We start from the raw sequence: 144,179 nt of genomic DNA, 5'->3' as shown, positions 1-144,179 counted from the left end.
AGCTTGGAAAATGAGAAAGCTAAAGAGATATTCTTTCTTAGATGTTGCCAGAAAATCTCTTTTTCAGTATCTTTGGTCCAAATCAGTCCATATTTTACCTCTGAACCAAAGTCTTGGCCAGTCCATGGGGTTGCAAAGAGTTGGACACTCTTGCCTAGAGACAAGAGTGAAGCCAAATTCTCAAAAACTCACGGGCTGAGTCAAAGGAGCAGATACTCAAATGAAAATCAGGTAACCAAGAGAAGGGGGAATGGATGTTAAGGAGGCAGGCTCAATATCTCCAGTACTTCCTGGACTTTGCTTTTCAGAGCTCCCTTGGTTCCATGCTCTGAAACTCATTGGCCGTGTTCAAGCCTCTCCAATATAACTTCAGAGTCTGACCCCAGACAAGAAGCAGGTTTTAGAATAAATAATATCTTGGAAATAAAGTTATTTCATGACCTATTTCTCTACAGGGAGCTACGTATATCTGTAATATACTATGTATCATCACTGAGCTGAAAACTTTCATAATATTTACATGAGTACTTAGTTAATTTATCCTCTCTGTGTCTCACTTTCCTTATTTGCAAAATGAGAGTAATAATTGTACTTATTTATGAAATTTAAGAATAAAATAAGCTTAAATGTATTAGTACACATAAAACATTGAAACATGCCTAAATGTAGGAAACATTCGATAAATGTTCATTACTTGTTATTTTCTATTATTATTTTTTCATCGCAGCTATACTATTAGTATGAATATTTGAATACGTGACAATATAAAGGTCCATCATGATGTGACTCAATTACAATTACTCTTCCTATATCTATCCCTTAGGCATATCATCCCTTTATCATTTCAAAGCATATACATAATACTGTTGCCAAAGAATGTATATCCATGTCAACTTTGTTTCCCTAGAAATTTATAAGCTAAAATAAATTATGTTGAGACAGGAGGTATATAAAAGGGCCTTTTTGGTTAGACAAAATTGTGAAAATATCTAGTTCAGTTCAGTTCAGTTCAGTCGCTCAGTCATGTCCGACTCTTTGCAACCCCATGAATCGCAGCACGCCAGGCCTCCCTGTCCATCACCAACTCCCGGAATTCACTTAGATTCACGTCCATCGAGTCAGTATCTAACAATTTCTTAATCATACAAATGGCCTATAATAGTTACTTAAAATTAATTTTCAGTCAGTCACTCAGTTCAGTCACTCAGTCATGTTGACTCTTTATGACCCCACAGACTTGCAGCATCCCAGGCTTCCCTGTCCATGACCAACTCTCAGAGCTTGCTCAAACTCATGTCCATCGAGTCGGTGATGCCATCCAACCATCTCTATCCTCTGTCGTCCCCTTCTCCTCCTGCTTTCAATCTTCCCCAGCATCAGGGTCTTTTCAAATGAGTCAGTTCTTCGCATCCGGTGGCCAAAGTATTGGATTAATTTTAGTGTTGTATAAAATAAATAATAAAGCACATAAGTGGCACATCCCAAACAGACCTTGATAATGGGAAATCCCCAATTCATTCCCAGTATTTGAGGCAAAGATTTCTGAGAAGGTGGGTTTCAAAAAACCTGAGATGATGGTAAGAAGGCAGCTTAATAAGTAGAGGAAATCAGATAAGCCAAATTTGGACAAGGTGGTAAGCCTAGGGAAAATTTTTTTTTTTTAATTTTTGAAAAGGAAGGGAAGTGTTCGCTTCGGCAGCACATATACTAAAATTGGAACAATACAGAGAAGACTAGCATGGCCCCTGTGCAAGGATGACACGCAGATTCGTGAAGCGTTCCATATTTTCATCAGTTCTAATGAGGTGGATGAAACGGGAGCCTATCATACTGAGTGAAGTAAGGCAGAAAGAAAAACACCAATACAGTATACTAATGCATATATATGGAATTTAGAAAGATGTTAACAATAACCCTGTATGCGAGACAGCAAAAGAGACACAGATGTATTAAACAGGCTTTTGGACTCTGTGGTAGAGGGAGAGGGTGGGATGATTTGGGAGAATGGCATTGAAACATGTATAATATCATATATGAAATGAATCGCCAGTCCAGGTTCGATACATGATACTGGATGCTTGGGGCTGGTGCACTGGTACGACTCAGAGTGATGGTATGGGGAGGGAGGAGGGAGGGGGGTTCAGAATGGGGAACACATGTATACCTGTGGCAGATTCATGTTGATGTATGGCAAAACAAATACAATACTGTAAAGTAATTAACCTCCAATTAAAATAAATAAATTTATATTTTAAAAAAAAAAGAAAAGTAAGGGAAAAGAAGAGAAGGGAAAAGGGAAGGGAAGAATACACAAAATCCAGGGGGAAAAGTTCTGGATGTGTTTCCTCAATCTGCCACCTACTAGCTATGTACTCTTGGGCAAATAACTTAACCCTTCTGATTCAATTTATGCACTCTTAAAATAATAAAAATAATAGTAGCTACATATTGTTGCATTTTATCAGTTCTAACATTTTAACATCTCCGAAATGAGAAAAAGTATGTCTTATAATCTATGGGATCCTAGACCCAATGAATGTGGTATGCTATGGTGAGCACTGACTAAGACACTGCATGTAAGGCACCTAGCACAGTATGAGGGCAACTTTCTTATTTAATTTCTTTGTCTACTCCTATAATTTTTTAAATTAGAAAATACAAAGTTATTCCTCATAAATTAAGCAACTTGTCCAGTGTAAAAACCAAATTCTGAAGAAAGAATATCAAAAAAGTCTACTAAACATTAATGAAATTAGATCAACAAGAATTAGGAAAATAAGCTCTAAAATTGACTGCAAAGAGAATTAAGAATATATCTCCATTGGAAATAAATAATATGACCCCCCCCCAAAAAAAAAAAGAATGCAGGAACTGGGACTATATGTCCTCAGTTTAAAGGGGAAAAAATGTATTTAAAAAAAATTCTAGGTAACTTTAGAATCCAAGTACCTATGCTCCCTGACCAAATCCAGATAACCACCTGCTTTTTACATGTAAAGTTTTATGGGAACCCCTCCAAGGATTTTGTTACATATTGTCTATGGCAGATTTCCTGCTACAATGGCAGAGTTGAGTAGGAGGGCAGAGACAATGGGGTCCACAATGCTTAAAATAATTATCTGGCCCTTCATAGAAAATGTTTCCTGACCTCTCCTTTAGAAAACAATCGTGATAGTAACTGCGATAATTTTTCAGGTCATCTTGACTGACCGTGACAGTGTCAACTTGACAGCTCTTACCTGTTTCTGAGTGTGTCTGTGAGTGTTTCTGAATGAGATTAGCACTTGTGTCAGTGGACCCAGTAATGCAGGTGCACATCATTCAATCCCTTGAGGGCCCTAAAAGAACAAAAGGTAGAGGAAGGAAGTATTAGTCCCTTTTTTCTTGTTAGTACATCTCATCGCATCTTCCTCAGTCCCTGGACTGGGATTTAAACCATTAGTTCCCTGGTTCTTAATCCCTCAGACTCAAGTGAATTACATCATTGGCTTTCCTGGGTCTCCAGTTTGCAGACAGCAATTAAGGTAGTGGAATTTCTTAACTTTCGTAACTGCATGAGCCATTTCCTCATTTTTTTGTGCACATATTAAATATCTCCTATTGGTTCCATTTTTCTAAAGAACCTGACTAATACAACAACATTTTGACTATACACCCTCAAGCTGAAGCTACAAAAGGAACTACAAACAAATCCTGAACTCTATGTACTTGAGGTTTTAAATTCTATTTGTTTATTTTTGGCTATGCTGGGACTTTGTTGCTGTGTGCAGGCTTCTTCTAGTCATAATGAGAGGGGGCTACTCTCTAGCATGTGGGCTTCTCACTGCAGTGGCTTCTATCACTGCAGAGCACAGGCTCCAGGATGTGTGGGCTTCAGGAGTTGTGCCACATGAACTCAGTAATTGCAGCTGAAGGGCTCTAGAGCATGGGCCCAGTAGTTGTGGTGCATGGGTTTAGTTGCCCTGTAGCATGTGGAATCTTCCTGGACCAGGAATTTAAGCTGTGTTCCCTGCATTAGCAGGTGGATTCTTAACCATGGGACCACCAGGGAAGTCCCTATTTAAATATTCCCCAATTAAATGAATTAAGACTCTGAAGAAATGGCAGATTCCACAGCAGGAGAAGAAAAATATAGTAAGATGAAACTGGAACACCTTATTGTGCAACAAAGTTTAAATTGCTCAAAAATTGATGAGATGTTAAAGTAACCAAGAAGCCAGGTCTAAAAGGTTCTCACTAGCGAAATCTTAGAAAAACTGAAAATTAAAAATAACATTTAGAGAAAGAACTGATTCGAGGCCTGGAGAAGGAAAATACAACATCAGCCTGGAACATTTTGTGATGCTAGGAAGTAGGAAATTCTGGGCTACGGAGGAACATATGAAAAAGACTCAGAAGCCAACCTGAGAGAACCATAAACGGCTAAGACTGGAACAATTTGAGCAAAACATAATAATAATATAGTACTGGATTATAACCCAAACGTTTAGACAATATAGTTCCTTTGCACAAACCCAAAGTATCAAATAAATATGAATGAGTCAATACCAACATAAACAAATGATTTAATAAATAAATGAATGAGAACAAGTTGAATGGGACAAATATTCCTTACATAAGAAATAATATCTCAACCGATATATGTGGATATTCCCTCCTTCAAGAAGTGGAGCTTAATTTAAATCCACTTGAGAGTAGTCTTCCTTCCAAAGGAGAGTGTTTAGCTTCCAAAGAATAGAGAAACGAAAGGGAAGAATAGAAATCTGACAAACACTACCTTAAGCAAGTGATCAAAGTTAATGTCATCAGTGATGAGTCAGGTTAATATCAAGTACTACCTAAATACAGTGCAATGAGAAAAGCATCTTACCTCTGTGGTATCCTTCCCCTAAACCCATAACTGCAGTCTAATAATGAGAAAATATAACACAAACCCAAAGTGAAGCACTATCCACAAAACACCTGACAAGTAATTTGTAAAATTATCAAGGTGATCAAAACAAGGAAAGACTGAGAATCCACTACATATCAGAAGAAGCAAAGGAACTATATTGTCTAAACGTGTGGCACCCTGGATTGGATTCTAGAAAAATTTGTCTCTAATTAATAGCAATATTTCAAAGTTAGTGCCTTATTAGTGTAAGATGCTAACATCAGGGGAAACTGAGTAAGAAGTATATAGGAACTCACTCTATACTATCTTCACAATTTTTCTATATACCTAAACTATTCTAAAATTAAAAGTTTATTTTAACAAAGACTGATAATAACAAAGATTTATAGTCCATTTAAGAAAACAAGAATGCAAGAATACATACTGTTAGTCACCATAAATGAACACATGAGTAAATGAATAAATAAGAAAGAAGGAAAAGCTCATTCTAACTGCAGAATTTCAACTGATAAATATAAAAAGAATGATAGCTAGAAAATTGCATTTTACAACCATCAAGGAGATAATTCAAGCAAAAATCAGAAAAACTGTTATAACTATTGGGTAATATTTCAAGAAGCAAAGGACACTCACACAGTGTCAAAATCTTCCCACATATTACTAATTTCCAAGGGAAAATGGTTTATATCACCAGTAATAGGACAACTGTCATCACCTAACCTCTAATATAATGCACTGAGAAGGACATAACATCACTTACATAATTTTCATATTAAAAATTTCCAGCCTGGACTTACTCATAAAGAAACAGGCAGACCCAACTGAGAGATATTCTGGAAAACAACTGGCAGATATTTTCCAAAAGCATCTATGGCATGAAAGAAAAAAAAAGATCAAAGAACTACCACAAGTTAAAGGAGAATACAGAAGCATAACAAAGGGCAATGCATAATCATAAATTGAATTTGGGTTGGAAAGGAAAAATATTGTATTACTAGTGTTAATAAACCATTCAGTCTACAACAATTTGTAACTTAATTAGTTATGCCATATATGATGTAGAAAACAGAAAATTATGCTCAAGAATTCTAGGAATTCTACCAAATTACCAATAGTATTTTCAGAGAACTAGAATGAAAAAACTCAACATTTTCATGGAGACACAAAAAACCCTGAATAGCTAATGCAATCTTGAGAAAGAAAAATAGAACAGGAGGACTCAAACTCCCTGACTTAAGATTATATTGCAAAGCTACAGTCATCAAAACAGTATGGTACTGGCACAAAAATAGAAATATGGACTAATGGAACAAGATAGAAATCCCAGAAATAAACCCATGCACCTATGGATACCTTATTTTTGACAAAGGAGGCAAGAATACACAATGGGGCAAGACAGCCTCTTCAATAAATGGTGCTGGGAAAACTGGACAGCTACATGTAAAAGAAGGAAATTAAAACACTTCCTAACACCATACACAAAGATAAACTCAAAATGTGTTAAAGACCTAAATGTAAGACCAGAAACTATAAAACTCTTAGAGGGAAACATAGGCAGAAAACTCAATGACATAAATCAAAGCAAGATCTTCTATGACCCATCTCCTAGAGTAACAGAAAAAAAAAAAAGTAAAAAGTAGAACCTGATACACTTAAAATATTTTGCACAGCAAAGGAAACTATAAGCAAGGTGAAAAGACAACCCTCAGAATGAGAGAAAATAATAGCAAATGAAACAACTGATAAAGGATTAATTTCTAAAATATTCAAGCAGCTCATACAACTCAATGCCAGAAAAACAAACAACCCAATCAAAAAGTGGGAAAAAGACCTAAACAGACATTTCTCCAAAGAAGACATATAGATAGCTAACAAACAATGAAAAGATGCTCAACATTGCTCATTCTTAGAGAAATGCAAATCAAAACCAGAATGAGATATCACCTCACACCAGTCAGAATGACCATCATCAAAAAAATCCACAAACAATAAATGCTGTAGAGGGTGTGGAGAAAAGGGAACACTCTTGCACTGTTGGTGGGAATGTAAATCAATATATTCACTATGGAAGACAATATGGCGATTCCTTAAAAAACTAGGAATAAAACCACCATATGACCCAGCAATCCCACTCTTAGGCATACACCCTGAGAAGACCAAAATTGAAAAAGACATATATATCCCATTGTTCATTACAGCACTATTTATAATAGCTAGAACATGGAAGCAACCTAGATGTCCATCGACAGATGAATGGATAAAGAAGTTGTGGTACATATATACAATGGAATATTACTCAGCCATAAAAAGGAATGTATTTGAGTCAGTTCTGATGAGGTGGATGAACATAGAGCCTATTGTACAGAGTGAAGTGGATTAGAAAGAGAAAGTTAAATATCGTATTCGGAACTGAACTGAACACACATATTCGTAATCTAGAAAAATCGTACTGAAGAATTTATTTACAGGGCAGCAATGGAGAAACAGACATAGAGAATAGATTTATGGACATGGGGAGAGGGGAGGAGAGGGTGAGATGTATGGAAAGAGTAACATGGAAACTTACAGTACCATATGTAAAATAGATAGCCAATAGGAATTTGTTGTATGGCTCAGGAAACTCAAAGAGGGGATCTGTATCAACCTAAAAGGGTGAGATGGGGAGGGAGATTGGAGGGAGGTTCAAAAGGGAGGGGATATATGTATACCTATGGCTGACTGGAGAAGGCAATGGCACCCCACTCCAGTACTCTTGCCTGGAAAATCCCATGGACAGAGGAGCCTAGTAGGCTGCAGTCCATGGGGTCGCTAACAGTTGGACATGACTGAGCGACTTCACTTTATGGCTGATTCATGTTGAGGTTTGACAGAAAATAAAATTCTGTAAAGCAATTATCCTTCAATAAAAAAATAAAAAGAAAAAAATAATGGCTAACTCATGATATAATTGGAATAATAGTGGCTTACTCATGATATAAATTTCTCCCTTCTTAACATTTTTCTCTATTTGCTACATGAATGAATATTATTTTTATAACAATAAAAGACATTATTATTTTAAAAAAAAACTAAAATGAGATATCACCTCACACCAGCCAGAATGACTATCATCAAAAAATCCACAAACAATAAATACTGGAAAGGATGTAGAGAGAAGCAAACCCTCCAGCACTGTTGGTGGGAATGTAGATTGCTATGGTCACTATGGACAACAGTATGGAGATTCCTTCAGTTCAGTTCAGTTCAGTCACTCAGTCGTGTCCGACTCTTAGCGACCCCATGAATCACAGCACGCCAGGCCTCCCTGTCCATCACCATCTCCCGGAGTTCACTCAGACTCATGTCCATCGAGTCCATGATGCCATCCAGCCATCTCATCCTCAGTCGTCCCCTTCTCCTCCTGCCCCCAATCCCTCCCAGCATCAGAGTCTTTTCCAATGAGTCAACACTTTGCATGAGGTGGCCAAAGTACTGGAGCTTCAGCTTCAGCATCATTCCCTCCAAAGAAATCCTAGGGCTGATCTCCTTCACAATGGACTGGTTGGATCTCCTTGCAGTCCAAGGGACTCTCAAGAGTCTTCTCCAACACCACAGTTCAAAAGTATCAATTCTTCGGCACTCAGCTTTCTTCACAGTCCAACTATCACATCCATACAGGACCACTGGAAAAACCATAGCCTTGACTAGACGGACCTTTGTTGGCAAAGTAATGTCTCTGCTTTTGAATATACTATCTAGGTTGGTCATAACTTTTCTTCGAAGGAGTAAGTGTCTTTTGATTTCATGGCTGTAGTCACCATCTGCAGTGATTTTGGAGCCCCCCAAAATAAAGTCTGACACTGTTTCTACTGTTTCCCCATCTATTTCCCATGCAGTGATGGGACTGGATGCCACGATCTTCGTTTTCTGAATGTTGAGCTTTAAGCCAACTTTTTCGCTCTCCTCTTTCACTTTCATCAAGAGGCTTTTTAGCTCCTCTTCACTTTCTGCCATAAGGGTGGTGTCATCTACGTATCTGAGGTGATTGATATTTCTCCCGGCAATCTTGATTCCAGCTTGTGTTTCTTCCAGTCCAGCATTTCTCATGATGTACTCTGCATATAAGTTAAATAAGCAAGGTGACAATATACAGCCTTGACTTACTCCTTTTCCTATTTGGAACCAGTCTGTTGTTCCATGTCCAGTTCTAACTGTTGCTTCCTGACCTGCATACAGATTTCTCAAGAGGCAGGTTAGGTGGTCTGGTATTCCCATCTCTTTCAGAATTTTCCTCAGTTTATTGTGATCCACACAGTCAAAGGCTTTGGCATAGTCAATAAAGCAGAAATAGATGTTTTTCTGGAACTCTCTTGCTTTTTCCATGATCCAGCGGATGTTGGCAATTTGATCTCTGGTTCCTCTGCCTTTTCTAAAGCCAGCTTGAACATCAGGGAGTTGACGGTTCACGTATTGCTGAAGCCTGGCTTGGAGAATTTTGAGCATTACTTTACTAGCACGTGAGATGAGTGCAATTGTGCAGTAGTTTGAGCATTGTTTGGCATTGCCTTTCTTTGGGACTGGAATGAAAACTGACCTTTTCCAGTCCTGTGGCCACTGCTGAGTTTTCCAAATTTGCTGGCATATTGAGTGCAGCACTTTGACAGCATCATCTTTCAGGATTTGAAACAGCTCAACTGGAATTCCATCACCTCCACTAGCTTTGTTCGTAGTGATACTTTTTAAGGCCCACTTGACTTCACTTTCCAAGATGTCTGGCTCTAGATTAGTGATCACATCATCATAATTATCTGGGTCATGAAGATCTTTTTTGTACAGTTCTTCCATGTATTCTTGCCACCTCTTCTTAATATCTTCTGCTTCTGTTAAGTCCATACCATTTCTGACAGAACGTGGTCCACTGGAGAAGGGAATGGCAAGCCACTTCAGTATTCTTGCCTTGAGAACCATGAACCATAAACAGTATGAAAAGGCAAAATGATAGGATACCAAAAGAGGAACTCCCCAGGTCATTAGGTGCCCAATATGCTACTGGAGATCAGTGGAGAAATAACTCCAGAAAGAATGAAGGGATGGAGCCAAAGCAAAACCAATACCCAGTTGTGGATGTGACTGGTGATAGAAGCAAGATCTGATGCTGTAAAGAGCAATATTGCATAGGAACCTGGAATGTCAGGTCCATGAATCAAGGCAAATTGGAAGTGGTCAAACAAGAGATGGCAAGGGTGAACGTCAACATTCTAGGAATCAGCGAACTAAAATGGACTGGAATGGGTGAATTTAACTCAGATGACCATTATATCTACTACTGCGGGCAGGAATCCCTCAGAAGAAATGGAGTAGCCATCATGGTCAACAAAAGAGTCCGAAATGCAGTACTTGGATGCAGTCTCAAAAATGACAGAATGATCTCTGTTCGTCTCCAAGGCAAACCATTCAATATCACAGTTATCCAAGTCTATGCCCCAACCAGTAACGCTGAAGAAACTGAAGTTGAACAGTTTTATGAAGACCTACAAGACCTTTTAGAACTAACACCCAAAAAAGATATCATTTTCATTATAGGGGACTGCAATGCAAAAGTAGGATGTCAAGAAACACCTGGAGTAACAGGCAAATTTTGCCTTGGAATGCGGAATGAAGCAGGGCAAAGACTCATAGAGTTTTGCCAAGAAAATGCACTGGTCATAGCAAACACCCTCTTCCAACAACACAAGAGAAGACTCTACACATGGACATCACCAGATGGTCAACACCGAAATCAGACTGATTATATTCTTTGCAGCCAAAGATGGAGAAGCTCTATACAGTCAACAAAAGCAAGACCAGGAGCTGACTGTGGCTCAGATCATGAACTCCTTATTACCAAATTCAGACTCAAATTGAAGAAAGTAGGGCAAACCGCTAGACCTTTCAGGTATGACCTAAATCAAATCCCTTATGATTATACAGTGGAAGTGAGAAATAGGTTTAAGGGCCTAGATCTGATAGATAGAGTGCCTGATGAACTATGGAATGAGGTTCATGACATTGTACAGGAGACAGCGATCAAGACCATCCCCATGGAAAAGAAATGGAGATTCCTTAAAAAACTAAAAATAGAGCTATCAAATCATATGACCCTGCAATTCCACTCCTGAGCATATATCCAGAAAAAAAAAAAAAAAGATCTAAAAGGCTACATGCACCCAATGCTCAGTGTAGCACTGTTTAGAATAGCCAAGACATGGAAGTAACCTAAATGTCCTTCAACAGAGAAATGAATAAAGAAGATGTGGTACACATAGACTATGGAATATTACTCAGTCATTAAAAAGAATGAAATGATGCCATTTACAGCAACATGGATGGACCTAGAGATTTTCATACTGAGTGAAGTAAGTCAGAGAAGGAGAAATATCATATGACATCCCTTATATGTGGAATCTGAAAAGAAATTATAAAAATCAACTTGCTTACAAAGCAGAAAGAGACTCACAGACTTAGAGAACGCACTTATGGTTGCCAGGGTAGGTAGGGGAGGGTAATGGGAAGGGACAGTTAAAGAGTTTGGGATGGACATGTACACATTGTTATATTTAAAATGGATAACCAACAAGGACCCACTATATAGCACATGGAACTCTGTTCCATGTTATGTGGCTGCCTGAATGGGAGGGGAGTTTGGGGGACAATGGACATATGTGTGTGTGTGTGTGTGTGTGTGTGTGTGGCTGACTCCCTTCACTGTTCACCTGAAACTATCGAACTATCGCAACACTGTTTGATAATTGGCTATATCTCAATACAAAATTTAAAGTTTCAAAAATAATTCTAGGAATTAATACTAAAGAATAGTCCAAAGAATTAACAATGTGAAGATACTCATTGTGACATCATTTATAACAGACAAAATTTTGAAAATAACTTAAATGCCTGTATTTAGAGTTCTTTAGGTTGCAACTGACCAAGAACTCAACTTATAAGGATTTAAACAAAAAGAAAATGCATTGGCTCTTGTAACTAAAACAGAGAGAGAGAGAAGCAGGCTTTAAGGCTGCCTTCAGGTTCCAACAATGTCACCAGAATGAATCTTTTGAGTCTGCTTATTCTGAGAGTCAGCTTCACCTTCTAACTGGTCCACTTAATGGTCATTTGAACACCACCAAATCCAGAGCATGAAAATCTGTTTTCCTAGAAGTCCTAACAAATGTATTCTTGCATTATGTTAGTTCTAACTTGGTTACATATCCACCCTGATCCTGATTATATGGCTTTGCTAGAGCAATCTCACGTAAGTCATATGGCTAACAATTGGGCAGTAGGAGTTTACAATAGAAATGTGGGGTACAACTGTCACTAACAGGGAGAATTGATACTATGCAATGGACTGGGATTTGCCATGACTTCTAGTGATAAGCCATTGCTTAAATATATTATGATACATACATTAAAACTATGTGGAAGAAGAATATTTTTACATGGAAAAAATGCCACAATATATTGTTAAGACAGAGAACAAGTACTAACTAAAAGAACGGAAAACAATTACAACAAAATAGTAATAGTGGTTATTTCTGAGTAGAGGGAGTTCATAAATCCTCTCAACTCATAAGCAAAATTTTGTGTGTAAAAGCCATTTAGTATAAATAGGTTTCATAGTATTCATCTAACTCTCAAAGAGTTATATAATTCACAGGAAAAGATAAGATTAAATGATTAGGGCATCCTCGCAGTTCTGAAGATGAGAAAACTGGGGTTCAGAGAGGCTAAATGCTCTCCTCTTGGTCACAACAGGAACAGGGTATAAGCTTCAGATCCCTGAACAGATGCTCTTCGCATTTTGCCATGATGGCTTAATTTAGCTGGTCAGGTGACATGGGCCAGGATGCAACTTCTTGCAAACTAAAATTCTACTAAAAGTTGTGAACTAGATAAGTTAAAGTGTTAGTCAATCAGTCATGTCCGACTCTTTGTGACCCCATGGACTATAGCCCGCCAGGCTCCTCTGTCCATGGGATTCTCCAGGAAAGAATACCGGAGTGGGCTGCCATTCTCTTCTCCAGGGGATCTTCCTCAACCAAGAATCAAACCTGGCAGATTGCAGGCAGATTCTTTGCCCTTTGAGCCACCAGGGAACTAGATAAACCATCCTATTTTTAAATGTATTGCAAAAGTTAGGAAGTTTATATGTAAAAGAAAGAAACTAAAGAGAGAAAGCTTTCTCAAATTTGGAACCAAAGATTTCAGAAATGTGCTATGGACTTCTTTATAAGGATCAACAAGTCCCTTATGGCAATATTTTTATTTTTGTTTTCATTTTATTATAGCATAAAAATAATATTCTAGTTCATCCTGATGATTCCTAGCAGGAAATGAGCTCTGCAAGGACAGAGCCTTTTTCATTTTTATTCATTATAGTATTCCCAGTGCACAGAACAGGGCCTGGCACATAAAAGTATCTGGTATATGAATTATTAATGAATAAATAAATAATTTCTGCCACATAACTTCTGTGCTGATGCTACATTTACACTGGCACTAAGTTGTACAGCTTTAATTATTAAAATCTAAAAAGAAATGGGAAAGGTAGGTTAAGTAAGTAAATGATATGTTTGCGCTTCAGTTGAGTTCAGTTCAGTCACTCGGTCGTGTCTGACCCCTTGTGACCCATGGACTACAGCATGCCAGGCTTCCCTGTCCATCACCAACTCCTGCAGCCTACTCAAACTCATGTCCATCGCGTCAGTGATGTCATCCAACTATCTTATCCTCTTGTCTCCTTCCCCTCCCGCCTTTAATCTTTTCCAGCATCCAGGTCTTTTCCAATGAGTCAGCTCTTTGCATCAAGTGACCAAAGTATTGGAGTTTCAGGTTCAGCATCAGTCCTGCCAATGAATATTCAAGACTGATTTCCTTTAGGATGGACTGGTTGGATCCTCACAGTCCAAGGGACTCTCAAGAGTCTTCTCCAACACCACAGTTCAAAAGCATCAGTTCTTCGGTGCTCAGCTTTCTTTATAGTCCAACTCTCACATCCGCACATGACTACTGGAAAAACCATAGCTTTGATTAGACGGACCTTCGTTGGTAAAGAAATGTCTCTGCTTTTTAAAATGCTCTCTAGGTTGGTCATAGCTTTTCTTCCAAGGAGCAAGTGTCTTTTAATTTCATGGCTGCAATCACTGCCTGCAGTGATTTTGGAGCCCAAAAAAATAAAATCTCTCACTGTTTCCATTGTTCCCCCATCTATTTACCATGAAATGATGGGACCAGATGCCATGATCTTCGTTTTCTGAATGTTGAGCTTTAAGCCAACTTTTTCACTCTCCTCCTTCACTTTTATCAAGAGGCTCTTTAGCTCTTCTTTGCTTTCTGCCATGAGGGTGGTGTCATCTGTGTATCTGAGGCTATATTTCTCCTGACAGTCTTGATTCCAGCTTGTGCTTCAACCAGCCCAGCGTTTCTCATGATGTACTCTGCATATAAGTTAAATAAGCAGGATGACAATATACAGCCTTGATGTACTCTGTTCCTGATTTGGAACCAGTCTGTTGTTCCATGTCCAGTTCTAACTGTTGCTTGCACTTAGTCAAGGCCAAATAATATCCCCATTTACTGTGAAAATAAATAAAGGAAACTGGCTAAACAGTTGAGTCATGACATGGAATTATTAATTAGGTGAGTTAAATTCAGAGAAACCCATTCCATAACAAACAAAATCAAATGTAACATTCAATAGATGATTTTGTTTCAGCAAAACAACATCTTCCAGCTTATTGAGTTCAATTTCTAGATTTTTTATGTTTATTGATTTCCTTCAATTTTGTAGAAACTTAAGCATGAGATATATGCTTGATTTCATATTCTTAAATATTCACATAATTCCCAATAAACAATTTGTTAATGTCAGGAGTCTAAAATATCTTTTCCTCTAAAAATTATATTTGTATTATTCAAGTTTTAAAGCCAATAAAATAGAACAAATCAAGAATTAGGAATTCAAATCAGTTTTGTAAGACCTACTGTATAACCCTGAGTTTCAATTACCACTGTGGTTCCTTTTTAATTCATGAAAGTGGGATTAACTTGAAAAGTATTCAGCAGAATAATTATATTAATCAAAAAGTTAAGAATCTGAAATAGCCTGGAAAAATATCGAATCCAACCCCTCCTGAGGCATTAGGATGACTTGCCCAAGGTCACATAATAAGCTGTGGTAAGAGTGGGCTGAGAACCTAGATCTAATCATTGCATCTACCGAAAAAATGCCAAGCATTGTAAAAATACCTCTTAATGATGATGATGCTTTAACTCAACAGCCTATTGTTCTTAAACTGATTCCTGGGCACTGTTCTCGTTACATTCTTTAAGTACAGTGAAAAGCAGCATACTGTTCTGGATTTATACAATCAGATTTGAGGGCTGACATTATTGTAATTACTTGGTCCTTGAGTCAACTGGCAGTGCATCAACCATTAAAATGAATAGCATGTAAGGAGGCAGGAAGATCTTGGCAGTGTATAAATGCACTTAGTAAGAAAAGTCAAATTGGAACCTATCAGCCTTGGCAGTTTTCCTTTAAGAGAACACAGAAAAGCCTCAGTGACCATGGAAATTAAAATCGTATTCTAAGTGAATGAGGGATGCTGCAAAAGTGAGGAGCTGAGAAGAATAAGCAGCTGAAGCCTCTATACACCAATCAGGGTGTTTAAGACACATTTGGGATTCCATATAATAGATGAAGTACTGGAGTGAATAATAAGACCAAACTATAAGAATAATTCTCTTTTCCTCATCTTAGACCAATCAATGTGATAGTGAACAATTTATATTTAAATGTAAATCTCAAAACTAATTATGATTTCCAAATAGCAGATGGTAATTCACTTAGAAATACAATTTAAAAAAAAAGATTCATTTAGCTTGCTTAAAATGTTTTAGCAAACAGGTTGAAAAAGAAAGTTCATACCAGTCATGGGATTCAAAGTACACTGGAATCTGTGGACTCCTCATGGATATTCTCATCAGTTAAATTTACTTAAGGTCCCAAATGAACCAGAATCTTCTGGTTTCTTGCTGAAGTTACTCTGAAGACTTACAGACTACCCATGTCAACCCATTCCCACAGTAGTTCCTCTCCAAGAATAGTTCAGCCAGTAAACAACCACCTGGATTCTTTTGCCAAGCATCTGAGGCCTGTCTTTACAGGCACCATATACTATATCATATATCCTAGATGTGCTCCTCTGTCCATGGGATTCTCCAGGTAAGAACACTGGAGTGGGCTGTCGTGCCTTCCTCCAGGAGATCTTCCTGACCCAAGGATCAAACCCATGTCTCTTACATCTCTTGCACTGGCACTAGGGCCACCTGGGACTGTGGCCTGCCAGGCTCCTCTGTCCATGAAATTCTCCAGGCAAGAACACTGGAGTGCGTTGCCATTCCCTTCTCCAGGAGAGTCTTCCCCACCCAGGGATCAAACCCAGGTCTCCAATAACACAGGTAGATTCTCTACTGTCCGAGCCACCAGGGAAGCCCCTAGGTAATATATATATATATATATCCCTAAAATTGAAAACAATTATTCAAACAAATACTTGTATATGAATGTCTCTAGCAGCTCTATTCATAGTATCTAAAAATAGAAACAACTCTAATAGCTACCAGCTGATGAAAGGACAAACAAAATATGGCTTATTGATATAGTCGAATATTATTCAGATGTAAAAACAGAATGAAATACTCATACATGCTCAACATGAATTAATTTTAAAAACATAATGTTAAGTGAAAGAAGCCAAACATAAAAGGCCACATGATTGTATTATTCATATATTTATATGAAATATCCATGGGGAAAGAATACAGATTAGTGATTTCCAGGGATGAGGGCAGGGAGGAATGGAAAGTAAGTGATCAACTAGTGCTGGTTTTCTTTGGGGATAATGAATATGTTCTGAACAAGATAGTGCCGATAGGGACTTTTCTGAGATAGGGACTTCCCTGAGATAGGGACTTCCCTGACAGTCCAGTGGTTGAGACTTCAGGCTTCCATTGCAGGGGGTGCAGGTTCTATCCCTGGTTGGGGAACTAAGATTGCACATGCCACAGAGCAACTAAGTCTGTACACTGCAACTACAGAGCCCACGTACCACAACTGAAGAGCCCGCACAATGCAACAACGATCCAATGCAGCCAAATAAAAAATAATAATAATAAATTAGTTAATTAAAAAAAAAAAAGACTTTGTGGAAGGCCCAAAGATAGGAAGTTCAACACAGAATGTGGCTTATTCTGAAATAGCTCTTAGAGGTCTTAAGGTACCATCTGACTTTGAATCAATGCCTGGCTCCTGCAAGAACCACTTGTGAAACAGAAACCATTCCACTCACATCAGTGAAATCGCCATGTAATCCTATACCTCTGACTCTGCTCAATACTCCTTTAGTCCTAATAAAAGGAGAAAAGGAAAATTAACAAAAATTGTCCTTTCTCCAGTTCAAGTGGAAAAAATCTATTTCCTTCATGAAAACCCCATCTTACTGCACTAGATCATTTCCATACATTGCAGGCAGATTCTTTACTGTCTGAGGCACCAGGAAGCCCATCATTTCCATAGGTTACCTACTTTTTAAACTAGAATCCATGTCTCCTAACTGCAATCCCAATATTCTTTCCACTGCTGTGTTGAGTGTGTATCATTCAAACACTAGCTCAGAGAACTGTGATTTTTTTTCAGTACACACACAGATTGGCCTTGGCAACTAATTAGGAAGCTACCGTGATAATCCAGCCAAATGTTGATGAGAGCCTAAACTAAGGCATTAATTCAAACCTATGGATAGCAAAATGTAATGATTAATTAAATGTGAAAACTGAGGGGAAAGATAACAAGACAGAGAAGACAAGGAGCTGATAGCTCTGAGGCTCTGTTTAGACCAGAGAGACTAGTTATCAAAAGATTATCACCATAAAGTCAAAATAAGGATGAGGTAAAATTACCGTGTGTTCAGACGAGAATGCAAAGTTCAGAATTCATGGTAGGTAGGCAGGTAGGCACAGTTCTTATTAAACCACCTAGTCATAGATGTGTCCTTCTGACAGAGTGGACAGTAGAAAATCTTAGGTAAAAGGAGACTAATCTAGGTAAACCAGGAGACTATGGAATTAAGCAGGGGAGGAAGCCAGAGTAGTGCCTAAAGAACAGTGTCTTCCAGTGACAGATATATGACTAAATGACATACTAAGGAAATGAACTCAACCTAAAGTAAGGGGTACATGAAACAAAGCCCAGTGCTAGACAATGGAGCCTATGGAAACTTAGCAAGGAAGTCAAAGTCCCAGGAGAGCTATCATCACCAAACACTGGCCAACGACCAGGTGATGTTTTAATTCTATGGGCCTGTAGCTAGTAGGGATGTTCTGAAGAGAGCAGACATGGGGGAAAGAAAGAAACAAAGAGATTTAAATTTCAGTGCCTCAGAAGTTCTTAACCCTGTTTGTACCATAGACTCTTTTGCCTGTCTATTGAATCATATGGACTCCTCAGAATAAAGTTTTTAAATATGTAAAATAAAATACATAGAATTACAAATGAAACAAATTACATTGAAATAAAGCCATTGGAAAAATTTTTAATTTTGTAGTATGTAATAATAAGTATGTTTTATTAACCCATTAAACAAGAAGAGTCATTTCAAAATATTCTACTTTTAAGTATGTGGTGGTGGTTTAGTCACTCTGTCGTGTCCAACTCTTGCAACCCCATGGACTGCAGCCTGCCAGGCTCCTCTGTCCATGGGATTTCCCAGGCAAGAGTACTGGAGTGGATTGCCATTTCCTTCTTCAAGGGATCTTCCCAACCCAGGAACTGAATCTGGGTCTCCTGCATTGCAGGTGGATTCTTTACTGACTGAGATATGAGGGAAGCCCCAACTTTAAGTATGGTAAGTGCAAATGATATTTTAAGATTTATTATAAATTGAGTGTGCTATAAAAAATATCTGATTTCTACTGATGACAAAGTTACAGGTACTACTAATATTATGATGTGGTGTTTCACTGCCTACATTCACAATTGAAGGAAATGATAAATATCAATAAGAAGTTAGTGAAGATTAAAATGTACGTTTTCTTCCATTCAAGTTCACAGGCCCTTTGCCTGCTGAGAACTCCTGATTAAGGATACTCGTATGGTTAAAAACAAATCACAGTCTGCTTGATGGAACATAGATCTGATGCAGGAGCCAGGGAATGCAGAAGGTAAGAAAAATGTTCTGGAACATCAGCAAAGTATAGGCCCAGCCCTACCTGTTGTGGGGCCTGGGGCAAAAGTGCAAATGGAGGCTCCCAGCTGTGCATGACGCACCCACCCACTTCCACCTTCTCTTCCACCATTGCCCATTTTTCTGCTTCTCTAGAGTCCTCAATTTGAGTGTTCCCAGCGTGTGATCTAGAAAGGGAAACACAATCTCCAAGCAAGCATATCTCCTGGGTCCCACAAACTCAGCACCAATCAGGAAAGGCACAGCCAGAGAAGGGCCAGATTAGAACACTCCGAAGCACTGGACTTAAGGCAGAATCCTGGATGCCAGAGTGGAAGGGCATTCCTGAACAGATGTGTCTTATCTTTAAAGAAAGCAGGTATGCAATGCATGGGTATCATTAAACACTTAAAGGGTCGAGGAGCTGCAAATTTCTGAAATTTTGTCTTTGCTCTTATTCTCATATTCTCCAGGAACCTAAATGGAATTGTTTTCCCATTTCCTCATTTTTCATTATATTCTTCACCTTTCACTGAAAATACTGACTTGCCACTTTTATTTGTGTCGAATTCTCTATTTCAACTCTGCATATCTCTATACCCTCCCCTTCAGGGACTACACCTAGCTCTGAAAATCTTAAAACAGCATTAGAAACATTTAAAAGTCTTATCTAATACATGGCCATTTCTTGACTACTTTTATCTCCACTTAGAGAGTATATATCGTATTTAGACAGGCCTGGATTCTCTGTCCCCTTCCTACCTTTGTCCCACCTCATCTTCACCAGGAGGGTGGAACAGGGTTCACTGCCCTTTCTCTCTTTCATCCTGCCCCATGCTCACACCAGGGGGAAAAGGAGATAATTCACCACAAAAATACATTAACTGTGCACCAGGAGAGGTTTGTGCATCTGATAGGTCTTCACTGTGGAGAGAGTGAAGATCTAGAGCAAGCTAGGAGCCTACTAGGAGGATTGTGTAGAATGACGGCGAACAGAAGGGAAGCAGAATTCCTGTTCTACAGGAAGTGAACTCCCACTTTCTGAAAGGGGACCTGAGGAGAGAAAGAAAATGAAGTCTACAGAAATCATTCAAGGCCAAGTTCATCCTGATTCATTTGGTGAATGCATTCTGGTATTGACACTAAGCCCATATCTAACTACTGCAATTACTTTACTGGAAACCACATTCCAGCATGCAAGGGGTAACTGAAAGAAAATTGGTATAGGTATACATACTAAGATTAGAAAATAAAACTTTCAAGCAAGAAATATTACTGGAAATAAAATATATTTTGTAAGTATAAAAGATCAATTCAACAGGAAGATATACTAATTCTGAATTTCTTTGCATACTAACATAGCCTCTAAACACATAAGGTAAAAATAAAAAATAAAAAATTAAAAGCTGAAATGGAGAAATCCACAGTTAACAGTAGAATATTTTTTCCACCTCTTTCAGAAAGTGATAGAACAGACAAATAATAAGATATATGATTTGAACATTAATCTTGTTCAAATTAATGATATATATTGAGCAATGGCAGAGTAGATATCTCTTTCAAATACACGTAAAATACTTATTAAAAGTGACCATATCCTGGGCCATAAAGCAAGTCTCATGAAAGTTCAAACAGATGAATAATATAGAATACTTTCTGACCCACTGCAATTAAACAAGAAGTCAATTTTTTAAAGTAACTTAAGACCCCATAAGTTTGAAAATGAATAAATTCACTTCTGTACAACCAATGGATCAAAGACAAAATCTCAATAGAAATTAGGAAAATTTGGAACTGAATGATAATAAAAATACTACATATCAAAATTTGTGGGATATAGCTAAAGCATTGCTTAGAGGGGAATTTATAGTCTTAAATGCATGCATTAAGAGGAAAAGATGCATGCATTACAAAAGAGGAAAGGCTGAAAACTAATAATTTAAGCAAACAAATTTAAATTGTTTTCTCTTCACAGAGAAAAATAAACTCAAATAAAAGAAAGGAAATAGCAAAAATATGAGCAGAAATTGGCAAAATCAAAACCAAAAATAAAATTCAGTTCAGTTCAGTCACTCAGTCATGTCCGACTCTTTGCGACCCCATGAATCGCAACATGCCAGGCCTCCCTGTCCATCACCAACTCCCAGAGTTCACTCAAACTCACATCCATCGAGTCAGTGATGCCATTGAGCCATCTCATCCTCTGTCATCCCCTTTTCCTCCTGCCCCCAATCCCTCCCAGCATCAGAGTCTTTTCCAATAAGTCAACTCTTCACATGAGGTGGCCAAAGTACTTGAGTTTCAGCTTTAGCATCAGTCCTTCCAAAGAACACCCAGGACTGATCTCCTTCAGAATGGACTAGTTGGATCTCCTTGCAGTCCAAGGGACTCTCAAGAGTCTTCTCCAACACCACAGTTCAAAAGCATCAATTCTTTGGCGCTCAGCTTTCTTCACAGTCCAACTCTCACATTCAGACATAGTTCACCTGAAATTCCATCACCTCCATTAGTTTTGTTCATAGTAATGCTTCCTAAGGCCCATTTGACTTCTCATTTCAGGATGTCTGGTTCTAGGTGACCGACATAGGATCAAACCATAGATAAAATATTAGCAAACCAAATCCAACAATACATAAAAAGCATAAATATACAGGACTTAGTTGAGGAATGCAAAGTATCTTAACATTAAGAAATCAGTGTAATTCTCCACATGAACACTGACAGAAAAGAAGCAGAAAAATAGGGAGAAACACACCCCTTTAATCTTTGATGAGAAAGAAGAGTTGTTAGATGTTGCCTTAATCTACAATGTTTTCCCTGAACAAACTGAATGAAAGGAGCCATAATGCCTTCACCACTTCTCCCGGCACCTCTGTTCAATAGGAGACCACTGTGTTTGTGGATGTTTGCAGGTATCCCCCCTACTGTCTACCTATAATTACCAAGAGAGCCAGAATAACTTTCTTGGGAGTTCAGAACTGATTTGATGGTTGAAGAATCTTTTCTTTAGGTAGGGGGCAGGAGAAAGACAGATAATATCTAGGTAACATCTAGTATTGAGTTTTATTACAAAGAGGGAGCATGTGAAAATTTTCACTGGCTTCTGACTTTTGATGATGTAAAATTTCCAGCTCATTGAAATCAAATAAAGTCAGTGTGTGATCTAGTCCAGATATGGGTAGCAGACAGAACCAGTTTTAGCAGTCCTTAAACTATTATATAGTGCAGGAGTTCTCAACCCAAAGCATTTTCTCTGCCACCAGGGGACTTTGACAAACTACACAAGCTTTAACCCCACCCTTGGAGTTTTATTGGTATAGGGAGCCACTATTCTGATGGAGAGACATCACATTCTTCAGGTGTATTGTTCATGGAGATATAGTGGGGGAAACAGGTTAGAATAATTGGAAGTATAATGTAACAAAGATAAAAATATAAATGCATGAAGCATAAATGTATAAATACACTAATTTCCCTTTCCCCTGATATTTTTAGACTTTATCACACAAATCAAAGTACATGTATTTGTTTTCTATTGTTGTATTAATATAAGTTACCACAAATGTATTGGATTATTACAACATGTATTATCTCACTAGGTCAGAAGTCTAGGTATATTGTATTTAAATTCTAGTCCCAGGGTCTTGCAAGACTGAAATCAAGGTGTCAGGCAGGGCTGCAATCTCATCTGAGGGTTCAGGGTCTCTTCCAATCTCACTGAAGTTGGGAGAATTCAGTTCTTGCAGTCATAGAACCAAAGCCATCAGCTCTCTGCTGTCAGCTCCTAGAGGCCGCCTTTAGGTCCTAGCCTTAAGGCCTTCTAAAATATGACAGCTTACTTCCTCAAAGCAAGCAGGAGACTCTCACTCCAGTCTGCTACGATGGCGTCTTACATAAAGTGTAACGACAGATGTGAACTATCACATCACCTTTGCCGCTTTGATGTAATCCACTGAGAGGGCCGTATTCCCACCATATTCACAGGTCCAGTCCATACTTGAGGGGACAAAATCATACAGGGGTTGCACACTAGTGATTGGGAATCTTGGCAGCTATCTAAGCATCTGACCTACCACAGTGTACACTGCAGAAAGGGAGAGACTATAAAAGAATGGGAAAACCTTGAATGGGCAGAGAGTAACTGGACAAGAGGATCGAACTAATTGAGGAGTGGTGGAAAGAGGAGAAAGAGCTGGGCAAACAGTACTGGGGGAGAACTGGAGAGTAAAGAGTTTTGTCTGGCAATGGACTTGATGTGAGACAGACAGAAAGATACAATAAAGAAAGAAGGCTTTAAGGAATTTCTTCTATTAAAAACTTACTCTGCTTGTTGATATTTTCTTTAGAGACTGCCACAAAATATCTTAATTTCTTTCAGTTAGTTGTATGTGTAAGTTGTTTTCCTTACTTATTTTTAATTTTTTGCTTTGCTGTCATTCAGTTCAAAGCAAATTCATGCTCAGAATGAAACTCAACATGATCCAACAATATGTTGATTATATTGTAAAGATGAGGCTTAAGATACAAACAAAACTTAAGTCAAATCTATACACCTTTATTTACTAAGTCAGTTATTTTTTTAAACCATGAGCAATTATTGGCAGCTTCCCTGGTGGCTCAGATGGTAAAGAATCTGCCTGCAATGCAGGAGACCCAGGTTTGATCCCTGGATCAGGAAGATCCCCTGGAGAAGGGCATGGCAACCCACTCCAGTATTCTTGCCTAGAGAATTCCACGGATAGAGGAATCTGGAGGGCTACAATCCATGGGGTCACAAAGAGTTGGACATGACTGACTCAGCACCTGTAAGAAAACAATTATTCAGCATTATATGCCTATTCTAAATGATATTGCTTACTTTAGCTTGTGATCAAGATATTGCCTCTAGTTGACTGACTTATGTCCTTTTATCTGGTTAAGTGACAGCTGTGATCACCAGTTTATCCAGATTAACAACAAAATAAATAACTGCAGTTAGTTGCTTTATTAATTTCCTTAAGTGGTTGTACATATTAAAATGGATACCTATAACTATCTAAGGTAAACAATCAATGTCGGCTTCTGCTATTATAATTTTATTGTTTCTTGCACCCTGACAAACCAAGTAGCAAAATAATATTATAATTAAGTAAATGATCCCCTGTTGCCTCCTTCTCCTCCCATCTTCAATCTTTCCCAGCATCAGGGTCTTTTCCAATGAGTCAGTTCTTTGCATCAGGTGGCCAAAGTATCGGAGTTTCAGCTTCAGCTTCAGTCCTTCCAATGAATATTCAGGACTGATTTCCTTTAGGATGGACTGGTTGGATCCTCGCAGTCCAAGGGATTCTCAAGAGTCTTCTCCAACATCATAGTTCAAAAGGATCAATTCTTCGGTGTTCAGCTTTCTTTATAGTCCAGCTCTCACATCCACACATGACTACTGGAAAAACCATGGCTTTGACTAGATGGACCTTTGTTAGTAAAGAAATGTCTCTGCTTTCTAATGTGCTGTCTAGGTTGGTCATAGCATTGCTTCCAAGGAGCAAGCATCTTTTAATTTCATGGCTGCAGAGACCATCTGCACTGATTTTGGAGCCCAAGAAAATAAAGTCTCTCATTGTTTCCATTGTTTCCCATCTATTTGCCATGAAGTGATGGGACTGGATGCCATGATCTTAGTTTTCTGAATGTTGAGTTTTAAGCCAACTTTTTCACTCTTCCTTTTCACTTTCATCAAGAGGCTCTTTAGTTTTTTTGCTTTCTGCCATAAGTGTGGTGTCATCTGTGTATCTGAGGTTATTGACATTTCTCCCAGCTACAATGTTTAATAAATTAAAACAATATTCTGCCTAATTACCAGTTCCTCTTATGGTGCTCATGGCCATATTAATGGTCCAGGATGTGAGTAGACGTAGAAGACCTACCTATCAGAAAATTAAGGGCTTGGAAGAGTTGTTGGGAAATAAATTATGTTCTTGCTGGGAGATAATTTAAATAATTTATGCATTCATTTAATAAATACCATTTGAGTACTTTCTGTATTCAGATACCATAATAGATGTTGAAGGGGATAAAGTACACAAGATATGATTTATACTCTCAAGAATCTTTAGTTCAATAGAGAAGATATTTGTATACCAACAATTTATATACAAGGCTAGGTATGGTAAGTGGTATATATAACACAAATGAAATTGTACAGAACTTTAGAAAGAGCAGAGACCACTCCAGACCATGGATTGGCTAACTATGGTCCATGAATCAAATTTACCCTGAGGCCTATTTTTAAATGAACAGTGAGCTAAGGATAGTTTTCACATTTCAATAAAACAGGAAAGAATACAGAGGCTGTCTGTGACAAAGCCTAGAATTCTACTGTTACTTTACATAAAAAGTTTGTGGATGCCTATTGCAGACAAATGAACAAAGACTTCACAAAAGGCACATTAGTCTGGGCTTTCAACTGACAGACAGAGCTGAGATGAGGGAAGGGCACTTGGAATAGAGGGAATTACTTTTACTCAAGGCCAGGGGCAGTGGACTATAGGACATATCTGGAGAATAATGGTGACAAGTCCATTTGGCAGGACTGTGAGTTTTATAAATGAAGAAGTGGAGGAGTCTGGAAGAGTTGTTTGTGATGAGTGGACCTTGGTACTTGAATATTCATTTACTGAGGACATCACAGCAGCCAGAAAGAATTTTATGCAGTTTTTGAAATGGCCTCTCTTCAATAATTTTAATGATGGAAATGAAGATTATTTTTCATAGTAGAGCACTACCATAATGTAACTTCTATGACAATTAACCAGAGAGGAATCCCATGTTTCACTCCAGCTACCAAAGAACTCATGACAGCAATGGATATTCTCTGAACTATAGCCAAGATCACACTGAAACTCCCAACCAGTTGCTTAAAGACACCTTGCTTTATTATTTCTCATCTTCTCCACCAGCTAGCTCCCTGAAAGTGTAATTTAAAATGGGATTTCAGAAAGACCTTCTAGTATAGCTTTGTTTCACATGACACTATGCTATTAATGCATGACACTATATTATTAATAATATTCACCAACAAGTCTCAGACCCACTATTTCACCCTCATTTAGTGGCAATCTCCAGCAATCAAATAATTGCACTTGTCTGTCTGGCCCAAGCACAAGACGCACTTACACAGACTGTTCTGTTGGTCAATTCCATTTGCTGACAGCTCAGCAGGAAGGGTTCGCTTTATTCAACACATAAAGTTGCTGCATACAAGTGGAACTCTGGATAGGGAAGGGAGTAAAGAACTGAGAAAGGCAATGGAAAAAGATGTGCAACAATGGAATGAAATAAAGGGTTGGCTGGGAAATCTCCATCGGGAAAAGACATCTAGTCTTTACCCCAATTTCCAACTTTCCCTTGAAATCCTAAGTGCCTCAATTTTCTTCCCTACAGCCTGAGAAGATAGCAGTCTTTATCCAGAAACACATGCCATTACTCCAGTCAAACACATGGCAATTCTTCGGTCCTCCCCTCCACTCACATGCTCTGGACTTTATTAATTAGGACAATGGTAATTAGAAAGGAAAGTAGGAAGTCAGACTAAAACAGAGGCAGTGAGGAAAAAATTAAATAAGATAAAGAAAAAGGAAAGAAAATCACAGGAGAGATAGTTATAAATTATTTTATAACAGGCACAAGGGAGGGTGGGATCACCTGACTTGGATGCAGATGAATCCAACAGGATGAAAGGGTGGCTGGACTTCAGCCTTCTGATTTTCCAGCCTCCCCTCCGCTTCCCACTGCCCTAGGCCCTCACATTCCTACTCAGACCTGTCCTCCATCTCACTTGCTCTAAATATCTCCTTTCTTCCATCCATTCTGTACCAGCATTAGAACATTCCTTTTACTACCTATAATAGCAAAAGAGACTCTTAAAACACTTCATGAAGGAGTCTGTTGATCACAGCTCAGTATGATAATTATACTAAGAATATTGACTTCCAAACAGGGGAAAACAGGATGAATTCCCAGTGGTAGATTGTCAGGTCATGGTAGGATCACTGGAGATAAACAGGAAGAGGATAAAAAGGGATGGAATGAAGGAGAAGGGAAAGGAACTAAATATTTACTGAGTGCTATTTAGTTTTACAGACAGCATTGTATAAGCAGCTCTCTACAAGAGAAAGTGAAAGTGAGTTGCTCAGTCGTATCCTACCCTTTGTGACCCGATGGACTATACCATCCATGGAATTCTCCAGGCCAGAATACTGGAGTGGGTAGCCTTTCCCTTCTCCAGGAGATCTTCCCAACCCAGGGATTGAAACCAGGTCTCCCACATTGCAGGCGGATTCTTTACCAGCTGGGCCACGAGGGAAGCCCATCCAGAAGAGAATCATGGGTTAAATGGCTGCTGGTCAGGAACCTGGACTCCACTGACCCAGATGTGAGTAAACTCCTAAAGAGTGGTAAGGAAATACAGGGAAAGGCAATTCTATGACCCTCTTATGACCCTAATATTATATACATCTGGAAAGTGGACAATAATAAGGGTATGCAATTACTGGACACTATCAGGGCTTTGGAAAAGTTAGTCTACCATTTTGAAGCTCAGTTTCTTCATTTATAAAACAAAGCTGTTGTGGAGAAAATGATCTCTATATTTTCTTCTCATTCTTAAATTAGATGATTCAATGAATTTGGTCCAATTTTTTCCCTCTGTAAGATCATTTCTATAGCAGGTAAACATGCTTTTATTTCTTCCATCTGAAAAAAAAAAGCAGAAAAACCATTCTTACACTGCTTCTTTCTCTGAATACTGTCATATTTCTCTAATTCCCTTTTCAGCAAAAATCCTTGAAAGAGATGTCTTATGATCCATATCTCCACTCTTTCTTTCCATTCTCTCTTGAATCCACTCGTCAGACTTGTGTCCCCATCGTGTTGCAGAAACTCTTCTCATAAGTATCACCAATGATGTCTAGTAGTCAATTCTCTGTTGCTTTTTATTGTGACTATTAGCAGCATTTTATACAGTTCCTCCACTGAATAATGTCTTCACTAGGCTTCCAGGACACCACACTCATCTGGTTTCTGGTTAACTGTTTTCAGTCGAATTTTCTGGCTTTTCCTCATCTCCCAACATTTCAAATACGAAAGATATCAAAACAGTGCTTATCCCTCTTCTCTTCTCTCCACTCATCCAATGGATGATTTCATCTGTTTCATGGTCTTGAAGATCATTTATGGACTGATGACTCTCAGATCTCTCTCCTGACACAGGACTTGCATATCCAAATGCCTACCTAAAACTTTTTGAATATCTAGTTGATATTCCAAATTTAACACAACAAAATCTCCCACCCCCTACTAGCTGTTCCTGAAGTGTCTCCAGTCCCATTAAGTGGCAACTTCAGCCTTCCAACAACCCAAGCCTACTGCTTGGGAATCACTCTTGAATCCTTTCTTTCTCTCACATACTACATCTCATTCATCAGAAAATCCTATCAATTCTTCCTTCAAAATATCGGCAGGAGTCCAGCCACCTCCTTCCACTTCCACTGCTACTATCATCTCCTGCTTGATTGTAGCAATCTCTTATAACAGTCAGCATTCATGCTGGAAAGAGATGGCATTCCCCCAATGGAGTAACTAAAGAAATTTTAATTAGGGACTGTTAACGAGGATACAGACAGGATGAAGGGAAATTAGCAAATAATGATCAAGTGCTTAGTGTCCAGCATGGCTCTGGGGGTCAATGGAATCATTATTACCCTTAGACATACCTGAAAGAACAAGGAGCGGGAGTAATTACCTGAAGACACATACAACAGGAACTGTAGTCTTCAGTGGACAAACTCAGCCAGCCTTTGGCAACCACCAGAAAGGACAATGGAGAAATGAAGACCATGAACTCACTCTCCTCCTGCTTTCTGATTTGCTGATCAGACATAACTAAACCCCAAGCTAGAAGACAAGGGAGCCCATTGATGTAGTCCATTAACTTCAGCCTCCTAGCCTCCTGTGCGCCTCTGGGAAACAGAGCAGAACGGAAAACAATAGAGGGATCTTGGGGGGCGAGGAACAAATGTATTTGGCAAAATATCCTTATCTGCAAAACAGAAATAAATATGACTGTTATGAAGTGAAATAATCAACATGAAACATTAAGCACAATGGCTGGCACATGGTTTGGGGGAAAGAACAAATTTTATATGCCTGGCATTAATCTCCAAAGGTGGATTTTCATGGAGTGATGTTTTCCAAACTTCAGATTATGACCAATTAGTGATTCAATCAGCTACCAAGAAAGTTGGAGGTAAATTTCTTCTCCCAGAATATGGAGGCACCAAAGTATTTCTAGTCGACAGAGACTGTTTTTCATCTAGAGGTGGTGACATTCTTTAAAAGTGTATGTTAAGTCACGTCTGACTCTCTGCGACCCTTTGGACCGCGGTCCACCAGGTTCCTCTGTCCATGGGATTCTCCAGGCAAGAATACTGGAGTGGGTTGCCATGTCCTCCTCCAGGGGATCTTCCCAACCCAGGGACTGAACCCGTGTCTCTTGTGCCTCCATCATTGGCAGACGGGTTCTTTATCGCTAGTGCCACCTGGGAAGCCTGTAGACTGAAATAAATCACTATTGAATTGGCATCTGCCTATTCCACTGAAATATTTCATCATGTAAATAATTTCCACATCTCTCCTTTATAATAAACTGATGATGGCACCCCGAGCATATGGAGAGCATCTCCAAGACCACCCCAGGTTCAGTGACATGTGGGGGCTCACAGGATTCAGCACATAGCTGTACTCATGGCTGTAACTTATTATAGCTGAAGGATACAAGCCAGACAGCAAAGGGGAAAGGCACGGGGTGATAGTTGGAGGAGACCAGGTCCTGGCTTCCAAGAATCATCTCCTAGTGGAGTCACATAGAATGCACTTGGTTTCTCCAATCACACATAGTGAGAGCACATGTGAAATGTTGTCCATCAGGGAAGCTCATTAGAGACGCGGTTTTTATTGAGGGCTGGTCAGCAGTGGCCACAGGACTGGAAAAGGTCAGTTTTCATCCCAATCCCAAAGAAAGGCAATGCCAAAGAATGCTCAAACTACTGCACAATTGCACTCATCTCACATGCTAGTAAAGTAATGCTCAAAATTCTCCAAGCCAGGCTTCAGCAATACGTGAACTGTGAACTTCCTGATGTTCAAGCTGGTTTTAGAAAAGGCAGAGGAACCAGAGATTGAATTGCCAACATCCGCTGGATCATGGTAAAAGCGAGAGAGTTCCAGAAAAACATCTATTTCTGCTTTATTGACTATACCAGAGCCTTTGACTGTGTGGATCACAATAAACTGTGGAAAATTCTGAAAGAGATGGGAATACCAGACCACCTGATCTGCCTCTTGAGAAATCTGTATGCAGGTCAGGAAGCAACAGTTAGAACTGGACATGGAACAACAGACTGGTTCCAAATAGGAAAAGGAGTAAGTCAAGGCTGTATATTGTCACCCTGCTTATTTAACTTATATGCAGAGTACATCATGAGAAACGCTGGACTGGAAGAAACCCAAGCTGGAATCAAGGTTGCCGGGAGAAATAACCTCAGATATGCAGAGGACACCACCCTTATGGCAGAAAGTGAAGAGGAGCTAAAAAGCCTCTTGATGAAAGTAAAAGAGGAGAGTAAAATGTTGGCTTAAAGCTCAACATTCAGAAAACGAAGATCATGGCATCTAGTCGCATCACTTCATGGCAAATAGATGGGGAAACAGTGGAAACAGTGTCAGACTTTATTTTGGGGGGCTCCAAAATCACCAGAGATGGTGACTGAAGCCATGAAATTAACAGACGCTTACTCCTTGGAAGAAAAGTTATAACCAACCTAGATAGTATATTCAAAAGCAGAGACATTACTTTGCCGACTGAGGTCCGTCTAGTCAAGGCTATGGTTTTCCCTGTGGTCATGTATGGATATAAGAGTTGGACTGTGAAGAAGGCTGAGTGCCAAAGAATTGATGCTTTTGAACTGTGGTGTTGGAGAAGACTCTTGAGAGTCCCTTGGACTGCAAGGAGATCCAACCAGTCCATTCTGAAGGAGATCAACCTTGGGATTTCTTTGGAAGGAATGATGCTAAAGCTGAAGCTCCATTACTTTGGCCACCTCATGCGAAGAGTTCACTCATTGGAAAAGACTCTGATGCTGGGAGGGATTGAGGGCAGGAAGAGAAGGGGATGACCGAGGATAAGATGGCTGGATGGCATCACGGACTTGATGAACGTGAGTCTGGGTGAACTCCGGGAGATGGTGATGGACAGGGAGGCCTGGCGTGCTGCAATTCATGGGGTTGCAAAGAGTCGGACACGACTGAGCGACTGAACTGAACTGAGTGGACTACAAACTTAATGGCTTTTCTGGATTTTTTTTTTTTTAATAGGAAAGATGAACATACATCTCAGGAAGCAAATGCAAGCACTATCTCAAAAACATCAATTTCCATTAAGTTCAATTTAAATTCACATTAAATTCAATGTGTGTGTGTACACATGCACATTCAAGTATGTATTTGTTTCCTAGAGTCACAAGCTAAAATGTATTTCTTACTATTAATAAGAGTCATGGTCAAAAAGTGTTTGAAAGTCACAATTCAGGACTACTTCTAGATACTCCCTCTAAACTCTCACTTATTCCTCCCCCAAAAGTGACTTACTTGGTTGACAAATTTGAGAGGAGAAATTGAGTAGATGTGCTTGAGACTTTTCTCATTATCTGGTCATTCCAAGTCCCCTCTACTGTCTTCTCTTATTCTCTATGGTAGCCTAACTAATAACCCCCAAAGATACCAAGTCCTAAAACCTGGAACCTGTGAATATTACCTTATATGACAAAATATTTGCAGCTATGATTGACTTAAGGATCTTAAAATGGGGATATTATCCTGGATTTATACAGGTGGGCCCTACATGCAACTATATGTACCCTTTAAAAGGGAGGCTGTGAAGATTCTACACACAGAGGAGAAAGGCAACATGAAGACAGAGTAGAAAGGGATTTCAAGATACAGACCTTTCTTGAAGATTGAAGTTATGCAGTCACAAGTCAAGGTATGCTAGCAGATACCGCAGGCTAGAAGAAAGAAACAGTGATTACCCATTTATTTATCAGTCAGTAGACTTTTTTAAAAATTGCTTTTAAGGGTTCTTCCCATGCCCTTAGTGTGCTTGCACTCATGAATGACGTGTCATGAGAATTGGGAAGAACTTTGCACTCTGACTTCCCTCTGATCTTCTTTAGTAATAATAATAGCAACACACTGAGTGATAAGTATGTATAGAATACACAATATACATCTCTATCCTTACAGAAATTTGGCAAGATAGCCATCATACTCTTGCTTTACAAATGAGAAAATGAAGAATTAGGAATAACTTGCCCAAATGCACATAAATAGTAAGTGACAAAGACAGATTGTGCATCTAGTTTTATTTGCATCCAAAAACAGCTATCTGCACTTCAAGTGTCTCCCTATGTTGTCCATCCCTGGTTTCCTAAGTCTAGGCTTGTGTTCCTCAAGCAAGCTACATATCATAGCTTGTATATACCAAAACCATATGCAACAGGAAGTTTTAAACATTGGCACTTTAAACTTTTTTCAGGCCAATTTGATCCCAAGGTCGTATGTCTTACTTATCTTTTGTAGTTATTGGGTTAAGAACTAGATTTTAAAAAGGCAAAAAAGGAAGATGTACACTTAACACTAGGATCTCAGTTTTGGATAGTTTGTTAACAATAAATTTCAAAAAAAAAAAAAAAAAAACAAAAAAAACAATAAATTTCATTACAGCTGGCAGGAGCAAAGAACAAAACGGGGCCAGACATGAAAGACAAAACGCCGAGAAGCCCTACCTTTGAACCCAATAAGGAGGTGACCCACCCACCAACCAATCCAAAGTCGCGTTCTCCACTGCCCACTGCATGAGCGACCTTTTCCTTCCCGAACGCTGGCCCACTTTTACGACAGTTTTCCGACCTAGTTTACGGCCGCCACTGCCGTATTTCCTGGGGCGCCCTTGCCTAGGTGGTTTGTAAGTGCTGGTGGTGGCCGAATCGCTTTGTGAGAGAGGCATAAGCTTGGTGGGCTGGAATGAACCACGCTCCTGGTGGAGGAACGGGAACCGAGCAGGTGCCATGGTGAGTTCGGCCTTCCGGCCTCTTGGGCGATCTCAGGCCCAGTTCTCAACCTCTGCTCAAGGCCTGGGAGGAGAGGAGCCGATGTCTCCCTAATGCGACTCTGAGCTGGGGGTGTAGCGCCTGGGGGAGTCGCCCTCTCTAGGACACAAAGCTGTTGGCTCACCGCTCTCGGGTCTTTGTGCCTGCAGTCCCTAGGGCTCGGAGATAAATGGGAACGCATTTGATTATACCTGCCGTTCCCCTCCATCTCCTCGCAGTCTTATCTACATTGCACTGTCTTCCCCCTTTTCTCTTGCTGACTGACACACTTCTCGATTCCTATACATATTTGGCCGAAGGCGCTATGAAAAGCTAATCTTTGTTAAGCTCACGTTTAACGTTGAATCAGAATTTACAGGAACACTCTGTAAAGTTCTTTCCCTGGCAGAAACTTTATTTCCATTCCTCTTGATTGAATTTAAATGTGACTTCACTTTCAAGGGGCAGGAAATCATCCATTGTTGTAAAAGTAAATAGTAAATAAGCAAATCGACTTGCTTTGTTTCCTCCCATAGTGAAAGCCCCATACCTTTACAATGCATTGGATGTAAAATTTGCAGGATCCTTGGGCAGAGGATTTTCATCCTCAAAGTTGTTTCTCCCGTTGAAATAAAACTTGTAGTGAGTTGAAATGGGAGAATGGGCATGATAAGGAAATGGTGAGAATGAGAGAAATACTTACTCTGCTTCCCTTTACCAGGCCAGTACAGTGGTAGCAGTTGGACTCACCATTGCTGCTGCAGGATTTGCAGGTTTGTTTGTGGTTTGGGGATAGAACTGAAGTAGGAGACGTTGAGGACTTTTTAATTATTTTAATTATTTTGTTGCTTTTGTGTTTAGGTCGTTATGCTTTGCAAGCCATGAAGCATATGGAGCCTCAAGTAAAACAAGTTTTTCAAAGTCTACCAAAATCTGTAAGACTTATTTAGCACTTTTGCTAATTCTTTGCTGTGTATGAAGCCTAGAGCCAGACATCCATGGCATTCTAAGTGATTGCTTTAGAACCCTTCTCTTGCTTCCTACAGGAAAGGTTTAGAAGTTCTGAGCTTTGTAATGGGGCTACTCTAAAGAATCAAATGTTACATATGATGAATTTGGGGAAGAGATGTTAACAGTTCTAGTATCATGAAAGGTAATGTCACTTTATTGTTCATATGTGATTACCTTCAGCATCATCTGCTCTGATCACAAACACAGAAGGATCTGAAGTGACCCATGGTTACTGTGTGGCCGTGGCACTCCATAACAGCTTACTTGGATAACACAGCAGTTAATTGGGCTCTGGGGTATGACTGAATGTGATAATACCCTCTGTGGTCAAAATTCAGAGTGAATATGATTTTGACAGTCTGTAGAGTTGCCTTTTATTTTGTGATTGAGTTACATAATGGGTAATGGTAGGCTTTACCAATAGGATTTCTGACACATGGAAGTCAATGGACCTAATAGCCTGATTTTCTTAGTACTATCTTAAAGTCTTGTTTTAGTAGCTGCCTTGAACCTCAAAATATCCTTGAACAACTTGCTCAAAAGATCTCCAGATCCTATAAAGCACTTGTTCTAAAACATTTAGTCATAGTCTAGATCAAGTTTTTATTTGAACATGGCTAGCTTGGAATACCTATATGCAGGTCAGGAAGCAACAGTTAGAACTGGACATGGAACAGACTGGTTCCAATAGGAAAAGGAGTACGTCAAGGCTGTATATTGTCACCCTGCTTATTTAACTTATATGCAGAGTACATCATGAGAAACGCTGGGCTGGAAGAAGCACAAGCTGGAATCAAGACTGCCGGGAGAAATATCAATCACCTCAGATATGCAGATGATACCACCCTTATGGCAGAAAGTGAAGAGGAACTAAAAAGCCTCTTGATGAAAGTGAGAGAAGTGAATAAGTTGGTTTAAAGCTCAACATTCACAAAACTAAGATCATGGCATCCAGTCCCATCACTTCATGGGAAATAGATGGGGAAACAGTGGAAACAGTGGCTAACTTTATTTTGGGGGGCTCCAAAATCACTGCAGATGGTGACTGCAGCCATGAAATTAAGACGCTTACTCCTTGGAAGAAAAGCATATTCAAAAGCAGAGATATTACTTTGCCAACAAAGGTCCATCTAGTCAAGGCTATGGTTTTTCCCGTCACGTATGGATGTGAGAGTTGGACTGTGAAGAAAGCTGAGCGCGAAGAATTGATGCTTTTGAACTGTGGTGTGAGAGTCCCTTGGACTGCAAGGAGATCAACCAGTCCATCCTAAAGATCAGTCCTGGGTGTTCACTGGAAGGACTGATGGTGAAGCTGAAACTCCAATACTTTAGCCACCTCATGCGAAGAGTTGACTCATTGGAAAAGACTGATGCTGGGAGGCATTAGGGGTAGGAGAAGGGGATGACAGGGGATGAGATGGCTGGATGGCATCACTGACTCTTATGGACACGAGTTCGGGTGAACTCCGGGAGTTGGTGATGGACAGGGAGGCCTGGCGTGCTGCGATTCATGGGGTCGCAGAGTCAGACATGACTGAGCAACTGAACTGAACTGAGCTTGGAATAATCTTCCTTCACTCCCAGTAGAACTGGCTTTGCGGCACTGTTATTTTGTCTTGTCTTTGACAGTTTAGGTTGTCTGGTGGGGTGGGAGGTTGGAAATGGATATTTAATGATCATTAAAATACCTGTTGCTACTTATAAGCTAAAATACCATAGGAATTACTCTTAAAAGTTTTCTGCTGGTTCTGTGAACATTTATAGACATTTTTTAGCAACTTTCAGTTTGATAATCTTCTCCTACAAATGCATTTCCTCTTTCAGGCCTTCAGTGGTGGCTATTACAGAGGTGGGTTTGAACCCAAAATGACAAAACGGGAAGCAGCATTAATACTAGGTGTAAGGTAAAATAATTTCTTACATTTTTAATATTTTTCTTTCAAATTTAGAGCTGTAAGCAAAGAGAGACCTTTTATTAGTAGTTGTTTTTTATTTTTGGCCACACTGTGTGGCACGTGGGACAAGTTTCCCAACTAGGGATCAAACCCATACCCCCTGCAGTGGAAGCAGGGAGTCTTAAACACTGGACTGCCAGGGACTTCCATCTACTATATACATTTTTTTAAACCTTCACATTCCCTACAAAAGTCCAAAGAGAAGGCCCACTGACACAGAACTACCTTTTAACTCACTGGAGGTAGGTTTTTCAACAGATCATCAGTACTCAATGTTGTTCTCTGTAACTGAGTGACAAATTTTGTGGTGAAAATTCATTTCCAGATACTTAAAGATGCTTTCCAATAACAGGATTGTTCTAATAAATAGTTTCAACTCAGTTTTTGAGAATACCTTATTTTTCTAAGCTCTGTTTAGTTCTGTGATTCAGAATAGTCATCTTCCTTGTGATAAAGAAGAGGCTCCTAAGTAGCTTTTCTTAGTTTTATTGACTTACTCCAGTTTCACAATTATCAACTTACCTTTATAGTTTTTTAATGTGATCCAGAACTAGTCTGAAATAAACCAATACCTTTTCCTTTTTAAAATTAGCCCTACTGCCAATAAAGCCAAAATAAGAGATGCTCATCGACGAATTATGCTTTTAAATCACCCAGACAAGGGTATGTATCATTAGAATTGTTAACACATTTTGTTGGGGTGACTAATTGTTATTAATGGGATAATTTTATAGCTAAATCTTGGTTGTTGTAAGGAAAATGCTTCGATTTGTTTGTGAGCATTGTCTCCCAAGCTGGGTCTATGCTGTTTTGGTATCTTAAAAGAATAAATACTGAGTGGAAAAATTTACTTATAGACTAATAAGCAGATTTAGTAACTACTGTCATTTGGAAGTAGTGATAAGCATTAACCATGTTTTCAGACCAGCAGTTGTGATTATCTTAAATACTGCTAATTACTTTTTGGGGTGGGGTGTGAAAGGTGTCTACATTCTTAAAGAAAATGTTGAATTTCAGTTAATGAAACTAACAAAAATTTCCCCCCGGAATCCATTTAGACTTTTTAAAGTAGTGGTTACCTAGTTAGAGAACTATAGGATATATTTATTAGTTTCTGATACACTTCTAAGCAGCCTAGGCTCTGTTAAAAGATCAAATGGACTACCAAAATATAGACCACAAAATCCATCAATCAGTGTTTAAGTCCTTTTACTTTCCTGTGAGAGGTCTCTCATTAAGAGTTTTGGCTTCAATGGCGTGGTAAATATTTGGTATTTGCGTAACATCTTTTACAAAACTTGGCTGGTATTAACTGTATTCTTGCCTGGAGAATCCCCATGGACAGAGGGCTACAGTCCATGGTATCAGAGAGTCAGACATGACTGAGTGACTAAGCACACACCAGAGAACTTCTGATTCCTTAGGTCTAGGATGGAACGCATATATTTGCATCTTAACTAAGCTTACTGACTGCTTGATAATTTGGGGCCACACTTTACTTTTTTAAGACTCACTCAAATCACAGCTCCAGTTTAGTAGGAAAGCAGCTGTAGGTGATACCATGAAGGGACTGTTGATATCTGGAAAAGGAACTAGAGTGAGGTCTTCCAACAAAGCTCAGAAGCCTCTGACAATTTCATGATTTTATAATTAAACGATACAATAAATAAGTGTTCATTTATGAAAAAGGTAACATACTATTTCAAAGTCACATGAGTATTTTTTAAAATCTCATTGCTATTTAAGCTTTTTCAAAAGGTGCCATTGTGTGTATAAATCTCCCTCATTTCCCACTGATCAAATATATTAACTGTGTTTTTAGTCATCCAGTTCCAGTGTCAGCTATTTTTTTAAAAAAATCAAAACTTCATTTCTGCTCATTTCATCTTAAACAGGAGTTCTTGAAACAAGGTAATAGCTTTTCACCAGGCAGAAATTGGAAAATCCATTATAACTATTCTTTTTCTTTCTTTCTGTAGGAGGATCTCCTTATATAGCAGCCAAAATCAATGAAGCTAAAGATTTACTAGAAGGTCAAGCTAAAAAATAAAGTAAATGTATGATGACTTCAAGTTCTTATTCTCTTTATGTGTACCAGCTTTTTATAATAAAATGCCTCAAACCTACAAATTTTAGAAGTTATTTAGCACAAGCTAAATCAAAGCCTTGGTATAAATGTTTAAATTTGAGGATTTTAAATCAGATCATAGATTAGTGTTGTTCACTACTCATTTGACAAATAATTTGGTACCTATTTCAAGACAAAGTGAACAGTCTCTGCCCTAAAGGAATCCCCGATCTAATGGAAGACTGATAATTAAAATATGATAAATACGATGATATTAGCACAGGTTTAGTAGGGACTCATCTCACTGGGAAGGAAGGCTCTTCAAGGTACGGAGGACTCCCTAGTCACTTAGAACCCTGAATATTAAAGTGTGTTTAGCCACAACTTTAACCCAAGAAATTGATATATGTATTTACCTCTTTGTCAGTGATAAATCTGAATTCAGATTTCATACATTAAAAACTGTAACAGCATGATAAAAGATTTGAGAGTATATGTTTTGTTTTTAATGAAGTATGTGCATTTTATTTAGGTAGCCCCTTAAAGAGACTATAAATTAATTGGTTATTTACATAATCGAGTTAAACATTTGTTAAAACACAGTAGGCAGAGCACTACTTTATAGATACCAGGTGACTCATTTTCACAGCCTACTGGGAAATCACAGGTGATTTTGGAGGTATAAACTTGAAAATAAGAAATCTGCTAATAATGAGATTACTAGCCTTTTATTTCAATCTTCGGGACTAATCAAAAATTGTTTATGAACAAGAGTTTAGTATCAACTAAAAAGCAAATTTTTCAGATACAGAAAATACGCCCAAGGGCAATCACGCATTAAGTTTAAAAAGGAAAAGTTCATATGGTAGGTATACTTGAGTGTTTAATGCAAAAATAGCATACCTGTTTTAAGAGAGGTTATTAAGACAATGGAATCCACTTTAAAATAATACTAAGGAGCACAACAGAGCACATTTTTCTTTCACAATGATCAGTTTTTGTTTTTCTCTAGGCTTAACTTTTAAGAATCTATTATTTCATTGAAAGCTATTAGACTTATCATTTTTCTTGGGTAAAAAAGTCATGATTTTCAGGGCTCTAGGTCATGATAATTTTTACAAAAAACTTGTGTATTGTTACCATTTATTGACTATGATGTGCTAGCACTGTGCTAAGCATTTCCCCTCTATCTCCACAGTAGTTACTATTAACGTACATTTTACAGGTTCAGCGAGGTTAAGAAACTTGCCCAAAGCAACATGCTGGGTCAAGAAAGCTTATCTTCTGCAAACCCAAAGATCTACGCTGTTAACCTCTACACTGTGGTACCTTTTACGAATACGATAACCCAGGGATGTTTTCCTTGGTGGTCTGGTACTTGTCATTACCCTTACACCTTGGGACCTTTTATAGGTTGCTCCTTTCAGATGTAGACACTTAAAAGGAAGATTATGGCTGAATATAGGACTAGGGAATAGGAAATACAGGTTTCAAGTAAAAACTTCTGCTATCAATAGCCAGGCAACTTTGATCAAGGAATCTATATGCTTAGAGCTTGCTTCCTTATCTGTTGGCAGCTGGGGGCGGGGCGGCGGGGATGACAAATTGTGATTTCTCCACATTTTGTGGAAGGGAAAATGAGGAACTATGCTCAGTTGCACAGCTACTGAAACTACAAGCCCAGAATATGTTCTCCAGTTTACTATGTTCACTTATAATTTGATTGTCTATGTATTAGTCCTTAAAAGATGCCTATTTACAGCCATAATATTTAGAACTAGCATACCAGAGATTCAGTTTTCCTACTGAGCCCCTTTCCTTTTGCCTTCACTGGGCCTCTAGGTTGTATTAAGATGAGTCCTAACTGCTTCATAAGCTTTATAAACCTGCTTTGCTGGTGATGAAAGTAGGCTATAACGGGTGGTCTTGAAGTTAAATCTATTCCAACCCATCAGTTTTGAACAAATTCTCTTGCTTTCAAGTATTTTACAAATGATGGGAATTCCTATGGAAGCATTTAATACAAGTCATGCAGACCAAAACCTTTCAAGAAATAATTGATAACCTGTGGGAAAATACATGGGAACACAAGTCTGTATCTATATATTGTGATGTTTGGTTTTATAGTTTTCTCTGCAGTTCTTCATTTCTTCTGCTCTAAATTACAAGAAGGGTAAAAGGCAACTAGATGTAAAATGAGAAGTGGAAGAAACTACCATCTTAACACAAGGGTAAAAACCTAAACATGTTGGACTATTACACATTATAAAATTTTATAACATTCAGCACACTAGAAATTTTATGTCCTAAAGACCTTGTATCAGAAGTCATTTAAATTAATCCAGACAGGATGCCTTCATTTAAGAGATAAGCAAGTTTAAACATTTCAGGCTAAAATACTGAGTTTAACTTTCAGTGAGAATTTATAAGGCATCTTTCTGTTGATAACGACCTGTTAACAGTTTTTTTGCACTTCAGAAGTGTGTCTTGCAGTCATATTTTACTCAGCATAAATGATTCCCCCCAAACATGTTAATTCCAAAGAAAATTAAGCAACTGGCTCCAAAACTTCAAAGGACAGAATATGATAGAAAAAAAAAAATCTATAAATCTGAGGTTAAAATTAAAACGTTAGAATGTTTTTAGTTAAAGAATCCTGGACTGAGAGAAACTTCAGTACCGGGAAACTTAAATAACCTTAAGCTCTGCTATTTGTTGTTGGCACTGTTCAGTGCTGTGTATCTGCTTAGTCAGCTGTTGCCATAGCAACAGGATATAGGAAGCACTTCTTTCCAATGTTAACCTATTATTCTCGACCCGATGACAAGGTCACATAGTCCAGTGTTAAGATATAATCTTGAAAAAGTTAACACTTGCTGTGGCCTTAGTGGTATTTTAGTTAATGGAATTTCAAGTGAAGTGTTTACGTGACTTTCTTTACAGCCTGAAAACAGCAAGGTGAAAAATGGAAGCTCAAAGAGGTTGCAGTACAAGCTCCAGGCAACAATGAAGCATAAATTAGTTCATCTAGAAAAACTATGGAATAATTTTTATAATGAAAATTGTCTCTAACCTAGAAAATGAGTAGCTACATTTGACAATCCAAGTAAAATAAGGTACAAAATACCAAAACATCCAGGAAATACCCCTGTAATTTCACTCTCCACCCCCAACAAAATACCACTCATTAAAACACAAACTTGAGAAACTGCTAACTAGTATACTTAATAGTGGAGCTTTGACATTAAGAATATTAGTAAAAATAATTTTGCCCTTTATTTTTAGATTGTATACAACATAGCTGGAAATGCCTGGGATAGATACATATATAAAAACAAACACATTTTAATTCAGCATACTCTTTTAGAGTACATAGGACTATAGTTAAGTGTCACACAGTATCTGACATACGACTAGAACCAAGTTATATTAGAAAGGCCCTTATAGGATCTAGTTGGATAAAACAGAATGTAGGAAAGGGTAGTACAACTAAGATAGTCACTCCCAATTCTGTACTTCAGTACCTGAAACAATATAGAAGATACAGATGAATCTCAATCTAAAGTGATCCACTGATAAACCATTTTTTACAAAATTGTATCTCCCTTATAGAGTATGCACCTCCCTCATCCAGTAATTAGGGGTTTTCTGGATGATTAGACTCAGAAAAGACTCACTGCTTGGATGTCCAGAGTAAATCATTATACCTTAAAATGTATTATTATTAGGCTGAACCATAAGAAACTGTCGCTTTTGTGGGTCAGAAGTGATCAGCTCTTGGCAATTTCCTATGTTTCAGCATAACCAAAATTTTCAACTAGCAGCTGAATACAGTTTCAAATTACCACCACTTGCAAAAAGTTTTACTATAGCAGACTGCAGTTATTGCTTTATTCCAACAGTCCTCTGAAATTAAACCTAAATGTTATCATAGGTTAATCATGGGTTATAATTACTATTACACATTCAAGCATCCTTAATAATAAACTAAAACTTAAAAATAAGGGGTCAGCAAATTCACTATATCAGATATCCTTATAAAGGGTACAAGCGATCCAAACTGTAAATAGCAAAGACAGGAAGACTGAATGAGACTTCACAATGAACACTCTACTTGCTACCTTCTGCAATATTGCTAAACCCATAGATCCAGTTCAAATCAAAGTTCCTGGAAACTTAGAAAACAAGGAATTTTCCTTTACTCGTTTCCAATAACAATCAATCATCTGATGTAGGATTTACTGCATTATATAACTAATTTTCCATCCACCTGTCTTTAACTAAGCTCACTGTAGGCACAGCCTATAAGAATACTGACTAGTCGGTTTCAATCTCAAATCAATCTGTTTACAGCAATATTAAATTAACATACCAACTTTGCAGAACATTCTCAGGTTAAACACCAAACTTATAGCAAACAGTAGCTACAAAAATACTTCCAAGGTGATGGATCCTAGCCACGAAAAAATGGCTGACCAGAAAAAAGAGAGTAAAACACCAGCTTAGTGTTTCCCTGTTTAATTTTTTTGCTTACCTGCATATATCTATACTTGCTTTTTAAAGAGTATTTACTTAAGCAATCTCCCTCAGCCTTATCCTAAGCAGTGTCTCAGTGGTTTGAACTCACTTTACTTTGATATTCTTTCTCTCACCTTCACATCAAAATATAGTAATTACTTATGTATCCCTACTATAATTTTACCAACGATGACTGACCTGTCAACAGATTCCAATACCATTTTGCAAAACAGTTTTAGGCCTAAGGCATCCTAAGTTTCAGGAAATGATCATTTTTACCCCTATGTAATCTCACCTCTTAATTTGAATTTTAGTTTAGATATCATATATAATTTTGTATATATATGCTAAAACAGTATTTAACCTGCAGAGAACCTTTAGAATTGGAGGGGGATGGTCATGGCAGCTGGCAAGTTCTCCCATAGCAACATTTTATGTAACTAACAGCCAAAAAAGATGCACCTCTCTCAAAGTTTGGAAGGCTACCTCTATAAAGAATAGTTACCTTTGGGGACTGGGCTTTTCACTTCTAAATCTGAGCATATGCTATTAAAAAAAAGCCTATCATGATGCTATAGTATGTATTCTTAAAGGATATTGGGATTAGTCATTTGTAAAAAATGAAATCTTAATATTTATATCCTAGAATATGGCTGTCAGTTCTAAAAACTCCTCAGGCTAATCCCACTTTTAAAATGATCTTGTGTTTTTTCCTTTCTCAGTGAACCAGTCTTTACAGAACAAAGAGGATTTTCATGAATATATTCTACTACCTGGAAGAAAATGAAAAATCATTTTCTTTTTGCCATATTTACCAATTTGGAGATTACTGAAAATTCCCATGCCTTATAGTTAATTTATAATTCTACTATTAAAGAGAATAATAATAAAGCCAAAAATGTTTTTTTTAAAGTCCAAAGACTGCACTGTTAACACTACACCTTACTTTAAAATTTTCCATTATTAGGGTTTTAGGAAAAAGCATTTGATATTATCACAGCTTAACCTCACCAGTAATAAATTTGAGGGCTAAGGTTTATATACACTGACCTAGCAAATATTTTTAGCTACACCCTGAATTATCCTTCAGTTGTAAAATCACTGAAGTTTTTTTTTATGCACATAAATTAACACAAGTTATGCACATAAAAATACTTCTCAGATCCCAAGTGGACAAAAGGGCTCCCTCTTCTTGCTCAGTAGTCTTTATATAATATTGTGGAGCAAAACCCTCCCACAAATCCACAATTATTATCAGCTTGCAAACTTTTACTTTGTGTAAAAGTTTGTATAGTCCTAACATTAAGCCATCTGGACAAAATATTTACAAAAAATCCAATCATTAATATGAGAACCTTTAAAATTATTACCTTGAAAACCAAAAATCAGTGACATTCCTTATTTAAAAACTGTTCATTATACTTTATAAAAATAACGAAGACTCAAAGGCAAAAGTAAAATTCTGGATTTTACCCCAATGCCTTCCAAAAGTTGCCTATGACTAGAATTTTGTTACAAAGACTTTCCTAGTATCAAATCTCTGAGACCAATTCCCTAAACCATTCTATTCTAACATACTAAATTTTTAAGTACTAAGACTTCAGAGGATTCATTACAAAATGAACAACTAATATTTTAATACTATTTATGAACAAGTATAAATGCATCTTAAAAAGCAATCAGAATACTACTCTAGGCCTTCAGGTAGGTCCAACTACTTTTCAACAGTTGGTTTAAAAAGTAGAAAGTTAAAAATCAGCAAATGGAAGATCAAAAGTTTATTTACTACCTGCATACAAAAACATATTGCACATCAAACAATCAAAACCAAAAAGAAAAAAAAAAAGAAAAAAAAAGGGAGAAAAAAGAAAAGATACTCTACTGAAGACTAACATGTAATTTATACAGAATAAACCTTCTGGAAATTGATCTTTTCAGTAGTTCAGGTTATGTCTGAATGGACATGACTAATTCAGCTTAGTGTTTTAACTAAAGCTATGTTTGATTTTTTAAATACTGTACACTTTAATAAATAAACCAAACAAAGCCTCAATGTAGAACAGTCACTGCCAATAACACCCAGTGTCCCTGCAGATGAGTGTTTAACAAATGTATTCCAGTGGTCTGCAGATTTTCCTCTACAATACAGCATTTTAAAAACACATTAAAACAGACCAGTTTCCAGACTAAAACTAATGAAGAAATTACAATTCAGTGCAAAATATCTTAGACTGCATTTCATTCTAGTTTTCCTCAGGTGAAGAAGTGGTTGCATATTATTAAAAATGTAACAAAAGCAGCTAATGCTTTCATAAAGAATATTAGGTTAGGGATCCCACCCCACCCACCTCCCCCCCATCTCTGCCATATTTTGAAAACAAAATAACATTTCCTATAGCCAGCAACTTTTTTTAATGTTACATATACTATTCTCAAGGCACATCTGATGATATATAACACAGTAGGTGTCAAAGTATGTTTAACATATGATTTCTTCAGGATCCCTCCCCTTTCTGAATTCCAAATGGAGGAACTGAAAGTGCGATGGAAAGACTGGCGATCCATATTCTATCTTTGGCAAGCTTGTACAAGCACTATTGTAAAATGTAATGTAAAGAACTGTAAACTAGGAACTTCTTCAGTTTATGAAACACCATTCAGGACTGCTGCGTCTTGAGTATTTTCTTCTTTTAAGGTATTAATCTTTTCTTCTCCTGGAGTACGCTGTAGCTTAGAAATGTCATCGCCAGAAGCACTAGTTGGGCCATTTATTGCCTTTTCTGAAGGACCATGCTCTTCAATCACATCTTTTGCCTGCCAAAGGGAGACAACTTTTTCAACTTCTTTATAAATAAAATCTATAACTGAGGAGGAAAATAACTACATAAACATCAATTAGCTAATAAATAATTTTAGTTTCACATACCACAATGATCTGAATTAAAACATTCTTAAAATTAAAAAAAAAAAAAAACCCAATGTATTCCACCTCTCTGGGTCTTTCAACTCTTTATCTCTAGTAGCTAGCAGTATATAAGCCACAGGAAGAATCTGTACCTGTTTATTGAAAACTTGCACCTAATTTCATTTTAACCACTGGAAAACTCACCATACAGAAAGACATAAACAGTTAATACCCTAAGTAAGGCAAACAACCACCTATTTACTCACCTTTTTTGGAAACTCAAATTTACATATCAAATCCCTTAAAATATTTCAAAGAATTCAAACAAAGGTCTTTATCCACCACTTGAAGAGGGTCTATTCAGCCTTTTGCTCCCCAAATTAAGGTTAACAGTCTCTATGCCCAATATCTTTTACAAATGCTATTTCTAGTTCTAACTGAAAAATATTTCAGGCTCAAGCATGCATATCTTCAGTTACCTGGGGCCAAAAACAAAATCAAGAGTAGTCTTTAACTAAAATATTTCTGGTCTAGTTGGGTAAACAAGTGATCATACAAGTTAAGAAGTAAAAAATAAAACTAAACCATAACAAAACAAAACCAAAAAAGCCAAAACCTACAGGTTAAATTCTCCTTACCATTTCTTTCTTGTTTTTAGCCAAAGTTTCCCTTGGGAGGTTTCTTTGTCTGCTCTGAGACTCAGCTCTAGAAATATAATCTGCAACTGTGACTGTTGAAGATGAGAAAAAAATTACAGGTGTTGAAAAAATATTTCTAAAGTTTATTTATGGATAAAGAGTAATTTTACTTTTAAAATAGACTAATGGGGGGTTACCCAATTTCAAAATTTTCTTAAGATGGGTACCACCTCCAACCAAAAATGAAGTTTGGAAAATAAGCCTGTGGTTTGGTGCTGACTATAGAATATTTCAAGCTGGATACAGAGGACGCCTAGATTAAAGTCCTCTTTCAACAAGAATCCAGCTATTTGCTTCTGGTTAGTCTATAGTTGTGGGATAAGTTTGATATAAAAATCCACAACTAAGAATAGGAAATGCCACATTCTAAGCCCAGATAGTGTTTGCACTTATCAGTGGGGGTGGGGGAGGGAAAGGGTAAACTGGGTGCAGATCATGGTGTAGCATGCGTCAATATGAAATTTTCATCAAACATGTAAAAACTTTATTACTCAAGTATTATTTAACAGTTCTGTTTTTTTTTTTTAAAGCACAGTAAGATTTCCAAGTGTGTTTTATGGTTCCTTTTTAATATTTCACACTAGAAACTGTTCTGAGTAATATAAAAAAATTCAAGCAAACTAAAGATTTGTCCACCATCTTAAAATGTGGACAATGATCATGGTGGAAAATGTCCACCACTAATTCAGTAACTATCCCCTTTTCACATTTTGCCAATCTTTCAAGGGACTGACCTATTTCCAATAGTGGTAGGGATTGGGGAAAAGAAGGGAAAAGACTAACCAAAACTAACACTCTACCAGCAATCCAATGGCAACAAACCACCAGTCTGCTGGGACTGGCCTCATTTTAAACCTCAGAACTTTCTCTTCAAGGATTTGCAACTCAGAATTCACTGATTTGAAGAAATAACAAAATAATCAGTCTCTTCCTTTCAAAGAATTTGTTTTCTCTCAGAAACTGATGAAGAAACATCCCTGATTATGTAAAATATGGTATAAATTATGGGAGCAAGTAAATTATGTAAGAATTAAAACTTTGATAAACTTAATATAAGTCACTACATACATGGGAGAACTAATCCATCAAGTTCAAATTACATAAATCATTTTAATATAAGACTGGACTATATTTACATTTCTCCTAGTTATGCATTAAAATGCTAACACCTTTGTAAGATTCATTATTATATGAATCTTTTTAAATCTCAAGAAAACAACTTAATTCAGAACTCATAAACATCTTTAGAAACACCACTAAAAGATGTTTCATGTCTTAGACTGTTTCCCTCTATAAGAAGCTCAATATGCTCACTTTGGAGCTTTATAAATAATCATTTAAATTCACTGTAAATGAATCTATGAATAAATTTAATAGTTTCCAAAACTGGGGAGAGGGATCAAACCCACTTCTTTATTATGTCTCCATATATGGAAGCACAAGCATCCTAGAAAGTATTGTAGTTTGGAGAGCACCATAATGAATTCATTCTGTTTCCATGGTTCAGCCTTCAGTGACACCAGCAAGAACTCTGCTACCTGGAAACCTTGATGCACAGGCGCACACACTGCTAAATCTGAACTTACGGTAATTCTTAGAACCTTCGCCCACTATGCAGACATAGAACTTTGATACAATTTATCAATTAATAGGCACTTAGCTGGAAAGGTAAAAACCAGTGCCCATCCTCCACCAAACAGAGGTAAAATTACAAAAAACCTCAGTTGATTCAGAGAAAAACCTGTTTATAGCCAGATAATAGTCGGTTTTTAGTCCTCATAATGCAAGCCACTTAAAAGTTCAAAACAGATTAAGCACTTATATAGGAAAAAAAGGTGAAGCAATTTGTGTGGTGTAATTTGGACTCCAGAATTTCCTCTAAGGGATCCAAAATTAATCAGTTGTACACCAGTACACTGTTGCACTTTGCTAAGTATAGTAAATACTCACTGCTTAATACTAAAGGCAACAAGAAATTTTAAGCAAATAAGAACAAATTAAATAACTATTTATTTCAGAGAATGCTGACATTAACTTTTAGATAGACACTTCCTTCCTAGAACTGCTTGCTGCCAGAGAGAGCCAAAGGAGAAAATGGATGTGTTTGTTCCACCTATCCTATCTTCTGGGTGTGTGGGTATGTGTGTGTGTTGAGGGCAGGCTGAGAAAGGCAATGAGTTCTAAAGAGGAAATCAGTACTTCCAAAGAACAGAGTAAAAACAGGAATAAATGCAGTAGAGAACACAAATCATTGTCAAATTATTTAAAACTCCAATTACTCAAGTTCTGATTAATACCATGCAGAAATCTCTTCCTCTTCTTTATCAAAGCCTTTTATGTTATTCCCTTTATGTCCTTTGACTTAGTAATGAACCACCATCCACCTAGTTACTAAATTATGTTTTAATTTACCCTATCTCAAGCCCATACTAGTAACTTAAATTTCCTTATTTATAAAGTATGGCCAGAAACTGGTATTCACTGCTATGCCAGCTTCAAAAACACAAACTAAATATAATCTCTTCATCCCAAAGATATTTCTAACACTAAAGAGAGAGAAAAGAAGATAAAAAAAATAAGAAACATTTCCTCAAAACCTATTATGACAGTATTTAATTTCTTTTAAATTTACAACTATCGCTAAAACATGAACTTTTTTTTCCCCTAAGAATGGGAACTAATCCCCTTAATCAGTTTTCTCACATGTCTCGACAACCACTAAATTTAGAATACTAAATAAAGATACTAGAATTTATATTCTTTATTTGGGGGAAAACACAAGAATTTGCTTTGGAAAGAATGCAAAATTGATTAGTTTAACAAAAGGGATTTATTTCTGGTGCACACAATTTCTCCACTGTGAATATACATGTGATTCTCTGTACACAAGAAATGGAATTATGTTCAAGATAGTATAGACACAGCAAACAAGTTTAAGTTACTAAAAACTGTATCTACTTAAATTAACATTCTAAAACTAAGTAAGTACTATTAATTTGAATAGTTAGTAGGTGTAAGGGAAAAGGCATCACACTACAATAAACAAAAACATAACATGCATTCCTCTTATTAGGAAAAAGACACTTTCAAGTATTTTTCTCATTTATACTTTTTAAACTGTGGGTACTAGAACCCCCACAAAAATGAGGTGCTGAATCCAGATACAGTAGCAGGCACCATGCAAAAGCTGTCCAGTTTTGCCAATCATCCAAAATCACAAGCTACAACATAGTCCCTGGGATGGCAGGTCCCAACTCAAATGTGCAGAATCTGCCAAGTGGACAAAATAATGGTCTTTTCAACAGTATTTTCATGTAAAAAAATTGAGACACAACATTAGTTTAATTAGACAGGTTACATTACGGTGTGAAGGAAGAATGCATTTTCTTAATAGTAGTCTTATTAGTTGAGAAAACAATTTATGCAATGCACATCTTGAATGTATATACACACATGTGTACATGTAAGTATAATATATTTAGAAAGCAGACACATGACATTTTTTTTTCATGCTTATGACCTGGTGTTGTCAACAGGTCCACTCAAGTTACCTGGCTGTCTATCTTCTGCCTGACCCCTGAAACGACGCCTGCGGCTACGATTGCGTCGCTGGGGTTTTTTTTCACTATCATCTGTAATTGCAAAGTTCACCATGAAACTATTCTGACAAAAACAATGCAAAAAACAAAGAAAAACAAAAAATTTCTTGCCTTCAAAGATTTAAGGGCAAAGAACCTTTTAATTAAACAGGAAAGATAAAACAATACATGCTATTCACAGGAAAAATATTTTTGCAGTTTTAAACATTCCTACTAGATTAACAGATGGAATTATCATCCAGAAATTAAGAGGGTTTTAAACTCTTGATTAAACAAACTCTAAGACTTAATTTATCATTCAGGAATAAAATTTTCCTCTCCAACAGAGTTTAGTTTTTACCAAAGTTAATGACATTTTAGTGCTTTGGAAATCAATGCCTACAAAGTATACACTTTCATCAGTGTCATTTATAATAATACATAAAGAGGCCAGATGAAAGCCCAATTTTGGCTTAGAAGATTGAGAGTATTAAGTGCCCTGCAGTTTGAATATCTGTATTGTTTTAATGGCATCAAAGGGCACTTTAATAAACCCTCCCAGTTTCAAACAGTTTGGCTATACAAATCTGAAAACTAGACATTTAAGACAGACACAAAGCCATCCACCTACTTGAACACTAGGAAAAATTCAATTTGTGAATTGCATATTTTTTTAAAGGCATCATATATTAACAACAGTATACAGTAATATAAATCTTTTCCCTAAATGCTTACATACCTAGCCCATTTTCATTAACTGAAGCTGTATCGGATTCAGTCATCCCATCCATCAGAACAGCATCTTCATCAGTCCTTCGTCTACGAGACCGCCTACGACGGTTAGTACTGTGATGAGATTCGCTGGCATCAGTGTCTGCAGTCTGATCTGATTCTGTATTATCAAGTAAGCTGTATGGATTGCTGTCTGGATCTTTGAGCACTAAATGCATGTCAGAGGCAAGAAATATTTGTTTAAGAGAGCTGCAGTTATTAGGAATGTTTTGACCTATATTGAACTATATCAATTAATAAACTTCAATTTCCCCCAATAAAAATACATCCTCTGTCTTCAGACAAAATGTTTTCTGTATCACTATTTTACCTGAAAAATAACAAATATGAAAAAACTTTAAATGGTGATGTAAAATTAAAACAGAAAATGAGTGAACACCTTGGCTTCCTACCATTTCTTTGACTTGTCTTAAAAACATACTAGGAACTAGTATACATGTTACTTTTTACATTCACATTCCTAGCTAATTCTGTACAGAGGCTAAAGAAATAAAAATGAAAACAAATATTCAGCTAATATATTTCCAAATAATACTCAACACTTGCACTCTATGACATAACAGAAATTTATTATTACAAACTGAAGCAAGCAAAAGTCTACACAAAAAAAGGCAAACTAAAAAGTTTGAAATTCTAATTGGTTGTAGGAAAATATGGGAATGAATGCTGACTAGTACTCCCATCTCCAGAAAGAAAGAGTATAGGTGGGATATGGTAGGGTAAGAGTGGGAAAGGAAAGATTTGTAAGACATAAATTATAGGGGAAAAAAAATACCCATCTTACCTATGTGCATTATTGCTTCCAGCAATCAAATTATAGAAGAAATTCACCTAATCACGATTTTTCCTAAGTTTCCTTTGGTAACAGCTAGCAAGCTAGCATCTTTGCAAAAGACACTAAGTTTATCCATTAATCATAAACACTAGGTAAAGTACATTTACTCTGAAATTCAGCAAACTGTAATGTTAAACCGTGGTAAAAGTGAGCAATGTTCTAAAATATAAAAACGATTTCCCTAAAAGTCTATAAAATGAACTTAGGACTTGAAGATTATCACTAGAACTAGAGAGTACTTTTTAAAAAGTTCTTTAAAAAATGTGATTTGATTCACTTTTTTAAAAAAAATTAAGAGTGGTTTTCCTACAAATGCCATACAATAACTGTTATGGTTATATCCCTGATATAATCTAATCCCTGACAATCTTTCCCCAACTCATTATGCTAAGCAAGAACATTCTGTTAACTCCTATACCACCACTTAAGTTATAGCATTTAAATTTTCAAAACAACAATGAGTAAAATGTTTCTTATAGTATCTCAAATCTCAGTCTTCTAGACACTCTTTACAGGTGAATTCCTCAAACAATAAAAGATTTTTTAAAAACGTGGTTTCACAGTTTTTCCCTGTTCCAAAGTGGTGGAGTAAGCAATAAATGCTTTTCAGTTGCATACAAAGGTATTTAGATCTCTCTATACATTAGAATTATCTGGGTCTCTCTGGGAAACAGAAATATATAACCCAAAAAATTCTAGAGGGGGGAAAAGTTCTAATTACCTAAGCGTCCAAAATCTGAACATCTGACCAATGAAGCAGAGAAATCAGCTCCAACTAAAATTACTGAGAGACACTCTATAGTACCTTTTCTTATGTTGTTGTTGCGTGTGTGTGTGTGTGCGTGCATATAAATATATTTTACGGTTTTCCTGAGACAGTTAAGCAAAAAGAAACTTCCAAAAACAGAGGGCGGGGGTCCTGGGAAATGAATTAACTTTTATGAAATTATACTGTTTACAAAGAAAAGATTCTGACAGAGTATATAAAAGACTACCAGAACTGATGGAAGATTTGCCACCACGTGGTCCACCACGACCTCGACCCCCTGAAACACTTCTGCCTCTTCCTCCTGGGCGTCTCCTGCTGTCACGTTGATGCCGACTCTCTCGGTCATCTTCTCCCGCCAGTGACCAATCACTCAGCTCATCTTTACGCTCAGATTCAGTTTCAGATGGGTTAGACAGCTCAGAGTTTGTACCTTGGGAAAGAAGAGAACATAAGCCTACTATATTTCTATTTTAAAAAAGGAGTGAAAGTTTTCAAACAATTTCTTGCAAATCATTGTTTAAATAACACTGATATATGAAAATGAATTTAATATAGAAAATATTTTTAAAAAATTTTTGCCCACTTTTAGGTCTTTAACAAATTGCTAGTATATTAAAAAAAAAAAATTATCCAAGTATTTAAAAGCCAATTTAATGATATTTAGAAAAATGAGTAACAATTGTATTGTGTATTCTATCACTTGATTCTAAGAAGCACTTTTTCCCCCACATTTAACAGCTCTGAAATCAGGATATTTCTTACGATTGATTGTCTCATAAACTGGGAGTGCATTTTTAGTGACTGTACATAAAATTTATCTCTTTTGCACAATAATGTCTTAAGTTAGAACAACACAATGTTTGAAATCACTGAACAAATGTTAGGTTGCTCTGGAAAAAGAAAACTTCAACATGACAATAAGAGATGAAGCCATTACCAGTGAGACAAAAATTCAGCATAACTTTGAAAGTTAACTACAGACTATTTCTAACATCCCAATGACTGAATTTAATACTTTTTAAAAATGTAGACACCACAAAGATTCTATAAAAGCCTACAATATCATATAATATCACAATTTCTGTGTCAGATTTATATGACCCAATCACTAACATACTCATTTCCACTTCTCTGTTAGCTCTGGGATGCCACTTTTTTATCCTTTCATCAGAGATAGCCTATGCTTTTCAGAAGTTCATTTTACACCACTTGGCTTTTACAAAAGACTTACACTAGTATTTGTTTTCACAAACCAAAAGCAATCCAAAGAGGATTTTTACTTTTAAGGGAAAAAAAAGGGCACGAAGAGAAAATAGCCTTCAGTATTCGCTTTGCAGCAAGCCACTGCAATTAAAAGAGGCAGCAAGCAGAGCAAGCAGTGAGAGCAGCATCCCCCAGCTCCTGCCTCAGGAACGAAACTCAGCATCTCAGCATCAAGCCAACATATCTTTGAACTGTACTGGTGAGCATCTGTGCTTTATTTCCTGCATCTATTAGCAAGATGTGTCCTAAAGTAATTGCTTCTTCACTTTATGCCATTTCACCTTACAAAAGGTCTCCCTGGAAAACTACTTCCTGATAATGTGGGAAACTATATGTGCAAATCTGTCTCCTTAAAATTAAAAGCCCAGTTCTATGTCTGTAGCTTCAGACCAATTTAACTGAAAACAGATATCTCCCCTCATTTCCTTAAAATTAATGTAAAATTAATAAAGTATTGCCATGTGTTGTTTTCTTTTTCCAATGTGGATTTACCTCCACATTGGTTTACAGTAAAGGGGGGCTCTCTTATACCTCTAAATGCCCACGGAAGCCTAGCAATTCACATATTAATTTTCTCTTGATAAATTAATTTACTGCATGTTTATGAAGTTCTTATGCTAAACTCTCAAATAAGAACGATTTCAAGATAAACTAAAAATACCCTATATTAACTCCATAGTCATTTAATGATAAAAGCAAAATACAAGAGCTCTTTAAGGACTATAACGTAAAGTTGAACAAAGCCTACCAACTTCCTTTCTCCTTTAAAGAGGACTCTTCTATCAGTCTTTTTTCTCCATATACTATATAGATGCAGCTAGTAATGAATGGATTAATTTAAGAAAAATGTAGCAAGTTTCTAGTACTGACATTTGCATCTTTGTTAAGATGAGTCTCACACTAGAAAATGAATCAAAACACTTATTTTTCCAAAGGATAAAAAGAATTTTGTTAACTGATGTCATGGTTTGGTGGAATAAGGGTAATGTATCATTTCATGAGTAGTTTAAAACAAAACAAAGCCTTGGGAATTATAAAAACTTCTGCTGGATTTATTTACAAACCTACATACCCTGACTGAAAACATTACCAAATTTTGAGGTTAGATGAGTATCTCATTTTAGAAGGTTTTAACAAAAGTTCCTATCAAATTATCTTTAAAAATACAGTGTAGTATTTAACTCAATATCATGAGCAAAAAAATTTTCATAGTTTTAATTTAAATCTAGCATTCAAGATACTTATAGAAGCTATCTAAAATCATAAATAGGTTTCAGGACATAAAGACAACTATTAATGTCAAAAACAACAAAAAAGTCTAATGAACTGGTAAGCTCTCCATTTTCTTCATATTAAACATTTCTGAGATGGCAAAAGTAACTTTGCAAATGCAATTAAGGTTAAGGAAACAGGTTTGGGGATTATTCTAGACTATTCAGGTAAGGCCAATTTAATCACATGAATAGAATATTTAAAAAAGTAGAGAACCATTCTCAACTATGGAAAACCAGAGAGGTGGCTGAATAAGGACTCTCTGTAATCTGTTGTTGTTTAGTTGTTAAGTCAAGTCCGGTTCCTTTGTGACCCCATGGACTGGGGCCCACCAGACTCCTCTGTCCATTTGATTTCCTAGGCAAGAACACTGGAGTGGGTTGCCACTTCCTTCTCCTGGGGATCTTCCTGACTGAGGGATTTGAACTCATGTTTCCTGCATTGGCAGGAGAATTCTTCACCACTGAGCAACCAGGAAAGCCCATCCACTTGTAATTACTGGCTTTTTAAGATGGAGGAAGGAGGACCTAGGCAGAGGAATAAAGGTTGTCTCTAGAAGCTGGAAGTATCAAGGGAACAGATTTTTTCCTAGAGCCTCCAAAAGGGAATACAGACATGCCAACATTTAAGATTTCAGCCCAGTGACATTCACGTCAGATTTCTGACCTACAGAACCATAAGACAGTAGTACTGTTAAATGCTTTTGAATTTTAATTTGCTGTATAATCAACAGAAAACTAATAAATCTATTGAAGTCATCACAATCATTCCAATCTCGATTTTGTAAAATATAAATTCATGAATCCAGAAATTAGGGAGGGGGCTACAAGAAATGATCCATAAAACCAATCCAATTTGTAATGGCTCCAACAAAATCAGATTTCCCTAAAACTTCTAAAATCACCTTATGAAGATGGTTCACATTCTTTTAAATGAACATGTATGCTGAACTTAACATTAACAGCTAAAGTACCACATTTTATCAAATCCACCATGCCATCCATTGTGAATCACAATATTTTTTTGTGCCACTTTAGAAAATCCTGCCAATTACAGTTCTAAGACAGCATCCAATGTAAAACACATTGTAAGTTCAGAGATGTTAAATTCAGAAAATGTTTCTTATATAGATTATATATATATTTATCACCTAAAAAATCTTCTGCCATTAAGCAGACAGGAACATCTATAACCAAATTCAAATAATTTTTATTTCTCTGGAGCCCATTTAAGTTCAACAGCTATTTCAGAAAATACAATGGTTCTAGTTCAAAAAGACTCAGAGGTAAGAGTGCCATCTACTGAACAATTTGCATAGTGTTCTTCAATCCAAATGTTATTCCTCTACCTTATTTAAATTTATTATCTACTATCAACAAAAGCATTTTGCCAAAGAGGGACCTCTCATCAATAAGCTGACTTCCCAGAGGCTTATAAAATTCTTGGATGAATTCATCAACCAAAAAGACAAATCTGATTATTTGCACTAGTAATTTGTACCTCTAAAATCATTCAGTATGTACTTAATCTCTATTTAATTACTGTCTTTTGTATTAAATGTTTTTAGGACCGCAATTCTCAATCCTTCACATACCAAACACATTAACTGGAATTTTTCTTTTCAGGTTTCAATATATGGTTAACTTTAAAATAATGAGAAAGCAGGAAGGGAAAATTACCATTCAACTCTATAACAAATGAAATATAGTACCAAACTGACTCTGATATCGTTAGATGATCCTTCAAATATGAAATATGGATGTGGAATCTGTACACTATAAGCATTCATGTATTCGGTTTTCCCTAAATGCCTTCTATTCTGGAAAAGGCTTATGAAATATTTTCCCAAAGCAGTTTGGATGAGCATAGAGGAGTAGAGAAGAGAGAAGAGAGAGAAGAGAACAGAAAAATCAGGTCACTGTTAAGATCCAAGTCCAAATGTAGAAAAATGGAACAACTCCAAAGCTGAAGAAGAAGTAAGAAATTTAGGATTAGAAAATTGTTGACCATCACCATCCACTGGCCCCTTCCTACATGGGTTAAGTCTGATCTTCAAAATGAAATGTATTTTAGAAAAACGTTCATTTATGTTAATTAAGTTCTAACTTTTAAAGCCCTCATAGTATTGAAATCCTGTATTTCACAAAATAATTGCAGATGTGAGATATTAATATTCAAAACTACCAAGTAAACCAATATAGTGTATTTTAAAAACTAGTACAGACTTGCTATATATAAACACAGCACAGTGACTAGCGTATTTTTTACTTTTACTTTTCCTAAAGGATAAGCAAAAGGTAAATCCTAGTAGTATCACGACCATCACTAGGTTTTTATTGGAAAATGTATACAATTGTATATATATTTAAATATTTAGAATAAACATGATAATGAGCTATAAATTTAACAAAAATATGTTTCATTACATAGCTACCTGAACACTACAGATCTTGTACAGTCATTAATATAAAATACAGTCACTACGAATAAAACGTGTACCTCAGAACTATCTCCTACCCTCAAAACCAAGATAAAGTGATGAACTGAACAATAATAACCAAAATGTACTGGAGCACCTAAACTACAACTACTACCAAAAAGAAAAATTCTTTTTACCATAACCGGAGGTGTAATTAGGGCCCCGACGACCTCTGCCTCTTCCACTATAAGACCTAGAACCTTGTACAGAAGAGACGGTACTTTCATCAGTGGCATATCCTTTCTCTTTTTCAGGCCCTCTGGTGGAAGAAGGTCTGAAACCCATACCAATCTGTCGAAGCTGTTCATCAATCTGTAGTCGTTCCATTCTTAGCTGTTCTACTTCCTATAATGAAAATGAAAAAGGATAAATCTTACATGGATTTTTTTTCCTTAAAGCCTAGAGTTGAGCTATAGTCTGGTCCTACCAGTGAAAGCAGCTGTGATCTTGGGCAGTTATTTGGCAATGTAGACTGTATTCCTAGTAAACATAATTTTCAAGGTCAATTCACCAAGTATTTACTAAATGCCTTAGCATCATGTGCCAACCATGCTAAGTACTACAGATATACAATACAAAAAAGACAAGGACCCTTCTCCTTCAGGGGAATGTTTACAGATGAGCATTAAAAAAACCTCGGGGATGGTTAACAGACAACTGCTGAAATAACCTACTTTAATAGCTAATTATCAGACCTAGTCTTTAAGGAGTACCCAACTCTGCTAAATGATTACTAATAAACTACTTTTCTATCAAAATAGTGACAACTGAGTTGTGGCCTAGCTGAACTGGTAGACTTGGTCTTTTAGAGATTGAGGTCATTACAGAATGTGAAAGTAAGGTGTCTATAGAGAAAGCTCTTGGCTAAAAAGCAGTAGAGTACTGGAAAGACAAGTTTTTCAAAGAAAGGACTTAATCAAGGGTGCTTTGAAAATATTAACATAACAATGATCTGAGTGACTAAAAGGAAAACATAACTAAAGACAGCAGTTCAAGTATTATAAACAAAAAAAAAAAACCAAAGCAGGAATAAGAAGAATAAAAAATTACAATTGCAACTTAATTTATAGGGCATTTCTTTTCCAAAACCTTTTCTCTTTATTAACCCAGACAGACTAAACAACAATGGTTGCTGCTGCTGCTGCTGCTGCTGCGTCCCTTCAGTCGTGTCCGACTCTGCGACCCCATAGATGGCAGCCCACCAGGCTCCCCCATCCCTGGGATTCTCCAAGCAAGAACACTGGAGTGGGTTGCCATTTCCTTCTCCAATGCATGAAAGTGAAGTCGCTCAGTCATGTATGACTCTTAGCGAGCCCATGGACCACAGCCTACCAGGCCCCTCTGTCCATGGGATTTTCCAGGCAAGAGTACTGGACAACAATGGTTAAGAGTTATCAAATGATATATATGGAGGTAGTTCATGTGATTCAGAGAGTACCAGTAACCATTAGGTGGCAATTCTGCTAAGTGCTACAGGTATACAATATAAAAAAGACATGGACTCATCTCCTTCAAGGGAACGTTTACAGATGAGCATTAGTAACCAATAAAGTCCACATCATTCCCGGTTCTATCTATTAGCAACAAATGTTAAGAGTGGGCATGTCTTAAACAGAAGGAAAGAAATATAAACGTTCAGAGGGAAAGAGAAAAATGTACATGAGGCCAATCATTTTACTATGGCAAAGGATCTTTTAATATTTTCACACAGAAAGGAAAAAAAGGAAATATGAAGCTGAATTAACAAAAATTAAGATTTAAAAATTTACTACAAATACTAATATTAAAGTTTAATGTGTGGAGGAACATGATATAAATATGAACACTATACAAACCTTTAGATAAGCAATATGATACTCTAAAAGCACTTGCACATTTCCAATGCTTTCTTTAGTGCCAACAAATACAAATGGAACCATTCCCTGTAAGAAAACACAACATCCTAGTATTTAGTATTTATGTCCTCTAATTCAAGCACAGCTTTTAAGTAAATAAACCAAAAAAATTTTCCATCAAACTGGAATGAATGTACAGATTTAGACGTATTTTTAGTAGTGCTTGCCTTAAAAACACAATAAAACACAATGGGCAGGTTACCCTTGTAATATAGCTCATATAGCAAAACCTTCAACATCTGTAGGTTGGAAGTACTTCGTGACCATTAACAGAAGTATCATGTACAAACTTTCAATATTTACACAGTGTAAAATAAAGAAATTACTGATATGGGCAAATAGTCACCTTAAGTTATTAAACCAAATGAAATAACCCTGACCTGTTTTACTTAGTTGAATTTCAAAAGATGGTTTTAAAAAGTGAGAAGGAAGGGAAGTAAGATACCTAAATGATATGTTTTTTTTCTTTAAAGAAATAAATTTTTAGCTTCCTATTGGCTAAAGAAAATGAACAGTCTAAGGAAACTCACCCAATCATTTTCAATGTCCTTCACTTTCTTGATTTTATAGAATCATTCCTAACAATTATTTAAATAACCTGGCTTAAGAATTTTGGGTTCTAAATACAGAATTAAGTGTGGCTTAACTTTTTATTCTATACCACTATGTGACTTATTTTCAAAATAATTTTTTAAAAATTTAATTAGTGAATTTTAGTATGGGAAATTAAAAAGAAGAAAGGCATGAGGGTAGGTGCTAAAGCTACAGTACAGAGTACAGCTATCATGGAGCTCAAAGTTGCAGTGACTCTAAAAGAAGTAATTCCAACCAGGAAGGTATGAACAAAGGACTCTAACTTAAGCTTAGGAAGTGAGAAAGCCTTGAGCTATCCTCAAGAATTCACATGCAGAAAACAGAGGATGCAAAGTGAACGAAAGATAGGAGGGGAAAAAAAGGAGCTAGAAAGTTTTAATCCATAATGTAACTCTGGGACTATATTATTTATGGTCGTTTTAAAGAAATATCCCAATTCTACTGATGGGAAAAAAATGTGCTCAAAGTCATAAAATCAGCAATTAACCCAACCAATTTCATATCCAGTTACCTAATTCCAAATAATATCCACTTGTTAACTGCCATAATCTATGTTAAGGAAAAAGGTAAAGAGAATCACAATCTCAAAAAAGGTACTAAACATTTCTGTAATAATCTCATTGTAAAGTATTTGTGGAGGTGATGGAATTCCAGCTGAGCTATTTCAAATCCTAAAAGATGATGCTGTTAAGTATGCCAGCAAAATCTGGAAAACTCAGCAGTGGCCACAGGACTGGCCAAATGTCAGTTCTCATTTCAATCCCAAAGAAAGGCAATGCCAAAGAATGTTCAAACTATCGCACAATTGCATTCATTTAACACATTAGCAAAGTAATGCTCGAAATCCTCCAAGCAAGGCTTAAACAGTATGTGAACCAAACAGATGTTCAAGCCGGATTTAGAAAAAGGCAGAAGAACCAGAGATCAAATTGCCAACATCCATTGGGTCACTGAAGAAGCAAGAGAATTCCAGAAAAACATCTACTTCTGCTTCCTTGACTACTCTAAAGCCTTTGACTGTGTGGATCACAATAAACCGTGGAAAATTCAAGATGGGAATACCAGGCCATCTGACCTGCCTCCTGAGAAATCTGTATGCAGGTCCAAAAGCACAGTTAGAACCAGACATGGAACAATGGACTGGTTCAAAATGGGTAAAGGAATACATCAAGGCTGTATACTGTCACTCTGCTTATTTAACTTATATGCAGAATACATCATGTGAAATGCCGGGTTGGATGAAGCACAAGCTGGAATCAAGATTGCCAGGAGAAATATCAATAACCTCATATATGCAGATAACACCACTCTTATGGCAGAGAGTAAAGAGGAACTTTCAGAAAAGTGAAGAGCCTCCTGATAAAAGTGAAAGAGGAGAGTGAAAAAGCTGGCTTAAAACTCAATATTAAAAAATCTAAGATCATGGCATCTAGTCCCATCACTTCATGGCAAATAGATGGAGAAACGATTTTAACAGCAAGAGACTTTATTTTCTTGGGCTCCAAAATCACTGCATATGGTGACTGCAGCCATGAAATGAAAAGATGCTTGCTCCTTGGAAGAAAAGCTATGACCAACCTAGACAGCACATTAAAAAGCAGAGACATTACTTTGTCAACAAAGGTCCGTCTAGTCAAAGCTATGGTTTTTCCAGTAGTCATGTATGGATGTGAGAGTTGGACTGTGAAGAAGGCTGAGCACCGAAGAATGGATGCTTTTGAACTGTGGTGTTGGAGAAGACTCTTGACAGTCCCTCAGACTGCAAGGAGATCCAATCAGTCCATCCTAAAGGAAATCAGCACTGAATATTCATTGAAAGGACTGATACTGAATCTGAAACTTCCAATATTTTGGCCACCTGATGTGAAGAACTGACTCCTCGGAAAAGATGCTGATGCTGGGAAAGACTGAAGGCAGGAGAAGTGGAGGAATAGAGGATGAGATGGTTGGATGGCATCACCAACTCAGTGGACATAAGTCTGAGCAAGCTCCAGGAGTTGGTGATGGACAGGGAAGCCTGGCATGCTGCAGTCCACGGGGTCGCAAAGAGTCGGACGTGACTAGTCGAACTGACCCCACATAAGCCAATATCAACTTTCAGATTTATTTTCACATTAAAAGATTTTGATTATTTAGGCTTTTGGCCTTTCTTTAAAATATTAAAAGATATAGCAAAACAAAATACATACATACATACACAGCAACCAGATTAAAACTAAACAGCATTGGTTTCTTTTATAGAAAGGCACAGTGTGCCCTCCCCTTCCTTTTTTATCCCAATCTGTTTGATAATTTACATAATCTACTTGTTATCTTTTAGCATTTACATTTTTTAATTCTGGCACAGAGATGGGAGGTAAAAATGACCAAAACTACAAAGTAAAGTGTACTAATTTATGAAGGACATCCTAAAAGAATCAACTTGCAACAAGGTGGTAAATACTGGAAAGCAGCTAGAATATGTCAAGCTAAGGGAAGACTAGATATTAGTATCAAGCTAAGATATTTATAATTGAGTCATTTAATGACCCTGCCCAGTAAACACCTTCATCTTCAGACCAATTTTAGCCGGCAGTTATAAGCCAAACTGTTATTGTTGTTAAGTCATGTCCAACTGTTCCGCAACTCCATGGGCTGTAGTCCACCAGGCTCCTCTGTCCATAGGATTTCCCAGGCAAAACTACTGGAGTTGGCAGCCACTTCCTCCTCTGGGGCTCTTCCCAACCCAGGAATCAACTTGGCAGGCAGGTTCTTTACGACTGAATCACCAGGGAAGCCTGGTATGCCAAATGGGTCACCATTATTTTACACATTAAATACATGTAAGTTTGACACCCTTGATTTTAATGGGGTCATCACCCACCCTCCAGGTGGGGTATAGTGTTTGCTTAATATGAAGTTAAAATTACTTAAGGTTTACATCAATTTTTAAAGCTGTGTAAGATGTAATCAATCTACAAGTACTCATTTGCATAACAGTCATTTGCTTTTCCTCATTCGTTTTTATCACCACATTCTAACTAATTAAAAGAATCAAGGAAATGATATCTTTCACTGGGATCTTTACAACATCCAATAATTGGATGTGGTATGAGGCTGTTTATCATAGCAAATATCTTCAGTTTCCTCCATGTGTCTCTTAAAAAAAAAAAAAAAAAAACTTACTTTGTCCAATAAGCAAATGAACTCCCCAGTTACCCACTGTGCAAAACTGAAAAAGTTGTGAATGTACTGCTTTCTGGGAGATAATTTTGGGGGTGGGGGAGGGGGAAGTCTTTGCCTTATATTCAGACATATAACTATATAGAGTTGACCACTAGAGCCACAAAGGTTAGTGATGCTTAAAGTGGTGGATAAGAAGTTTAAAAAAAAAAAAGCAAGGTGGACAAGACATTAACATGTAACAAAAAGACTGAAAAAAAATTTCAGAAAGTTGGCATCAGCTGCTGCTGCTGCTGCTAAGCCGCTTCAGTTGTGTCCAACTCTGTGTGACCCCATAGACAGCAGCCCACCAGGATCCTCTGTCCCTGGCATTCTCCAGGCAAGACTACTGGAGTAGGTTCCCATTTCCTTCTCCAATGCATGCATGCATGCTAAGTCACTTCAGTTGTGTCCAACTCTGTGCGACCCTATGGACAGCAGCCCACCAGGCTCCTCTGTCCAGGGGACTCTCTAGGCAAGAATACTGAAGGGGGTTGCCATTTCCTTCTCCAATGGCATCAGAATGACCAACAATGTTAGAGCTTAAAGATTTCATTTAAGAAATGGTCAGAGCTTACCAAAAAAAAAGTCATAGAACCGTTATTAAGAATTCCTTCACAGCCAACTGTTTTGTTTAGAGTACCAAAATCTTTATACTCTAAGTACAAAAAAAGAGAACTGATAAGATTATCAAACTAGAGTCTTTTTTGAATAAAAAATTGGCCTTTTTACTGAAGTACTGAGAAACTGAAAAAAAAAATTTCACTGCAGAGGGAGAGTAGTTCACTGGATATTACTTTCTTAAAACAATTTTCAAAATATAAAATGGGTGGGGGGGGGACACATGCAAATTATGTTTTAAATACTTACATCTTCTCTAGGTAGTTTATTTTCATTGTCTCCTTCAATTCTCACCCGAACCACACCAGATTTGTCTACTATTTCTTGAATAACTTTGCCATTTTTCCCAATTACTTTTCCTTTAATAAGAGAAAACATATAATAATAAAGTAAAAACCAACACTGCTATCATTTCAACATCAGCCCAAATAATTTATGACTTGCTATCAAACTATAAAAACCAAGCAAAACTGTATCTTTTTATTCTCAATTAACTCACCCTAACGACAACTGAGAAACATATCCTTGGTATGAAACCTCCTACTCTTCAGTATGGCTAAGGTTGCTACTGTTAACTGAGATTAATAACTCTACTCGTGTAAGGTATTTTCAAAGTCCAACTATTTTTTAATATGTTCTATACCATTTTTATATTTTTAAAATATCAAGTCCAACCCATTTATTCTAAAAGCTTGAATTATATAAATGAAGGCAAAAAGAAAACTTTTATTTTGGTATTAATTACATCAATTTGTTTACATTTATGACACATTACATATATTATTATTCAAACAACTAACAATGTCAACAACTTGGCTTTTATTTTCAAAGTCCTACTTAAAAGACAACTGTGACTTGAAGATTCTTTTAAAATGAATATTCTCTTCACTGAAATAAAATGTTTACATTTAACAAGTATTACATTTAACACCTATAAGTGTTTAAAGTACTTTAGAACTATACAACTACACACAAAATGTATATGGGTTGCATCTTCCTAGATATGAAATACTGTGAAATGACACAGCATTCAAATTATTTACCTTCTCCACACTTAACTTGTTAAGTCTGTCAAATAACAGAGTATTTGACAATTAGAGGAGAAACTAGAAGGAGGATATGAAGATGCTCTTCACTTAGGGAACTCACTTTTTATAAAGCTAATATACATCCATAAAATAACAAAGCAATACTGGGTAGTGTTACGTGGTAACATAAGTAAATATTCTAGTAACCATTACTATAAATAGATGTATATGAAGTTAACAGTAACATCTTGTTATTAAGTTCAAATCCTCAGTTAAAATGTTACACTATACCAGCAATCTATTTCCACAATAAATTAATTTTGGCTGAAACGGGCTATAATGTAAGTTTCTCCTACTGCATGTCTGACAGAACAGCTTCCAATAAAGAATAAATAAGGGGGCAGGGGGACAAACAAGGGAATAATGGCAACTGTAAGCCAGTCAATACAACAGACACTATTACAGGATTTTCAAACCTCCTTGCCCAATAACCCTAAATTTAAAAGCAGCAGCAACTGAACAAGAGAAAAAACAAAATAAGAGGACAGGGAATTCACATGATGCATGTCTTCTCAGAGCAGCCCTAGCAGCAGCATATAAAAGCAACCTTCATGTTAACACAGTGAAGCTCAAGCAGCAACTCCATCCTTGACCCTGCTAAAAATAAGCAAATATCTTTTCGAAAAAAACAAAAATCAGATTGTTACATCATACCCCCTTCCCCAAAATCTCTGCCCCTTACTTCTTGTGAACTATACCAGTGGTGAGTGAATATCCATCACCCTTCTGGGGTCTGTGGCAAGGACCTACCTGCAAGTTTTATTTAGTCCCACCAGAGACCGTCAATATTTTAACTGATCATTTCCACAGTTTAAATTCCAAAGCATATTGACAAACTGAAGCAGACCTGTGGTATAATTTGAGCACTGAGCATAAATGCTGAAGGGACAGAGTAGAGAAGTGATTAAGGAAGGCTTCCAGGAGCTGAAGTTTCAATTCATTTTCAAATCAATGTTCACATAATACTTTTGATTTGGGAGGGGTGGGAATGGTCAACAAGTCTAGAACTCTTGGAACCTGAATATATGTGAGAATTCTCTCTGAAACTTACCCACCAAGTAGTCCTCATTTCCTTTTACTTCTCAGTCCTCTTTTTCTCTTTCATTTTGACTAAGAATGTACTATTTTTCAAAAGACTGCTTCACCCAGAAAACATTTTAGAGAAAGATGTAGTACTACTATAAATAGACAGCACTCAACTCAGGTCTTAATATTACTTCTGAGTATTTAACCAATGTGTAACAGTTGCTGCTAATATTTATTTTCTAAATAATAAACAAATAACCCAAATAAACAAAGCCAAACAAGCCAGGGTAGAGGAAAACAAGAGACATGTTAGGTTCTCACATCACTGAACAGATAAACAAAGAGAAGAATCTGAGAACTATAAATATATCCAATTTCCTATTTCTCTAATATGAGAAATTTTTATTTAAGGTTAACACTACCACAAATTCTGTAAGACCAATGCTATCTTCTACAGAACTGTTGGATTGGAAAGAACCAGGACTCCCTTGGACACACTCACCTCCAAATCATTTTTACAAGTGAAGAAATCTAAGTTAAATTATGTTCTGTGAAAGCAGCAACCAAAATGTTAGTACTGATAGCTGTCAATAATGGGAATATTTATAAACAATCAAGGGGATCATTTTCAAAAACATCGTTCTTGTCAAAGGTGATTTCCCTTGACAGCAATGAATATTTGGTAACATTTTGTATCTTACCATTTATTTAAATTATATAAAATTCATAAGACTTATATTTAATTTTAACCTCTCAACTCATCATCTCCAGCCACTCAGTACACAGTGATTGCTAATAATAGATTAAGTGGAGCTAAATTAACTGGTAGTATGTCATAGACATCCAAATGTTTAGGCAGAAGTGAAAAGCTTTTTCTGTAGTTGAATACCAACACTGTCCAAATTCTTGTAGTGTATGCTATTATCCCAAATACACTACTTGTTACTGGCCAAAACAAACATTTTTAATAACACAAGTGTGCTGTTGTTTTTTAATTTTCACCTATTAATGTTTCAGACTCTGACAAGTAAAATGTGTACAGAATCTTTTCCTAAAGGTAGACAAGGTGTACTTATATATAAATGGAGCCCAAGGGCCTCAATTTCATTATAGTCAAAAAACTAAGGAGACTCAAAGATGACCAAAAAGTCATAAAAAAAAATCATTCCCCTAGAAAATGTCATTACTTTGTGTTGATGCTTATATTAAATATAGAATCACTAAGTATAATTTAACATGTGACCAAGATTTTTCTGTTTCAGACTGCATCTTAAAGGATAGATCACACAGATATAGAGAATATTATTAACAGCTATTAAACAATTGATCTCTCAAGTTATAATGCTCATTAACTGCAGCTTCAAAAGCAAAACCTGTTGTCACTTAACTTACAACCCACAGGCACAGCAGTTTTCATCAAAAGTGTCAAAAATTTGATAGTGAAACCTTCCCTAATATCATTACCATCTTTCTCTTCTTATGACTTCTTATCCTTATTTGAGGTTTCTGCAACAACTATCACTTTCTCAAACCCTACTCTGTAGAAGTTTATTACCCTATTGTTAGTCCACTCAAACTTTTTCTTCTGCATCAAACAAAAGAAAACAATTATCACAAATACCTTCTCAAAAAAGTACTACAATTTTGATGGATGTATGAAAGATAAAAAGACATCAAGCAAATGAAAATAAGGAAGAAGCTAAGGGGATGAAAAAGCTTAAGAAAAACTGTAATGCCAAACCATTATTAAAAAAAAATTCCACATAACTTAGAAGGTAAACGTTATCAGAAAAAGCTAATTTTTAATTAAATCATATGTAATTAAATAACATTTAACTTAACATTTAGTAGAAGTACTTACCAACAAGATTCCTAGGAACCTGAATAAAATCCTCCACAAATTCCAAGAAACCTCTAGCCTTTTTTACAGCATCAGCACTCTGCAGGGTAGGGTGGGGGAACAAACATGAAATTCAATCTTGAAGAAACCCACAATCCACAACAAAAACACAAGAAAGAAAAAAGAAACTGAACTGTCATGCTCCAGTACAAGATTCTGCTCAGACGACCAAAGTGCTATTTCAAGCCAAGTATTCATAAAGTACTTTTCCAAAAAAAAAGAGGAATCATTAAAGAGCTAGGGGAAAAAGGCTTTTACAATCAAAATGTTAGACATCTTTACAGTCCCTAAGACATCTAAAACTGTCTAAACAGACATCTTTAAGCTCCTGAGAATACTAAGAGAGTTTTACTTATGTTAGAGAAATTTTAACCCCATCCTAAATACATCTGGCCCACACTCATATGTTGGATTCTCCAGGTGAGTTAAAAAAAAAAACTGTTCATACTGTATGTGCTGTCTGCATTGTCTTCTCCTTCTCAACGTAAGAAATGATTTAAAAGGCTGTTTTTGTAGAGATGCATTTTTAAAATTACCTACTAATATGACCATTAAAATTCCTAAGCTCTAACAGTTAAAATTTAAAAAACTAGAAGATGGGGGGAGGGTCAGGTTGTGTTCTCTAAAAGGAATTTATAGTTCTCAGTAACAATTAACGTCCACTTTTAATGTTTGTCCTTTAATAACCATAAATCAAGTAGGTTGTGTGCTCACCATATCATACACAGCAAAAATTTAAAATCCATATTCAATCTTCATATTTTACAGTGTGGAAACTATGCAGGGGAACTGCCTAACTTTCTCCAAGTCCTCTCAAAGTGGTAGAGACAAAATTCCAATTCCGATAATATGGCTCTAAAGCCTTTCATCTTAATCACTTTGGTATATTGCCTACTTCTAAAGGTTTCAGAAATAAAAATCAGACCTCCAGTCAGATTCACTATATGACTTAAATGAAAAGTCAAGACTTAAATTATCACACCCCGAAACTCATCTATTTACTCTAATGTGAAGGATGGTCTTAATGAAGGAAAGCTTGTTTTATTTTTCAGATTATTTTCATGCCCAAACAGCTGTCACAGTTAACAAGTGACAAAATATTTAAAATTCAAGGTCTACAAAAGGTATTATATACTATTTACAGCTGCCAGTGCCTGACATAAGCACTCAAAAAATACTTGAATAAATTATTTGTAATGCACATAAAGCTGAGAAATTCAGAAGCAGTTGATTAAGGAACTTTGGAAAACAGTACACATTAAATATCCAGTAATCTTTCAAGGCCCCGTAATTATATATATTAGCATATTATAATACTATAATATATATACTAATATAGTATCTTCAATCAACTTACATGTAATGATACTAGACTTGCAATTTTAAACTATTCCACCCAGAAACTAAAATTCCAGACAACAGTTAATATGCTACAGTAAAATTACCCAAGGTGGGGGACAAGCAGCATACCTCTCCGTAGATTCTAAATGTTCCAGTATCTTCATCTAGCTCAATAGCTGTAACTCCAGGAACCTTTCTAGCTTGCTGTATATTACTACCATGTGTTCCTATCGCCAGGCCCATCAAATCTTCTCTCACAACAAATTCCTCATGAAAAGCTGCTGCAAGTTGCTTTGTGCACTAGTAAAAGAGGCAAATTAGTATTATAAAAGATAAAAAAAAAAAACTTTGTACACCCATGTTCATAGCATTATTTACAATAGTCAAGAGGAGGAAGTAACCCAAAGGTCCACTGAATGATGAATGGATAAACAAAATGTGATATATGCACACAATCAGAATTATTCAGCCCTAAAAAGGAAATTCTGATACATGCTACAACATGGACAAACATTGAGAACATTATGCTTAGTGAAATAAGCCAGTCACAAAAAGATAAATACTATATGATTCCAGTTACAAGAAGGTTATCTAGAGTATTCAAATTTGTAAAAAAGTAGAATGGTGGTGGCCTGGAGCTGAGGGAAAGGGAAATAGGAAGTTGTTTAAATGGACACAGAGATTCAGTTTTGCAAGATGAAAATGTTCTGAAGATTGATTGATCAACAGTATGAATATATTTCTCAATACTATGAACTGCACACTTAAAAATGGTTAGGATGGTAAATGTTATGTTTATTCTACTACAATTAAGAAAAAGAAAAGGGAAAAAAGAAAAAAGGTAGTTCACCTGGTCATGTAATGGAAGGGGCTGATCATTCTATTTAATCACGGTCACAGAAGACAGTAATTCTAAAACAATTTTCCAGAACTACTCACACATGGAGCTCTCCAACTCAAATGATTCCTATTTCAAAACTCATTCATGTATCACTTGTTTGGAAGTTTGAAATTAAGGGCACTCATGTACTTGTCCTAAAGATAAACAAACCTCAAATTCCCTAAGACTGTGCATGGGAGCACATATATGTATGGGAGGGAGTAGGGGCAACAAATCACCTAATAATGTGGCAGTAAAAAGTAGAAGAAAACAGGAGTACCTCAGGACAGAACAGAGAGAAGCCAATGACAGGCTCTTTTTTACAACTACAAGCCATGTGACCTCCTCTCTTCTTATCCAAGAGTTGTTATACTAATGAACTAGTTACTGAGAAAGTACATTGACTGATAGCTCACAGGACAATAAAAAAACAGAGTAAAGAACTAGCAATAAAGTTCTACTGGAAATCCCTAGTGAGTTTCTAAGCTTTGGCGCCATTCAGGTATTTAGCAGCTAAAAGGCTATGTTTGATAAAAGTAATAGAGAAAAGTAACTCTAAGGACACAATAATTCCAGTTATTAGCCATAAAATAGTTCCCAAGTTGCCTTACCTAACAGTCATATAGTTTCAGCCATAGAACTTGAATAATATACTCAGGAAACTAAATGAGAAGCACAAAAAATCTTTTACATGTAAACCCACTTACTTCTAAATGCTTAGTGGCCTCTTCATTTCTGGACATAAGCATCAATTTTGTACGAATACTTCGCAAATGCATGTCACTCAAAATATTTACTCTCTTCACAGTTGCTTCACTGGCAGACTATAAACAAATAAGTTACTCATTCAAACACTTAAACGCTTTTTTTTTAATACAAACACAACCTTCCATATAAAGCCTCCCTTGATTTTCATCTACTGTACTCTCCTTACCTAACATGCACCCCCTCCCACAAATAATCTTACTTGTTTTCTAAATTTCCATATTACTTAGATCTGCTCTTCAAATTATAATGGGGGGAGGAGGGATATAGAATCCCGGATCCCATACGTTAAGAATTTTATCATGTAAAGAATGCTGTATTAAGATTTTTCCTCCTTTCTCCAGGAAAGATTTACAAATTAACAATTTTATAACTGCAAAAACTTTTTTCTCCCACATTATATTCTAATAAAGTCACCATAAATCAAGTTATCCTGTATCTTTGAAATATTTAATTATAAAATATGTACAATGTACAGTTTAATAAAGTGAAAAGTGTTAGTCACTCAGTGCTGTCTGACTCTTTGCAAACCCCATAGACTGTAGCCTGCCAGGTGCCTCTGTCCATGGAGTGGGTTGCCATTCCCTTCTCCAGTGGATCTTCCCCACCCAGGGATTGAACCTGGGTCTCCTGCATTGTAGGCAGATTCACAATATTCATTATATACCTCAAAATATGGAGTTATCTTACCAGTATCATTAGCTGTGTTGTTTCTGGATGGTAAAAAATTCTGCATGCTCCTACTGCTTTCTTAAAATCTTTATGTGCATTTTCATTAGCACACCTAAGGAGAGAGTAATTCACGTTTAAGACCGAAACAACAGGTTAAATTTAGAGGGCAACTGTAATGAAAACTCTTGTATTTCATACTGACACCACCCATTGAAAACTTTTGTCTGTTAAAAACATTTTCTATCAAAGTTTTAATCGGGTGTTTGGGGTAAAAAAGATTTTTGTAGCACTAAAAAATCCCCTTAATTCACAAAGCAATTCAACAGTAAACAAAATTACTCACGCCTCTCTCAAATCCTCAGGAACATCCACTGTGCATTTAAAGAAGGTATTTTTTTTGACAGTTTTATTTTGATTGACAGGCCGAAGTCGTTCAAATGTGACTATTTCATTGTAAGTGGCATCACAAGCAGCATATTCAATGACATAAAACTAAAAGACATCAAAACACTTTAAAAATCCCATCCGAACAAAAATAATGACCTTTAAATGAAGTTCTAATTACTTTGCTTGGATTAAGCAGTAGACCCTCCCCCTTGTGGCACAAGTACTAAGCACAGCTTAGTTTACATCAACCTGATTTGCCTAAACTAGATTAGAGGTTCTTACAAGCAAGAACTCTGGTGGTCCTCACATGCTTGCAAAATACCTCTGGAGAGCAGCTTTGGTATTTGCAAATACAGAACACAAACAGAAATTAATGATCTGATGAATTTTTGAAATATATGATTATTTCTGAAATAGGCTTTTTAACAACAAAACTAAGAGTTGGAGTAACAGTTACAGAAACCAAGAGTCAACATATTTCCTTGAAAATTAATCACAAAGCAAGTTTTAACATAACTTACTTCTCCTTTCATCATTCGAACTTTAGCCAACCACCATCCACATGGTTCTTGATCATTTGCTCTTGAATATACCTGACAGAAAAAAAAAAGTGCCCTTATTCATTTATCCCAAAAGATTAACACTGTAAATAATGACTTTTTATAAGTGCAAAATTATGTTAAATTCAAGAATCAAAAAATGTTACTGTGAACAAGATGAAACTGCTACATAAGTGTAATGTAATAAGAACTATATATGCATAAGGCAGGGCAATCAGAGATCAAATTGCCAACATCCACTGGATCATAGAAGCAGCAAGGAAATTCCAGAAAAACATTTACCTCTGTTTCATTGACTATGCTAAAGCCTTTGACTGTGTGAATCATAACAAACTGTGGAAAACGCTTAAAGAGATGGGAATACCACACCATCTTACCTGTCTCCTGAGAAACCTGTATGTAGGCCAAGAAGCAACAAGTAGAACCTTCTATAGAACTGACTGGTTCAAAATTGGGAAAGGAGTATAACAAGGCTGTTTACTGTCACCCTGTTTGTTTAACTTATATGCAGAGCACATCATGCAAAATGCCGGGCTGGATGAGTTACAAGCTGAAATCAAGATTTCCAGGAGAAATAGCAGATGATACCACTTTAGTGGGAGAAAACAAAGAGGAACTAAAGAGCCTCTTGATGAGGGTGAAAGAGAGTGAAAAAGGCAGCTTAAAATTCAATATTAAAGAAACTAAGTCAAGGCATCCAGTCCTATCACTTCATGGCAAATAGAAGGGAAAAGGTGGAAGCAGAGACAGATTTCCTCTTCTTGGGCTCTAAAATCACTGCAGATGGTGAGTGCAACCATGAAATTACAAGACAATTGCGTCTCGGTAGGAAAGCTATGGGAGAAGGCAATGGCACCCGACTCCAGTACTCTTGCCTGGAAAATCCCATGGACGCAGGAGCCTGGTAGGCTGCAGTCCATGAGGTTGCAAAGAGTTGGGACACGACTGAGTGACTTCACTTTCCCTTTTCACTTTCATGCACTGGAGAAGGAAATGGCGACCCACTCCAGTGTTCTTTCTTGCCTGGAGAACCTCAGGGACGGGGGAGCCTGGTGGGCTGCCATCTATGGTGTCGCACAGAGTCGGACACGACTGAAGTGACTTAGCAGCAGCAGCAGGAAAAAGCTATGACAAATCTAGACAGCATATTAAAAAAGCAGAGACATCACTTTGCTGACAAAGGTCCGTTTAGTCAAGGCCATGGTTTTTACAGTCATCCTCTATGAATCTGAGAGCTGGACCGAAGGCTGTGCACTGAAGAACTGATACTTTCAAACTGTGGTGTTGGAGAAGATGTTCTTGAGAGTCCCATGGACAGCAAAGAGATCAAACCAGTCAATCTTAAAGGAAACCAGACCTGAATACTCACTGAAAAGACTGATGCTGAAGTTCCAATATTTTGGCTACCTGTTGCAAAGAGCCAACTTATTGGAAAAGACCCTGATACTGGGAAAAATTGAAGGCAGAAGGAGAAGAAGGCAACAGAGGATGAGATGATTGGATGGCATCACTGATTCAGTGGACATGAGTTTAAGCAAATTCTGGGAGATGGTAAGGGACAGGGAAGCCTGGCATGCTGCAACCCATGGGGTTGCACAACTTGGTGACTGAATAATAATGTATATGCTTAAATTTTACTACTGAAAAATAGAATTGAACCTGTTTGGGCAATTTGGTGCCCTGAAAATTGAACTTCAAATTCATGAAAGTCTAGTCTAGTGAAAGTGTCAGTCACTCAGTTGTGTCCAACTCTTTGTTACACCATGGACTGTAGTCCAACAGGCTCCTCTGTCCACAGACTTCTCCAGGCAAGAATACTGGAGTAGGTAGCCATTCCCCTTTCCAGTGGATCTTCCCAACCCAAGGACTATACCCAGGTCTCCTGTATTGCAGACAGATACTTTACCATCTGAGCCACCACGGAAACCCCAAATTTATGAGTGTCTAATAAACATAAATAAGTATTATTATAAAGAAATGTTTCTTACAGGACAGTTTCACATAGTGTAAAGCACACGTCTTTAAGCTTATGTCAACACGGTTCACCTCTGAACATGGCATTCTGATGATTTACGTATCAGAAGTGAGGATACGCTAGAACTTTAATAAGATTTATTTTAAATCTGGTATCAGTGTTGATAAAATGCTGAATTAAGAATTGTTTTTAGAAAGTATAGTAAGACAAGGCTGTATATTATCACCCTGATTTTTAACTTCTATGCAGAGTACATCATTGAGAAACGCTGGGCTGGAGGAAGTACAAGCTGGAATCAGGATTGTCGGAAAAAACATCAATAACCTCAGATATGCAGATGACACCACCCTTATGGCACAAAGTGAAGAACTAAAAAGCTTCTTGATGAAAGTGAAAAAGTTGGCTTAAAGCTCAACATTCAGAAAACTGAGATCATGGCATCTGGTCCCATCACTTCATGGGAAATAGATGGGCTAACAGTGGAAACAGTGAGAAACTTTATTTTTCTGGGCTCCAAATCACTGCAGATGGTGATTGCAGCCATGAGATTAAAAGACGTTTGCCTGCTCCTTGGAAGGAAAGTTATGACCAACCCAGATAGCATATTAGAAAGCAGAGACATTACTTTGCCAACAAAGGTCCATCTAGTCAAGGCTATGGTTTTTCCAGTAGTCATGTATGGATGTGAGAATTGAACTAAAAGAAAGCTGAGCGCCGAATAATTGATGCTTCTGAACTGTGGTGTTGGATAGACTCTTGAAGAGTCCCTTGGACTGCAAGGAGATCCAACCAGTCCATCCTAAAGGAGATCAGTCCTGGGTGTTCACTGGAAGGACTGATGCTAAAGCTGAAACTCCCAATACTTTGGCCACCTGATGCGGAGAGCTGACTCATTTGAAAAGACCCTGATGCTGGGTAAGATTGAGGGCCAGAGGAGAAGGGGAAGACAGAGGATGAGATGGTTGGATGGCATCACTGACACAATGGACATGGGTTTGGGTGGACTCCAGGAGTTGGTGATGGACAGGGAGGTGTGGCATGCTGCAGTTCATGGGGTCGTAAAGAGTTGGACACAACTGAGCGACTGAACTGAACTGAAACCCTATTTTAAAATTCCTTCAAGGTATCACATTTAAATCCCTTGCTAATGAACTTAGATGTACTCAAAGTCTGTAATTAGTCACTCAGTTGTGTCTGACTCTTTGTGACCCCATGAACTGTAGCCCATCAGGCTCTTCCCTTCATGGGGATTCTCCAGCCAAGAATACTACAGTGGGTTGCCAAGCCCTCCTCCAGAGGATCTTCCCAACCCAGCTCTCCCACACTACAGATTCTTTACCATCTGAGCCACCAAGTCTAGCTAACAACAAAAACATTATGAATGGCATCCCACTCCAGTATTCTTGCCTGGAAAATCCCATGGACAGAGGAGCCTGGTAGGCCGCAGTTCATGGGGTAGCCAAGAGTGGGACATGACTGAGCGACTTCACTTTCACTTTTCACTTTCATGCATTGGAGAAGGAAATGGCAACCCACTCCAGTGTTCTTGCCTGGAGAATCCCAGGGACAGGAGAGCCTGGTGGGCTGCCATCTATGGGGTTGCAGAGAGTCAGACACAACTGAAGCAACTTGGCAGCAGCACCAGAGTAAGTTATCTTACAAAACCATCTATCCAAAAAAAAACCCACAAAAACAAAAACCCCTGCTATCTTATATACTCTACAATTATCAAATGTTTCAAAATATAATAGATTAGAAAAGTTTCTATTGAGGATTAGAGCTGTTTCTTATGACACAGCAGTGTGATATATTTTCAATACATGGAAAATGAGGTGCGGAAGGGAAGGCTAGGAAAAGATGACTAAGAAACACCTACAAAATATTGATTAAACTAAGGCTGCCCCTACACAGGTGGGTGGAGATATCTACCCATCAATACATGTTAACAGCCATTTGTGAAATAATGCAAACTACTACTGATAGGTAGATAGTTTTGGAAAAGTCTGAAGCTTCTATCAAGATGATGTGAAAGTAACCTTGGAAGTGGTGGAATTATTGGAACTAAAAATAAATAAGCCAAAATTTCATGTTCAACTTTAATGTATACCATGGTTAGAGAAAAGCTATGAGTGGGAAAAAAGCATATTTACCACAAAGCTTCAGTGAATTCAATTTTAGCTTTTGCATTTCTTATATACCTGTTTCATGACTCTATCCTTTCTTACAGATCTTCCAAAAAGATAAGACACTTCACCTTTTTTTAGAATAGAATAACTCATTGCAGTTACTGTATTATTCAGGGGAAAAAATGAAAGTGAAAGTGTTAATCAAGTCATCTCCAACTCTTTATGACTCCGTGGTCTGTAGCCTGCCAGGCTCCTCTCACGGAATTCTCAAGAAGGCAAGAAAATTTCCTTCTCCAGGGGATCTTCCCAACCCAGGGATTGAATCCAGGTCTCCTGCATTGCAGGCAGATTTTTTACCACTAGCGCCACCTGGGAAGTCCCTTCTTACAGCTCTTCCAAAAAAATAAGACACTTTACCCTTTTTAAGAATGGAATAAAACTCACTGCAGTTATTATATGTATCCATGAAACCCTTACATAAATCTAACCTAGAGTCCAGGAACCTTATTTTTCCTGTATCCTAAATATTCAATACTTTGCTATCTTGACTAGAAAGGAAAAGATGATAAAGAAATGCACAAAATGCAATGGATTAGTCAATCCAATTGGTTATATGAAGCGGTGTAATTATAGCACAAAGATGACAATACTCAGGCTTCCCTGGTGGCTCAGCAGTAAAGAACCTGCCTGCCAGTGCAGGAGACAACAGTTTGATCCCTGGTCTGGGAAGATCCCCCACACGCCATGGAGCAACTAAGCCTGTGTGTTTCAACTACTGAGCGTACCTGCTGCAACTGCTGAGGCCTGTGTGCCTGGAGCCTGTGCTCCACAACAAGAGAAGCCACTGCAATGAGAAGCCCATGCACCGCAACTAGAGAGTAGGCCCCTGTTCACGACAACTAGAGAAAAGCCCAAGCAGCAATAAATAATTTTTTTAAATGGCAATACTCAATTCCAGTGATCCCCAACCTTTTGGCCTCAGGGATGGGTCTCGTGGAAGACAATTTTTCCACAGACTGGGGGTAAGGGGAAGGGTTTTGGGTGATTCAAGTGCATTACATTTATTGTGCACTTTATTATTATTACATCAGCTCCACCTCAGATTACCAGGCATTAAATCCCAGAGGCTGGGGACCCCCGTGCTCTAGTCAGTAAAATTAGAAGCCATCAAAAATTCCAAAATACAACTGACCCTTGAACAACAAAAGGGTTAGGGGCTCATTCATCCTCTATGGGGTTGAAAATCAAGTGTTAACATAGCCAGCCTCTATATACAGCTCCACATCTGCAAACTCAACCAACCACTGATCATGTAGTACTATCATATTTTCTATGAAAATATGAAAACAATCTGAGTGGGAATTCCCTGATGGTCCAGGAGTTAGGACTTTACACTTTCAGTGTCAAGGGCCCAGGGAGTTCAATCTCTGGTCAGGGAACTAAGATCACACAAGATGTTGAGGGTAGGGTGGGCAGGGGTGGAGTGGATGTGTGTAGGGTGTGTGTGTGGCAGTGGGGAGGGAGTGTCTGTAGAATTTGAGTTTAAACAGACTCATGCTGATCAAACCCATGTTGTTTAAGTGTCAACTGCATTCTAACCTAAAAGCATTGATGCATTCTGATAATTCCAGGGTAAGATGAAACAGAAGATAAACTAGAACTTACAGAAATAAACTTTAAATTTGCTATCAGTATTTATTACAAGATGTGTATGTTCTGGGTTTATACATGATAGCTGATGAGCAGTAAATAATACAGAAAACTTTGCTCATTTTAGGTATGTGTGTGCTAAGTCACTTCAGTCAGATCTGACACATCTGACCCTATAGACTGTAGCCTGCCAGGCTCCTCTGTCCAAGGGATTCTCCAGACAATATTACTGGAGTGGGTTGCCATGCCCTCCTTCAGAGGATCTTCCCGACCCAGGGATCGAACCCAAGTCTCTTGAGTCTCCTGCATCGGCAGGCTGGTTCTTTACCACTACAGCCACCAGGGAAGACCCACTGTCTTAAAGCCTATGTTTACATGCTTATTAAATTATCTAATAATGCTGATCTTCACCACCCTTTTATTCTTACTTCTGTAAATTTATATGTAAAATGACTTTAAAATACAAAAAATTTGTAAAAATGGTCCATTAGACCCAAATGGTAAATTATGACTATTTCCCCTAGTATGAGAATTAAAAAAAAAAAAACAAAAAGAAAACCTTGAGAACAAGTGCCATTTCCAACTGCTACCTTAGAAAGGCAGTTCAGCTAAACAGACTAATGTATCTCTTGTTGATCTATAGTGGATGGCTGCCTCAAGCTTGAATGCTGAAAAATGGGTCTTAAAAACATCTGTTCTTTTTCTATTTTCACCAAAGAATAATTGTCTAGAATGACTACCTATGTTATTTTACCTACAAAAAAAGAAAATAAATCATTGTGGACTGCCTTGTAGCTTTCTTATTACATTTTATTCATCTCTGTAAACTTCAATAATAACTGTATCCCTGAAAGACAAAGCCACTCTCATAAAGCCAAATGAAACTAAGTTCCTGGGGTTTGAATCAAGGTGCTATGAATTTGCCTCCATTTTAGTGCTGTGAGTCAAATCACATTCTTCACAAAACGAACAGTGTACTCAACACAATAAAAACTCATTTTAAAAACTCAGCATTAAAAACATGCCCTAGTGTACTACGCCCAAAATGCTGATTACTGGATTTATTTATGACTATGTTGTTGGAGTAAGAGCACCTCACAGAAATTCCCTTACTTCAGATTTTAATTCACTTACATCCCAAACTATCCCAAAGAAACATTTCACACTCTAAGAGAATGGCCCTCATTTCTCTAATATTTTAAGTTTCTTCAAATCTAAGAAAGAGCTTTAGAAAAGCCGACGACTAAGGGGTGCCCATGAGACACCTAAAAACACAACAGTAACCACACTGAAGAAGGTTATAGTTTCATGGCATAATAAAATTCCAAAATCTATACTATACAGTTCAGTACTCTTTCTACCAAATTAATTCAAGTCAAACCTTACTGGGCTCCAAATTCTAGCATATAACCAAATTATGACTTAAATAGCATACCATTCCAGATCCTAATGTGATCAACTTTTCATTCAAGTTAATAATATTCAACAAGGCCTTTCAAAGTTATAACCAAATGGAAATAATGTGAAAACTCAAGTAGAGAATATTTTTTTTACCAGTTTTTATCAAGTTCTAAATGATGGCAAGCATTAAACTAAATATTTAATCATAATGACCTATTTTACAACTACATGAAAAACATTTGTTGACTACTGTTCACATCTATTTCATCTCATTACAATCTATGAATAGAAAATGTACATTAGGAAAGCAAGCTTAACATCTAGAAAACACTAAGGTGCTTTATCTACTTACACAACAGTATTATCTTATTAGCATTAGTGGCTGATACTATAACAAATCATTCCCCCCAAAGAAAAAGATGTAAATAATACAGAATATATTCATTCATCCTTTAACATATGAGCATTTCCAACCACAAGGACTAACAATGCTGACTTGGTATTATGAGAAAGACTGACTCTAACTACACACAGCTATAATTTTCAAAGTGGTTCCAAGAACCAAACTTACACATTTTTAAAAGTAAGATGCAGGACTTCTCCTGGTGTTCTAGTGGTTAAGAATCCACCTGCCAATCAAGGGGACAGGTTTGATTTCTGGTCCGGGAAGATTCCACATGCCTTGGGAGCCTATGTGCCAAAACAACTGAGTGCTGCACTCCAGAGCCCTCAGCGTGCAACTACAGAAGCCCGCCTGCCCTAGAGCCAGTGCACCTCAATAAGAGAAACCACTGCAATAGAAGCTCGAACACTGCCAACTAGAAAGTAGCCCTTACTTACTTCAACTAGAGAAAGTCTACGTGGTGCAATGATGACCCAGCACAGACCAAAATAAAAAAGAAATATATTTAAAAACTGTTAGAAAGGCAAAATATAAATTATAGATGTATATTGTACTTTTTTATATAATTATATTAACTTTAAAAAACTGTACAGTAAAGGGACTTCCCTGGAAATCCAGTGGTTTATGACTCAGTGCTTACACTATAGCAGTGCAGGCTGGATCCCTGGTTAGGGATGTAAGACTCAGCATGCCACATGGTAAGGTAAGAGAGTATCCTATCAAATTATTCTTATTCCTTTTACCAAATCTTTCAAGGGACTTATCACAAGATTATAACTAATTATAAAGAAGTAGAGCCATAATGTCTATCTGCCATAAAAGATGGAAGAAAATGTGTATGTCACAAGAATAAAAACCTGTTAATCTGTATTTCAACCAGATTTCACAATTCCAAAAAAAAAAAAGTTTTAAAATATTAAATATGTTAAACCCAAGAGGAAAAACTTAAGTCTTAAAAAATTACAGATTACCTTGAAATGTCAGGCTTCCTATGTAACATGTTTATGTGTCATTAACTTGCTAAATAAGATAATAAAAACAAAGCATCTTACACGTGAACTCACTGGGAAAACATTTTTTCTATTGGCTTTTCAATATGCCAGAACATTATACCATATATCCAGCTTAAGAGAACCTAAGAAACTCATTTTCCCATCATCTCCAACTTTACCAGCTGAGAATTACATTTTTGGCAATCTTTTTTCTTCTCTTTTTTTGCCATGCCACATGGCTTACAGGGTATCTCAGCTCCCTGATCAGGAATCAAAACCAGGTCCTCAGCAGTGAAAGTGCGGAGTCTTAATCACTGGACCCCCAGGGAATTACCAATTTTCTTAGCAATCTTTAGTTAGCAAAATCAACTATTTAAGCAAATACTTAATCAAAAAAATTAATTATGAGACTAGAAAGATTTTAAAATATACGCCATTACTGTTTAAGAAATCAAATACAAAGCCACTAATTAGGTTTAAAAAAGAAACTTTGAATCTTAAGACTTTTCAAAACCAACTTTCTAGTACAGGCCATATAGTGTCTTCTTGAGGCCATTCCTAGACACACTAACTTATGTTTTATAATTTCATGTAAATCTCACAGGCTGGCTGAAAAGGCAAATCTGAAGGAACCAAACATGTTTGTAAAGTGGTAAAATTTTAGAGTAAGCCAGGTGAAATTGTGACCCGACCAACAAGAACAGAAAGTTCAGATGGCTGAATTTTTTAAATTATAATTTTCAAACAGAAGTATAGCTGATTTACAATACTGTGTTTCAGATGCACAGCAGTGATTCAGTTTTGTGTGTATGTGTGTATATATATATATATACACACACATACATACACACACACACTTTTTTTTTCAGATTCTTTGTCATCATAGGTTATTACAAAATATTGAATATAGTTTCCTATACTATACAGTAAGTCCTAGTTGTTTATTTTATAGATAGTAGTGTGTATATGTTAATCCCAAATTCCTAATTTATCCCTTTCCCCTTCCCAATTGGTAACCCTAAGTTTTGTTATGTCTGTGAGTCTGTTTCATAAATAAGTTCATTTATGGCTTCATTATAAGTTCACGAACTTCATAAGTTCATTCATTTTAGATTCCACATACAAGTGATATCAAATGTGCAATTCCCTGGTGGTCTAGTTTAAGACTCTGGACTTCCAAATTAGATGGCATGGGTTCAATCCCTGTTTGGGAAACTAAGATCCCACACGCTGTGCGACACAACCAAGAAATTTAAAAAAAATTTTTTTAAGTGATATAAATATTTGTCTTTGGCTTACTTCATAAGTACAGTAACGTCTAAGTTCATCTATGTTGCTGCAAATAGCATTATTTAATTCCTTTTTATAACTAATACCCCGCTGTATGTATATACATACTGAAGTGTGCACAAATACACACGCATATATATAATTCCATTATCTTCTTTATCTACTCACCTATCAATAGACACTTAGGCTGCTTCCACGTCATGGCTATTATAGCGTTGCTATGAACAATGAAGTGCCTATATCTTCTCAAATTAGTTTTCTCCAAATCTAAGTCCAGGAGTGGGACTGCTGTATCACATGGCAGTTCTATTTTCAGTTTTTAAAAGAGCCTCCATAGGGACTGCACCAATGTGAATTCCCACCAACATGCAGTAAGGTCCCCTTTTCTCCATACCCTCTATTTCTTCTTGATGTGTTCTCAGTCACGCTAGACTGTTTGCAATCCTATGGACTACGCCACCGGCCAGGCTCCTCTGTCCATAGGATTCTCCAGGCAAGAATACTGGAGTGCGTTGCCATTTCCTTCTCCAGGAAATCATCCCAACCCAGGGATTGAACCCAAGGCTCTTATGGCAGGCAGGTTAACACTAGTGCCACCTGGGAAGCCCATTCCCTCTTCAGTACTTATTTGTAAACTTTTTGATGATGGTCATTCTGACCAGTATGAGGTGATATCTCATTGTAATTGTGATTTGCATTTCTCTAATAATTAGCCACACATGATGGTGTGGGAACTCACCTAGAGCCAAATACCCTGGAACATGAAGTCGAATGGGCCTTAGGAAGTAATACTATGATCAGTTAGTGGAGGAGATGGAATTCCAGCTGAGCTATTTCAAATCTTAAAAGGTGATGCTGTTAAAAGTGATACACTCAATATGTCAGCAAATTTGGAAAACTCAGCAGTGGCCATAGAACTGGAAGAGGTCACTTTTCATTTCAATCCCAAAGAAAGGAAATGTCAAAGAACGTTCAAAGTACTGTACAATTGTGCTCATTTAACATGCTAACAAGTATTGCTCAATTCCTTCAAGCGAGGCTTCACAATGACGTTAAATGAGAACTTCCAGATGTACTGGAGAACTTTCTGATGGATTTAGAAAAGGCAGAGGAACCAGAAATCAAATTGCCAACATCTGCTGGATCATAGAAAAAGCAAGCAAATTCCAGAAAAACATCTACTTCTACTTCACCGATTATGCTAAACTCTTTAACTGTGCAGATCACAACAAACTGTGGAAAATTCTTAAAAGAAACAGGAATACCAGAACACCTTATCTGCCTCCTGAGAAACCTGTATACAGAAGCAACAGTTAGAAGTGGACATGGAATAGACTGGTTCAGAATTGGGAAAGGAGTATGTCAAGGCTGTATATACACTGTCACCCTGGTTATTTAAATTCTATGCCAAATAAATCATGTGAAACACTGGGCTACATGAATCACAAGCTAGAATCAAGATTGCCAGGAGAAATATCAACAAGCTCAGATATGAAGATGATACCACCCTAATGGCACAAAGCAAAGAGGAACTAAAGAGCCTCTTAATTAGGGTGAACGAGGAGAGAGGAAAAGCTGGCTTAAAACTCAACATTCAAAAAACTAAGATCATGAATCCAGTCCCACCACTCCATGGCAAACAGGGACAGGCTTTATTTTCTTGGACTCCAAAATCACTGTGGATGGCAACTGCAGCCATAAAATTAAAAGTCACTTGCTCTATGGAAGAAATGCTATGACAAACCTAGACAGAGTATTAAAAAGCAGAGACATCACTTTGCTGACAAAGGTCCATCTAGTCAAAGCTATGGCTTTTCCAGCAGTCATGTATGGATATGAGAGTTGGACCATTAAGAAGGCTGAGTGCCTAAGAAATGATGCTTTCAAATTGTGGTGCTGGAGAATGAGAGGGTAACAAGCAGGAAGGCCAGGGGTCTCCAAATGGAGAAAATAGGCTGCAAGTGTCAGACATTTTTTTATCGGAGAAGGCGATGGCACCCCACTCCAGTACTCTTGCCTGGAAAATCCCATGGATGGAGGAGCCTGGTGGGCCGCAGTCCATTGGATCGCGAAGAGTCAGACACGTCTGAGCAACTTCACTTTCACTTTTCACTTTCATGCATTGGAGAAGGAAATGGCAACCCACTCCAGTGTTCTTGCCTGGAGAATCCCAGGGATGGGGGAGCCTGGTGGGCTGCCGTCTATGGGGTCGCACAGAGTTGGACATGACTGAAGCGACTTAGCAGTAGCAGCAAGCGGCAGGAAGAAACAAACTAGTGTCACATTTTTTTCCCCTTCTCTATACAAATTTAAAAAGAGGTTTCTCTTAAAACTCTTGTGTTGCCATAATGACAACTGGTTCCACGTGAACTTATCTCAAACCTTGAGCTAACCAATGTATTTTGCTTATGGCAATGTTTTGTCTTAAACTATGTTAATGTACACCATGCACTTACCTCAGACTCTGTTTTCAAGTCGGTTCCAACTAAAGGCTCAGAACCATCAAGACAAAACCAGTATGTTATACTCATACATTGTTCTCCTAATCTATGTTAACGAAACTATATATTTGTATGGGGAATCTGCCTTTCTTCAAGATTCATGTCAATTATTTTATGGCATGGCATGACTCACCTGGTGCCAAGACTATCTCAAAATGGATCTTGTGGGTGAGGGGCCTGGTGCCATCCTGAGTTTTAAGACATTCCCTTTCTTTAATTAGCAGACTGCTAATAGCATTCCAATCCCAAAGAAAGGCAATGCCAAACAATGCTCAAACTACCGCACAATTGCACTCATCTCACACACTAGTAAAATAATGCTCAAAATTCTCCAAGCCAGGCTTCAGCAATACATGAACCGCAAACTTCCTGATGCTCAAGCTGGTTTTAGAAAAGGCAGAGGAACCAGAGATCAAATTGCCAACATCTGCTGGATCATCGAAACAGCAAGAGTTCCAGAAAAACATCTATTTCTGCTTTATTGACTATGCCAAAGCCTTTGACTGTGTGGATCACAATAAACTGTGGAAAATTCTGAAAGAGATGGGAATACCAGACCACCTGACCTGCCTCTTGAGAAACCTATATGCAGGTCAGGAAGCAACAATTAGAACTGGACATGGAACAACAGACTGGTTCCAAATAGGAAAAGGAGTACATCAAGGCTGTGTATTGTCACCCTGCTTACTTAACTTATATGCAGAGTACATCATGAGAAACGCTGGGCTGGAAGAAGCACAAGCTGGAATCAAGATTGCTGGGAGAAATATCAATCACCTCAGATATGCAGATGACACCACCCTTATGGCAGAAAGTGAAGAAGAACTAAAAAGCCTCTTGATGAAAGTGAAAGAGGAGAGTGAAAAAGTTGGCTTAAAGCTCAACATTCAGAAAACGAAGCTCATGGCATCTGGTCCCATCACTTCATGGCAAATAGATGGGGACACAGTGGAAACAGTGTCAGACTATTTTTGGGGGCTCCAAAGTCACTGTAGATGGTGACTGCAGCCATGAAATTAAAAGACGCTTACTCCTTGGAAGGAAAGTTATGACCAACCTAGACAGCATATTGAAAGGTAGAGACATTACTTTGCCAACAAAGGTCCGTCTAGTCAAGGCTGTGGTTTTCCCAGTGGTCATGTGTGGATGTGAGAGTTGGACTGTGAAGAAAGCTGAGCACCGAAGAATTGATGCTTTTGAACTGTGGTGTTGGAGAAGACTCTTGAGAGTCCCTTGGACTGCAAAGAGATCCAACCAGTCCATTCTGAAGGAGATCAGCTCTGGGATTTCTTTGGAAGGAATGATGCTCAAGTTGAAACTCCTATACTTTGGTCACCTGATGTGAAGGGCCCACTCACTGGGAAAGACCCTTGATGCTTGGAAAGACTGAAGGCAGCAGGAGAAGGAGACAAGAGAGGATGAGATGGTGGCATCACTGACTCAATGGACATGAGTTTAAGCAAACTCTGGGAGATGGTAAGGGACAGGGAAGCCTGGTGTGCTGCAGTCCACAGGGTCGCAAAGAGTCGGACACGACTTAGTGACTGAACCACCAACACCATTCTAATGGCAGAAAATGAAAAGCAAATAAAGAGCCTCTTGATGAGGTGAAAGGGGAGAGTGAAAAAGCTGGCTTAAAACTCAACATTCAAAAAGCTAAGATCATGGCATCTGGTGCCATTGCTTCAATGGCAAATAGATGGGGAAAAAGCAGAAACAGTGACATATTGTATTTTCTTGGACTCCAAAATCACTGCAGATGGTGACTGCAGCCATGAAATTAAAAGACGCTTGCTCCTTGAAAAAAGGTATGACAAACCTACACAGTGTATTAAAAAGCAGAGACATCACTTTGCAGACAAAGATCAGTATGGTCAAAGCTATGGTTTTTCCAGTAGTCATATATGGATATGCTAGTTGGACCAAAGGCTGAGCACTGAAGAATTGAGCCTTTCAAATTGTGGTGCTGGAGAAGACCCTTGAGTGTCCCTTGCAAAGCAAACAGATCAAGCCCAGTCAATCCTAAAGGAAATTAACCCTGAATATTCACTGGAAGGGCTGATGCTGAACTTGAAGCTCTAATACTTTGGCTACCTGATGCAAAGAGCCGACTCACTGGAGAAGACCCTGATGCTGGGAAAGACTGAAGGCAAGAGGAGAAGAGGGTGATCGAGGATGAAATGGTTTGATGGCATCACCAACCCAATGTGCATGAGTTTGAGCAAACTCTGCAAGATAGTGAAGGACAGGGAAGCCTGGCATGCTGCAGTCCACAAGTCCACAAAGACTCAGACACAACTTAGCAACTGAACAACCATAATAATAATTAGCTGAAGTGAGTATCTGTATGTTGCCCATCAGTATGTCTTTTGGAGAAATGTCTTTTTAGGTCTCTGTCATACAGCTAGACTTTAGATAAATGCCTGAATAGCTAATGAAAAACTCCTTCCTGTATCATTTCTGTTCTAAGTCAAGTAATAATGGCCAAATCAAAGTCATCTTTCTGTTCTTCAAAAAGAAATGGTTCCTACAGCTGTAAGAGTTGGTAATCTGGCACAAAACTGACAATACCCTGCGAATATAGCATGATATATTAGAGTAACATACAGGACAAAAACTTAACCTGGTTATCAACTCCCTAACCATCAGGCTATAGGAAACTTGGAAAGGTTAGTAAAGATATTCATAGAATTTCAAAGAGGCCCTCAAGAAACTGTTATTTCAAACTGAGATAAGTGTTTAAAAAGTCAGTTAATTATATATTTCATGGTGTGTCAGGTGTTTGGTCACTAAGTCGTGTCCGACTCTTTTGAGACCCATGCACTGTGGTCCACCAGAGGGTGCTCTGTCCATAGGACTTCCCAGGTAAGAATACTGGAGTAGGTTGCTGTCTCCTTTTCCAGGGGCTCTGCCCCACCCAGAGATTGAACTTACATCTCTTGCATTATCAGGAAGATTCTTTACCACAGAGACACCAAGGAAGCCCAGTGTCAGCTGTTTTCACTGGTACTATAGTACTGACAACTAGCAGAAAGAGAATAGTGGCCAAAAGAAATGATACAAATCAGCTTATTTATAAAACAGAAACACAGACTTAGAAAAGGAAGATGGGTGGAAGGGGTAGTTTCATAATTTGGGATGGACAGGCATACACCAGTATATTTAAAATGGATAACCAACAAGAACCTACTGTATAGCATAGGGAACTCTGCTTAATGTTTGTAGCAGTCTGGATGGGAGGGGAGTTTGGGGGAGAATGGAGACATGCATATGTATGTATGGCTGAGGTGCTCTTCTGTACACCTGAAACTATCACAACAGTGTTAATCGGTTATATTCCAATATAAAATAAAAAGTTAAAAAAAAAAAACCTAAATGCTCTTTAAAAAAATTTAAAAAGGGGGGCCACATCTGTGGAACTACTAAAATGCGTTATCTTGGAGGTCATACTGGGGAAACTGGCAGACCTGAATAAGTGAAGAAATAAGTTCTTAATGGCAAAAGTCACTAAGCACAGACTGCCTGGGAGAAAACACAATATACAACAGATAGAAGCTTACCCATAAAATATAAACATATTTGACATAAAAAAACCACATGGATCAAGAATAAAAACACAATAAACAGAACAAGCAGCTAACAGTCATAAAACCAGTTTAGAAGACACTGTGTATCACTAGCATTCAAGGTTCACAAAATATAAAAGACAACAACTTCTACCATATTTATGAAATCTTACAGATTAGATTAATATTAATCCAGTCAGTCGATCTATGAGGAGCAAACATCTTGAGCATTAGCAAACTTATCAAGTGGTCATTCAAGGATCATTTCTGAAGGACAAAATTTTGGTGTCAATCACCAAAATTTAATACTACCATAAGATGATGATTTACATAAGAACACTAAATCTGGATTTGAGGTGGGGGCAGGAGGGGGAAATAAAAGCAAAAAAACACAGTAATTTCAATGATTTCTAATTATAATACATCTGTACCACCCAATACCATGGTGTGATGAGGAAAATAAGGTTAAATCTGTACGTGCAGACAGGAAAATGTCTGATACATTAATTAATTGAACACAAAAATTTATAAATAAGGTGTATTCCCAATTTGTTTAACTTAAAAAGAACACATATTCTTTATAAATGCAAAGAAAAAATTTGAAGAGACTCAACTTTGGTAAATGAGATTTAAGCTGGGATTGGCAGAAAAGCACACCAACATGCCTACACTAGAGGGAAGTTCACTTGTTACCTTAGGGAATTCTGTATCATTTCACTTTTTATATGAAGCTTTGTGACTCTAAAGTTATATGGCTCAAAATATAAAGGACTAATAACCATAGTTCTTAAACATTTCACATCCTAAGGATAAATTCCTAAATTCATGGTGGCAAAAACTAAAAATAAATAAATAAATCCACAGGTGGCAAGATTAATTTTAAACTTTTTCCTCATATGAATTTTCAAAAATTAAAGTAATAGTAACATCTTAATTCCAGACCACCAGTCTCATATTTTTAAGGAATAAAATTTCCCAAGACTGAACCATAAAACAAAGTGAAATAAAACACCCTGTAATCATTAATTTCCAAATCATTCAATAAAGTTTTGTATACAATTGGCTGGGAGGTAGGGGAGCCCAAGCCATAAAGATGGTCCAGCAACTGGACAGGATCTTCTGAGACTGAGGAAAGCACACTGTAACAACAATACCTTCAGCATTCTGCCAAGTCCTCCCTTTAACCTGAGCCTTTACACTACCAATAACTGTCTGAACAACAATTTTTTAAAATATGAAAAGCAACTACTCACAGAACTGATCGCCACACATGTGGCACCCTGACACAATGAAGTTATAACCTGCTTTGAAAAAAGTGTTAGTCGCTCAATCCTGTCCAACTCCATGGATTGTAGTCCGCCAGGCTCCTTTGTCCATGGGGTTTTCCAGGCAAGAATACTAGAGTGGGTTGCCATTTCCTTCTCTAGGGATCTTCCCGACCCAGGGATTGAACCCAGGTCTTCAACATTGCAGGAAGTTCTTTACCATCTAAGCCTCCGAGGGAAGCCTATAAGATGCTTTGCTTTTAGCAAAAGCAGAAGAATGCATGCTTAGTTGCTCAGCTGTGTCCAGCTCTTTGCAATCCCATGGGTAGTAATCTGCCAGCTCTTCTTGCCATGGGATTCTCCAGGCAAGAATACTGGAGTGGGTTGCTATTTCCTACTCCAGGGGAGCAGAAGAATTAGATCAAGTAATTAAAATCTAGGCAGAATTTTAGAATGTGAGTTAGGGGTTAAAGTCCTACAATCTGACTTCCCAACATAACATCTACAATTAACTCAAAAGAAAATTTACCATTTAAAAAATTATGAAGCATAAAAGTGGCAAGTAACTAAATTAGCTCATATGCAAAGCACTTAGAACAATGTGTGGCACAAAGTACATACTGTTAAGTGTTTATAAAAACATTTAAACAGCTGTTTCATCACTAAAGATTGACCTGTGTCCCCAGTTCTCCCACCCTAGCCTACATAAACTAGGCACAAATGACATGTGAAAATCTTTCAACACTATCAAGACAACTGTTTGTGAGAAATACAGTTAGCATATTTGAGCTCCTTGGAGGTACCAATTTCTTGAAAAATCAAAAATCAAATTTTCTCTCTCCAATAAATTCATACTTCTATTTCATAATTATTTCAAAATTTCTGTCACATAAGAGCATACATCTTAATCAAAAATAAATATATACTGAAGACATTTAGGAGCTACTAACTGACAAAAACAAGATACAAAGAAATACAATTTTTATTTTTTAAAAGAGAGAAAAGGAAGAGCCTGGGAAATATGTGAACCATGAAATATAGGATTTTATATCTAGGAAGTGATTTTTGCTTTTTTCCTTTAAAATCTTTCTGAATATTAGAATATTCAAAAAGGCAGTATGCTTATTACAACATTTCACGTTGTTACATATGAACTATATTAATGATCACTATAATAAAGGATAAATACTAACATTTTACAAAAATACTGAGGAAAACGCTGAAGACAAAATAATTAGCAAAAAAAAAGGAAAATAATGACCAACATCATATAGTTCTCTTCACCAGATTCTGTGGAAAACAACTCAAATGCACTATCATCTTTAATTCTCAAATTATTTTTATTCTAGTGGTTAAAAAAAAAACAAACTCGACCAGGGCTATAAAGCTAAAAACAGTAGCACTGAGACATTAATCCCAGTTCCGTCTCCAAAACTCAAGTACTGCTACATTACACAGCCATTACCAATAGGAAGAATAGAGTAAAGGAATTTAGACTTATTCTCTATCAGCTAACAGATTTTCCTACAAGAATATCTATTTGAAACAAAAAAATAGGTACACAAGAAAATAAACTTATAAATACATACCTCTACTTCATCTCCTTCACTAATTTCTTTTTTTATGTCAGGTGGTGGTGGTAATCTAACTTCATTGAATGGAACCTGGCGTTCTGGTTGCCAACTGAAGGATTAGAAAATGAATGAACTTTAATATATACTATTCTAATACTCCTTAATATAGAAGCTATATAGTCTATCATTAGCACTGTAAATTTTTCAAATCAATCATTTAGCTTTCCCCCCCAAAAAACAACCTCTGCTTGAAAACTTTTTCTAAGCAGAATGTTGAGCTAGAACAGGTTTTGCAGAGCTCTTGATGAAGTTCAAAGGTAATTAACGTCATTGATAATAATTACATACTACCTTCCTAATCATTCATCCTAAGGTGACAGCACATACATCATTCTGCAAATGAAAAAGGCTAAGCTCATAGTAATGACTCAGATTTAAAATAATGTCATTCTACACTGCTACAGTGATCAACTTGCTGCAAACATTTTTACAACTAAATGACCTGTCAAAGGAACACAATTCCAAAGATTATAAAATATAAACTGCATAATTCCTTTTTAGTGTACATGTTCACAGAAATATAGAAAACTAGTCTATATTATTCTGAACAGTAAATTACAAAAAGATTTTTCTTACAATTTCTTTTCTACAATGAACACATATAATTAAAACCTAGAAAAAAATATTTTAATCTTTGTAGTAAATACAAATGTATTAAAACTACTGCTTTAGCTGTGCTTTTTGTGTGCTATATTTTATAACTAAGTTGATAAAATTAAAATGCTTTCCTATTTTAGGTTCTAATAAATCATTCATATGCCTGGGAGGTACAACAGCACATAATATATTCCTATGGCTTCTAAGAGTCGGACACGACTGAGCAATTGAACTGAACTGAACTGAACCGAAGGGCTTCTATATGCGAACGATGGGCAAAAGAGAGACAAGTAAAAGATATTGGGGAGTGCTTTCTTTTGATCTTTACTGTCTAAATAACAGGTGCTCAAAGACAGGAATCATCTCAACACTTGTTTCTACATGAAACAGCTGTTGGGCAGATAGCTCTTCTGGTAGTTGCAGAAACAGCTTAAAAGGGAAAGCTGCCCAATTCTTTTCTGACCTTCAATTATATAGTGCTTCTTTATAATCCTTCCTAACCAAGCTCAGCACACATCTTTGACATTTTTAGCACTTTACCTAACCTTTACAATATCTATAAAACTGTTTATTATTCCTTAAGACTAATCAAGCAATTTAAGGCAGCCTAATATATTTATTTCGCTAAAGTGGCTAAAATGGCATTTGGAAGGCCTTATATAGTATCATTTAAAAATTCTGGGTTTTAAGAAATATGCAGGTTATAATTACATCCATGCCATCTTTTTTGCAAAAACTGATTCATGTTCACATGTGATTTGGCAAAGAAAGGAGTCTTGGAAAAAGTGACAAGTGAAAAAACCAGGTGAGCAAAAAACCAGGTGAAGTCATCAAAAACTAAAAATCATTTTAACTCAAAAAGATAATCAAACCAAAGAACCCCCCACCCAAAAGCACCTTCTTTTTCCCATTGCAAAAGGAATACCCAAAAGCAGCAGTTTGGCACTACCAATCATCAAAATTAGGATCTCTATCAATAAAAAATAACTTACTTGTTCTCGAAAACAACTGTAAGGGAGTCTTCATGAACATCTTTGATAAATCCCTGTAAAAAAAATTAAAAGGAAATAAATATTCAATTAAATGTTACCTTAACTCTAAACCACTATATTAGAGATAGAAAGACAGTATGGAATACTGATAACTCAGAGCTTGGAATAGACTGATCAGGTTTTGCTTTCCATGTCCATCATTTACGAGTTGTGTTGACCCTGCAAATTACCTAATCTCTCTTTCATGATTACAACAGATATTAAATAACACTGTATTACTGTCAGTCAGAACTGCAATATTCTCAACCTTTGCCAAATGCTCACACACTCTGAACCACTAGGCACTTAAATTCTTTTCTAAAATATCTTTATCACACTACTACTACTACTACTACTACTACTACTACTACTAAGTCGCTTCAGTCTTGTCCAACTCTATGCGACCCCATAGACGGCAGCCCACCAGTCTCCCCCGTCCCTGGGATTCTCCAGGCAAGAACACTGGAGTGGGTTGCATTTCCTTCTCCAATGCATGAAAGTGCAAAGTGAAAGTGAAGTCGCTCAGTCGTGTCCGACTCTTAGCGACCCCATGGACTGCAGCCTACCAAGCTTCCCCGTCCATGGGATTTCCCAGGCAAGAGTACTAGACCCCATAATATACAGTATCAACTAGCTAAATAAATACACACACAAACTTGTAGTACTTCTTTAAAACATGTCCTCATCAATTTCCAAAAATATTTAAACACTATGTGTCAGATATTATTTTAAGCAAATCAGCAAACTAAAGACTAAGAAACAAACTGACAGTGGAAAAACCAAAAGTAAATAGATCAGCACTGCCACCTCGGAAAATCGTTGGAACTAAAGAAAGTCTTAAGAGAGGAGAAGGTAACAGATGAGGCTGAAAATCATTTTACTTTCTTTAATAATGCAGGATGATCAATCACAAAATATGTAAGTCATGTATCTAGTCTCTCAATGCCCTCCTCCCACATTTGCTACTCAACTGTATGATTCTGTAATTTTACCTGGGCGAAAGGAGAAGGTAACAGATGAGGCTGAAAATCATTCTACTTTCTTTAATAATGCAGGATGATCAATCACAAAATATGTAAGTCATGTATCTAGTCTCTCAATGCCCTCCTCCCACATTTGCTACTCAACTGTATGATTCCGTAATTTTGCCTGGATCGCCCTTCAGCTCCAAATGCCTGTGATCGATTTAATTGCGTGCTATGGGGCATTTCAATGCATATATCTTCATTCAAGGCCTAAAACTCAAAGATACTTTCCAGAGTGCAGTAGTAGCTCCTGACTTGCAATTCTGAAGACTGTTCTCCTCTCAAAGGTAGAGATGCCATTCAGTTCAAGCTGTGATTTTTCTAATCACACTACAACAATGACTTTTCAGCCAGTCTCTACTTCTACTAGTTTATCTGCACATCTACTTTCAACAATCATTTTGGTCACCGGCAAATCTCTCTTTATTATACTCTTGCCATTTGTAAGGTAAAGAATTTGTAAGGTAAGGAATATTTTCTCAAAAACTGAGAATTACCAAATTCATGAATATTAGAGTAAGACATATCTTTCCATAGGAGATCAGCCAAACTTTCACTAATGCCTTCTAGTACTTAACAAACAAAAATAAAAGTGTTTGAAATGTTCCATTAATCTTTATCATTTCTATATAATTTGTATATTGGATAAGTTCAACCAGAGCTCCAAATCATTGGAAAATTCTACTGTTATAATAAAAATCTTTTCCTATCTAAAAATCAGTGCTTATACCTCTCCCCACTCCTACTTTACATACACCACAAACATCAGCATCAGCTTAGGGCGCACACATTTTTAACATTTATAGGAACAAAGATAACTCTGGAACCTACTCTTATTGCTAGTACCTTTCAGGTATGAGATTAAATAAATTAAAAACTTGATACCCAAGTAAAGTGTATTTGGACTATAGTGAACAATTAAAGGACATGTTCTAATCCCCATACCCTAGATTCTTGTGATAAAGAACTTCTAATGGTCAGATCTCTATAAAATTGACACACTGATACAGAACACAGTAAACACGTCTCAATTCATGAGAATAATGGTGTTTCCTAGATACTCAAAGAGATGGCAGGGTTAGGTCTCTGCCAAAATGAGTCAGGAAATGCCAAATAACAATGGCAACATTTTCCTGCACACGATTTTATGACTAAGTATCCCTATCTTCTCTCTTCCTTGTTAGTCCAACCTTTGGGGATTTGGTCTCTTCCTATTCATACTCATCGGGCCCAGAAACCTATTTCTCAGAATACTCTGACGTTTCCTTTTCTTCTCTTTATGTATATACAAACGCAGAAGATTCCAAGCCATCATAAAATGGTCCCTTAACTTGTTCATTCATACAGCTGGGTATATATTTACAGCTGAATCTCTTAACTACAATTTAAAATAATCATGGATAAGTGGCAAGGCACTTTAACATATTTAAAGTATAATCAAAACGTTTTAGAAAGCCATCCCTGATGAAAAAAAAGCATTATGTAGTCAAAACTCAGGAATGCCAAAAATTATATGTAAACCAGGAGTAAGAGAGGGATGAAGGGAATAGGAGAAAAATCTGAGCACTTGAACTAATTGAAGAACTGTTTTTTTCAAAAGCAATTCAAAATAAAATAACCTAAAATAAAAATTTTAAAGACAACTCAAAGATTCAGTAAGGTCCCAAGTTAACCAAAATTAATTTTCTTTTCTAGCTAAAAATAAACAGCTGAAAAATAAACCAAAAAAACAGTCTACTAACAACAGCAAAGTCCTAGAAATACCCTCAACAACACAAAAACTGCACACAACCTATGTGCTGACATGTGTAAAACTTAATGAATTAGAATATTTAGAAAAATGTAAACCACATCTCATTTTTACATCTTGATATTTTAAACTCGTCAATATACATTTAAATGGAATTCCACGGAAACACTAAGGACTGTAATTCTGTTGAGGGAATAAGAAGTTGCACTTTAATAACAAACAAGAAAGCATTCAAAACGACAACTTTTAAATAACAGTAGGGAAAAACAAAAAAACACTATCCATACCGAATACTAAAATTTAAAGCTACAATAAAAAAGACCAAAAAAAGACAAGGTATTTGGTAATTTTTAGGTGGGAGCTTAAATAGCCAGTAGAAAGAACAAAGTGCGGGCTCCAAATATCTGCCTAACTGAAACACCCATTTTTCAAGTTACAGAACACTACAGCTGAAAACCAGGTTTTTCAATTTGATTAGGGTAATCTTAAGGGTGACACCACCCTTATGGCAGAAAGCAAAGAGGAAATAAAGAGCCCTCTTGATGAAAGTTTAAGAGGAGAGTGAAAAAGCTGGCTTAAAACGCAATATTTAGAAAACAAAGATCATGGCACCCTGTCTCATCACTTCATGGCAAATAGATGGGGAAACAATGGAAACCATGAGATACTTCTATTTTCTTGGGCTCCAAAATAACTACATATGGTGACTATAGCCATGAAATTAAAAGACGCTTGCTCCTTGGAAGAAAAGCTATGACCAACCTAGACAGCATCTTAAAAGGCAGAGTTTGCCAACAAAGGTCCATCTAGTCAAAGCTATGGTTTTTCTAGTAGTCACATATGGATGTGAGAGTCATAAAGAAAGCTCAGTGCCGAAGAACAGATGCTTTTGAACTGTGGTTTTGGAGAAGACTCTTGCCAGTCCCTTGGACTGCAAGGAGATCAAACCAGTCAATCCTAAAGGAAATCAGTCCTGAATATCCACTGGAAGGACTGATGCTGAAGCTGAAACTCTAATATTTTGACCATGTGATGCGAAGAACTGACTCACTGGAAAAGACCCTGATGCTGGGAAAGACTGAAGGCAGGGGGAGAAGGGGATGACAGGATGAGATGGTTGGATGGCATTACTGACTCAATAGATATGAGTTTGAGCAAGCACCAGGAGTTGGTGATGGACAGGGAAGCCTGGTGTGCTGTGGACCATGGGGTTGCAAACAGTCAGACACTAGTGAGTGACTGAACTGAATCATGGGGGGAGAATCCTGTAGTTTAAGTAACAATAAACATGATATGAATGAATTTCAGGAATTGAAAGGTTGAGGTTATACAGTCAAAAGTCAGAACAGATAAATTACGGACCCTGGCTATGAGAAAGCCACTCTGAAAATAAGCAGACCTTCCAGATCCCACAATTTCTTTTAAAGACCTTCCAGATGCCTCATTCTCACTGTAGAGAAAGAGAAGCTGAAACTATACACATACATACAGCCCCCAAGTTTTACTCCCTAGATTATAAATGCTGAACCTAAAATTTCATCTTGGGACTTCCTGGCGGTCCAGTGGCTAAGACTCTGCTCTCCCAATGGAGGGGGCCCGAATTCAATCCCTGGTCAGGAAACTAGATCCCATATGCTGAAACTAAAGACTCCACACACTATTTATTTTTTAAAATATTAAAAAAACCTCATCTTCTGTCTGGAACACTTTCCATTAAATCCTTATAAATTAAATGATAGAATGCTTTTGCTAATTCATGTTTTTAAACTCCAAAAAGTCAAGTCTGATAACAATATTATTTTGAAGAAATAAGGCACCTTTCCTAAAAAGCCTATTTAAGGTAAAGTCCCAGAACACAATATCAAAATCTAATTTACCTACCTTGTTTAAAATACTGATCAATTTATCAGAGGCTCTGCTTGAGTGATGGCTTAGAAATCTACAGAGATCCATAAATCGCTTTGAAAACATTCCATTAAATTCATTAGGAACACATCATACTAGTCTAAAAAAATTTCTTGGCCTGCAAAGTGTCATTTCAAATTCACTTGCTACTTAGGTTTCTCAAAAATCCTGTAATGACCTTCTATTACTGCAATTCATTACAACACAAAATTTACTTATCCTATAAAGAGGGAAAAAGAAACTTAAAAAAACATTCAGGGTCTTCCCTGGCGGCTCTGTGGTAAAGAATCCACCTGCCAATACAGGAGACACCGGTTCGATCCCTGGTCCAGGAAGAGCCCAAGTGCCATGGAGCAACTAAGCCCGTGTGCCACAATTACTGAGCCTGTGCTCTAAAGCTGGGGAGCCGAAACTAGTGAAGCCCAAGTGTCCCAGAGTCCACAAGAGAAGCCATCACCACAATCAAAAGCACAACTATAGAGTAGCCCCACTTGCCACAACTAGATAAAGCATGTGCTGCAATGAAGACTCAGCACAGCCTCCCCCTAAAATAAGTAAATCAATCAATAAATAAATTTTAAAAAATCTTAATACTCAGCAAACTACTAACAGAAGTCTTACAGCTTGAATCCCTAAAACAAGATGTAAGTGGAAGCCCATACCCCAAAACCCTAAAGCTGTTAAGTCTTAAACTTCAAAATTCTTGTTAGAAGCATTTACTGGTTATCAATAGACTGAGCAAAAAAGGCCATCAAGAAACAGAATAATCTTCCTAATTGGAAACTATATTTTTTCCTTAATATTTATTTGGCAGGGTCACATCTTTGAGGCAGCACACAAGATCTTCACTGTAGCATTTGGAATCTTTAGCTGTGGCATGTGGAATCTGGTTCCCTGAACAAGGACAGAACCCCAAGTGCAGTCTTAAGCCACTGGGCCATCAGAGAAGACCACCATAGAAGTCTATGTTTTTAATGACTCTAATCCCAAGTGGTAAAAGCAAAGGACCATCATTTTATTCTCCTAAGCAAGCAAAGAAACTCTCACAGTCACGACTGCCTCCTTCAAATCTGATCAAGTATTCTTATAAAATTTAAGATCTATTCCAGTTTCTCTTCTTTAAAGACTTTCTCAGGATCAGTGGCATGAAATTAAAAAAAAAAAAGTTATATTTATTTAGCACAACAGTCAAATTACATTTTAGTCATCTTTTCCAATGTGTTAGGACATTACCACCCTTATGGCAAAAAGTGAAGAAGAACTAAAGAGCCTCTTGATGAAAGTGAAAGAGGAGAGTGAAAAAGTTGACTTAAAGCTCAACATCCAGAAAACTAAGATTATGTCATCCGGTCCCATCACTTAATCGCAGACAGATGGGGAAACAGTGGAGACAGTGGCTAACTTTATTTTTCTGGGCTCTAAAATCACTGCAGATGGTGACTGCAGCCATGAAATTAAAAGACGCTTACTCCTTGGAAGGAAAGTTATGACCAACCTAGACAGTATATTAAAAAGCAAAGACATTACTTTGTCAACAAAGGTCCATTTAGTCAAGGCTATGGTTTTTCCAGTGGTCATGTATGTATATGAGAGTTTATAAAGAAAGCTGAGCACAGAAGAATTGATGCTTTTGAACTGTGGTGTTGGAGAAGACTCTTCGGAGTCCCTTGGACCACAAGGAGATCCAACCAGTCCATCCTAAAGGAGATCAATCCTGGGTGTTCATTGGAAGGACTGATGTTGAAGCTGAAATTCCAATACTTTGGCTACCTGATGCGAAGAGCTGACTCACTGGAAAAGACCCTGATGTTGGGAAAGATTGAGGGCAGGAAGAAAAGGGGACGACAGAGGATGAGATGGTTGGACGGCATCATCAATTCAATGGATATGGGTTTGGGTGGACTCTGGGAGTTGGTGATGAACAGAGAGGCCTGGCATGCTGTGGTTCATGGGGTCACAGAGTCGACACGACTGAGGGAACTGAACTAGGACATTACAATTGATGGCTCAATTACTGAAGCCAATTTATGATAAAATATTGCATTTCTAAATAAATAAATGTTGTATTTCTGAACATAAACTGACAAACAGACCTGTGGTTGCCAAGGGGGAGTAGAGTGGAGGAGGGATGGATCGGGAGTTTGACACTAGCTGATGTACACTATTATATACAGGACAGAAAAACAACAAGGTCTTACAGTATAACACAGGGAACTATATTCTGTATCCTGTAACAAATTATAAGGGGAAAGAATATGAAAAAATATATATATGCAAACCAAATCACTTACACTTAGCTGTACAACAGAAACACAACACACTGTAAATCACCTATATTTCAATAAAATATTTTAAAAATAAACTAAAATAAATTCTCAATATATTAAGAGGGACAGGCTTCAGTTTGTTAGATCCTATAGGGCCTTTCCTCTGACTGGGTAAACTCTCCATTTTCCCAACCTCCACAGTTAAAAGTTCACTGCTGCAGGTAGATGTAATTACAAAAACATAACCCCTGAGAAAGGAAAAGGTTAATAGTATAATTTATGAAAAATCTGACCTCAGGTTTTTGTTTTTAAAAAACTGACAAAATGGATGATCACTTGTTACTCTTTGATCAATTATCAGTTTACTGATTCTCTGGCCCCAGTCTACCTTTCCAGCTCATCAATTCTAACATTCTGAGTCCCTAAAATCAGGATGCTTCCTAGAATTGATGGCATCTTAAAATAGCAAACAGCTGAATGGCTGCCAGGATATAAATGTCACTGTTAAGCATGCTCAAACTTGGTTTGCTTGCAATTTTCTGTGGCACTTGACTGCAACCCCTTGATAATTCAATCTGCAAACCAATGAAGTACCATTTTAGGAAGGATTTAGGTTTCTTACCAGAAGGTTGTTATGTTGACACCTTCTGATAAAATCAAGAAAGCACCAGCATCAAAACTTGCAGTGAGTGAAAATTCTTGAAAGAAAATCCTGGAGATAATAGAGGAGAGCTCTTTTAATGTATGCATGCAACATCAATGCTCTCCATGGCACTGAGAAAAATATTGTCCATGGCACTGAGGAAAATATTCTAAGAAGAAACACAATCATCTGAGCACAAAGATGTCACAGCCAATTTATTTTGCTTGTACTTTCCATTTTATGAATCCAAGTGTTCAAAGATAATCTTTCACTAAGTATACAACAAGAGTTCTAAAAGATAAAACTATGACTACTCATAGATCAATTGGCAACATTTGTTCTTAGTGCTTCTTACAACTGATGCCATTCTAAAGAAATCGTATAACTCTTCCACTGATTTCCCAAATCTACTTACAGAAAAATAATCCATTCTCTGGACTCTAAGACCCAAATTTCAACTATACACAGATCTTCACCCATCACTTACTTTTGTACCTAAAAACATTATCAATAATTAGAATCGTCTGCTGTCCTGTTTTTGCACTTTACACCTGTATGATCCATTTTACAGGATTAAAAGAAGAAAAAAGTGAATACAGCAAACTATTTCTTAATCAGGGTTCTAAGAGAATATAATATAGTTCAATCACTAAGGCATTCATCGTGTGTAATGAACTAACTCCTCACCCAGGCATAAAGAAAAATACTAGCTATGCAGAATCCTTGGAAAAACTGAAAAAACAGCGTTTCTCTGTTTTATAATTCAGACGAGAAACTCTATTAGGTTGAGAAAATTGACTTAGGGACTCCCGGACATAGGTGGTGATATTTACCTAAACAATTTTACACATAAGGGTCCCATTTTTTACACATAAGGGTCCCATTCAAGCTGCAAACTGAAGGAGCTGAAGCTTCTTCAATTAAGGTTATTTCTAGGCACTCAAAGACATGCCAGAAGTACTTAAAACTACTCCTCTCCCCAACAAAATACCAGATATTCTTTCTGGAACTTTTATGTCAAGTAATTTATAAAGAATTTACAATAAACACCTTCATGTTTCTGGACTGTGTATATGGTTAACAGAGAGAACTCCTTATTAGAGAAAGGAAAAAAAATTAAGTGTGCAGTATTACTGGTTTTACTGTTAAGATTGGTCTCAGATCCATTACTTTTTATGTGGTAGGTAAAACTAGAGAGGGACCAAAGCAGTAAGGTAAGGAAAATAAGACTCCTAACTAGCTTTATCTCCCCAGAAGCAAGTCACAATATCCTCCTTTATGGACTTTTTATGGTATTCCCCGAGCACCCTAGAGACTTTTGGGAGCAATTTTCAGAAGGTTGTATCAACACAGAATGGGACCCATCTCTCCCAAATGCTGGACATCTTCCTTTCCTCCCATCCCAGACAGTACCTAATTTGAGCATGTGCAAAAATAGAAAAAAATCTTTTTAAAACAGAGACTATGAAATACATGGTGCTAGCACAACTGCCTATGAATAATCAAAATAAGTTTTAATGTAGTAAACATGACATAAATGAAAACAACACTACCAGCAAATCTAAGGAATTATATGTATAACCTGGACACTGGCTGTCTTAACCAGGCTGGACATCCGAGGTCTTAACAGGGAAATAATAGTTCAGTACATAAAAAATAGAACTTCTCTATGGACAGGGATACCATAAAGTTAACAGATTACAGACAAAGAAAGGTTACTCTTACAATGAGTCCTCAGTTCAGTTGAGTCGCTCAGTCGTATCCAACTGTTTGCGACCCCATGGACTGCAGTACCACCAACTCCCAGTTACTCAAACTCATGTCCACTGAGTCTGTGATGCCATCCAGCCATCTCATCCTCTGTCGTCCCCTTCTCCTCCTGTCTTCAATCTTTCCCAGCATCAGGGTCTTTTCGAATAAGTCAGCTCTTCACATCAGGTGGCCAAAGTATTGGAGTTTCAGCTTCAACATCAGTCCTTCCAATGAATATTCAGGACCCATTTCCTTTAGGATGGACTGGTTGGATCTCCTTGCAGTCCAAGGGACTCTCAAGAGTCTTCTCCAACACCACAATTCAAAAGCATCAATTCTTTGGCTCTCAGCTTTCTTTATAGTCCAACTCTCACATCCACACATGACTACTAGAAAAACTATAGCCTTGACTAGACAGACCTTTGTTGGCAAAGTAATGTCTCTGCTTTTGAATATGCTGTCTAGGTTGGTCATAACTTTCCTTCCAAGGGGTAAGCGTCTTTTGATTTCATGGCTGCAATCACCCTCTGTAGTGATTTTTGAGCCCCCAAAAATACACTCTGCCACTGTTTCCCCATCAATTTGCCATGAAGTTATGGGACCGGATGCTATGATCTTAGTTTTCTGAATGTTGAGTTTTAAGCCAACTTTTTCACTCTCCTCTTTCACTTTCATCAAGAGGCTCTTCAGTTCTTCACTTTCTGCCATAAGGGTGGTGTTATCCGCATATCTGAGGTGATTGATATTTCTCCCGGCAATCTTGATTCCAGCTTGTGCTTCCTCCTGCCCAGTGTTTCTCACGATGTATTATGCATACAAGTTAAATAAGCAGGGTGACAATATATAACCTTGATGTACTCCTTTTCCTATTTGGAATCAGTCTGTTGTTCTATGTCCAGTTCTAACTGTTGCTTCCTGACCTGCATACAGAATTCTCAAGAGGCAGGTCAGTGAATGTTAGCAATTTGATCTCTGCTTCCTCTGTCTTTTCTAAACCCAGCTTGAACATCTGGAAGTTCATGGTTCATGTACTGCTGAAGCCCGGCTTGGAGAATTTTGAGCATTACTTTGCTAGTGTGTGAGATGAGTGCAATTGTGCGGTAGTTTGAGCATTCTTTGGCATTGCCTTTCTTAGGGACTGGAATAAAAACTTACCTTTCCCAGTACTGTGGCCACTGCAAATTTGCTGGCATACTGAGTGCAGCACTTTCACAGCATCATCTTTCAGGATTTCAAACAGATCAACTGGAATTCCATCACCTCCACTAGCTTTGTTCGTAGTGATGCTTCCTAAGGCCCCTTTGACTTCACATTCCAGGATGTCTAGCCATTATCTGGGTCGTGAAGATCTTTTCTGTACAGTTCTGTGTATTCTTGCCACCTCTTCTTAATATCTTCTGCTTCTGTTAGGTCCACACCATTTCTGTCCTTTACTAAGCCCATCTTTGCATGAAATGTTCCCTTGGTATCTCTAATTTTCTTGAAGAAATCTCTAGTCTTTCTATTTCTTCGCACTGATCACTAAGGAAGGCTTTCTCTCTCCTTGCTATTCTTTGGAACTCTGCATTCAAATGGGTATTTCTTTCCTTTTCTCCCTTGCTTTTCGCTTTGCTTCTCTTTCACAGCTATTTGTAAGGCCTCCTCAGACAGTCATTTTGCTTTTTTGCATTTTTTTCTTGGGGACAATGAATCCTAGGAGTCTCAAAAAGTGAAAAAGGATATCCCAGAAGTAAAAGGGAGAAAAACAAGCAATTTATGGAAAAGCAAATCCAAATGGCCAGCATACATTAAAATTCACAAGTAGGGATTTGCAAATCAAACTTGCAATCAAATAACCCTTTACACTCAATAAACTGGCAAAAATGAAAGATTATAATAAAGTCTATTTCTGGCAAGGATGTAAAGAGGCTGGGATTCACTGACTGAGAAAATACTAAAAAAAAAAAGCCTTTTGGAATGTAATCTGTTAACATTTATTATAGTTAACTGATAAATCTCCCTTCCATCAAGCTATCTTATTACTCTTTGAAACCTATCCAATGAAAATATACATGGAGTGGCATGTATGTTTGAAACAAAGTATTTATTAACTAGGGATGGCTGAATTTCATGGTAATTATGTGAAACATGTAACCATTAAAAAATAAACTACATCCCCAGAGAAAATGGCCAAGACGTTAGATTACCCTATTTTTATAGTGCAGTGCTGAGAAACAGCTACAATTTTATCTGAATTTGTATCTATTACATTCTAGGAGTATGAAAAAAAATCTGGCATGATGTCTACTTGGCTTTGAACAGGCTACCTAAATGATGGATTGTGGATGGACAGATAGAGTGAAGGGATTCCAAATGTGCAGGGCAGGGGTGGGAGGGGGGGATTTAATTATAATAAAACAAGTCTGTATATGCTCAATTAAACTATATATTTGCATATGCATATATAAGTCTCTTTAAAGAGTTGAGATATAGCTTTAATACTGTCAGTCAGCACTTTTTCCAGACAACACATATATACATAACCACACCCCACATCTTTTTAATTATTCCATCTCTAGAGACCTCAAATCCACATTCTAGGTAATAAACTTGTGTTTAATGTTTACATACAACACCTAAAAGATCTGAGTTGTAATTTGATCCCAGTAACAAGCACATTCAAGAGTGCAATTGCAATCAAAAATTTTCTTAACTTCAAACAATATACTTTTCTTTAAAAGATCTACAAGCTTTGACAAACAGTGTATTAAAAAGCAGAAACATCACTTTGCCAATAACGGTCAGTACTGTTAAAACTATGGTTTTTCCAGTAGTCCTGTACGGATGTGTGACTTGGACCACAGAGAAGGCTGAGCACGGAAGAATTGATGCTTCCAAATTGGTGCTGGAGAAGACTCTTGAGAGTCCTCTGGACTTCAAGATCAAACCAGTCAATCCTAAAAGACATCAACCCTGAATATTCACTGCAAGGACTGATGTTGAAGCTGAACCCCCAGTACTTTGGCCACCTGCCACAAACAGCTCACTGGAAAAGACCCTGATGCTGGGAAAGATTGAAGGCAACATGAGAAGGGGGCAGCAGATGATGAGATGGTTAGACAGCATCGCCAACTAAATGGACATAAATCTGAGCAAACTCCAGGAGATAGCAGAGGACAAAGCCTGACATACTGTAATCCATGGGTTTGCAAAGAGTTAGACACAACTTTGCTACCGAACATGAACAACATCTATAAATCAATGGACACATGCGCTATAAAGTCCACAAATTTACTAATTACATTATGCATTACAGAAATTACTGCATCATTATGCATCAGGTTCTATTAAGGAAAAAAGTTACGCAAAGCAAGACTTCAGCATCCATTAGAACTGTTTAACTGTTAATTTAACTGTTCCGAATGAAAAATGGCAATGAAAATGTGAGGAATACTCACATACTAATGTTCTAGGCTTATTAACTTCACAAGTTTATAATATCCAACAGTTTCTGAAATGAAAAGACTTGTAGGTTTCAAATGGCCACAGTAAACTATAATGACTTTCTTTTTGCCAAGAACTGAAGTTCACTTTAGTCCTATATTTTCCCTGTTGGCTCACACAGTAAAGTCTGCCTGCAATGCAGGAGACCAGGGTTCAATCCCTTGGTTGGGAAGATCTCCTGGAGACGGAAATGGCAACCCACTCCCACAGACAGAAAAGCCTGGTAAGCCCCAGTCCATGGGGTTGCAAAGACTGACACAACTGAGCAACTAACACTTCACTTCGTAAGTTCTGAGACAGTATCTTAACTTGAATCAATGCATTAAAAAAAATTTTTTTTAAGTTTAGTTTGAAACAAAACTCAGAAATAATGAAGTTAGTTTTGAGTATATATTTTGTTTATGGACTTCCCTGGTGGCTCAGATGGTAAAGCGTTTGCCTACAACGCAGGAGAACCAGGTTCAATCCCTGGGTCAGGAAGATCTCCTGGAGAAGGGTATGGCAACCCACTCCAGTATTCTTGCCTGAAAAATCCCATGGACAGAGAAGCCTGGTAGGCTACAGTCCATGGGATCGCAAAGAGTCAGACATGACTTCACTTTCACTTTCTTTTCATTGTGTTTATATAAAGATTAACAAGTCAGTGTCCAGAAACCAAGAACGACTGATTCATTTGTTCATTCAACAAATACTTGCTGACAGTCTACTAACATACTATTTATATATATATCAAGTCACTAGAAAACATGGCTTGAAAATAACCTAAAAAACTATTAAGGCAAAAAGCAATGAATCAAGAAAGAAGTTTTATTCTGGGGGAGGTGGCAGGCAGCGCTGTGCAGCCTATGGGAATCTTAGTTTCTGGTCCAGGGATCAAACCCCTGCCCCTTGCACTGAGAGAGCGGCGTCTTAACCACTGGACTGCCAAGAAGTCAAGAAGTTTTACTACTATTAATTAACAGAATAAGAAAGGCACAAAGACAAGAATCTGAAAGATGAAATTTCTGATTCTTAAGAAATACTGACAGGGAAATGCCATGTAGCTTTGTCAACCATAACTATAAATATCAGTTATCAGTGGGGGAGATCTCTATTTACGCTCCCCAAAAACCTAAGCAAAAAGTGCTGAGGCCAGAATATGGAAGACAAGTTATAACAACTGATATTTAACGTATGATTTAATTTTGGTTCAATTTGTCATGGCTTCTCAGCCTCTTTAATGTCAGGAAAAATAAACTGAGAAGACTATTGTACATATAAATATATATGTTCAGGTTAACACAAGTAATGCTTTGCATTGCTTAATTTTGTTTTGTTCAAGCTATTCTTTATGAAGATTTGGTTCAAGAAAACTTCATACAAACATCACAACAGAACTTACTACTATTAGCTAAACATTTGCCAAAGAATTTTTTCAAGCCTTTGATAACTACCATCTGAATATTATCAAGAGGTGCCACATCTTAACAAAATTTGAACAGAAGTTTCATTATATATATATAAGCATTTCAAACATTTCCCCAAATACCTAACATAACCAATAACATAAAGCTAACAACTGAGGATGTATAAATCATAACTATCCAGCATAAATTATAATCTGAGCCATCATCTAGTTTTTAAGCTTCTAAGTATATTTAAGTAAAATGGTTATTTCAAATGTAATCAGTATTTTAAAACTATGGAGTTCCAGGTGGTGCAAGCAGTAAAGAATCTGCCTGCCAATGCAGGAGAGAAAAGAGATGCAGGTTCAATCCTTGGGTCGGGATAATCCCCTGGAGAAGGACATGGCAACCCACTCCAGCACTCTTGCCTGGAGAATCCCATGGACAGAAGAGCCTGGCAGGCTGCAGTCCATGGGGTCACAGTGTCAGACAAGACGGAAGCAACTCAGCACACACACACACGGGAGTCTTGCATTCCTTTTTTTCATATTAGTATGACTTTTCCAATTAAAGCACATCTCAATTCAGACTACATTTCGGCCCCATGGATAGTGGTTACTAGATTGGAAAGGGCAGATTTTTGTAATATTAAGACATAGTTCAAATCATTTCTCCAAGAATCCTCCCAATTCAGTCCTCTTGACTCCCACTGTATTCACCAGAATAATTTATAATTTAACAATAATTTGGTAAGCCATATATTCATACTTAAAAATCGTATGATGGCTAAAGACATCAGGCTCTCTGGGAGTCAGAAACATCAATCTGAATCTCGAATCAGCCTATTCATTTTATGGATAGATTCACTTAGCCTCAGTTTCCTTAACTGGGGTAACACCATCTCTTTTTCACTGTGATTGAGAGGAGTAAATAAGATAAATTCAGGTAAAGTACCTGCACAGTATGACAGTCTGAAAAAAGCTCAGTCTTATCAGACTCTTTACAACCCCATGAACTGTAGCCTGCCAGACTCTTCTATCCATAAAATTCTCTAGGCAAGAATACTGGAGTGTGTTGCCATGCCCTCCTCCAGGGACTTTTCCCAACCCAGGGACTGAACCTGGGTCTCCAGCATTGCAGGCACATTCTTTACTGTCTGAGCCACAAGTGCTCAATAAACTGCTGCTGTTGTTAGAGCTAGATAGAACCTCAGTGAACTAAAGACCTAGTAGATTCCACCACTTGATGAACTGTCCAAAAAAAAAAAAAAAAAAAAAATCCAAGTGCCTCATACTGCTGATGAAAAATCTAAGGCCTCACAACTAGCCAGTACAAGATTTAGGGGTCAGTCATAGAAAGTATACTGCAGATCAACTACAAAAAAGCAACTTTGCTATATCCTTAACACTGTGGTAGAGAACTCAGTTCCTGAATTATTATCCAATCAAAACGTATAAACCTCAAAGAATACACAGTAAGTAATGGATATTACTTTGTTCGTATAATCAAAGCTATGGTGTTTCCTGTAGCCATGTACAGATGTGAGAGCTGGGAAATAAAAAAGGCAGAGTGCAGGAGACTCTTCAGAGTCCCTTGGACAGCAAAGAGACCAAACCAGTCAATCCTAAAAGAAATCAACACTGAATATTCATGGGAAGGACTGATGCTGAAGCTAAAGCTCCAATACTCTGGCCACCTGATTCAAAGAGCCAACTCACTGTAAAAAGACCCTGATGGGAAAAGATAGAAGGCAGGAAAAAAGGATGACAGAAGATGAGATGGTTGGATGGCAGTGCAGACTCAATGGATGCGAGTTTGAGCTAACTCCTTGAAATACAGGGAAACTCCTTGAAGGATGGGGAAGGCTGGCATGCTGCAGTCCATGGGGTCACAAAGATTGGATACAATTGAGCAGACTGAACAACAACAACAAAGAACAAGAGCACTTCCCTAATGGCTCAGACTGTAAAGACTGCAATGCAGGAGACCAGGGTTCAATCCCTAGGTAGGGAAGATCCCTGGAGAAGGGAATGGCTACCCATTCCAGTATTCTTGCCTGGGAAATCCCTGGAGACAGAGGAGCCTGGTGGACTAGTTCATGGGGTCAAAAAGAGTTGGACACGACTGAGCAACACTACTACTACTACTCAGTTCAGTCGCTCAGTAGTGTCCGACTCTTTGCGACCCCATGAACTGCAGCACGCCAGGCCTCCCTGTCCTTCACCAGCTCCCGGAGTTCACCCAAACTCATGTCCACCAAGTCGGTGATGCCATCCAGCCATCTCATCCTCTGTCGTCCCCTTCTCCTCCTGTCCCCAATCCCTCCCAGCATCAGCATCAGTCTTTTCCAATGAGTCAACTCTTCACATCAGGTGGCCAAAATACTGGAGTTTCAGCTTTAGCATCAGTCCTTCCAAAGAACACCCAGGACTGATCTCCTTTAGAATGGACTGGTTGAATCTCCTTGCAGTCCAAGAGTTAATGGACAATAGTAATAAGCAATAGTAAATTATTATTTTACTTACACAATACCCACAAATATCTGATGATGTATAGAAAAAAATATGGAAAAATATGTTTTCTGTAAGTAAAGTCAAGGTCTTGACATTGTCTCTAGATACGGAAGATCAAGGCTTTCTTTTTTGCTTTTGTGTTTTCAGATTTTTCATTAATTACACACTGTTCTTGTAATACAAAAACAAAACTTCATGGGAAAATTAATTTTTAAAAATTAAGTGGTCTTTTCACTTAATTAAATGCTAGTTCTTTTACATATTTAAAAAAACTTCATTTTAAAACATGTACAACTAAAAATAGCTTCAAAATATCTTAAACTATGTTTTTAACCTAATAGTTTCCATAATATAACACAGCAACCATGTTCTTCTCAATTACTAATCTCCACAAAGAAATCAAACATCTTCTTTACTAACTTTGAAAAGTAAGCACATTTTCAAGATACAACTCTTTTACTATAAGTCTACTGGCCATCATCCTTAGCAATAATAAATCTGTTGTATAATTTAATTACTCTCAAATTTCAATATTAAGCTAAAACAAAAAGCAAATTTTGGAAATATCATGGTACTTTAAAATGTTTTGTAGTTGATCAATTACATAGTCAAAAGCCAAAATTACAGAGGTTTAAAAGTAATTCTATCTTCTAAAGAGAAGAACTGAAAATTCCTTCAGCCATCTTAGAGACCACACATTTCCATGGAATACCATGGAAACTCCTCTCCAAGTGCCAGAAATTGAGTGACTTTCAACTTCTATTTAAAATTATATTCTGCCCACAGCTATGCAAGTTGCAGTGCTATTACAAAGCTTAAAATCATATACATCAGTTAAAAAGCATTTTAATGACTCCAAATGGGTACAAGGCTTTTTGAGGGGTTAACGAAAATGTTCTAAAATGAGACTGTGGTAATGGTTACACAATTTCGTAAATATACTATCAATACTATCAGAGAATGTAAATTCTATCTAAAAGCTTTAAAAAGATAAATAATAATAAATGCATCTTAAATGGCACAGCAGTATAAACCCTATGATGCTGCACTCCAGATAAAAGCTATAAAAACAAGTTTGTATATACAATTACATCCCCTATCAAGTGATTAATTACCATATTTACCATTTTTCCAATCCCTATAGTTACCTAGCTTCAAACAAGAGTTAAGTTTTTATCTCTTTGACATCCACAGATCTACTGTTCTTAAGTAAAAAGAGCAGGATGCAAAACGAAGTATTTGTGTAAATATTTAGGGGAGGGAAAAAAAACTATCCTATTTTAGATTCCATCTTCAGCTTTTCACTGGTTCCAACTAATTTCTGAAATGAAGTTTCAGTTCCAGTAAAAACCTTTAATCAATCTCTACAGAGCACTGCCTCAAGCATGATGATACTGGCCACTAACCCCATGACTCTGAAACTCTTCAATGGTAATTCACATTCACAGTCAAGTGTGTGGTGGGAGGGCAGGGCAAAGGGGGAAAAATGAGAGGAAAATCAGAACCACCAGTATATTGAAAACCACGGCTGAAAGAAAAAAACACCAAAATGTTAACTATTATTCTAGCTTTTTCTGATAGTTTCTAAAATCCCTCACTAACCATGTATTACTTTTTAAATTCGAAAAAATTACTTAAAATTACTTCCACGTTAAACTAAAGAACCCAAACCCAAAATAGTATTCTGTATGATTCTATGTTTAGGGAAAACTACGGGGACAGAAACCACCCTAGGTTCCAGGGGTGAGGAGAGAGGATGACTACAAAGGGACAAGATAGAAATTTAGGGGATGTGGAATTATTCTATCCCTTTACCCTATTGGTAGTGATGACACAACTGTGAGCATTTATCAAAGCTTACATAATCGTCAAAGAATATGTTTTTTAAAAGATGCATTTTACTATAGGCAAATTAATCTAAAAAATTCATGAAGCTACAGTTAATAATGTGCTTATGCAGTGAGCCAGTTTTTTCCAAGTGGACAGTTTCATGGGATAAAAATATTACAAACTACTGAACTACTTCAAACATCTTATTTTACACAAAACAATATAGGACCAGGAATATTTGGTCAACAGTGCATTGCTAGATAACCTTAAATAAGCTGAAGTATGTAGAGACCCAGAATTCCTATTTGTTTAACTTCAAATATAGGGCTCCTCCCACTTCATCATCTTTACCCTTCCAGAGTTCTGAGGACCACAGCTTCCACAAAGTACAAGTCGATTATTGCAGGACATAAAATTCAAAACATTCAAGTGCTACCTCAGCAGATTCAAATGTGGCTAGGGTCCTTCCCAACCTCTGCCAAAGAACCACCTTACTACACTTTGTTAACAAAATAGGTGTAATGGACTCAAAAAGCCTAAGAATCAAGCAAATTTTGTTAGAGTATGGATAAGTATCATTGATAAACTACCGTTCCAAAACAAGGACAAAAGCAAATAAAATAAAATAAAATAAAACTATGCAAAACCAACGTAAGATGGTAAACAATCTTTACTAAAACTTGCAAACTGACGATATTATTGAACCTTTAAATTTTTTTAAAAAACATAAACGTTTAGCAGATGAACATAAAATATACTTGCATTAAAAGAAATGGTGTTGTATCAACTATCATCGACATGCTGAAAATAATTTGTTAAAGCAAAACAATCTTTCCTGTGTTTCGATATGCCAGGAAAAAATGCGTATCTCCACTACATAAGAATTTAACAGCCGAATAGTGACAATAATGCAAAAATGATGAACCTTATCTACCCTTGACAGTAAAGTATGATAAGCCCACCCTTTGTGCAGTGTGCCACAAATGTTATCTGCAGTCTTTCAAAGAAGGCAACCACTAGAACAGGCTAATGAAGTACCTGCTCAAATTTTACTCAGGGCTTTTGTATGACAAAAAGTTGTAAACCTAGACTGATAATGGAACTATTTACTAATTAGGACTCCTTTCCACTAGTCACTTTTCACTTTATGTTAACCACCTAAGGAGATTTAAACTTGTAAAAAGCTTAAAGAGATCCTTTAGACGCCAACAGTGATTCTCTACTACGCTATAACCACGTGACAGCTAAACCAATTTCACACAGCTAATTAGTAAACTAGAAAGGGAAAACGCTAAAAATAGGAATTACGACCACCAAGTAAGAGAAAATTCCGTGGGAGATACGAGGTACGCTGAAACTAAACTCAGAATACATTCTGCGTACTCACAATACTACTCCTGAATTAGGAGAAGGCCCTTCATAAAAATAGCCAGGACTCTCAAACATTTGAGATGCTGGCTTAGTGAGACTGACTGACAGACAACAGCTGGGGAGATTTTTGTATTGATCTTGTAACATCGCGGCATTACTTTGGGAGAAAGGGAGAATCGGGAAAAGGGACTGTTATAATGGCAACACTAAACTTGTAAGGATTTCATTTTCAACTATGTGACCCCTACACTGGAAGCCCCTAATAAATTCCTCTACTCTCGAATTCCTCTTCCGTTTTCCAGACTCGATCCCACAATAATGCACCTTCAAAATACGTGTGTGTGTTGCGGGGGGGATCAACACCCTCCAAAAACACTGGATAATTGAAAGACAAACTAGTTACCTCCCCACCTGTGTCTTCTTAATCCATCTCAAAGCCTAGAACTCTCTCGCCTTTTCTTCCGTAAGAGAGGAGCTAAGGCGCCGCCCAATTTCCCAGGCAAAAAATAAAATAAAATATTTCTACCCGCCACATTTCAAGGTTTTCTAGTTTTCTCTTCGATCCTAATCTTCAATCCTGCACTCGCTCTCTCTTCAGACACTTTAGTTTATTAGCCCAAAACCCTAGTACAAAGGTGAATTCCTAAGATTCCGCGAGGCACCCCCCAAGGGGGTGGGGAGGGGTCGTAGCCGCGGGCCGAGGCGCTCTCGCTCGGCCCAGTTCGAGGGGCGGGGGAGTGGCTGTGACCACACAATCCCACCACCTCCTTTTCACGACTCCCCCCACCTCTCGGCGCTCGGGCCTGCTCCCAGGAAGCTTCCTGCGGCCACTCGGCTTCTCCTCACCGGCCCGCGAACGGCCACACTAGCATCCAAGAAAAAGGTTCGTAAGTAGGAATACGCAAGAACTGTCCGACGTGTTGTTTCAAAATATAACGGAGCCCGGGCCCCCGAGACCGTTAAACCGCGGGTGGAGGGGGGAGAAGCGATGAACCTAGTGGCCTCAGGCTTTGTCCTGGCTGCCTTTTTCGACCCCAAACGCCACTATGTTGAACCACCAACCCTCCCCCAAACCGGCCCGAGCCCCCAGAAGAACCAACAAAGCAGCAAAAGGGTCGGTACCTTGTAGAAAGCCCCGTTGGAGCCGCGAACCTCCACCGTCAGCTCCGCCATGTTGGAACCGCAAAGGCCGCTGGGAAGAGATTCTAGAAACTTTCCAACCAGAGGGGAGGAGGGGGGAGGGGCGTGAAGGAGGCGGGGGGAGGGGCGGGGAAAACAGGGCGGGACTGGGATCCCCCGCCCCACACCCCTGGGGTCTTACCGGGCCGCGCCGGCTCTCCCAGTGGGATCCCTCCGCTCCTTACATCACTCGCCCCCAGCTCCGCCCGCCGTCGCCAACGCCCCGTTCGCCTCCCGACACAATCGCCCGACCTTTGGTGACCCGCCCTATGTCTCCGCCCCTAAGCGCCGGGTGCTTGCCCGCCCCAGCCGGTCGGGGCCTCCTGCTGCCCGGGAGTGAACTGCCCCGGCACAGCTTGCCCCACGCGTCTGCGTTCCGCCAGGCTCGGCACTTTGCCTTGAAACTTCCTTGAGGTGCTGGAAGCCCTGGAGTAGCTTCCTTATCTGGTGAAAAGCAACTTTGGTGGCTTCAGTTGCACACTGGCACAAACTTTAGGGGAAAGAGAGAACCTAAAAATGTACATATTATGTGCCTCGCTTTTCTTAAAAAAAAAAAAAAGTGTTATATTGGTGGCTTCCTCCTGACTCCCAGTCCAGCCCTCTCGCCACCTGTTAACCACTTTCAGTTCATTTCAGTCCGACTCTTTACGACCCCATGGACTGCAGCACGCCAGACTTCTCTGTCCATCACCAATTCCACCGTTTAAAAAGTTAAACTAAGTATTTCCAGTTCAACTTAGATGTATTCATAACCCGGGAGGTAATGCCATTGTTAGAAGTAATCATGAAAACAATAGAGCTGTAGAGCACCTTTTTCCCCTACTGCAGTGCGTAGGAACTTCCACACACAGGATCAAAGCAGAACCAATTTGTATGGCTTTTCTACCAGAACCTACACCAATACCATTGAGTGTTCAGAGTGGAGATACTTTGAGTATTTAACAATACTGAAACATTTTCGGAAAGCAAGGACTTTGGAAACAGTACTGGAAGTAATTCTTTTCTGTCTGTTGCTTTACCGTTTTGACAGGAAAAACCTAGAAAAGGATGCTTTGCTGGCACACTAGCTCTTAAGGAAATGCTCGTGGGCCTAGCCCTGGCCTTTATGAGCAAGGTGGTCTTTTAAAAAAATTCCATCTGAATTACTAAGGGCTCCATATTGCTATGGATGGAATGTTCTTTTTAAAATATTCATCATTGTGAGGAAAACACAAGCACGCTAATACATCAGTGAGTAACAGCCACCATTTATTAAGGGCTTCATGTGTGTATGACACTTTATATAATCATCTTGCTATGATCCTTCAAAGTTAAAATACCCTAGTTTCCTTTTTCCCTCACAGCTGTATTGAAGTATAATTCACATACCGTACAATTCATCCATTTAAGGTGTACAATTCAATGGTTTTTAGTACATTTACATAATTGTGTAATCATCTCCGCAATCAATTTTAGAACATTTTCACCATCCCCCCCAAAACCCTTGTATCTGTTGACATTCCGCATTTAACCCTATTGTAGCCACGTGTCCCAGGAAACAAACTCAGAAGGACAATGCAGATAGTGGAGTGCAGTTTATTACACAGGCGAAAGCCAGAGTCTCTTAGCCAAGGACCCCGACCAGTCTTTGTGAAAACCTTTTATACCCTAAGTGTGTAAGGTTCCCTGAAACTAGTCTGAACAAAGGAAAAAGAAAGATACAATCAAAGTTAACCCGTGATTCATATGCCTTAAGCCTAGATAGTTAACAGTGGACAATTATCAATAGGCTTGTGGTCATACCCCAATAAGCATAATAAAATGTATGATTCTATTCGGTTACACAGATAATTAGGGTATTCTTTTAGGCATAGAGAGCCCTGGGGCTCTGCCTTCTGGGGGCCTGGTTTTCCAGTTGGTATGTCATTTTCAAAGGTACTGGGCATATAGCTCAAAGTCCACAGTCCGGCCCAAGATGGAGTCCTGCTTTCAGACAGAGCCTGTTCTGTTTCCTCCTTCAACCCCAATCCCCCAAACCCTAAGCAACCACTAATCTACTTTCTTCCTTTTTTCTTCCTTCTTCTTTCCTTGGCCTTCACATTTGTTACTGAATGTCAGTCACTTTGGGTAGGGCTATGAAACTTCCATCTGGACTAAAGTCAAGTTATTTGAACTTTGAAGAATAAAGATTGTTCCTCTTCAGGCCTTGTATGCTAAAAACATTTTGAGTTTGGACACCCCAACCTGTCTCCACTAACTCCTGCTATTAACAGATAGAACTATGACTTCCATTAAACAACAGAGATTTATAGCAACCAGTCATATATCTAAGATCACATAAGATCTAAATTAGCAGAACTGGAATTTAAGTCACACCTCTTTCCATTTCCAGAACTCATATCATGACTCTGTTTGTTGTGGGCATGTTATGTTCATAGTGGAATAGTACACAAGCTTTAAAATTTTGATATAGATCTGTATTCATCATTTTAAAAAGACAATCATTATTAAAAGGAAAAGAGTTACATCTCAATAAAACTGGGAAATAAGTAAAATTTTTAAAAAAGAAAAAGTCACAAAACAGCAAGCATAATCACCTTTAAATAATGAATGTGCTCATGTGTGTATGTGTATATATATGGTGATGGTGATGGTGAAGACCCTCGAGAATACCGTGGACTGCAAGGAGATCAAACCAGGCAATCCTAAAGGAAATCAACCCTGAATATTCTTTGGAAGGACTGAAGGTGAAGTTCCGCTATATGGCCACCTGATGCAAAGAGCTAACTCATTGGAAAAGACCCCGATGCTGGAAAAGATTGAGGGCAGGAGGAAAAGGGAGAGATACAGAATAATATAGTTGGATGGCATTATTGACTCAATAGACGTGAATTTGAGCAAACTCCAAGAGCTAGTGCAGGACAGGGAAGTCTGGCGTGCTGCAGTCCAGGAGGTTGCAAAGAGTCAGACACAACTTAGCGACTGAATAACAACAAATGCACTGTTGTGTTATTTAGTCCATAAGTCATCATCAACTCTTTTGCGACCCCATGTACTGTAGCCCATGAGACTCCTCTGTCTAAAACCATGTCTCCTGCGTTGGCAGATGGGTTCTTTACCACTGAGCCACCAGGGAAGCCCCCTATATGTGTTATATATATTTATATATATTTATATATATATATATATACATATATACATATACATATACATATGGGAGACTTGGGTTCAATCCCTGGGTTGGGATGATCCCCTGGAGGAGAACATGGCAACCCACTCCAGTATTCTTGCCTGGAAACTCCCCATGGACAGAGGAGCCTGGCAGGCTGTGGTCCATGGTATTAGAGTCAGACGCAACTGAGTGACAAAGCATAGCACAGAACATATACAAACATATATCAGTTCAGTTCAGTCACTCAGTCGTGTCCAACTTTTCGCAACCCCATGAATCGCAGCACGCCAGGCCTCCCTGTCCATCACCAACTCCCAGAGTCCACCCAAACCCATGTCCATTGAGTCGGTGATGCCATCCAACCATCTCATCCTCTGTTGTCCCCTTCTCCTCCTGCCTTCAGTCTCTCGCAGAGTCAGCTCTTTTAAAATGAGTCAGCTCTTCGCATCAGGTGGCCAAAGTATTGGGAGTTTCAGCTTCAGCATCAGTCCTTCCAGTGAATATTCAGGACTGATCTCCTTTACGATGGACTGGTTGGATCTTCTTGCATTCCAAGGGACTCAAGAGTCTTCTACAACACCACAGTTCAAAAGCATCAATTCTTTGGCTGTCAGCTTTCTTTATAGTCCAACTCTCACATCCACACATGACTACTGGAAAAACCATAGCCTTGACTAGACAGACCTTTGTTGACAAAGTAATGTCTCTGCTTTTCAATATGCTGTCTAGGTTGGTCATAACTTTCCTTCCAAGAAGTAAGCATCTTTTAATTTCATGGCTGCAATCACCATCTGCAGTGATTTTGGAGCCCAAAAAAATAAAGTCTGCCACTGTTTCCCCGTCTATTTGCCAGGAATGATGGGACCGGATGCCGTGATTTTAGTTTTCTGAGTGTTGAGCTTTAAGCCAACTTTTTCACTCTCCTCTTTCACTTTCATCAAGAGGCTCTTTAGTTCCTCTTCACTTTCTGCCATAAGGGTGGTGTCATCTGCATATCTGAGGTGATTGATATTTCTCCCAGCAACCTTGATTCCAGCTTGTGTTTCTTCCAGTCCAGCGTTTCTCATGATGTACTGTGCATATAAGTTAAATAAGTAGGGTGACAATATACAGCCTTGACGTACTCCTTTTCCTATTTGGAACCAATCTGTTGTTCCATGTCCAGTTCTAACTGTTGCTTCCTGACCTGCATACAGATTTCTCAAAGGCAGGTCAGGTGGTCTGATATTCCCATCTCTTTCAGAATTTTCCACAGTTTATTGTGATCCACACAGACAAAGGCTTTGGCATAGTCAATAAAGCAGAAATAGATGTTTTTCTGGAACTCTCTTGCTTTTTCGATGATCCAGCAAATGTTGGCAATTTGATCTTTGGGACCTCTGCCTTTTCTAAAACCAGCTTGAACATCTGGAAATTCTCAGTTCACATATTGCTGAAGCCTGGCTTGGAGAATTTTGAGCATTACTTTACTAGCGTGTGAGATGAGTGCAATTTTGCGGTAGTTTGAGCATTCTTTGGCATTGCCTTTCTTTGGGATTGGAATGAAAACTAACCTTTTCCAGTCCTATATACATACATATATATAATACAACCACATACACATATACACATATATGGTTTAGAAGTTGATATTAATTGTTGCATATTTCCTGAAGAGGACTTATGGTTGACATAAATTTTGCAATTTTTGTTTTCTTTTGCATTGTCTGAATTTTTTTGAATGAGCGTGTCACTTGATTCTCAGAAAAAAAAGGTATTTTCAGTTTTTAAACACTATACCGGAATATTCCACAACCATCAAAGATAAAATTTTAGAGGAATATTATTGATACAAGTAAATGTCTGCAATGTAACTATGAAAAGAAGACTATCAAATACTGTATATGGAGTCAATTTTGTACAGAAAATATATACATATATTGCATAAAAATATATAGATATTTACCAAAATGTTAGCAGTGGTATCTTCAAGCAGTTGCATTATAGATGATTATTTTTCTTCATGCTTTCTACGTTTTACAAGTTTTCTATATTGAAAAGTGGTACTATTCTAACTTTTACAAAATATAAATTAAATAGGAAAATGTTCTTCAAAAATAAACTTTGTATACACAGCTACTGGAACACTAAGAACTTAAGATTTTGATCAATTTTGTGGCACTATATTTAGTTTGAGTTGTCAGTGAAATGTGATAAGGAAACATGCTATCATCATTTAACATCTTCTCAAAGTAGTTCATTTGAAGATAATTTTAACTTGACTAAATTGAGACTATAGGAGTTTTTCATCCTTGGGATATAGAAATCTAGAGGGTCTAAAATATTGATATTTTAACCAACAGTTTCCAAAACAAATTGTGCCCTATTTTATAAACAGCTAATGAAAGACTTCGGAGAAGGCAATGGCACCCCACTCCAGTACTCTTGCCTGGAAAATCCCATGGACAGAGGAGCCTGGTGGGCTGCAGTCCATGGGGTCGCTAAGAGTCAGATACGACTGAGCAACTTCACTTTCACTTTTCACTTTCATGCATTGGAGAAGGAAATGGCAACTCACGCCAGTGTTCTTGCCTGGAGAATCTCAGGGACGGGGGAGCCTGGTGGGCTGCTGTCTCTGGGGTCGCACAGAGTTGGACACGACTGAAGTGACTTAGCAGCAGCAGCAATGAAAGACTCAGGAATCATAATCTAAAATGTTTTAACCTTTTTTTCATAGGCATCTTTGATTTTTTAAATCACAATATACTAACATACATTGAGTATAAGAATTAATATTTTAAAAATTATGTTAAACCAAACTGTTGAGTTTAGTTGTCTTGATATTGTGAAGAGTCCATGTGATATAGACAATTCCAGATAAAGGAAGAAAGAAACAATTACCAGTCTCATTTTGCAAGTCAGAAACAGAGCTTCACTCCACCCTAGGCCCTAATCTAACGTGAAGTTGAACTTAAAGCAAAAAACAATATTGCAAGACCACTGAAAAGTAATTAATAAGAGTTAAGATCATGGGCTCTGCATATGGATTGCCCTTTTGAAGTCCAAATGAAATTTGTTATTTCCTAGTTTGGACTCTCTATGAGCAAAAAAAAAAAAAAAAACTTTATTTAATGTTATGCCACAAAGATTTTAGGGTTGTTTAAGATAGCAGTTAGCAATTAATCTGACAAATGCATATCCCTACTTTATTACTTAATTCAGAATTAATTCCATTTGGAATAAAGATTTAAGTGGATAACAAAATCATGAAAATAGTACAAGTAAACATGGATAAACTTTATTGTTTAATTGTCTCTGCCATTACAAAATGCCCAGAAACCAATGAGGAAAGATTGTAAGTTTGAATACATAAACACTTAAAACTTCTCAAAGGAAAAAAAAAATTACCTTAAGCGAAGTTAAAGGCAGCAAGGAGTAAAAATCACTAAGTATGTTAGTCTGTTAGTTGCTCAGTCATGTCTGACTCTTTGCTACCCCATGGACTGTAGCTCACCAGGTTCCCCTGTCCGTGGAATTATCCAGGCAAGAATAATGGAGTGGGTATCCATTCCCTTCTCCACTGGTATCTTCTCCACCCAAGGATCAAACCTGGGTCTCCTGCGCTACAGGCAGATTCTTTACCATCTGAGCCACCAAGAAAGCCCTAAACAAAGATTTTTATTTTTTATTTTTTTGCCTTTTCTTAGGGGATCCTAGTTCCCTACCCAGATTGAACCTGGGCCCTCACCAGTGAAAGCTCAGCATCTTAACTACTAGACAGCCAACGAATTCCCAGTTATCTCCTGTAAGTCATATGGAAATACAAATAATCCCAAAGAAAAATGGACAAAAAACAATTTTTAATTGACATAAAACTAAATATAAATAAGAACATAGTAAAAATGCTCAGAACTAGAACTATAAACAAAGAAATGTATATTAAAACATTATTCCGGTCTGATCCCTCCTCCTGAAACTAAAATCCAAGCCCTGTGGAGTGGCCAAGGAGAAAAGAAATGTGAGAAAAATTTAAAAATAATTTTAAAAAACATCACTTAGATACCACTTTCCCTCTCTCTGAATGATAAAGGTTTAAAAGTTTCATGAAATTAGTGTTAAAAACAATTTGGAAAATGGCCATGTTGATACACAAATATGTAAATTGATGAAACATTTTGGAGACATATTTTTTAATAGTATGAACATTTAAATTAATGATACCATTTAAGCCAGCAGTTCAATTTGTAAGAATTTATCCTACAGATATACTCAATAAGGTTTCAATATTGTTCATAAGGAATTTTCACAAGTGGAAGCAACACACAAAAACAATTAAGAAAAAGAATAAATGAAAGAGGAAAAGAAAAGCCAGCAAAACCTATGCTTACCCTTACAGAGTAGTAATTAAAACAACTTTATCCATAAAATTGATTAATATGCACCCATTAAAAGGAATGGGATAGAGTTACAGTTCCCAAATTGTGCAACAACAGATACCAGGACATGACAGTGAATTCACAGAAGTGCCTGAAGATATGTTACATTTTTGGGTAAACATAGTAATGTTTCACACCTGTTGGACTTTGTGCACACTGCTATCTCAAGGTAGTTCAATTTCAATATTAAGCCATGCTACATTCCATTTGGTGATTCTATATCTTTCAAACATGAGTTTTTAGCAATTTCTGTTACAATAAAGCAAAAATCAATTTAGAACAGGAAATGAGGGTGGCAATGTCCACTGTGATTCCAGGAGAGGTGTGTAGTGACCAGTGTGGATGCATATCCCATTAGCAAGAAATTGGATTATTCAAGAGTGAGGTTAAAGTATTTTTTCTAGTAGTTTACACTTTATTTTCCACCTTTGTATTGAATTGTTATGACATAAATGCTTCCTAAGTTTTGACATCTTATTAGTTAATAACAGAATCATTAGGTATTTGTTTAGGCAGTGTAGTGAGTACTGAGTTACTGAGAATGCTATGAACCAAGAATGCTTGGGAAGTTTTGAGGAAAAGAGTACATTTATATTTGCAAGATGGAAAGCTCTTTTACCTATATTGTTAAGAGAAATAAGCTGCACAATAGTGTGTGGGAGGGGGGAGAATTGGTTTCTTACCTTTTACTTTTATGTGCCTATACTACCTTTTGTAATTATTTAAAATTGTTATTTTTGAAATGAAGAACATCCTGCCCCACAAAAAAATGATCAAACTATCAATCGCCAAGATCCTTACTTGGCTATGGTAAGGTATTTCAAATTTGTATTATTTTCCTCTTGCTTCATAAAAAACAAATTACCACAGATTTAGAGTTTTAAAGCAGCAGAATTTCTCCTGTCACAATATGTATTCTACCACACCCTCCCTCCTGTGCATAGATCTTCTCCATCATTGAGGCCTTAACTCATCTCACATGCTAGTAAAGTAATGCTCAAAATTCTCCAAGCCAGGCTTCAGCAATATGTGACCCGTGAACTCCCTGATGTTCAAGCTGGTTTTAGAAAAGGCAGAGGAACCAGAGATCAAATTGCCAACATCCGCTGGATCATCGAAAAAGCAAGAGAGTTCCAGAAAAACATCTATTTCTGCCTTATTGACTATGCCAAAGCCTTTGACTGTGTGGATCACAATAAACTGTGGAAAATTCTGAAAGAGATGGGAATACCAGACCACCTAACCTGCCTCTTGAGAAATTTGTATGCAGGTCAGGAAGCAGCAGTTAGAACTGGACATGGAACAACAGACTGGTTCCAAATAGGGAAAGGAGTACGTCAAGGCTGTATATTGTCACCCTGCTTATTTAAGTGATATGCAGAGTACATCATGAGAAACGCTGGGCTGGAAGAAACACAAGCTGGAATCAAGGTTGCTGGGAGAAATATCAATCACCTCAGATACGCAGATGACACCACCCTTACGGCCGAAAGTGAAGAGGAACCAAACTGAGCGACTGAACTGAATTGAGGCCTTAAAAGACCGAGGTTTCCCCAAAAGGAAGGAACCTGTATCCAGACTGCCCTCTGACTCGAGACTACCACATCAACTACTGTCAAGACTTCCAGCTTGAGGGGTGGGAGAATGTCTTTGGTTATTCAAAAGGAGACTTAACACTAGAGTATAGGCTAATGAGGTGATTTAAGTTGGTGCTCCTAGATAATCTCAGGATAGGGCTGGTTTCCAGAAAGACCAAGGAACAGTCACAGAGGGTTAGGGTTTTCAGCCCCAGCTCAAACTCTGGGAAGGAAAAAGGACAAACAGGGAGGCTGGAAATTAGTTCAGTCGGTTCAGTCGCTCAGTTGTGTCCGACTCTTTGCGACTCCATGAATCGCAGCACGCCAGGCCTCCCTGTCCATCACCAACTCCTGGAGTTCACTCAGACACATGTCCATCAGTGATGCCATCCAGCCATCTCATCCTCTGTTGTCCCCTTCTCCTCCTGCCCCCAATCCCTTCCAGCATCAGAGTCTTTTCCAATGAGTCAACTCTTCACATGAGGTGACCAAACTACTGGAGTTTCAGCTTTAGCATCATTCCTTCCAAAGAAATCCCAGGGCTGATCTCCTTCAGAATGGACTGGTTGGACCTCCTTGCAGTCCAAGGGACTCTCAAGAGTCTTCTCCAACACCACAGTTCAAAAGCATCAATTCTTTGGTGCTCAGCCTTCTTCACAGTCCAACTCTCTCATCCATACATGACCACAGGAAAAACCATAGCCTTGACTAGACGGACCTTTGTTGGCAAAGTAATGTCTCTGCTTTTCAATATGCTATCTAGGTTGGTCATAACTTTTCTTCCAAGGAGTAAGCGTCTTTTAATTTCATGGCTGCAGTCACCATCTGCAGTGATTTTGGAGCCCAGAAAAATAAAGTCTGACACTGTTTCCACTGTTTCCTCATCTATTTGCCATGAAGTGATGGGACCAGATGCCATGATCTTCGTTTTCTGAATGTTGAGCTTTAAGCCAACTTTTTCGCTCTCCTCTTTCACTTTCATCAAGAGGATTTTTAGTTCTTCTTCACTTTCTGCCATAAGGGTGGTGTCATCTGCATATCCGAGGTGATTGATATTTCTCCCGGCAATATTGATTCCAGCTTGTGCTTCATCCAGCCCAGCGTTTCTCATGATGTACTCTGCATAGAAGTTAAAAAAGCAGGATGACAATACACAGCCTTGACATACTCCTTTTCCTATTTGGAACCAATCTGTTGTTCCATGTCCAGTTCTAAAAGGACATTTGATGATTATTCTGCTTGGTGAACACATACCATCTGTTGGAAGGGTGGAGCATCTTATTTCCCTAAGAACTTTTTACCTCTTCACGTGGGTATTCATCTGTAATATCCTTTATAAGAAACTGGTTGTAGTTCAGTTGCTCAGTCATGTCTGACTCTTTGCAACACCATGGAATGCAGCACGCCAGGCTCCCCTCTGACCTTCACCATCTCCCAGTGCTTGCTCAAACTCATGTCCATTGAGTTGGTGATGCCATCCCACCATCTTGTCCTTTGTCATCCTCTTTTTCTCCTGCCTTCAGTCTTTCCCAGAATTGGGGTGTTTTCTGATGAGTCAGCTTTTTGCATCAGGTGGCCAAAGTATCAGAGCTTTGGCTTTAGCATCAGTCATTCCAATGAATATTAAGGATTGAGTTCCTTTAGGATGGACTGGTTTGATCTTCTTGCAGTCCAAGGGACTCTCAAGGGTCTTCTCCAACACCACAGTTCAAAAGCATCCATTCTTCAGTGCTCAGCCTTCCTCATGGTCCAACTCACATCGGGACATGACTACTGGAAAAACCATAGCTTTGACTAGATGGACCTTTGTCAGCAATGTAATGTCTCTGCTTTCTAATACACTGTCTACGTTGGCCATAGCTTTTCTTCCAAGGAGCAAGCATCTTTTAATTTCGTGGCTGCAGTCACCATCTGCAGTGATTTTGGAGCCCAAGAAAATAAAGTCTCTCAGTGTTTTCACTGTTTCCCCAGCTATTTGCCATGAAGTGATGGGACCAGATGCCATGATCTTTGTTTTTTGAATGTTGACTTTTAAGCCAGCCTTTTCACTCTTTTCTTTGACCTTCATCAAGAGGCTCTTTAGTTCCTCTTCACTTTCTGCCATTAGGGTAGTGTCATCTGCATATCTGAGGTTATTAATATTTCTCCAGACAATCTTGATTCCAGCTTGTTCTTCATACAGTCTGGCATCTCACATGATGTACTTTGCACATAAGTTAAATAAGCAGGGTGACAATATATAGACTTGATGTACACCTTTCCCAATATTGAACCAGTTCGTTGTTCCATGTCTGGTTCTTACTGTTGCTTCTTGACCTGAATACAGGTTTCGCAAACTGGTAAACATAAGTAAATGTTTCTGTGAGCTGCTCTAGTGAATTAGTCAAACTTGAGGAAGAGGTTGTTGGAATCTCCAATTTACAGGCTGATCTGAAGCACAGCTGGACTTGGAGACTGGCATCTGAAGTGAGGGCAGACTTATGGAACTGAGTCTTTAACCTATGGGATCTGATGGTATCTCCAGGTAGTGTCAGAATTGAGTTAAATTTGCAGGACATGCGGTCTCTGTTCACTTAGAATTGGAGAATTGTTGGTGTTGGAAAAAACATCTGAGAGAGTAACCTGTTTTACTCAAAAATCTATCGGCATTTAAATGTCAGTCATATCTTTAAATGAATAAATCACGTCCATTGGGTTGCAAAAGTGAAAGTGAAGTTGCTCAGTCATGTCCAACTCTTTGCGACCCCATGGATTATAGCCTACCAGGCTCCTCCATCCATGGGATTTTCCAGGCAAGAATACTAGAATGAGTTGCCGTTTCCTTCTCCAGGAGATCTTCCCGACCCAGCGATTGAACCTGGGTCTCCTGCATTGTAGGCAGACGCTTTACCATCTGAGCCACCAGGGAATTCCATGGGGTTGCAAAGACTTGGACAAAATTTAGAGACTGAACAATAGCAACACATCTTTAAAATACTTTCACAGTCACATCTATACTTGTGTTTGATTAAACAACTGGGCACAATAGCTTAGCCAACTTGACAGATAAAATTAACCATTATAGTCTCTGACCTTTAGACTCCCTTTTAAAGGGCTCACCTGATTAGGTTAGGCCCACCCAGGATAATCTTTTTTAAATTAATTTTGATGTCAGTTTCTTCAAAACCTTAACTGCATCTTCAGAACTTTACCTTTGCCAAATTCTGTTGGTTAGCAGCAAGTTATTGGTTCAACCCACAGAAAAACATGGACAACCAGGGAACAAGAATTATGAAGGCCATCTTAGAATTCTGCCTCTGTGTGTGTGTGTGTGTGTATGTTCAGTCGTGTCTGACTCTTTTTTGACCCTATGGACTATGGCCTGCCTGGCTTCTCTGTCCTTGGGATTTCCCAGGCAAGAATACTGAAGTGGGTTGTCATTTCCTTCTCCAGGGGATCTTCCCAACCCAGAGATTGAACCCACATCTGTTGCATCTCCTGCATTGGCAGGCGGATTCTTTACCACTAGCACCACCTGGGAAGCTCCTAATTCTGCCTACTGCAAAGTAAAGAGAGCAGAACCTAGTGGTGACTCTCAGAATCTATGAAGCACAGTTTTTACAAGCCAACCTCTCTCCAGACTATTCTCTCATTTAGTCATTCATTTGTTTATCCATTCATTCATGTGGAAGAAAACCAAGCACATAGTAAACAGTATTGACTGCTGTCATTTTTATTTTTTATGGTTTAAACAATTATTGATAGTATATGCCCAGTGCTAGGTCTAATATATACCAGGTACTCAACAAATGATTGTGATGGTGTCAGATAATCAACAAACCATTGCAAGTTTAGAAGCAGGGACATCACTTGATCACCTTTGGGTTTTAGAAAGAGAATTTTTATCAGTAAAGAGGAAGATTTAAAAATCACAGTAGAGAAGGCAGAAACCAGTTAAGTCTATTGCAAGCATAGAGGAGAGATAAGTAGAGCCTGAACTAAAGCAATGAAAGTGGAGAAAAAGAGATAGAACTGAGATATTTAAAATGTTGAAGAAATGGAAACTAGTTGCTAGAGATGATGAGCAATAAGCAGAAACTCAGGATAAATTTACTTAGATAATTGGATACGTAATTATGCCTTTAATTTAAAACATAAGGAAAGATCCGTGGAGGGAGATAAGAAGTTCTGTTGGAGAAATAATTGCTTTGGAGGGGTTTTCAAACATTCAGTGAAGATTTTAGTAGAAGGTTACAGTAGAGATTAAGTTTCAGGAGACTCCAGTGAATATTTAGCATTTAAGGAAAGCTGATGAGATTTCCTAGGTAAGGTTTTTAAGACAAATTAGAATAAGAATAAATGAAATTTATCAATGAGACTATTTGGGAAAAGAGGCTACAGACCACAGGAGAATATATTATCCTATTAATATAGACTAAACAATGCAATGCAGGAGACACAGGAGACGAGGGTTCAACCCCTGGGTCAGGAAGATCCCCTGGAGGAGGAAATTGGCTACCCTTTCTGGTATTTTTGCCAAAAATATCCCATGGACAGAGGAGCCTGGTGAGTTATAGTCCATGGGGTCGCAAAGAGTCAGACACAACTGAGCGACTAAGCAGCAGCAAGTATTTAATAATAATATTAATAAAATAGGAAACGAAGTGTCTGACTAATATAAACGACATAGATTCCCCTACAGCAATGATTTATTTCTGCTTATGCACATTAGCAGGCTTAGTATTCAAAATATTGTGGGTGGGCTCTAAATATGAATGAATGCATTTGATAGGACAGGGCTTCCCCAGTGGCTGAAGCAGTAAAGAATCCACCTGCAATGCAGGAGACACAGGTTTGATCCCTGGATCTGGGAAGATCCCCTGGAGAAGGAAATGGCAACCCACCCCGGTATTCTTAATTGGGAAATCCCGTGGCCAGAGGAGCCTGGCGGGCTACAGTCCATAGGGTTGCAGAGTGGGACAAGACTGAGCATGCGCACACACAGGCCATGCAACAGGAATAATAACAGTAAATACCTAACCTATGTAACAACATGGAAAATGCTTAACAAGATATGAATAAAAACTAAAGTAGGATGATCTGCACAGTGATCACAACTATGTAAAACATACACAAATAGATGAGTAAAATGAGCTTAAACAAATGAAGAAAGTTTAATTTGTTAGGGTGATTGGAATGTTGCTTTTTTCTCTGCATTTAATTGGAGTTAGATTCATTCCCTGGTGGCTCAGATGGTAAAGAATTCGCCTGCTGTGTGGGAGACCTGGGTTCAGTTCCTGGGTTGGGAAGATCCTCTGGAGAAGGGAACTGGCTACCCACTCCAGTATTCCGGCCTGGAGGATTCCACGGACGGAGGAGCCTGACAGGCTACAGTTCATGGGGTCTCAAGGAGTCGGACACCACGAGTGACTTTAACTTTCACTTTACATACTATAAGTAACTGTGAAAGGATATAGGACCAGAAGGCAAGAGAACTCTCCATGCAGGCCCAATTCTATTGTGATGTCAATTCACCTTTCTAAGGGAGTGCTGCTGTGCTGAAACCCAAAAAAGTTGATTCCAGATTTAATCAGGTAGAAAGAAGACAGTAGTAAAGGGAACAATATACTAGTCAGAGAAAAAAAGATTGTGTGAAGGCCCCAAGGGCAGAATGACTAGAGCATAGAGTACAGGGAAGATGTGGCAAGACATGAACTTTGCTAGAGATCCCAAGCAAACAACCAAGGGCTTTAAATTTTATATGAAGGACAATGGGAACCTATTAAAGGTAGAATAAACAAACATATGGCTTGCACAAGACTAGAAGCTCAGGCTAGAGAGCACACAGTTTCTTCAAAATGTATTACTATATGATGTTCCACATTCATTTTATATTTTTCTATAGCCCTGTCTAAGAATAACAATATTTTTCCAAAATGTTTTTTGATTCATTGTTTGTCCCCAGATTTAGCCAATGACAACCTCTTCAAGTGGGCTTGTGAGTTCTTTTAGTATGGCTCATCAATGTTTGAGCAAAATGTACTTTCTTGCACAAGTTGTTCTAGGTTCACTTTATGCTTTCCAGTGGTGGTGGAGTTAGCTATTTCTCCAAGGAACCCTGGCTCCTTTTATTAGGGAATTGCATTTAAAAATTGAGGTCTGGGTCGTAAAAATATATCTTATCATTTTATTTATTTTAGTTCAGTTCAGTTGCTCAGTCGTATCCAACTCTTTCCAACCCCATGGGCTGCAGCATGCCAGGCTTCCCTGTCCATTGCCAACTCCCAGAGCTTGCTCAAACTCATGTCCATTGAGTAGGTGATGCCATCCAACCATCTCATCCTCTGTCGTCCACTTATCCTCCTGCCTTCAGTCTTTCCCAGAGTCAGGCTCTTTTTCAATGAGTCAGTTCTTTGCATCAGGTGGCCAAAGTATTGGAGTTTTAGCTTCAGCATCAGTCCTTCCAGTGAATATTCAGGATTATTTCCTTTAGGATTTACTGGTTTGATCTCCTTGCAGTCCAAGGGACTCTCAAGAATCTTCCCCAACACCAGAATTCAAAAACATCAATTCTTTGGCACATAGCTTTCTTTCTTTTTTATTTAAAAAAAAAAAAAAAAACTGTTTGGAGCCCTTGCATGGTTTGTGGGATCTTATTTCCACAACCAGGGGTTGAACTCGTACCTCTTGCAGTGAAAGCACAGAGTCTTTAACACTTAGGCTGCCACAGAATTTCCAAATTCTTTTAAAACATGAAATGTCATCAAAGACAATTTTAGAGACTAAATTTGTTTTTAATACTGCAGAATTTTATTCTTAGGTATGAAAGATGAGCTAGGATGCTATGGACTCTAAAAAGTTTCTTTTTGGACTTTGGTAGTTCTGAAAACTAGAAGTTATCTTGTTGTAAACCTGGACTTGACCTTAGCCTTTCATTGTAGTTTAGTATTGTAGCAAAGAATTTGAGAAACACATGCAATTATCTGTATCCACTTTAACCTATTTTCCCATAACTATTAAAGAAGAAAAACACAACTACCTTCTAATAGTGTGCTTCCCTCCCATCAACACTTAGGCCAAAGCTTCTTAACATTTAAATAAATCCTTCTTAGTACAAAGTACTTTAGTCTATTCCTTATTACTTTGTTTTACAGTTTTAAAAATGTTAATAATGATCTGGTGAATTGACTCTATGATCTGACAATGAATCAGATACTGAGCAATTTTTCAAAAGTACAAAGTGCCCCATGATGATTTCAAATAATTGAGTTTCATATTTAAAATATTGATTCTAACAGTAATACTCTTCTCGAGTTTATTAATAATGGCTGAGCACTCATTACATGCCAGACACTATACTCAGCATCTTTATGTGTATACTGCTTCATTCAATCCTCTCATTAGCCCTTAGAGGTGGCAATTATTATTTTTCATTTTAAAAAACAGAAAACTACAGCTCAGAGATGTTAATTAAAACCATCTAACAAAATGAAGGATCAAGTTAGCCTTTAAAATCAGTCTTTCTGATTCTAAAGTTTATGCCTTTAACTGCTGTATTACAACATCTTAGTAGTATTAGCAAGCTAATTAAGGTGGAATGTGCATAAGAGTTAGATGATAAGAGTTGCCTAAAGAAGATGGTGATGGAAGTCAGCTTATGAGTAGAAAAAATGATGTGATAACTTGAGGTTAAAATAGGAATCTAAACTTGAGAACCATATCTTGTCTATTGACCTTCTGAACATTCTTCCACTTTTCTTAGTCACCACTGGTGCTACCAGACCTCAGACTTTCAGTCCTGGACTCTCCTAAGAACACATAGGATACTCTCTCTTTTTAAAAATTATATAGCCCCTCGTTTTAAAAAATTAATTAATTTTATTTTTGGCTGTGCTGGTCTTTGTTGCTGCTCTCGGGCTTTCTCTAGTTGTGGTGAGTGGGGGCTACCCTTCGTTGTGGTGCGCAGGCTTCTCATTGCTGTGGCTTCTTTTGTTGAGGAGCATGGGCTCTAGGGTGCACGGGCTTCAGCAATTGTGGCACACGGGCTTAGTTGCCCTGCAGCATGTTAAATCTTCCCAGACCAGGGATCAAAACCATGTGTCTTGCATTGGCAGGCAGATTCTTAACCACAGGACCTCAAAGGAAGCCCAGATATCTCCTCTTAAACTTTTCTTTTTGCCAAGATTTTATCTAATTTGAAGAATCAATTAGTTCTCAAGGAATTTTAGAAAACTGCTGTGCTCCACTCCACCTGTAATCATTTCCCCTTTCCCATGGACAACCACTTTTAACTTTTTAGCTTATTATTTTGCCATCTTTTATATTTCTAAATCATATGTGGGCATTATCTATTGACTTCTCTCTGTTGAAGAGGAGGCCTTGGATCTCTTCTTTTTCCTGCCTCACGTATAACATGCATCCTTTCTGTTGTTTTCCCTTCAGTTTAATCTTGTTGAAATTTAGCTTATATCAATTATCTATTTATCTACTCATATATTCACAGCTGAGGCATAAGATAACGAGGATTTAAGGATGACTTTATACTTTTCCTAGAGTTTCATTTTTTTAATTTAATATTCTGCTACTTATCAGCAATTCAATTCCAAAGTCTCTCTCAGAGATGCTTTTACCTTCTCTAAACTAGACTGGTTATACCCTTCACCAGATACACAGCTATCATCCTGAGATCTCCCTTCATCAACATCCTGGGGATTTATTTCACCTCTCTTCTGTATTAGTGTTCCTTGTTTACCTCAGTTGCTTCCTCAGAAAGGATGCAAGGGAGTAAATATTTCTGTGTTTTAAAGTATTTTTATTCTACATCATGCTGCTGCTGCTGCTAAGTCGCTTCAGTCATGTCCGACTCTGTGCGACGACCCCATAGACGGCAGCCCACCAGGCTCCCCCGTCCCTGGGATTCTCCAGGCAAGAACACTGGAGTGGGTTGCCATTTCCTTCTCCAATGCATGAAAGTGAAAAGTGAAAGTGAAGTCGCTCAGTAGTATCTGACTCTTAGCAACCCCATGGACTGCAGCCCACCAGGCTCCTCCATCCATAGGATTTTCCAGGCAAGAGTACTGGAGTGGGGTGCCATTGCCTTCTCCAATTCTACATCATAGCTGATGACAATTTGGCTGGCTATAAAATTCTAAACAGGAAATCATTTGCTTTCAGACATTTGAAGTGCATTGTTCAAGTATCTATTTGTTTCCAATGTTGCTACTGAAAAGTCTAAAGAAACCATAACCCCCTATCTTTTGTGTGGGGTCATTCTTTTAACTGGAGAAGGGAATGGCAAACCACTTCAGTATTCTTGCCTTGAGAATCCCATCAACAGTATGAAAAGGCAAAAAGATAGGACACTGAAAGATGAACTGCCTAGGTTGGTAGGTGCCCAATATGCTACTGGAGATCAGTGGAGAAATAACTCCAGAAAGAATGAAGAGATGGAGCCAAAGCAAAAACAACACCCAGTTGTGGATGTGACTGGTGACAGAAGCAAGGTCCGGTACTCTAAGAACAATATTGCATAGGAACCTGGAATGTTAGACCCATGAATTGGAGAAAATTGGAAGTGATCAAACAGGAGATGGCAAGAGTGAATGTTGACATTCTAGGAATCAGTGAACTAAGATGGACTGGAATGGGTGAATTTAACTCAGATGACCATTATATCTACTACTGTGGGCAGGAATCCCTTAGAAGAAATGGAGTAGCCATCATCGTCAACAAAAGAGTCCAAAGTGCAGTGATGGGAAGTGAAGTTGCTCAGTCGTGTCCGGCTCTTTGCGACCCCGTGGACTGTAGCCCACCAGGCTCGTCTGTCCATGGGATTCTCCAGGCAAGAATACTGGAGTGGGTTGCCATTTCCTTCTCCAGGGGATCTTCCCGACCCAGGGATTGAACCCAGGTCTCCCGCATTGCGGGCAGACACTTTAACCTCTGAGCCACCAGGGAAGCAATGCAGTACTTGGATGCAGTCTCAAAAATGATAGAATGATCTCTGTTCGTTTCCAAGGCAAACCATTCAATATCAAAATAATCCAAATCTATGCCCCAACCAGTAATGCTGAAGAAGCTGAAGTTGAACAGTTCTATGAAGACCTACAAGACCTTTTAGAACTAACATCCAAAAAAGATGTCCTTTTCATTATGGGGGACTGGAATGCAAAAGTAGGAAGTCAAGAAATACCTGTAGTAACAGGCAAATTTGACCTTAGATACAGAATGAAACAGGGCAAAGGCTAATAGAGTTTTGCCAAGAGAACGCACTGGTCATAGCAAACACCCTCTTCCAACAACACAAGAGAAGACTCTACACATGGACATCCCAGATGGTCAACACCGAAATCAGATTGATTATATTCTTTGCAGCCAAAGATGGAGAAGCTCTATACAGTCAGCAAAAATAAGACCGGGAGCTGACTGTAGCTCAGATCATGAACTCCTTATTGCTAAATTTAGATTTAAATTGAAGAAAGTGGGGGAAACCAGTAGACCCTTCAGGTATGACCTAAATCAAATTCCTTATGATTATACAGTGGAAGTGAGAAATAGATTTAAGGGACTAGATGTGATAGACAGAGTTCCTGATGAACTATGGACGGAGATTCGTGACATAGTACAGGAGACAAGGATCAAACCATCCCCAAGAAAAAGAAATGCAAAAAAGCAAAATACTTGTCTGAGGAGGCCTTACAAATAGCTGTGAAAAGAAAAGAAGCGAAATGCAAAGGAAAAAAGGAAAGATATGCCCATTTGAATGCAGAGTTCCAAAGAATAGCAAGGAGAGATAAGAAAGCCTTTCTCAGTGATCAATACAAAGAAATAGAGGAAAAGAATACAATGGGAAAGACTAGAGATCTCTTCAAGAAAATTAGAGATACCAAGGGAACATTTCACGCAAAGATGGGCTCAATAAACAAAAGAAATGGTATGGACCTAATAGAAGCAGAAGATATTAAGAAGAGGTAGCAGGAATACACAGAACTGTACAAAAAAGATCTTCACGACCCATATAATCATGATGGTGTTATCACTCACCTATAGCCAGACATCCTGGAATGTGAAGTCAAGTGGGCTTTAGGGAGTATCACTATGAACAAAGCTAAGTGGAGGTGATGGGATTCCAGTTGAGCTATTTCAAATCCTAAAAGATGATGCTGTGAAAGTGCTGAACTCAATATGTCAGTAAATTTGGAAAATTCAGCAGTGGCCACAGGACTGGAAAAGGTCAGTTTTCATTCCAGTCCCAAAGAAAGGCAATGCCAAAGAATGCTCAAACTACCGCACAATTGCACTCCTCTCACATGCTAGCAAAGTAATGCTCAAAACTCTCCAAGCCAGGCTTCAGCAATACGTGAACCACGAACTTCCTGATGTTCAAGCTGGTTTTAGAAAAGGCAGAGGAACCAGAGATCAAATTGCCAACATCCGCTGGATCATTGAAAAAGCAAGAGAGTTCCAGAAAAACATCTATTTCTGCTTTATTGACTATGCCAAAGCCTTTGACTGTGTGGATCACAATAAACTGTGGAAAATTCTAAAAGAGATGGGAATACCAGACCACCTGACCTGCCTCTTGAGAAATCTGTATGCAGGTCAGGAAGCAACAGTTAGAACTGGACATGGAACAACAGACTGGTTCCAAATAGGAAAAGGAGTATGTCAAGGCTGTATATTGTCACCCTGCTTATTTAACTTATATGCAGAATGCATCATGAGAAATGCTGGGCTGGATGAAACACAAGCTGGACTCAAGATTGCCAGGAGAAATATCAATAACCTCAGATATGCAGATGACACCACCCTTATGGCAGAAAGTGAAAGAGCCTCTTGATGAAAGTGAAAGAGGAGAGTGAAAAAGTTGGCTTAAAGCTCAACATTGAGAAAACTAAGATCATGTCATCTGGTCCCATCACTTCCTGACAGATACACGGGGAAACAGTGAAAACAGTGTCAGACTTTATTTTTCTGGGCTCCAAAATCACCAGAGATGGTGATTGCAGCCATGAAATTAAAAGACGCTTACTCCTTGGAAGGAAACTTATGACCAACCTAGATAGCATATTCAAAAGCAGAGACATTACTTTGTCAACAAAGGTCCATCTAGTCAAGGCTATGGTTTTCCAGTAGTTATGTATGGATGCGAGACTGGACTATAAAGAAAGCTGAGCGCTGAAGAATTGATGCTTTTGAACTGTGGTGTTGGAGAAGACTCTTGAGAGTCCCCTGGACTCCAAGGAGATCCAACCAGTCCATCCTAAAGGAAATCAGTCCTGGGTGTTCATTGGAAGAACTGATGTTGAAGCTGAAACTCCAATACCTTGGCCACCTGATGCGAAGAGCTGACTCATTTGAAAAGACCCTGATACTGGGAAATATTGAGGGCGAGGAGGAGGGGACGACAGAGGATGAGATTGTTAGATGCATCACCGACTCAATGGACATGAGTTTGGGTAAACTCCGGGAGTTGGTGATGGACAGGGAGGCCTGGTCTGCTGTGGTTCATGGGGTCTCAAAGAGTCAGACACGACTGAGCGACTGAACTGACCTGATTCTTTTAACTTTTTTTGTCTCAAATATTCTGGAATTTTATGATGATGTACTTTGGTGTGATTTTATTTATATCTATGGATGCACACAAGGTATTGTGTGTCTTTCTTTTTAGGTCATGTTCCTGAATTAATTCATTGACTCTTTCTCCTCTCCCTTTTCTCTGCTCTTGCTCTTAGAATTAATAGAATGCTTACTATTTGGATGTGGTATCTCCTAAACTGATATTCTAATTTTCTTATCTTTTCTCTCCTAGTGCACATATCTTAACATTTTTGCTGTATTTTCTGGAAGATTTCTCCAGCTTCTCTATTGTGTTTTTCATTTTTGCTATCATACTTTTCAATTCCAGAAGCTCTTTCTAATTTTCTAAAATAAATAAATTATATAATTGCCTTAGCCCATTTGTGGTATAATAAAATATTACAGACTGAGTGGCTTATAAGAAATAAATTTATTTTTCACTGTTCTGGAAGCTAGTATGTCCAAGACCATGGTGCTGATGAATTTGATGTCTGGTGAGGGCCCACTTTCTCATAGACAACTGTTTTTTCACTGTAACCTCTTGTGGTGGGAAGGGCATGGAATCTCTCTGGGACCTCTTTTATAAGGGCATTAATCCCCTTCATGAGGGCTTAGTTCTCAGGATCTAGTCATTCCCTGATGCGTGTATGCAATGTATGTAATATAGTATATATATGTTTTTACATTCTTCAGATAAATATACATATATATGCAAACATAAACATTTCTGTTATGTTTGGCAATATTAATATATTATTAAGTAATGATCTTTTGTAAGATTTTGTAAGTTTATCCACCTTGTATTGTCTCTGTATCTTTCAAGTTAACCTACATTATTGTTCCAACAGATGTTTTACCTATTTGCTTATGGTGTTGGTCACTGACCTTAAAAAAGGGCTCGTTTACACTCTCAGTGAAGCTGAAGCAAGATCATATCATAAAATTCCTGTTCAGTTTCTATTTTCCTTGGAAGGTATATGTAACAGAGGCAATATAGCCTTTTCTGTATACATCTAGGTTCAGGGTTTTCAAAACTAAACAAGAAACAGGAAATTGCTTAGGGATGGGTGATATAAAGGAAAGCAAGGGAATATTCAGCAGAGACGTCAGGATAGCAGTTCTTGGGATGGGTGAAAGAAGATTTTCAACCTGGGAGGGACAAGAAAAGAGCTTCTAAAACACTAATGATGTTTTATATTTTAGGTTAATGGCCTTCTCAGTGTTCATTCTACTGTTACTTTTATTCTCTAGATTGACTTATTTTTACATACTTTATGAATGTAGGACACATCTGAAATTTTAAAGATGATTTGCAAACTTAAAACATGATAGGCATTTTCAGTTTTACTGTAAAATTCCTTGTATTTTGAATTTAACCACTTTTGTTAATTTTGACTATACTATTTATAATAAGGCATTTTGAAAGATAATTGCAGATGATGTATACTTTGAATTAGTTTTGAAAAGGTTTTGGATATAACTACTTTGTAACATGTGAAATTTAATAATATTTTTTCCAATTTCCAATATAGAGGAAATTTCAAAGCCCAAAAGATGGAAATACATATCTTTTAAACATTTTACTGTCCAATACTCTCAAGAGTTAGTAAGACAGGAGAGAGAATTGGTTTTATAAAATATTTTTAAAACAGGCCATATCATTTCTAATGATATGAAATGTGCATCAAAGAAAATTATTCTAAAACTCTATAAAGCATGACAGTATCAGAGTTCTGGTCAATTATGATAAGAGGAATTGGCTAGAACCCATATAATCTGCATGTGAATTTGATTAAAATTGTTTTGCTTCAAATCTATCCTTGGTGATGTTAAGAGGAAGATATTCCTAAATAAACATGTAGATGCAGTTGAATCAAAATGGAAAAGAAGATATATACTTTAACTGAGGGTAGATAAGAAAATTTTTGGTTTTCTTAGGTTCAATGAATTTTTTATCTGGTTTAACTGTTCTCGTTTTTTGCTTTTCTTATGAACTAACTTATTCATTCTGCTCCCTGTGAATAAGTTAACAACTTTTAAAAAGGAGTTGCAGTAATACTAATGGTACCTTGCTATTAAGAAGCCTTAAAATCAGGGGATGTCCAGGGTGTAATGGATTCTGTGTGCTGAATAAAGCTTGATTTTTATTCATAAGTAGGTTTCCCCCCCCCCATGCCAAGCATTATTAGATATACTGGTTAATATAATCTAACCAAATATAAATTTGTATAGAGTAAAAGATAGGATTTTTGAAAATTCTAGTGTGACATTAAGAGTAACTGATACTTATAATTTTTTGTTCACTCATCAATTAAACATTTCTGGAACATATACAACATGTCAACTATATGCTAAGTGCTAGCTATGTAAAGAGCAAGAAAAGACATGGTCAATTTCTTTCAATGTCATATTCTTTTTTCCCCCATTTTTATTTCAATAAATATTTAAAAATGTTTACAATGTCATGTTGTTTCTGCCATACAACAATGCAAACCAGCCATAATTACACATATGGGCATATGTTGAGTAAAACTTTAAAATTATATGGATTCTCCATCCTCTCCTTAAGGAGTAAAAGTTGGGAGAAAAGTGAAAAAGGATATAATTCTTGAATCTTCAATTTCCATTGAATTCTCTAACTTACTAACTACACTGTACATAGCTTTAATATGAAAATAGTAACCATGATACTCTCATTCAAGTACTTTTATAGTTGCATTCTGGTTTTTTATTTTATCATATTTCATTGTACTTTGTTTAATTTTTAAAATTCTGGAATCTGCCAACTAAACTTTAGCTTAGTTTATGACCCATAATTAAGTCATGGCCTACTTTTGGAAAACATTGAGCTTATTAGATTACTACTAAATCATTTTTCATTTATCTATGATAGCATGCCTTCTGTGTTTTCAGTGTTTCGATCCACAAAAGTTATGGAGAAGATATAAAATGATGACACAATGGCAATCATTTTGTATGAGGCAAAAATTATTTGACAAGAACATAGTTGATAAAGCTACAGGTTTCTAGAGAGAATAATCCAGGGCAATAAGTGTGAACCAGGTAAAGTTAACTAGAGAACTGTGAAAACAAGAATGGTGACAAAAGCATTGTCCCTAGGAGCAGAGAAAATACTGAATAAAATGGCATTAAGTGAAATGAGAGCGGAGATGGAGACAGAGTGGGAACATGGCTGATGCAAGATATTTGAAACATGAGATCAGCTAAAAGAAGCCAAGAGAAATACAATTTGATTTGCTTGTGGTCACTTGGAATGACCCCAAAATTAATACTTGCTAAAATATTTTAGAATGAAGGAAATATAATAGTCAACTTAATATTAAGCCATAAATCACTGCAGATGGTGACTGCAGCCATGAAATTAAAAGACGCTTACTCCTTGGAAGAAAAGTTATGACCAACCTAGATAGTATATTCAAAAGCAGAGACATTACTTTGGTGACTAAGGTCCGCCTAGTCAAAGCTATGGTTTTTCCTGTGGTCATGTATGGATGTGAGAGTTGGACTGTGAAGAAGGCTGAGCGCCAAAGAATTGATGCTTTTGAACTGTGGTGTTGGAGAAGACTCTTGAGAGTCCCTTGGACTGCAAGGAGATCCAACCAGTCCATTCTGAAGGAGATTAACCCTGGGATTTCTTTGGAAGGAATGATGCGAAAGCTGAAACTCCAGTACTTTGGCCACCTCATGCAAAGAGTTGACTCATTGGAAAAGACTCTGATGCTGGGAGGGATTGGGGGCAGGAGGAGAAGGGGACGACTGAGGATGAGATGGCTGGATGGCATCACGGACTCGATGGACTGTGAGTCTGAATGAACTCCGGGAGATGGTGATAGACAGGGAGGCCTGGCGTGCTGCGATTCATGGGGTCGCAAAGAGTCGGACACGACTGAGCGACTGAACTGAACTGAACTGAAACATTAAGCATATTAAATACAAGACCCCATACTACAAATTTGATTTCTGAGATTCTGTTGTTTGATTGCAAAGTAGTCATTTAGATGTGTTTTTTGCTCTGATGTTTCTTTGTGTGATCTCAAAGTCACTGTGAGTTGCTTTTTTTAATTGTAATTTATTTTAAACTATCTTTACTAATACACATAATATTCTTGTAATCAACCAGTTTGTGTCACACCAGAAACATTAATTTTTGAGATAATAAAAGTAAACAGTTGTTCAGTGCTTACTGTATGTCAGACATTACTATAATCACTTTGCACATATTCATTTGTCCAAACTTTGGAACACCATTTTGAAATAGAAGGTATTATTACTCCTTATTTTATAAAAAGGTTAACATAAACAGAAATAATCTGCCCAATCTCATACAGTTAGCCAGTAGCAGAATTTGGCCTCAGCTCCCTTCTTCTTTTTTTATATTAAACTTTAAATTTTGTATTGGGGCATAGCTGATTATTATTGCCAAATTCAGACTTAAATTGAAGAAAGTAGGGAAAACCACTGGGGCATTCAGGTATGACCTAAATCAAATCCCTTAAGATTATACAATGGGAGTGAGAAATAGATTCAAAGGATTAGATCTCATAGAGTGCCTGAAGAAATATGGACAGCAGTTCATGACATTGTACAGGAGACAGGGATCAAGACCGTCCCCAAGAAAAAGAAATGCAAAAAAGCAAAATACCGTCTGAGAAGGCCTTACAAATAGCTGTGAAAAGAAGAGAAGTGAAAAGCAATGGAGAAAAGGACAGATACATCCATTTGAATGCAGAGTTCCAAAGAAAGACAAGTAAAAATAAGAATGCCTTCCTCAGTGATCAGGGCAAAGAAATAGAGGAAAATGATAGAATGGGAAAGACGAGATCTCTTCAAGAAAATTAGAGATACCAAGGGAACATTTCATGCAAAGATGGGCTCAATAAAGAAAAGAAATGATATGGACTTAACAGAAGTAGAAGATATTAAGAAGAGGCGGCAAGAATACACAGAAGAACTATACAAAAAGATCATGACCCATATTATCACAATGATATGATCACTCACCTAGAGCCAGACATCCTGGAATGCGAAGTCAAATGGGCCTTAGGAAGTTTCACTACGAACAAAGCTGGTGGAGGTGACGGAATTCCAGTTGAGCTATTTCAAATCCTAAAAGATGATGCTGTGGAAGTGCTGCACTCAATATGCCAGCAAGTTTCGGAAACTCAGCAATGGCCACAGGACTGGAAAATGTCAGTTTTCATTCCAATCCTTAAGAAGTTCAGTTCAGTTCAGTTGCTCAGTCGTGTCCGACTCTTTGCGACCCCATGAATTGCAACACTCCAGGCCTCCCTGTCCCTCACCATCTCCTGGAGTTCACTCAGACTCACAGCCCATCGAATCAGTGATGCCATCCAGCCATCTCATCCTCTGTCATCCACTTCTCCTCCTGCCCCCAATCCCTCCCAGCATCAGAGTCTTTTCCACATGAGGTGGCCAAAGTACTGGAGTTTCAGCTTTAGCATCATTCCTTCCAAAGAACACCCAGGACTGATCTCCTTTAGAATGGACTGGTTGGATCTCCTTGCAGTCCAAGGGACTCTCAAGAGTCTTCTCCAACATCACAGTTCAAAAGCGTCAATTCTTCGGCACTCAGCCTTCTTCACAGTCCAACTCTCACATCCATACATGACCACTGGAAAAAACATAGCCTTGACTAGACAGACCTTTGTTGGCAAAGTAATGTCTCTGCTTTTCAATATGCTATCTAGGTTGGTCATAACTTTCCTTCCAAGGAGTAAGCGTCTTTTAATTTCATGGCTGCAGTCACCATCTGCAGTGATTTTGGAGCCCCCCAAAATAAAGTCTGATACTGTTTCCACTGTTTCCCCATCTATTTCCCATGAACTGATGGGACCAGATGTCATGATCTTCGTTTTTTGAGTGTTGAGCTTTAAGCCAACTTTTTCACTCTCCTCTTTCACTTTCAAGAGGCTTTTTAGTTCTTCACTTTCTGCCATAAGGGTGGTGTCATCTGCATATCTGAGATGATTGATATTTCTCCTGGCAATCTTGAGTCCAGCTTGTGATTCTTCCAGCCCAGCGTTTCTCATGATGTACTCTGCATATCAGTTAAATAAGCAGGGTGACAGTATACAGCCTTGACATACTCCTTTTCCTATTTGGAACCAGTCTGTTGTTCCATGTCCAGTTCTAATTGTTGCTTCCTGACCTGCCTATAGGTTTCTCAAGAAGCAGGTCAGGTGGTCTGGTATTCCCATCTCTTTCAGAATTTTCCACAGTTTATTGTGATCCACACACTCATAGGCTTTGGCATAGTCAATAAAGCAGAAATAGATGTTTTTCAGGAACTCTCTTGCTTTTTTGATGATCCAGCAGATGTTGGCAATTTGATCTCTGGTTCTTCTGCCTTTTCTAAAACCAGCTTGAGCATCAGGAAGTTCGTGGTTCACGTATTGCTGAAGCCTGGCTTGGAGAATTTTGAGCATTACTTTACTACTGTGTGAGATGAGTGCAATTGTGCGATAGTTTGAGCATTCTTTGGCATTGCCTTTCTTTGGGACTGGAATGAAAACTGACCTTTTTCAGTCCTGTGGCCACTGCTGAATTTTCCAAATTTACTGACATATTGAGTTCAGCACTTTCACAGCATCATCTTTTAGGATTTGAAATAGCTCAACTGGAATTCCATCACCTCCACTAGCTTTGTTTGTAGTGATGCTTCCTAAGGCCCACTTGACTTCACATTCCAGGATGTCTGGCTCTAGGTGAGTGATCATGGCATCATGATTATCTTGGTTGTGAAGATCTTTTTTGTACAGTTCTTCTGTGTATTCTTGGAATGTTAGGTCCATGAATCAAGGCAAATTGGAAGTGGTCAAAGAGGAGATGGCAAGAGTGAATGTCGACATTCTAGGAATCAGCGAACTAAAATGGACTGGAATGGGTGAATTTAACTCAGATGACCATTATATCTACTACTGCGGGCAGGAATCCCTTAGAAGAAATGGAGTAGCCATCATGGTCAACAAGAGTCCGAAATGCAGTACTTGGACACAATTTCAAAAATGACAGAATGATCTCTGTTCATTTCCAAGGCAAACCATTCAATATGACAGTAATCCCTAAGAAAGGCAATGCCAAAGAATGCTCAAACTACCGCACAATTGCACTCAATCACACGCTAGTAAAGTAATGCTCAAAATTCTCCAAGCCAGGCTTCAACAGTATGTGAAACCTGAACTTCCAGATGTTCAAGCTAGTTTTAGAAAAGGCAGAGGAACCAGAAATCAAATTGCCAACATTCGCTGGATCATTGAAAAACCAAGAGAATTCCAGAAAAACATCTATTTCTGCTTTGTTGACTATGCCAAAGCCATTGTGTGGATCACAACAAACTGTGGAAAATTCTGAAAGAGATGAGAATACCAGACTGCCTGACCGGCCTCTTGAGAAACCTATAGGCAGGTCAGGAAGCAACAGTTAAAACTGGACATGGAACAACAGACTGGTTCCAAATAGGAAAAGGAGTACATCAAGGTTGTATATTGCCACCCTGCTTATTTAACTTCTATGCAGAGTACATCATGAGAAATGCTGGGCTGGTTGAAGCACAAGCTAGAATCAAGATTGCCGGGAGAAATACCAATAACTTCAGATATGCAGATGACACCACCCTTATGGCAGAAAGTGAAGAGGAACTAAAAAGCCTCTTGATGAAAGTGAAAGAGGAGAGTGAAAAAGTTGGCTTAAAGCTCAACACTCAGAAAACTAAGATCATGACATCTGGTCCATCAGTTCATGGCAAATAGGTGGGGAAATAGTGGCAACAGTGACAGACTTTCTTTGGGGGCTCCAAAATCACCGAAGATAGTGACAGCAGCTATGAAATTAAAAGATGCTTACTCCTTGGAAGAAAAGTTATGACCAACCTTGATAGCACATTAGAAAGCAGAGATATTACACTGCCGACAAAGGTCTGTCTAGTCAAGGCTATGGTTTTTCCAGTAGTCATGTATGGATATGAGTTGGACTAGAAAGAAAGCTGAGTGCCAAAGAATTGATGCTTTTGAACTGTATTATTGGAGAAGACTCTTGAGAGTCCCTTGGACTGCAAGGAAATTCACCCAGTCCGTCCTAATGGAAATTAGTCCTGAATATTCATTGGAAGGACTGATATTGAAGCTGAAATTCCAGTACTTTGGCCACCTGATGTGAAGAACTGACTCATTTGAAAAGACCCTGATGCTGGGAAAGATTGAAGGCAGGAGGAAAAGGGGACAACAGAGGATGAGATGGTTGGATGGCATCATTGACTCAAAGGACATGAATTTGGGTAAACTCCGGGAGTTGGTGATGGACAGGGATGCCTGGCTTCCATGGGGTCACAAAGAGTTGGACATGACTGAGTGACTGAACTGAGCTGAACTCTACTAAGAGCCGATTAACAATGTTGTGGTAATTTCAGGTAAACAGAAAGGATTCAGCCATACATATACGTATGCTATCCATTCTCCCTCAAACTCCCCTCCCATCCAGGCTGCCACACTGAGTTCCATGTGCTGTACAGGAAGTC

General features: G+C 37.8%; 2 protein-coding genes, 1 long non-coding RNA gene and 1 other non-coding gene across 10 annotated transcripts; 2 read left to right on the top strand and 2 right to left on the bottom strand.

Annotated features, from left to right (window-relative positions):
* Positions 1 to 1,683: 1,683 nt before the first annotated feature.
* LOC120860245 lies at positions 1,684 to 1,790 on the top strand. Its single transcript, XR_005720283.1, has one exon. It is a non-coding gene; the product is annotated as a U6 spliceosomal RNA (small nuclear RNA).
* Positions 1,791 to 23,671: 21,881 nt separating this feature from the next.
* LOC120871574 lies at positions 23,672 to 33,122 on the bottom strand. The gene is made up of 6 exons (XR_005723054.1): positions 33,015 to 33,122; positions 32,175 to 32,234; positions 28,916 to 29,212; positions 27,701 to 27,867; positions 26,290 to 26,384; positions 23,672 to 23,940 (listed from the first exon to the last, which is right to left on the bottom strand). It is a non-coding gene; the product is annotated as an uncharacterized LOC120871574 (long non-coding RNA).
* A 5-nt stretch (positions 33,123 to 33,127) lies between these two features.
* On the top strand, positions 33,128 to 44,715 carry DNAJC19 (DnaJ heat shock protein family (Hsp40) member C19). The gene is made up of 6 exons (XM_040251619.1): positions 33,128 to 33,299; positions 34,039 to 34,090; positions 34,179 to 34,252; positions 36,153 to 36,232; positions 36,876 to 36,946; positions 38,263 to 44,715. Exons 1-6 carry the CDS (start codon positions 33,297 to 33,299, stop codon positions 38,331 to 38,333), a joined length of 351 nt encoding a protein of 116 aa, XP_040107553.1. The 5' UTR covers positions 33,128 to 33,296; the 3' UTR covers positions 38,334 to 44,715.
* On the bottom strand, positions 39,969 to 114,138 carry FXR1 (FMR1 autosomal homolog 1). 7 transcript variants are annotated; one of them, XM_040251572.1, is made up of 18 exons: positions 113,868 to 113,950; positions 92,783 to 92,835; positions 91,149 to 91,242; positions 72,352 to 72,423; positions 71,787 to 71,935; positions 71,462 to 71,555; positions 70,714 to 70,830; positions 69,256 to 69,426; positions 67,747 to 67,825; positions 64,021 to 64,130; positions 59,296 to 59,382; positions 57,748 to 57,805; positions 57,598 to 57,660; positions 52,673 to 52,876; positions 50,790 to 50,990; positions 50,024 to 50,104; positions 46,413 to 46,504; positions 39,969 to 45,683 (listed from the first exon to the last, which is right to left on the bottom strand). In XM_040251572.1, exons 1-18 carry the CDS (start codon positions 113,916 to 113,918, stop codon positions 45,513 to 45,515), a joined length of 1,947 nt encoding a protein of 648 aa, XP_040107506.1. In that variant the 5' UTR covers positions 113,919 to 113,950; the 3' UTR covers positions 39,969 to 45,512. The 7 variants fall into 7 exon arrangements, with proteins under 7 accessions (XP_040107506.1, XP_040107490.1, XP_040107501.1 ...); XM_040251556.1 differs by having other exon boundaries at positions 57,598 to 57,805; positions 113,868 to 114,131; XM_040251580.1 differs by lacking the exon at positions 50,024 to 50,104 and having other exon boundaries at positions 44,965 to 45,683.
* Positions 114,139 to 144,179: the final 30,041 nt, after the last annotated feature.

Source organism: Oryx dammah, unplaced genomic scaffold (genome assembly GCF_014754425.2).
Source record: "Oryx dammah isolate SB20612 unplaced genomic scaffold, SCBI_Odam_1.1 HiC_scaffold_2, whole genome shotgun sequence".
NCBI lineage: Eukaryota > Metazoa > Chordata > Mammalia > Artiodactyla > Bovidae > Oryx > Oryx dammah.
Note: the sequence above shows the minus strand (reverse complement) of the source record. Positions and strands in the feature narration are given on the sequence as shown.

What these genes read in the sequence shown, in the direction of transcription:
- DNAJC19 (XM_040251619.1), top strand. An exon ending in TTCAAAGTCTACCAAAATCT is followed by an intron (nt 34,253 to 36,152) that starts GTAAGACTTATT and finishes TTCCTCTTTCAG; the next exon opens with GCCTTCAGTGGTGGCTATTA. An exon ending in GCATTAATACTAGGTGTAAG is followed by an intron (nt 36,233 to 36,875) that starts GTAAAATAATTT and finishes TTTTAAAATTAG; the next exon opens with CCCTACTGCCAATAAAGCCA.
- FXR1 (XM_040251556.1), bottom strand. Translation starts at nt 113,918, where the DNA reads ATGGCGGAGCTGACGGTGGAGGTTCGCGGCTCCAACGGGGCTTTCTAC. An exon ending in GTGAAGGAGATGAAGTAGAG is followed by an intron (nt 72,424 to 91,148) that starts GTATGTATTTAT and finishes TTTTTCTGTCAG; the next exon opens with GTATATTCAAGAGCAAATGA. An exon ending in CCTGAGGATTTGAGAGAGGC is followed by an intron (nt 71,556 to 71,786) that starts GTGAGTAATTTT and finishes CTCTCTCCTTAG; the next exon opens with GTGTGCTAATGAAAATGCAC.